Source organism: Monodelphis domestica, chromosome 3 (assembly GCF_027887165.1).
Source record: "Monodelphis domestica isolate mMonDom1 chromosome 3, mMonDom1.pri, whole genome shotgun sequence".
Lineage (NCBI taxonomy): Eukaryota > Metazoa > Chordata > Mammalia > Didelphimorphia > Didelphidae > Monodelphis > Monodelphis domestica.
In genome coordinates, this window is record NC_077229.1 from 99,460,710 (window position 1) to 99,604,888 (window position 144,179).

General features: G+C 38.1%; 3 protein-coding genes across 8 annotated transcripts; 2 read left to right on the forward strand and 1 right to left on the reverse strand.

The window, feature by feature from the left end:
• Positions 1-239: 239 nt before the first annotated feature.
• LOC100616760 (zinc finger protein 501-like) lies at positions 240-19,557 on the reverse strand. Of its 3 annotated transcripts, XM_007488636.3 has the most exons (7): positions 19,425-19,557; positions 18,976-19,057; positions 17,277-17,404; positions 9,872-9,948; positions 9,337-9,463; positions 8,686-8,799; positions 240-4,474 (listed from the first exon to the last, which is right to left on the reverse strand). In XM_007488636.3, the coding sequence occupies exons 4-7, from the start codon at positions 9,905-9,907 to the stop codon at positions 2,862-2,864; spliced, it is 1,890 nt and encodes a 629-aa protein (XP_007488698.1). In that variant the 5' UTR covers positions 9,908-9,948; positions 17,277-17,404; positions 18,976-19,057; positions 19,425-19,557; the 3' UTR covers positions 240-2,861. The 3 variants fall into 3 exon arrangements, with proteins under 3 accessions (XP_007488698.1, XP_007488699.1, XP_056678785.1); XM_007488637.3 differs by lacking the exon at positions 19,425-19,557 and having other exon boundaries at positions 19,042-19,169; XM_056822807.1 differs by lacking the exons at positions 9,872-9,948; positions 17,277-17,404; positions 18,976-19,057; positions 19,425-19,557 and having other exon boundaries at positions 8,686-8,875.
• LOC100616802 (zinc finger protein 883-like) lies at positions 19,320-61,216 on the forward strand. 4 transcript variants are annotated; one of them, XM_056822805.1, is made up of 7 exons: positions 19,345-19,482; positions 22,332-22,387; positions 52,510-52,573; positions 52,967-53,040; positions 53,544-53,706; positions 54,289-54,402; positions 56,561-61,216. In XM_056822805.1, the coding sequence occupies exons 5-7, from the start codon at positions 53,586-53,588 to the stop codon at positions 58,387-58,389; spliced, it is 2,064 nt and encodes a 687-aa protein (XP_056678783.1). In that variant the 5' UTR covers positions 19,345-19,482; positions 22,332-22,387; positions 52,510-52,573; positions 52,967-53,040; positions 53,544-53,585; the 3' UTR covers positions 58,390-61,216. The 4 variants fall into 4 exon arrangements, with proteins under 4 accessions (XP_007488693.1, XP_056678783.1, XP_007488694.1 ...); XM_007488631.3 differs by lacking the exon at positions 52,967-53,040 and having other exon boundaries at positions 19,320-19,482; XM_007488632.3 differs by lacking the exons at positions 22,332-22,387; positions 52,967-53,040.
• A 35,614-nt stretch (positions 61,217-96,830) lies between these two features.
• On the forward strand, positions 96,831-135,473 carry LOC100015122 (uncharacterized). The gene is made up of 9 exons (XM_056821004.1): positions 96,831-96,900; positions 97,196-97,586; positions 130,677-130,756; positions 130,820-130,867; positions 131,417-131,770; positions 132,404-132,667; positions 133,010-133,117; positions 134,168-134,281; positions 135,099-135,473. Exons 1-8 carry the CDS (start codon positions 96,831-96,833, stop codon positions 134,278-134,280), a joined length of 1,428 nt encoding a protein of 475 aa, XP_056676982.1. The 3' UTR covers position 134,281; positions 135,099-135,473.
• The last annotated feature ends 8,706 nt before the right edge of the window (positions 135,474-144,179 follow it).

The window sequence follows — 144,179 nt, forward strand, 5'->3', positions numbered from 1 at the left end:
CAAGATGGAGAGCACTAAACAATAGCAAAATCAGATTAATTTAGAAGTGGATAAATGACTGGATCCAAAGAGTAATGTCAACTTCTATGCTACTTTGAACAAATCACTTTTAACTTCTCTGGGTCTATCTCCTCAAATGTAAAATAAAGGGATGAGCTAGATGAACTCTAAGATCATTGTCATATCTAAACCAATAATCCTGAAGTTTGGTCTCTAAAGAATGTAACAGGGCTCTGTCCTTCCTTCAGTTGTAGTCAACATTTTAATCAATGAAGGTATAGCTACCATGTTTATCATCTTTGTATTTTAAAGCTGAGAGAGCCATCAGGTAACAGAATTGTCATCAAAAGTTTTTAATAGGTTGAGAAAATGCAGCATATCTAATAGAATTAAATTGACTAAAGTCCTACAGAGGTTAAGAAGATCAATCACACAAGTATAGGATACGGAAAAAGATACAGTACAAAGATCATGTGAAAAAGCAAAAAGAGCTTTTAGTAAATTGAAAGCTCAGTATATATCACAGCAGATGGAAAAATTAGATTTTAGATTGTACCCCAGAACATACTCTTCCCAGCTAAACCACTCTGTGCTATGCTCAGGTCTGGGCACTATATTTTGGAAGGGCATCAACAAACTGGTGCAAAGAGAAGAGGCAGCTAGGATGGTGGTGGGAGTACCATATGAGGATCTATTCAACAAACTGGAAATGGTAAGCCTGGAAAAGAGAAGACTTGGTAAGGGACATGATGGCTATCTTCAAGAATTTGAAGGGTTGGTATTTGGAGGAGAGATTAAACATATTCTGCTTGGTTCCATAGAGCAGAACTAGGACCAATGTGTTAAAGTTACAAATATTTCAGCTGAATATTAGATAAAACTTCCAAGTCATAAGAACTGTTCAGAAATGAAGTGAGCTACTTGCAGAGGTTCACAGCCCCTGGAGGTCTTCAAGTAAAGGTTAACTAAACATCTAATATTTTTGTAGAGAATATTGCTTTAGATAAAAGACCAGATCTTTGAAATTTCTACCAAGCAATTATATGATCCAATGTATCAATTATATCCTTTCATCCATAATAGTCTGAATGTTGATTAACATGAATAAACATTGAGTTTATACTAATTTTTTAACAGCACCTCCCATTTGCGTAGTTTTGACTGCAAGCCCATTTAGTACTCTTTCTACTATTCTATACTGCCTTTCAATCAATAAAGCAATAAAATACACAGGGGTAAGTAAAATGGCAAAAATCTAGAAGTCAGGAAAGATGCATAAGGAATTAAAAACCATTCTGTCCTATATAAAAAGTTGTGAATTTGATAAATACTTGGTTTGGTCAGGAGTACCCTTAGACATTGTTAACAGACCTGTAAAGTGCTCAAAACAAGTTAAGACAAAAAAGAAAAGAAATAAAAATGTTTATGGAAGCTAAATCACAAACAGGTTACACACACAAAAATTGATGCCAAAATGCTTATGAGGTTTAGGCGAATTGATTATTAAGCAAATTGGCATTAGGCTAATTGATATTAGGCAAAATGGCCTCAGGTACAAAGATCAGATAGGCTGAGGTAAGACTAGGGAGGAAACATATGAGAAGTGAAAGAGAACATGGTTTTAGGCAAATTAATTTTTAGGCTAATTGGCTTTAGGCAAATTGGTCTGCTTCCTTAACAACCCAGTATGCTGGCTGGTGGGAAAAGAAGAGGGAGCATTTGAGGAGAAAAAAAGGAAACAACCTAAATATCTCCTACTTACAGACTCCATTTTCCTATCTTTCTAGTCCTTCAAATGCCTTATGGAATGAAAGAAGAATTCTTGGAGTTAAGGATATAAAGAAAGACACTGAATTTCCTTTCTCTTCTTTTTTTGAATGTCTTCTGGTGGCTGAGAGAAGCCCTTGGCCTATGATGATAAAAGAGGCTCACAAAAGTGCTGACCTGTGGAAGGGTCATCTGATACAAAGTTAAGTAACTGTGACATGTGTTGTCACTACTATTAATACCTTCACATACAACTGAACTTCATCTTATACAACAGAATAACAAACAAACAGAAATTTTAAACAGAATAAACTGTGGTCATTATGATGTTATTGAAAAGTTTCAAATCTTTTTCCTTGGGGCTGCCTACAAGGATAAAAGGTAAAGAACAATTAGTTTAGGAGGAAAGCTACCTAATTGAAGCTTAGAAATTGGTTAACAAATGTCCTCTAAAATATTGTGTTTAGTTAGATATAGGATTTCCCTAAAGTCACCTAATTTACCTTAGTTAATAAAGGCTTTCCAAAATATAAAACAATATTGAGATTCATGCTGAAAAATGTGAGAATTGGACCAGAAGGCTGCCCTTTGAAAGTCAGGAATTTTCATGAACATGAAGCCTATATAGTTCAAATTCATGTGTCAGTCAGCACCATACAATCATTCAGTTGCAGAAAACATTAATCACATATGTAGTGTTTGAAGAGGTAAAAATATCCTCTTACAAGGAAGGGCCACCGTTAGCAGGATGTGAATCCTCTAAGGTCAGTTCATGTGGTAGCCACTATACTACCATGTAGTTGCAGCATACTTAAATCACATGGGTGGCATTTTGAGAAGCAAAAGAACTTTCCTTCTAAATGTTTAATTTGCAAAATGAAGGCTATTACTAAAATTACATGGGATTTTCTTCTCCAGAATAACTCTCTTGATGGTGAATAAGACTGAAGTGCTGGATAAAAACTTGATCGCAATCATTTCTATGGTAAAGCTTCTATCGTTCTTTTACAACATATGGTTTGTTGCCAATGTGACTTTAATGCTGAATAATGGAAGCATGTGTCCTGAAGGTTCTCCCACAAAGGTGTCTTCCTTCACAAGGTATCTCCAGAGTGAATTCTCTGGTGTCTAATGAGGTAAGACTTCAAAATAAAAGTTTTCTCACATTTTATGCATTCATAAGGTTTCTCTCCAGAGTGGATTCTCTGATGTTGAATGAGATTTGAAGATGCACTAAAGGTTTTTCCACATTGATTACACTCATAGGGCTTTTCTCCAGTGTGAATTCTCTGATGTGTAATGAGGCTTGAACTCTGGCTGAAAGCTTTCCCACATTCATTACACACATAAGGTTTTTCTCCAGTATGAATTCTTTGATGGTGAATAAGGGATGTTCGGTCACTACAGGCTTTTCCACATTCATTACATTGATATGGTTTCTCTCCAGTGTGAATTCTCTGGTGTCTAAAAAGGCATGATTTCAGAATGAAGGCTTTTCCACATTCATTACACTCATAGGGTTTTTCCCCTGTGTGAATTTTCTGATGTTTAATGAGGATTGAACTCTGGCTGAAGCATTTTCCACATTCATTACACAGATAAGGTTTCTCTCCAGTGTGGATTCTCTGATGGTGAATAAGGGATGTTCGGTCACTACAGGCTTTTCCACATTCATTACATTGGTAGGGTTTCTCGCCAGTGTGAAATCGCTTATGCTGGATTAGGTTTCCTTCTTGGCTGAAGGCTTTTCCACATTCAGTACACTCATAGGGTTTCTCACCAGTGTGAAGTCTTTGATGAAGAATAAAAGCAGTGCTCCGAGTGAAGGCTTTCCCACATTCAGTACATTCAAATGGCTTCTCACCTGTGTGAAGTCTCTGATGTCGAATAAGGTTCCCCTTCAAGCTGAAGGCACTTCCACATTCATTACACTCAAATGGTCTCTCTCCAGTGTGAAGTCTCTGATGTCGAATAAGGTTTCCTTTCAAGCTAAAGGCTTTCCCACATTCTGTACACTGATAGGGTTTCTCTAAAGTGGGGATTTTGTGGTTTTGAATAAAGGATAACTGTGTGTTAAAGGTATTTTCACAGTCATTAAATTCATAGGGTTTTTCCCCATTAAGCACTTTCTCCTTCTTGATAAGGATTGATGTCTGGTTGAAGGTTTCTTTGCTGGTATCACCCTCACTGGATTCTTCTCTGGTGTGAATTCTCTGAAGTTCAATGAGGTTTGAATTCTGAGTAAATGCTTTCCAATATACTTTAGCTTTATAGGGCTTCTCTTCTGGTTGTTCTTTCTGATATGTAATTAGTTCTGAATTTTGTTCAGATATTTGGCCCATTTCGTCACATTCCTGGGGTCTCCATTCTGGAGGAACTCTTTGATATGTTGCAGGAGGAATACTCATATTGAGATTTTCTCTGAATTCATTACATTCCTGACCTCTTTGCAATATGAGGGGCTTCTGAGGGACCACTGGTCCTGATCTGAAACCTCTCTTTTGGGAAAGTAGTGTCCTCAGGTTCCTCCCTGCAGGTGATCCCCACATTTCCTTTAACATATTCTCATTTTCGACAGCTTCTCCAAATGTGGGTCCTTGGGGAATAACTCTTCTAAGTCGCTGCAATATTAGATTCTGGCATCTCATTTCATCAGAAATTTCTTGCTTTGGAGACAATTCCTCACTCTTAGTCTGTGTTTCACAATCTGAAACATTGAAACAAAATATAAATATTTTCTTCTTTATTCTGAGACCAAGGACATTTTTTGGGGTATAACTAAGACATCATATAAATCTTCTAGAGAGACATGTTATGGGCAAATCTCAATACTAGATTCACAAAACAGAGCGAGATATATTTTAGAGATGTGTAGGTAAGACATAGTGGCTGGCCCATCCTAGATGTTTTATGAACAAGATACTCTCATCATTGTGTCTAAATATAAACACACTTATCTGGCATTCATCAGATACATATGAATTAAATTGATGATTTAGTAGTCATGAGACTAAGGTAGGGGGAAAAAATAGCTTTGGACAGGGTCAGGTCTAGAACTACAGTCAAGGCTATATGATAGCTAAAGAGGAATATGCATATCTGTGTTAGAGTAACTAATTTGAGACTATCTAAAAGGCAACTGAGGAATTAGGTTTTCACAGTTTTCGAGGCTGACAATAACCAATGACCATTCCTCCCCAACTCTCCTCAGGCAACATTTTATTAATCATCCTAACCTTCTACTCACATGAACAAACCACAGATGTCTGTCTACCTGGTAACAGAACACATCAGTTCAGAACGAGAAGACCATTAGTAAAAGATGGAAGAAATGACATCAAATTTAAATTTGCTTTTTAAAATTTCTACTCATTGCTCCTGGTTTTTCTATCTGGGGTCAAACAGAACAAGTCCAATCTCTCCTCTATACAAAAGCTCTTCAAATATGTTCCCCTTGAATCTTCTCCTCTCTACCTTAGACATTACCAGTTACTTCAAATGACCTACATATGTGGCGAACTTATGGTCTCTCATTTCATCAATTCTCTTTAATTCTCAGCATCTATACTTTCACTCCACCTAAGTTACCTTCAGGGGCAGTCACATCTTAGATCTCAGGATTTCCCCTGTCACTTCTATGAACCTGAACTCTGAAACCTTCCTCTGATAATTTTTATTGTTCCATTTCTTTCTTTATCTCTTCTAAAACCTATTCTTTGTGTTCAATGTGACTTGAGGCCTCTTAAGCTCTTCCTTTTCTACCAGTTCATCACCTCATCTCTGGCTTTACTTCCTTCATTCTCAGACTTGACCCTATAAGTTAACCTGTTCCACTATGCATTCTCATCCACCTTTAATATTTCTGTCCAACCATTTATGTTGTATTAATCCTGTACTCTGAGCCACCTCCATCAGTTGCTTTTACTACTGAACTGTTTAATGCTTGCTGTTGAATAATCTCATGAAACCATGCTGACTGGATTCCTTAACAGATTCATGTTATTTAATCTCAATTGCTCTTCTCTGCTGCAAGGTAATCTTTATATTTTTCCCTTACTAAATCTCTACTATGTTACCCAAAGCAGCTGTTTGAAACTTTTCCCTTTCTTAAATCTACATTGCTATCAACTGACTACCTCCTCTCAAGGGATGATTGCCTACCACTTGGCTGATAAAGATCAAGGCTATTCACAACATGAGTTCCCTTCTTTTCCCTTACTCCATCTTAACTTCACTTTCTATGTCTTAGGAAGAAATGACACTTTTCTTTGTAATAGCTAACTTTCCTCTACTTATACCTTTGATACCAATTCCTCCCATTTTCTCCAGGAGCTCACTCCAATAATCACTCCCTTACTTTTACCTTTAATTTCTCTCTGACACCTTTGCCCATAAATATTAATGAGCTCTCCCATCCTTATTTAAAAACAAAAATAAGTTCTTCACATGAATTTGCCATTCCTCTCCAGGTAATCATCTACACCCATTAGCTGCCAAACTAATAGTGTTGTCTATGTTCACTGCCTCTACTTTCACCACATGTTCATTTCTTATGCCCTCTTAATATAGCCCTTGACAACATAACAAAAATTACACTTTAAAAGTTATAGTTTTATATATGCATCCAGGTTTGAAACTCCAGGTCTATATCACCAATAGCCTGCTGAACAACTCCACATGCATAACCTAAATATAGTCTTATATTACAATCTAGTAAGCCTTCCTTTGCAACAGATTAAAAAAAAAGGTGGGAGGAGGGAAACTCAACAAAACCAATCAATATAGCAACTTTAACTGACATTATATACCAAAGGCTATGCCATATGAGATCAGCTGAAGTAACTGAGGATGTTTAACCTGAAGAAATGATTTGGGAAAGAAATGATGCTGTCTTAAGGTATTTGAAAGATTGTCTCAGGGGAGGAGGGGGAGGGAAAGGAAATAACCATTTATATAGCTTCTATTATGTGCCAAGCATTGTGCTAAGTGCTTTGACAAATATTATCTCATTTGATCCTCACAACAACCTTCTGAGGTAGGTGCTGCTATTATCTCCATTTTAAAGTTGAGGAAACTTAGGCAAACAGAAGTTAAGTGATTTGCCCAAGTTCACACAGCTAGTGAGGCTGGAGTTCAACTCAGATTTTCCTGACTCCAGGCCCAGCACTCTATCCCCTGGGCAATTAAGGGACTAATTTTTGATCCTGCATTTTATATTTTACCTGACTTTTTTATTTTATTCTGTAATCACATTTTGTGTTCTATTTAACAAACCTGGAACTCTGCTCTGTTCCTGCAAGAAGATGCTTATGTATGCTAAAGTTCAGTCTTCCCATCTCTGAAGTTTAGTCACCAGGGTTAAGCTTTCTCACAATGACCACCAGTTAATGAAAAACTCTATTCTCAATATTCTCATAAAACATTATGTCAGCAAAGTTTCCTGTAGGATTTGTCGGGTATGCTTGGGAAGCTAGAACTGCCTGACCCTGTTCCATCTTTAATAATTAACAGTATTATCTAATTCCCCAGGCCTCAGTAAGTCAGTCTTTTTCAATAACTTGAGGATACAGTTAGAATCCATAAAATTCATAAAGATATTTTTTAGAGAGAGGAGGTTGTCATCTCATCTGGGGGCTATGCACAGTTTCTTTAAGGTAATCAGCATAATCTCTCACCTCTAATGTTGACCAATGATTTTTGTTCTGTTCTTTATTCTATGCAATATAATATATCCTCAATTCAGGGTCTTTGGTTGGAGCTGTGCCATTGTCCCTTCCAACCTTTATTATCAGGTGGCATGCTACTGTTAATGATATCTTGCCCAGAGAATTGCCTCAGTTTACCCGTGTCAAATTTCACTCATGACTGCCACCTAGCTGCCTCATAGGGGAATTAGACTTTTTTGTTCATGGTCCTAGATGGAAGACCTAGGAGCAAAAAATGGAAGCTGAAGTGAGGCAAATTTAAGACTGAAGTAAAGAAATATATCTTACCCATTAGAGCTATTCAAATTTGAATGGGTTGCCTAGGGAGATAATCTGCTATGCTTCACTGCAGGGCTTCAAAGGCTGTAAGATCATTTGGTTATATCAATGGATGGGAATTCTTTGAGTATGAACTATATGCTTGCCGGAAGCAGCTAGAAAGTATGTGGATAGAATGCTGGGCCTGGAGTGGAGAAGACTTGTCTTTTTGAGTTCAAATCTGACTTAGGACATTTAATAGATGTGTGACCCTGGGCATGTCACTTAACCCCGATTGTCTCAGTTCCTTACCTGTAAAATTAGCTGGAAAAGGAAATGGCAAACCACTCCAGTACCCTTGCCCAAACTTCCCCAACCCCAAATAGTATACTGAAGAGTTAAACACAACTGAAATGACTTAACAATCACAACACATATGCTTGCTGAGATCCCTTCCAAATCTGACAATTTGATTCTGTAATGTGGATCAATGAATATAAGGCTTTATATCCAGAAGGAAAGATAGGCTTGAACAATGTGTAGCAAGTTTATTCCCTGTAGCTGCTAGCCAAAGCATCTGGGCTCAAAGTACTTAGAAAGATCCATATTTCTTCTGGGATACTCCTGACTCTAGAACAGTCACAAGGAGAAGAGGGTCAGGGAACAACTCAACAATGTTGCTAAACTTCTACCTGGGATGACATAGCAAGTAAAGGATTCCCCAAAATACAAGATATCTTATTAGTGTGAATGAGCAGGGATTGAAGGACAACCCTACTGAGGATTTTCCAGTACTTATTGTGCAGGGATTTTTGAGATATGTCTTTTTGCCAAAGCAATCTGCCATTGTATGCCCTATGAATCCAACACTACATGTACAGCACATTGGTGAGCAAACAGGAGATGTGCAGTAAATATGTGTTCAATGACGAGTAAGAGAAATGTTCTCACTCACCTAAGCAGTCACCTCTTAGGACTTTTTTCTCTTCAGCTCCTTGTGTGTCCAGGATCCATGGCTCTTCCCCTCGTTCTAGCTGAGATATCACATCAGGCTTTGTCACTTGGAATCCTGCTCATGGGGAAGGAAATTGGATCTAGTGGATTGTTCTGCATACAGAGACCTTTCCCAAATTCATTCTCCGTCTCTAGATATAGAGAGGCAAGTTAAGAAGTCAAAGCAGTTTACATTGAGACTATAACAAGAAGGATCTGAGCACCATTGGGAAATGTCTTAATCATCTGTCCTTCTGCGAATTCATGGAGTATAAGTACACTGCTGATGTGAGGACAAAGGAACAACTAGCTTATGGGTCCTGCCCACACTAGTTGGGCAAGAAATTTACACCTTTAGTCATGTCAGCATCAGACTCTGGTAAAAGTGCTGGGTATAGGGCAGGGTAGGGTTTCTAATAAGAAGTTCAGAGGATGGAGAAAGTGTAGATTAAGAAAGTTATTCATCAGGCATGCTCCTTGGTACCAGGAACAGAAATACTATGTTTCTTGGCCTAGATTAGAAATTCTGATTCATAAACCAAAACTCAAGTAATTCTTCAGACTCAATCTTGATTTGTAAAAAAGCCATATCTGAGTCCTAGAAAAGTCTTACCCAGTGAAACAATGTTGCCATAATTCTCCAGCATCACATCCCTGTAGAGACTCCTCTGATCCGGGCCCAGAAGATGCCACTCCTCCTGGGTGAGATTCACAGCTACATCCACAAATGTTACGAGGGCCTGAAATAAGAGATTCCAGCTGCAGCCTCAGGGATGGTTCCATCTGATTTAGCACTGAGAGTGGAGGAACCTTAGGCTAGGGGAATATTTGATGGCATAAAGGCTCTGCCAGTGTGTATGTGATTGTGAACATGTGATGAGAAAGGACTACTGAAATAGTCAAGCAGACAGTGATGAGGTTTATTGCTTTTGCATGCATGTTGATTAAAGGCACTGGTACATATATATGTATATAAGCATATACATATCTACACACGTTAATTATAGAAAGGTGAAATGATGTGCAGACAAATTTCTTTGGATGTATATTAATTATAAGGAAGTGTATGTGAAACTGAGTAAAAGCATGTTTTCGCTTAGATTGGGGCTGAGATGCAGCAGTGATGGGCAGCTGGCGGGAGAGCTCACCTTTGGCTCAACGTTCATGAACCTGGATGCCATCATCTGACCTCAGCTCTCCTCTGGCTGTTCAGCAGGAACTAACACTGGAGGAAGAAAAAGGAGCCTAATAGAGAGGAGTCCTGTTCAACAATTCCCCAGGCCTCCCATTAAGAGTTATAGGGCAATCTTTAGGACTTAACTGTTGTCAGTTTTAACTATGCATTCAAACTGTGATAGAATTATATATATGCCTATTGTGGGTCTGGCTAATTGTGAGCACTCTGAATTGTGTCTAAGATTCAGAGATAAAAGAACACATAAAGAATGTTTGGGGGAAAAGTGAATATACTAGTTTGGTGAGAATGAAAAGTTCAAGTTCATCTTGGGCTTTTCTACATGGTAGGCCTTTAATAAATACTTATTTGATTTCTTGCATCCATATCATCTCTCTGCCACTACCCTGGTATAGTCCTTCATTATCACTTGCCCAGACTATTATAATGATTTACTAACAGGTTCTTCTATGTTCAATCTTTTTTAATCCTGTCAGAATAATCTTTCTTACATGTGCAGAGTTAAACATATTACTCCTCTGTTAAAAAATCTTCAGTGCTTCCCTACTGCTTGCCAAATAAAGTTCAAATTCCTTTGCTTGGCTAAACCATACAAAATCTGATGCCACTCTACCTTTCTAGCATTCTTATGTTTATACTGTTTCATACATCTTATGGTCTTATCAAACCAGAGTGCTCTCTGCTCAACCTAAATACATACTGCCTTCTCCTGACTTTATATCTCTCTGCTCGTAGGGTCCTGAATGTCACTTATTGGCTGCTGAATTTCTACTCAGCCTAGAAAGCCCAAGTCAAATGCCTAAGCTGTCTTTTAACCTACAGTAAGTAAAGAGGTTCCTTCTCAGCTGTCACCAGTTACCTTGTTCCAATGCCTTTGTCATGGAACATATTAAGGGCATTGATAACATATAGTTTACCAGCTTTGTGGGCAGAAACTTTGCATTTCATAGTCAGGTGGGAAGGGAGGACCGCCAGAATCATTGAATCCAACCTAGAGAGAAACATGATTTCTTTCTACAATATACTCAATTATAGATTGACCTGGAGGGAAAGAGAACCAATTGTCTCCAAAAGTTCCTAAAGTCAATTGTGGAAGTTAGCATTTCAGTGGTTTTATTTTTAGCTTCAATGATATTTACTCTTATCCTTGTTATTTCTCTTTCAGGTTTCCCTTGATGTGTTCTTTTGCTGCTAGTTTTTTAAATACAGATTTCAATTCTGTGTTATTTTCCCCAGTCTCTTATTGATATAATCAACCAATAAGCATTTATTAAGTGTTTTACATGTTTTGGGAACAATGCTGGGTTGAGGATACAAAGAAAAAAAAATATGGTCTCTGCTATTAGCAGTTCACATTCTAACCAGAAAAATGTGTGAAAAACTATGAACATACTAAATATACAGGATGTAAATAGAAAGTAATCTCAGAAGGAAGGCACTAGTAAGTGGGGCATGTGGGTGTAAAGAACTTGGGAAAAGCCTTTTGCATAAGGTGGGATTTGAGCAGAATCTTGAAGGAAGACAGAAGCTGGCAGGTAGAGGTAAGGAGGGAGAATATTTCAAGCATGAAGCTAGACATGGAATTTCATGTGTGAAGGATAGCTGAATTGGCCAGAGTAACCCTCTTCCAAACATCCCTAATATTTTCTAGTGCACCACCATATGATGCCCCAGACTCAAGACCTAGGTGTCATCTCCAATCCTAACTATCTCTTATCCCTGCTTCCCATATCTAAGCTGTTGCCAAGGCCTGTCAATTTTGCTTTTGCAACATCTCTTGAATATGTCTTCTCTTCTGACATTGCCATCTCTAGTACAGGACCTCATCACGTTATAGCTGACCTACTGCAATAGCTTGCTGTGGGTCTGATTGCCTCAAGTCTCTCCCCTCTCCAATTCATCCTCTATTTAGCCATTGAAGTGATTTTCCTAAAGTGTAGGTCTGACTATGTCAATAAACTCCAGTGGCTCCCTAGCATCTAAAAGGATCCTCTTGACAAAAACTTTTGTTTGGTGATCAAAGTCCTTCATAACATAGGTTCCAACCCTACCTCACTCTTTCCATTTTTCTTATACCTTATATACTTTCTCCCTACCCATACTCTTCAATCCAGTGACATTGGTTTCCTGGTTGTTCCTCAAACAAGACTCCAGGAATTTTCACAGGCTAACTCCCATGCCTAGAACCATCTTCCTCCTCATCTTTACCTCCTGGCTTTCTTCAAATTCCAAAAATCTCTTCTATAGGGATACAGATATTCTCAAATCCTCTTAATTCTAAGGCCTTTCCTCTACTGATTGTATCCTATTTATCCTGAATACAGTTTGTTTGTACCTTATTGTTTGCATACTCCTTCCCCATTAGATGGTGAACTTCTCAAGAGTAGGGGCTATCTTTTGTCATTTTTGTATCCCAACACTTAAGCATAGCACCTAGCACATATAAATGTTTACTGATTGGCTAAATTGTAGTTTGTGGAAGTAAGTCAAGTGGAAAATAGGAAGGGGTCAGGTTGTAAAGGGCTTTAAGTGCCAGATGATTTTGTTTTATTTAATATTTTATTTTCCTGATTTCATGAAATGACAATTTTCTACATACATTTCACAAAATTATAAGATCCAAATTAACTCCCTTCCTCCCCTCCCCCATCTCTGAGATGGGTTATACATGTATGATCAAGCAAAACATATTTCCGTTTGGCCATTGTTGTAAGAGAATATTCAGATAAAACCAAAACCTTCAAAGAAAAACACAAACTAAAGTAAAAAATAGTATGCTTTCATCTGAATCCTAATGCTAATAGTTCTTTCTCTGAAGGTGGATAGCATTCTTTGTCATAAGTCCTTCAGAATTGTCCTGGATCATTGTAGTGTTGAGAATTGCTAAGTCTTTCACAGTTGATCATTGTACAATGTTACTGTGTATAATGGTCACCTGGTTCTGCTTATTTCACGCTGCATTAGTTTATGTAGGACTTTCCATTTTTTTGTTGAAATCACTCTGCTCATCATTTCTTATAGTGCAAAAATATTTCATCACAATCACATATCACAATTTGTTCAGCCATTCTCCACTTGATGGACAACCCCTTAATTTCTAATTCTTCCCACCACAAAAAAGAACTGCTATAAATATTTTTGAACAAATATGTTCTTCCCCTCCTTTTTATCTTTTTGGGATACAGGCCTATTAGTGGCATTATTGGATCAAAGGATATGGACAGTTTTATAGCCCTTTGGACATAGTTACAAATTGCCCTCCAGAATGGCTGGATCAGGTCCCAACCCCACCAATATACATATATCCCAATTTTGCCACATCCCATCTAACATTTGTAATTTTCCTTTACTGTCATATTTGCCAGTTGATACTTCAGAGTTGTTTTAATTTGCAGCTTTGTAATCAATAGTGATTTAAAATATTTTTTTATATTTTGATTTCTTCACCTGAAAACTGCTTATTCATAATCTCTTTTTGTCAATTGGGGAATGACTTGCATTCTTATAAATTTGACTCAGTTCTCTAATATATTTGAGAAATGAGGCCTTTATAGATGATTTTATATTTCTCCTAGAAGTAAAAGGGAGCCACTGGAGTTTTATTAAATTGGGGTAGGACATTTGTGACCTCAGGCCAGAACATTAGGAAAATCATAATGGCAGCTCAGTGAAAGACAAATTAGATTGGAAAGAGACCATTCAGAAAGCATTTGCCATAGTCCAAGTGAAAGTGAAAGGTGGAGAGACTCCAAGCTAGGGAGGTGGCTCTATGAGTGGAGAGGAGATATGTGTGAGAAATGACAAAATTTGGCAACAGACTGGGTTGGGTAAGTGTAAATGAGGAGTTAAGGAAAGCACCAGGTTAGTGAATTTGGGTGACTAGAAGGATGGTAACACCATCATCAGAAATAGGAAAGTTGGAAAGAGGAGAAGTTTTTGGGGAACGATACTATGCATTATTTTGGATGTACTGAGTGTGAGACACCTATGGGACATTTCAGATGCCCAAAAGGTAGATGGTGAATGAGGAAAGGAGTTCAGGAGAGAGATTAGGGTTGGAATTAGGAATCTTTTGTATTGGGGTAATAATTGAACCTTTGGTAGTTAATGAAATCACTAAGCATGAGAGTATAAGGAAACAAAGAAAAGGGTCCAGGACAGAGGTTTGAAGGACAACCAAAATTAGTGGGCATAACCTGGATCCAGATCTAGTTAGAAAAAAAAAAAAAGGGAGTGACTGGTTAGACAGACAGAAATCTATTTAACATTATAGGATTTCATTATTAAGAATTTGTGACTGTGTACTACTTTGGCTGCATCCCATAAATTTTGAAGTTAGAATCTGTATTATCATTTGATAATGATCTGAGATAATCTACTAATGCTATATTTTTGATAACATACTATTTCTTTAATTGCCTATTTCATTATTTAATACATTTTTCAACTTCCATGTGGGCCTACATCTTTTATTCATCGTATTTTTTATTTCCTACTAGCCTGATTGTCTAAAATCTGTGATTTTTATAATTACCTGTTTTCCTGTATGGATCAGTAAATAATCAATTTCTGGCTGATTTGCTCATACATTGGAAAATATTCCATTGTTTTTTTCCTTTTAATTTCCTTCAATTATAAATAACCTAGAGCAGTGAATAAAGTACTAGACCTGGAGTTCAACTTTTAGTTACATGACACTAGGGGCAAGGTAGATAAGCCTCAGAGTAGGAGTTCTTACATGACAATTTATTGAGGAAATCACAGATCCATTGATTTGTTTACATCAAACCATTAACTCATAATAAAGTTTGCAGTACCTTAAAGTCCACAGATCTTCTCTAGTCAAATTATTATTTAGTCACACTTACCTTTTATTTGTGAAAGAAGTTTTTAAATGTTAAGTATAAGACTTTATGCTTATCTTGATTAAATTTCATCTAAGATCCAAGCCAACTATCTAGCATTTTCAGATATTTTTGGATCCGTACTATCATTCAATGTGTTAATTAAATCTCCAAATTTTGTTTCACTTGCAAATCCGAGAAGTAGTGCTATTTATGCTTTTATTCAAGTCACTGATGAAAATGTCAAATAGTAGGGGCCTATACAAAGGATATGGTGAGATGAAGAAATTAAAAATATCTATAGTCATATGAAAAATGCTCTAAATTGCTACTGATTGGAGAACTACAAACTAAAACAAACCTCATACCTATCAGATTGGCTAAAATGACAAAAAAAAGGAAAATGATAAACACTGATGGAAATGTTGGAAAATTTGGATACTAATACACTCTTGCTGGAGTTATGAATTGATTCAATCACTCCAGACAGCAATTTCTACCCTTGCCCAAAAGGCTATAAAAACTGTGCATACCCTTTGATCTAGCAACATCACTACTAGATATGTATTCCAAAGAGATCAAAGAAAGGGGACCTATGTGTACTCTAACTGCAAGGGACCCATGATGAAAAATCATGGATCATATAAGGAATTGAGGATAAAGGGATACTATTTTTCAGTTTATTTCCTTCATGAGTTTCTTCTTGTATGTACAATGTGTTTTCTTTCACAACATGAAGAAAATAGAAACAGGTATTCCATGATAGCATATGTATAAACTACATCAGATTACTTACTATCTTGGGAAGTGTGGAAGTGGAAGGGATTATGGATTATGGATATGGATTGTAAAATGTCAGAAAACAAATGTTAAAAACTGTTTCTATGTGTAATTGGGAATAAAGAAAAAAAAAGATGATAATGAACAACTATTAATGACTACTTTAGGATTTCAATAGTCAGTTAGATCTAAATTCATCTAACTGTTATCCAGTGAAATTTCTCTATTTTTTCCACAAAATAGCTCCAAACCTTTGGTCAAGTAAACTACGGTAAAACTATCTCTCTTCTTGAATACTTCCTTCCTGTGGTCTTGGGAACCACCATCCTCCAAGTGATCCATTCTCTCAAACTATGTGTCCTCCTTGACTTCCCACTTTCTCGCCACCCATATCCAATCTGTTGCCAAGGCCTATAAATCTTACTTTTACAACATCTCTTGAATATATCTCCTTCTCTCCTTTGATGCTGCTTCTATTTTATGGCAGGCCCTTATCATCTCATACCTGGACCTCTGCATTAGCTTGCTGCTGGATCTGCCTGCCCCCAATCACTCCTTACTCTAGTCCATCCTTCATTTTGCTGTCAAAGTGATCTCTCTACAGAGTAGATATGACCATTAGACAACTCAATAAATGCCAGTGGTTCTTTATTACCTCTAGGATTAAATATAAAACTCTGTTTGTTGTTTAAAGATCTTCATAACCTTGTTCCTTTTCTAGTTGTTTTTACAACTGACTCCCCTCCACATACTCTGTGCTCTAAGTACACTGACCTTCTTGCTGTTGTTCCCATAAGACAGTCCATATCCTAACTCTGCCATTTAAGTGCTTGGCTCTATGCTTAAAATGTTCTCCTCACCTTTGCCTTCTGGTAAAGTCAAATCTCAGCTAAAACCTCATCTGCAATAAGCCTTTCTCAGTCACCCTTAATATTCATGTCTCTCCTCAAAGGTTATCTCTTGTTTATCTATATCCATCTTGCTTGTACATAGCTGTTGCATGTGTCTCCTCTTTTATAGCGAGTTCTTGACTGATGAGCTTTTTACTTCCAGTTCTTAGCATAGTGCCTGGCAAATAGTATGCCTGCTGACTTGATCTGAATCTTCCCCTGATCTACCAGTCTCTGTGAGAAAAAGAAATGAGATTTGCTATTCTTGATGGAAGATGCTTTCTTTACTTGATATTTACTAACCATCCTTGTTAATAACTCATTTCAGAATTTTGTCAAAAAATGGAAAGGATGCTTGTGGGCATATAGTTTGCAGATTCTTTATACTTCAAATTAAATACATTCTTACCTATCTAGAGTAAACTTTAGATATCCATATTCACAAAGCAATTAAATTTACATTCAGGTGAGACAACTGCCAAAATAGGAGTTACAGTATCAGAGATTAGACAGAAATTGGTACCTTTAGAAAATATGACATAAAGGAAGAAAATGGAACAAGATAAGAATTCTGAAGTCAACTCCACAGAGAGGGGAAAAAAATAAAAAGGACCCTAGTTCAGTTAAGGCAGAGAAGGAAAAATACAATAAGGAAGTAGTTAAACACTCAGAAAATTTGTTCTCACAAGAGTCAAACCCTTAATTTTCAATTTCTTGGTGCTGAAATAATCTAAGTAATTCTAAAAGGATACCAAATGCTTTTTATTTAATTTTAAGAGAGACCAGTCAACAAAGTATAGTAAGTCTGTGTTCATTGAATGAATACAAGTTTTCTTTCACTCACCTGGCTGTCACCTTCTCATGTTCTCTCCCTTCAGCTTGCTTCATGTCCACATGTCCAGGACCCACACACTCACAATTCTTCTCTTTACTATTGTTGGAAGTTCACATCAGGTTTGAAAACTGAAAGTCCTGCTTGTGGGAAACAGAATGGGATGTGGTAGCTTGCTCTGGGTATCCAGAGCTGTTCAGAGATCAGTCCTAACCCCTTGTTGTCAGGGGACAGAAAGGATGAGAACAGTGTTAGGAAAGCTGATGGAAGTCTGGAGTATTCTTTGTTTGAGGCCTCAGGATTATAATCGTCAATAACCTTTTCTCCTTTAAAGCCCATGCCATCTGATTACACTGTTTTCTCCATTCCTGTTGCTGTCATCTACAGTAGAAGTGTCAAATTCGGGCTTACTGCCAAGGCCCTGACCAGGTTAAAATGTTGTGAGAGATGTTTAACAAAATAAAAATACAGTACAACACAGATGTTAATTTGTGGTTTTCTAAGTCAATATGTGGCCAGCAGGGATTCCTTTTATTTGAATTTGATATCACTGCTCTATACTCATTTTAGCTACTCTTTCAACTTTCTTATTGATTTTAGTAATTGGATTATAATATTCCTCTCTATTCTTTCCCTAGTTATTATCCTTGGAAACTTCAATATTCATGTTAACAACTCCTCTGACACCATAAATACACAATTCCATTACCTTCTTAACTCCCCACTCTTCCTTTTTGTGGCCACACACTTGCATGATCACAACCTAGAGAGATACCTGAAAACTTTACCTCTAACATCTTGGACTTTGAAATTCTATTCTCAGGCCATAAACTCTTATTCTTCCATATCTCCCTCTACCTTACTCGGGATAATACTTTACTTTAGTCTCAGTCCCACTGTGATATTTTTTCCTTACCCTCTCTTTATCTCTCTCACTCCAGATTCCATATCCTGTTTTGCCTCCAGTCTCCTAACAATGAGTCACTAACCACTATCCTAGAATTCTTCACCCTAAATGAGCCTCCACAATTTTGAACCTAATCTTCAATTCTAGGCAATTCCCATCAGTTGATTTCATCTATTCATTCAACAAGCATTTATTAAGAGTTTACTATGCTATGTGCACTAGTTACTGGCACTCTAAATAGGTGCAGATTTCTTTGTTCTTGGAGTGCCAAAGATTGTTGGAGGAAGTTACAAAATTCTCCTGATTCACCTTCTATAAATTTATAGGTCATAATCTCAGTTGAGGTTTCATTGCTTTTCTGTAATCCTCCTATCTGAAATCGTTTCCTTTCTCAAGTACCCCAAACAGAATCTCAGCCCCTAGCTAGACAAATCACGGCCTCCAACTTCACATAAACTCTCTCCTTCTGCTTCTCGTTATCATCTGCCTTTCTTCCTCCTGTCTACGACGAAGAGATGTCACTATTTCTGACTAGAGCAAACCCATCTACCTGTGCCAATGACCCATGCCTTCTCATCTCCTCCACGCAACCATGTCTTGCCTCTTAGACACCTTTACGGACTACATCAAGATGTATTGAAAGGAGAGCACTTTGCCAATGATAAAGCTGGGTAGGGGTTCCTATGAGGACAAGGTAAAGGCCAGACTCGAGAACTGACATCTGGTATACAAGGCCCTCCGATATGGGGCCAACCTCCCGGTTCGGCAACATCCCTTCACTAGGATAAGAGGAAGAGTGCTCACCTCTGACTTCATGCCTGGAGAAGAGGAGCGGACCCGGGGGGTGCGGGTGGTGGGACTGGGACTCACCCTCTGCTCCGAAGCCCTGCAGACAGGGGACAAGGAGAAGCCGGCCACTAAACGAACTCGTAGAGTCCGGGTCCGGAAACCCCTCCCCATCTGAGAAGTCGGACTCCCAGAACCGGAAGTCGCTCTCCTCACTCCCACTCCCCAAACTGAGATCCGCCCTATCCAAGGCCAGGGCCGCTCTAGGCCGCGTAGAGGACCAGCGAGCTCTTAGAAGTCCCTCAGCGTTTCCTTCCGGCTGTTGGAACAAAAACGGCTCCTTGCCCAGTCCCGCCCCTCCTCCGTCCCCGCCCCCTTCCAGTGACAGGACGCGGAGCCGAGAGGGTGAGCCTGCGGCCACTGCGCTGACCGTGACCAGGGAGAGGTCCCCGCCCCCTGCCCGTCACCTCCAGCTCGCATCTCTGGGCTCCCGCCTCGTGGCAGCTCGTGATCGAGATTCGGAAGGTGAGTTCTCCAGGCCACAGGGTCCCTTGCACCCGCTGCGTCCCCTCCCCCCCACCTATACAGGGTCCCCGCCCCCTCCTACTCCCCTTCTTCCACGGGGGCCCCGCCCCCTCCCCTCTTTCATTGGGTCCCCGCCCCCTTCCTTCTCCCTCCTCCTCCCTCCGGGTCCCTGTTCCTCCCCTCCTCGGTTGGGTTTCTCGCCCTCTTCCAACCCTTTCTTTTTTCTTTTCTCCCAGTCACAGGGTCCCCACCCCCTAAATTCCACCTGCAGGGTCTTCTCCTTCTAGTCCCCCTTTCGCATGACATAGTTATTACTTGAAGGGGAATTAAAAGCAATAGTGCCCCCTCTGACACCTAAGTCGCCTCTCCAATGTATTCAAATGCCCCCCTCCCTACCGCTTACCCCAACAATAAACTATTATGGATGGGTAACCGTTTTATTTTTAATAACTGGATATAGTCAGAAGACTGTCATAATACACAGCATCAAACTTGTCTTTCATTTCTAGTGACATTAATTTAATTGGCACATCATCCACTAATATTTCCACTAATAATAAAAGTCGCTGATTGCAAAGTGTAGTTAGTGGCAGATGGGTTAGTGGGTTGTCAGATCAGATCAAATCAGCGTCTTGAATAATTAAATTAAAAATGTGCACCAGAGACTTATGTAACCAAAGTTAAGCAGAAATTAGTAGGACATAAATTGAATTCCACATCGAAATGTGTAAAAAACGTCTGTGCTGCTAAAGATATTTCACTCAGCAGATGTTAAGGAAAGCTGCTAGCTTTCAGGCATTCATTCCTGCAAAATTGGGGTTCGTGACGTTTGAGTTGCCAAGGACAGCTAGTAGCTTGACGAACTATTGATGTAAGGTTAGTTAGCCATGAAGCCCAGGCTTTTAAATTGAATGTTTCCTGGTGTGGTTCGCTATCGTCAGGAAAAGGTTATGCTGTAAAATGATGCCAACAGCTTACCTTGGAAATGACAAGAATGAAGCAGGCTCATCCTTTTTGTTTTTCAATCCATTATCATTCCTTGATCTTTTGAAAGGAACTGAGAAAACTGGCATAGTGATGATGCATTTGCAGATGCTTTAGTATATGATAAGTGATAATGGTACTAGAAGCTTTTCAGCATCATTTAAAATTTCTTCTCTTGTCTGGATAACCAGACAACAAGAACCAAATAAATGGCATTGTCCTCCATTTGTATTATGGAGACAGGTTTGCTTTGGTGTGTAGGGAAGAACAACTAAAAATATATTAGAAATTAGAATAAAGTTTTTTGCTTGTTTGTTTGTTTTCATTCCTTATGAAAATCTGAGCCAGTGTGGCCCAAGAATATTACATTGTTTGTTAAAATATTAATTTGTAAAATCTGAGTAGTAGTTTGGGCTTAAAAAATTTTTAAAGTATAGCTTGCTATTACTGGTAATAGCTATTACTTGCTATTATTATAAACTTACTATTACTGCTATTACTAATGTCAGATTTCAAAATCTGTACATAATCAAAATGCCAGAATCAACGAGCTTTCTTTTTTTGTTGTTCTTGTTGCAATTTTAAAGCATGCTATGAATTTACACCAGATTGTTATCATGAGATATGTGAATAATAGTGAATAATAGGGAATAAGTACTGGTAAGTATCATTCTTAAAATTATAACAGCTTTTAAATTGTTAGGATATATTTTTATTTTGTTATATGTATTTATAACATCTTGACTTTGTTTTAAATGATAACAGAAAGGAAGAGATAATTTACTTAATTTGAAAAAAATTCAGTGCTGTTGCTTTTCACAGTTTCTTTCTGGACACCCCCACCCCAATTATATTGAAAGATTTCCTGTGATTTTTGGTTAATCTCTCATATGTAACATATGTACATGCATATAACAAAATATGTAAATAATTTTTAGGCAAAATAACTGAACATTAATGAACATTTTTAAAGAAACATGTCAAAATAATATTAAAAGCAAATAATATCAAATAATTTAAATGTTTTTTCTTGAACATGTAAATATTTTTGGCCAATAATATATATTTAGAAATAAAGATCATGTTGTTACTTTGTTCATTTGTTTGTTGTTTGGTTTGGTCCAATGATTTTTTTTAGCCCCCCCCTCTTTTTTAAGATTAAGGAGCTACTGTTTCCACCTTCCCATGCTATTATAACTTATATGCAGATTTTAAAATAGGGAAACTTTTGAGTGAGTAAATATATATGATACAATGTAACTAAAGGAGCAAAATTACTGCTGGTTTTCAAATAATATAGTAAAAACAACATTAAAATCTTCAATAAACTACACATAGTATTGCAAGCACAATTGAATGCAAGAAAAACATAACATTTGGAACCTTGGTGACTGTTAACTAGAATAGGTATGTTAATGTTGACTGGTCTTATATGATAAGATTGTTGCCAACTATATGCACTAAGTACTTCTTTAGGAATTAATTTTTTATAAAACTGATACTACTATAAGACATTTGTAGAAGATGAATAATAGTTTATTAGTCAGATATAGAGAAATAATAGACTAATTTATCACAACAGACATGATGCCCAGAGTTTACTACTATAAAGATGGTTCCTCATTCAATCTCCTATGTCTTAAAAGAACTGGAATAAGCATATAATTTACCTCTGTATCCCAGATTTTTCAATGTATAGCACAAGGGTTTCTTAACCTTTTTCTGTATCATGGATACTTTTGGCATTCTGATAAAGCCTATGAATCCCTTAGAATATTGTTTTTCAGTGCATAAAATAAAATATATAGAATTGCAAAGGAAACCAATTATGTTGAAAAAAAGATGTAATTTTTTTTCCCATCCAGGTTTTTGGACCCTTCAAAATCTATCCAAGGACCTGTTGCTGGTTCATGGAACTTAGGTATAAAACCATTGGTATCTATACTTGAAGAGTCAATGCTTATTATTTACTGAAGGTCTTGTAAAATTACATTGAAATTTATTTTATTTCATTAAGCTTAGTTTTTTAATTAAAAATAAAAGCCCACCACCCTAGAACTCTGAAGACTTCTTTAGCTGTTGTATTCATTTATGCTCTTCTTTTCCTTTATGGTTCTAAGATTCTTCCATTCTTCAACCCCACTTCAACCCCATGAAGAACCAGGATATAATAGAATTAGAACTTGATTTTGTGATAAGTCCTCTTTATTCTCCAACCAAAGAAATGTTATATCTCATTGTTCCTTCACCAAATATTTCTTGAGGACTCTTGTGACACAATGCTGAGCTTTGTAGAGAAGATCTGGCTTTTGCCTTCAGGGAATTTGTAGTTTAATAGAGGAAGTACAAGACAGAGTTATACCTAATATGAAGCAGGAAATGGCCATTGCAAAAAAAGAGGGAAGAGGTACTATGAGACTGGCCTTAAAGGATAGGTAGGATTTCTTCAGAGAGCAGTGGGGCACAGCAGTGACATGATGAATGCTGGGAGGTGACAGTAGTGAGGTTTGCTGGAGTAAAGGGTATAGGAAAAGGAGTAGTTTTAGATAAGGCTAGAAATAAGGTTGGTGTCAGATTGTGGAGGGGGTTAAACATCAAGCAACATCAATGGGGAGGGAGAAACCATTAAAAGGCTTTAAGCAAAGTGATGACATGATATACTTCAGAGAAAATAATCTGGCATCCTGTGAAAAATGGAGGGAATGGAGGGAGGAAAGGAGGGGAGACAAGAGAGAGAGACAGAGAAACAGAGAGAGAGACAGAGACAGAGAGAGACAGAGACAGAGACAGAGAGACAGAGACAGACAGAGACAGAGACAGACAGAGACAGACAGAGACAGAGACAGGCAGACAGAGAGAGACAGAGACAGAGAGAGAGAAGTCAGGGAGAAATAGTTTAGTGAAATAAAAATCCTTCCTAGATGGATGGGAGATGATAACCACCTACCTAGGGATCTCTTCAGGGCCAGTAAAGTACCAAGCCCCTTGGCTCTAGAAACAAAGTTTATTTTTATAATAGGAGTAAAGGGGTTAGGTAGGTTCCTAAAGCTATAGATCTAATCTCCACCCACCCTCTTCCACCTCTAAACTCCTTATCTCTACCTAAAACCCAGAGAAATCAAGCTATCTGACTATAAACTAACTTGCTTAATATGGATTATCAAAAGGATAAAGAGGAAGGGCTCACAGATATATTTGAGCCTGGGGTTGACTTCACTAAGTAACCCAGAGTCCCAGGTGACAAACCCTTGAGATTACTTTAGCTAATTGGATTTCTGACAGATGGATCTCAGGCAGATGGTCTCTTCAGAGAAAAAGTAGTCTGCTCCAAGGCAAAGTCTCAAACCAAGGAATCACTAAACTTTCCATGAGATTAGGATTTCCAAGGGAAAATGCCATAGCAAAGATCCTCCTTCCAGCTCAGCCAAAACAGGAATGACAATTAAAACAGTCAAACCTCAGAATCTTTCCCCCCAGGGCTTGTATCAGATTCTCCTCTTTTCCTCTTAAAGCTAATCCATGAAATTTACTCTATTCCCTTACCTACATTCCTACACTAGGGAGCAGTAATAAAGTTGGGGCTGGAAAAGATGACAGAAATATTTTGAGATAGAGACTTAGATCTAGTCAAGGGAAGAGAACACTACATTTTGGGCACCTATTTCTAAGGTTGGTAACTTCTGGACCTATAATTTGAGGAAATGGAAGAAGGATGGAGTCAACATACTCCCTTTCCTCTTCTGGTTCCAAATCCACACTCTGTTGTTATTTGCTAGAATTCTTCCTTTAAAGTTTGTGGCTATCCAATTATACAACTCTCCAATGAATGCTGTCTCAGTCATCTAATGACCTCAAGAACACTGTCCATCTTTCTCAGTGATTTTGGTATTAAGCTCATCATCTTTCTTTCTACTCTCTGTTCTGCTGTCATTCTTAGAGACTATAATGATCATCTTAATTATTATTCTAATACCCTAAATTCACAGTTCTTCAACTTTTTCAACTTTTATGACCTTCATATCTTTCTATTTCAGGTACTTATTTTATTTACCTTTCATCAAGAACTATCTAATATGAAGATCATAATTTCTGAAATTCCCCTCTCTGACCACAGTCTATTATTGATTCCTTTCAGATTTGCTCTTTACTCTCATAGAACAGAGAAACTTCTCATTCCTTGCTCTCTACTAAGTTTTGACCCAAGAGTATATTTTCTTTCACTGGCCTCCTTAATCTTCTGTTGTTTCTGAGTTGGTAACAACTAACCCTGGGCCATTCCTATCATGTGTCTTGTTTATTCCTGTCCTCAAATAGCTAAATAAATACTCTTGTAGAAAAATCAGAAAACCATGCCGATTCATTGACTATTAGTCTGTGTCACCTAACCTCTCTTCCAACAAGGTATTTTCCATCAAGGAAGGGGAGGGAAGGGAATAGGCACTTATTATACACTTACTCTGTGCCAAATGCGTTGCTAAACACTTTACAAATATGACCCAAATCACTTAAGATTCCTTGAAAGATATAACAATAGAAATAATCTTGTTCAAGACTCTGAGATCATAAAAATCAGGTGAGGCATAAAATAGGGAAATGTATGCTTGCCAAAGATGTTCACCTCTATAAACAGAGGCAAATCTAGCAGAGAACCCAAGTTAAAGAGGAATTCCTGGTAGATGGTGAGATCCTCCAAATGCTTCTATTTGAGGATGACATTGTACTGATTTCTTTAAGCCCTGGAATTTCTTTAAGCTTCCTGGATGGCATCTCAAACCACTCAAAAGAGTTTGACCTCACAGGAAAGATGAAGTGAATAAAGAATCTTTATTTCCCAGATTATGATTTGTAAGTGGATGGACAAACTGTAGAGATATTAGCTTCTAACACAAGTATCTGGCATAGACAGTACAAATGGATGAATTGGGCCTAGAATTAAAAAGGGGGAGGAGAATAATATGGATTAACTTTAGAAAATGGAAAAGCTACTTTAATGATCCCAAGCTTCTTCTAGAAGCAAAGGCCCATCTTTTTCATAGCAATATTGTATTATTGTTGTCTATCTAAGAATAGATAACAGCCTCTGAATAATTGAAAAATGTTCATCCTGTGCAGGGCCATAGAGAGGTGTTGTAGTATCACCAGGTAGGAATTCTGAAGAACAGTCACAAATTTCATTAGAGAACTATATAATAGAAGAAGAGACATTGGTTCTTCAAGGGTGAGGGATAACTAATAGTCTTTCTTTATCTGGAGAAATTGAGGAAGTACTCCAACATGTTAGGTGGGTCCCCTGTGGCAAATGAACAAGAATCATATAGATGGGTTGTATATTTATCATTGAAGGAAACATAAAATCTATAAGATCACAGATCCATTTTGAATTATCAAATACTTAAAATCACATTCCTCACAGTGTAGTGTAGTGGAATGAGCATTGTTCATGGAAACAGAAAACTTGAATTTGAATTCTGACTCTGCCCTTTATTAGTTATGTGATGCTTGGTAAGTCCATACATCCAAACCTCAGCACCTTCATCTTCAAATAAGTATAATATTTGTAATCTGTAATTCATGAGATTATTTAAAAATTTTTTACATTAAAAAATTCATTAAAAATGTTTTGATTTCCAAATTCTCTTTCTCCCTTGTCAACCCCCTCCCTACCCATTGAGAAGGCAAACAATGATACCCTTATGCAAATTCATAAGATTATTGTGAGGATTAGATGAAAATATTAAAATTCTTTGCAAATTTGAAAGTGTTATGTCAATGTAAACCATGATTATTCCTTGCTCTCTTTCAGATGACTTCACCTTCTTTCCTGAGGAGATCAAAGTCATATGATCTCTTGAAAGTGATTTTGTATAGCCCATAGCTGAGGGAGAATTCCCTCAAGAAAATCTATTGGAATTTTTTTTTTAACCCTTACCTTTTGTCTTACAATCAATACTGTATATTGGTTCCAGTGGTAAGGGGTAAGAGCAATGGGAGTGAAGACTTTCCCAGGGTCATACAACTAGGAGATGTCTGAGGCCAGATTTGAACCTCAGACCTCCCTTCTCTAAGCCTGGCTCTCAATCCACTTAGCCACCCAGCTGCCCCCTATTGGAATTTCTTAAATGACAGTTTACTATCTCAGCTCAGTTCAGTTTTGTATAGTTTTTTTTTTTAACCCTCACTTTCCATCTTGGAATCAATACTGTGTATTGGTTCTAAAGCAGAAGAATGATAAGGGCTGGGCAATGGAGGTTAAGTGATTTACCCAGGGTCACACAGCTGGGAAGTGTCTGAGGTCAGATTTGAACCTAGAACCTTCTATCTCTAGGCCTGACTCTTAATCCACTGAGCTACCCAGCTGCCCCCCAAGTTTTGTATAGTTTTAATTGTTGGTTAATTTTTCCTTGAGTCAACCCTAAATCTACTCTGGCTCTATAGTTTTTACCCACTGACTCTAATTCATCCCTCTGATACTGAGCAAAATAAGCTAATTCCTTTACTCCATGATAGGTCTTATAGACTTAAATAACAGCTTTCATGCCTCCCTTAAAACCTTCTTTCTAGGTTAAATGTCTCCAGTTTCTTCCAACATTTTTTCATACAGAATGGTCTCTATTCCCACCAGTAAATATTGTCTTTTATATAGTGCTTAATATGTAGCAGACATTATACTAAATGCTTTATAAATGTTATTTTATTTGATCTTCACAATAACACTGTGAAGATGCTGCTATTATCATCCTCATTTTACAATTGAGCAAACTGAGGCAGACATTTGTCCAGTGTCACAAAGCTAATAAGTATCTGAGATAAGATTTTATCTCATCTTTCTGATTCCTGGCCTAATATAGTATCCACTGAGCCACCTAAGCTGCCTTGGTCACCCTCCTCCACCACCCTTCCCCCTGCCCTGCTTTGAATCTTCTCTTGTTTGCCAACATCCTTCCTAAAATGTGGCATCTATAGCTTAATTTATTATTCTAAAAATATACTTCAATTCACATAATTTATAGCTTTTTTGGCTGCCATCCTATAGTACTGTTGGTTCATATTGAGCTTGTAGTCTACTAAAATCCCCAGATATTTTCTACACGAAACATTGTATATATATAGGTCTACCTGTTTTGTACAATGTGTTTTTTGAACCCAAATGTGGAACTTTATATTTATCCCAATTAAACCCCATCTTATTAGAAGCAATCCATCCTTCTAGCCTCTTAGTGATCTTAAAAAAATACTAGAGAATGGGAAAAATCCTACAAGACTGAGACAAACCCTGTACCATTTTTTTAAAGGGAAAAAGGTAGGTTTTTTTTTTTTTTGATAGGTATAGATGGACTGTATTTGGTATTGATTATGGAAGAAAATATACATTTTATATAATGAAATTAGTGGGAAAAGCAATGGAATGATGAGTTTCTTTTTTTTAAAAACTTTTTAATCATTATTTTATTTGGTTATTTACAAACATTATTCATTGGAAACAATGATCATTATCTTTTCCTCACCCCGCCCCTCCCACCACTTCTCCCATAACGGGGGCACAATTCCACTGGGTTTCACATGTGTTCTTGGTTCGAACCCATTTCCATGTTGTTGGCATTTGCACTAAAGTGTTCATTTAGTGTCTCTCCTCAGTCATTTCCTCTCAGCCCCTGTAGTCAAGCAGTTGCTTTTCATCAGTGTTTTTACTCCTACAGTTTATCCTCTGCTTGTGGATAGTATTTTTTAGATCCCTGCAGATTGTTCAGAGACATTGCATTGTCTCTAGTGGAGGAGTCCATTACCTTTGATTGTATCACAATGTATCAGTCTCTGTGTACAATGTTCTCCTGGTTCTGCTCCTTTCGCTCTACATCAGTTCCTGGAGGTTGTTCCAGTCTCCATGGAATTCCTCCACTTTATTATTCCTTTTAGCACAATAGTATTCCATCACCAACATATACCACAATTTGTTCAGCCATTCCCCAATTGAAGGGCATCCCCTCATTTTCCAATTTTTGGCCAGCACAAAGAGCGCAGCTATGAATATTCTTGTACAAGTCTTTTTCCTTATTATCTCTTTGGGGTACAAACCCAGCAGTGCTATGGCTGGATCAAAGGGCAGACAGTCTTTTATCGCCCTTTGGGCATAGTTCCAAATTGCCCTCCAGAATGGTTGGATCAGTTCACAACTCCACCAGCAATGAATTAATGTCCCTACTTTGCCGCATCCCCTCCAGCATTCACTACTTTCCATAGCTGTCATGTTGGCCAATCTGCTAGGTGTGAGGTGATACCTCAGAGTTGTTTTGATTTGCATCTCTCTGATTATAAGAGATGTAGAACACTTCTTCATGTGCTTATTAATAGTTTTGATTTCTTTATCTGAAAACTGCCTATCCATGTCCCTTGCCCATTTATCAATTGGAGAATGGCTTGATTTTTTGTACAAATGATTTAGCTTTTTGTAAATTTGAGTAATTAAACCTTTGTCAGAGGTTTTTATGAAAATTGCTTCCCAATTTGTTGCTTTCCTTCTAATTTTAGTTATATTGGTTTTGTTTGTACAAAAGCTTTTTAATTTGATGTAGTCAAAATTATTTATTTTACATTTTGTGACTCTTGCTTGGTTTTAAAGTCTTTCCCTTCCCAAAAGTCTGACATGTATACTATTCTGTGTTTACCTAATTTACTTAAAGTTTCCTTCTTTATGTTCATGTCATTCACCCATTTTGAATTTATCTTGGTGTAGGGTGTGAGGTATTGATCTAATCCTAATCTCTCCCACACTGTCTTCCAGTTTTCCCAGAAGTTTTTATCGAATAGTGGATTTTTGACCCAAAAGCTGGGATCTTTGGGTTTATCATATATTGTCTTGCTGAGGTCATTTACCCCAAGTCTATTCCACTGATCCTCCTTTCTGTCTCTTAGCCAGTACCAAATTGTTTTGATGACTGCTGCTTTGTAATATAGTTTGAGATCTGGGACTGCAAGGCCAACTTCCTTTGTATTTTTTTTTCATGATTTCCATTTATATCCTTGATCCTTTGTTCTTCCAAATGAACTTTGTTATGGTTTTTTCTAAATCAGTAAAGAAATTTTTTGGAAATTCTATGGGTATGGCACTAAATAGATAGATAAGTTTGGGTAGGATGGTCATTTTTACTATATTGGCTCGTCCTACCCATGAGCAGTTAATGTTTTTCCAATTGCTCAAGTCTAGTTTTAGTTGTGTGGAGAGTGTTTTGTAGTTGTGTTCATATAGTTCCTGTGTTTGTCTCAGGAGATAGATTCCTAGGTATTTTATTTTGTCTAAGGTGATTTTGAATGGGATTTCTCTTTCTAGTTTTTGCTGCTGAACTATGTTGGAGATGTATAGAAATGCTGATGACTTATGTGGGTTTATTTTGTATCCTGCAACTTTGCTAAAGTTGTTGATTATTTCCATTAGCTTTTTGGTTGAATCTCTAGGATTGTTTAAGTAGACCATCATGTCATCTGCAAAGAGCGATAGCTTAGTCTCCTCCTTGCCTATTTTGATGCCTTCAATTTCTTTTTCTTCTCTGATTGCTACTGCTAGTGTTTCTAGTACAATGTCAAATAGTAGAGGTGACAATGGGCATCCTTGTTTCACTCCTGATCTTATTGGGAATGCATCTAGTTTATCCCCATTGCAGATGATATTGGCTGATGGTTTTAGATATATACTGTTTATTATTTTTAGGAATGACCCTCCTATTCCTATGCTTTCTAGTGTTTTCAATAGGAATGGATGTTGTATTTTATCAAAGGCTTTTTCTGCGTCTATTGAAATAATCATGTGATTTTTGTTGGTTTGCTTGTTGATATGGTCGATTATGTGGATGGTTTTCCTAATATTGAACCAGCCCTGCATCCCTGGTATAAATCCTACTTGATCATGGTGGATGACCCTTCTGATCACTTGCTGGAGTCTTTTTGCTAGTATCCTATTTAAGATTTTTGCATCTATATTCATTAGGGAGATTGGTCTATAGTTTTCTTTCTCTGTTTTTGACCTGACTGGTTTTGGAATCAGTACCATGTTTGTGTCATAAAAGGAGTTTGGTAGAATTCCCTCTTTGCTTATTATGTCAAATAGTTTGTATAGTATTGGGATTAACTGTTCTTTGAATGTTTGATAGAATTCACTTGTGAATCCTTTGGGCCCTGGGGATTTTTTCTTAGGGAGTTCTTTGATGGCCTGTTGGATTTCATTTTCTTATATGGGATTATTTAAGAATTCTATTTCTTCTTCTGTTAGTCTAGGCAGTTTGTATTTTTGTATATATTCATCCATATCACCTAAATTAGTGTATTTATTGCCATATAATTGGGCAAAGTAATTTTTAATGATTGCCTTGATTTCCTCTTCATTGGAGGTGATGTCCCCCTTTTCATCTTTGATGCTGTTAATTTGCTTTTCTTCTTTCCTTTTTTAAATTAGATTGACCAGTACTTTGTCTATTTTGTTTGTTTTTTCAAAGTACCAGCTTCTTGTCTTATTTATTAAATCAATAGTTCTATCACTTTCTATTTTATTAATTTCTCCCTTAATTTTTAGGATTTCTAGTTTGGCTTTCTGCTGGGGGTTTTTAATTTGATTGCTTTTGAGTTTTTTTATTTGCATTTCCATTGATTTCTGCTCTCCCTAGTTTGTTAATAATATATGCACTCAGGGATATGAATTTACCTCTGATTAGTGCTTTGGCTGCGTCCCAAAAGGTTTGAAAGGATGTCTCGCCATTGTCATTTTCCTTGATGAAATTATTAATTGTTTCTGTGATTTCTTCTCTAACTAAACGATTTTGGAGTATCATATTGTTTAATTTCCAATTAGTTTTTGATTTGGTTTTCCATGTACCATTACTCATCATTATTTTTATTGCCTCGTGATCTGAAAAGGCTGCATTTATTATTTCTGCTTTTCTGCATTTGTATGCCATGTTTCTGTGACCTAATGTATGGTCAATCTTTGTGAATGTGCCATGTGGTGCTGAGAAGAAGGTGTATTCCTTTTTGTCCCTATTTATTTTTTTCCATATGTCTATTAACTCTAATTTTTCTAAGATTTCATTCACTTCTTTTACCTCTTTCTTATTTATTTTTTTATTTGATTTATCTAAATTTGATAATGGTTGGTTCAAATCTCCCACTAATATTGTTTTATTGTCTATTTCTTCCTTCAATTCTCCTAGTTTCTCCATTAAAAATTTGGGTGCTATATTATTTGGTACATACATGTTGATTAGTGATATTTCCTCATTATCTAAAGTCCCTTTTAACAAAATATAATTACCTTCCCTATCCCTTTTAATCAGGTCTATTTTTGCTTTGGCTTTATCAGATATCATGATTGCAACTCCTGCCTTCTTTCTGTCAGTTGAGGCCCAGAAGGTCTTACTGCATCCTTTAATTCTGACCTTGTGGGTGTCAACCCGCCTCATGTGTGTTTCTTGAAGACAACATATGGTAGGGTTTTGGATTCTAACCCATTCTGCGATTCGTCTACGTTTTATGGGTGAGTTCATCCCATTCACGTTCAAAGTTATGATTGTGACTTGTGAATTCTCTGGCATTTTGATATCCTTCCCTAATTCTAACCTTTCTTCTTTAGCTCTAACCTTTTAATCCAGTGATTTACTTTAAACCAGTCCCCCTTGTCCCCTCTCTTGATATGTTTCCCTTTCTAGTCCCTCCCTTTTTGTTCCCTCCCCCTCACCCCTCTATTTCCCTCCCCTTTTGTTTTCCCTCTCCCCCTCTCCCTCTTGGTTTTCCCTTCTCCCTTCCCTTTTTGGGTAAGATAGAATTCAAGATCCCAATGGATCTGGATGTTTTTCCCTCTCAGAGTTGATTTCCCTGAGAGTAAGGTTTAAGTAAAAACTCTCTTCCTCTCCTTCTTATAGGAGTTTTCTTTCCCTCCCCTTCCCGTGTGAATTTTTGTGTGAGAAAGATTATTCTATTTAATTTTTCTTTTCCCCCTATTTACACAATACAGTTTCCATATATTAATAAATATAGATTGATATAAATGTAGTCCTTATAGAAGAGAGTTTGAATAAATGAAAATATAACAATTTTCTCCTTTTCCCTTTCCATCATATTTACCTTTTCAGGTATTCCATGCTCTTTGTTTTTCGATATCGAACTTTCCACAGAGCTCTGGTCTTTTCTTTGCAAAAACTTGGAAATCTTCTATTTTGTTGAATGCCCATACTTTCCCTTGGAAGTATATAGTCAGTTTTGTTGGATAGCTGATTCTTGGTTGAAGACCCAGCTCTCTTGCCTTTCTGAAAATCATTTTCCATGCTTTACAATCATTCAGAGTAGAACTTGCAAGGTCTTGTGTGACTCTGATAGGCATTCCTTTATATCTAAATTGTCTTTTTCTGACTTCTTGTAGGATTTTTTCTTTTGCTTGAAAGCTTTGGAATTTGGCAATTACATTCCTGGGAGTTGTCTTTTGGGGATTTAGTGTAGAGGGTGTTCTGTGAGCTCTGTCAGTGGCTGTATTGCTCCCTTGTTCTAGAATCTCTGGGCAATTTACTTTGATTATATCTTGTATTATGATGTCGAGTTTGCTGTTTATTTCTGGATTTTCTGGTAGTCCAATTATTCTTAAATTATCTCTTCTTCCTCTATTTTCCAAGTCTCTCACCTTGTCAGTGAGATATTTTATGTTCTCTTCTAATTTCTTGATCTTTTGGCTTTGCTTTATTGATTCTTGCTCTTTTACCTGATCGTTGTCTTCCTGTTGCCTAATTCTGACCTTTAAAGCCTGGTTTTCTTTTTCAGTTTTGTCTAACTGGTTTTGTAGTTGCATGAAATTCTTTTGCATTAATTCCCACTTTTCCTGCCAGAAGGCTTCTATCTTTTTGTTCATTTTCGATTCAAATTTTTCAAAAGTTTGTGGAGAGTTTCCATTTCCTTTGCAAGGTTTCGGTGCATTTGCTTATGTTTCCTCTTCTATCTCCTCTGTATTTTGTATTTTTGCTCCATAAAATGTGTCCAAAGTTGCCCCCTTCTTGTTTTTCTTGTTGTTTTGAGGCTTTTTTTTTGCTTCTGTGCTGTTTGCCATCTGTATCTGAGTGAGGAGGGCTGGCTCTTCTGTTATCTGTCTGGTGTTCAGTGGCTTTAGCCCCAGGCAAATTGTCTTCCCCAGGAAGCCTGGAATTGCTGGTGTTTCGGTGTTACAACTCTCCTCAGTCCCCTCCCGATGCTTCTCTGTTGCCTTACTTCTATGCTCTGAGCCTGGCTTGACACTCTCAGATGTATTTCAATGCCTTTGCTTGCCAGAGGAGCCTGCACTCTGAGGGGGGAGGGGCGTGGCTTTCCGGAGCTCTAAGGGCTGGTGATAGGATTAACCTCACACTGAGTATGCCCTGAGGCAGGGATGTTAGGTGAGACTCAGATGGAAGGATCTGGTCAGGGGGCCACAGGCTCCTCCTGTCTCTCTCTGTTTCCCTGCTGTCTGGGTGCCCCCGTGACTGGCTCAGGTCATTTTCAGGGCTCGGCTCTCAGAACAGCCGGCTCCCAAGGTCCCCCTGCCTGCCCTGAGGTTCCTGCTGCTGCCTCAGACTCAGGGCTCTGGGTTGGGGGGATGGGTCCTGGGACTTTCCCTTTGCCTACTCCTTAGATCTGAGTGATCTTGGGCTCCGACTCTTGGGGGGCCGTACCTTTTGATCCAGATCCAGGTCCAGGAGGAGTGTTCCCGGGGTCTATTCTGTTGTTTGTTTTGAATTTCGGTTCCCTAGGAGCATTCAGTTTGAGATTGGTAAGGAAGGGTTTCTGGAGCTCCGAACTTTAGCTTTCTCTAAGCTGGCATCTTGACTGGAAGTCGGAAAAAGGTAGGTTTAAAACTGCAGACTAATGAACTTGACTGGCCAGATTCTCTAATTAAAGACATAAGTTATGAACACTTGAGAAAGTGGTAATTACTAAGAGATAGCTTAGGGTCAGGAAGAAATGGTCATGATAGACTCAATTCATTTTCTTTTTTTTTGCTAGGGCTATTAGAGCGATCAACTTGGGGAATCCATAGACAGAGTATGTAGGTATTTCAGTGAAGCATTTGACAATTTCTCATGTATTCACAATTTTGTGGATAAAATAGAATGTGGATTAATTGAATAGAGTTAGGTTATTTTTATTTATTCTTTTAAAAATATATAATATTTCAATTTTTTCCAGCGATCCATAGCAGCAGCTTAAGGTAGGAAACCTCACTCTCACATCTCCACCAGGCCCCATGGTGACCTTCTGAATCTTTGTATCTTCTTTCCTGCATGAGTCTTACAGAAACTCAAATAGATTGATCTTATGTACTATACAACCCAAAAATATCAGTGTGAATAAATGTTTATGTACTGTTGTTTGTATACTTACATTTCTTTAGTAATCCACTTCATATGTTGCTTGAAGATCTATGATTTATGCTTCCTGTTATGATTCTAATGTGTATGTGGATGCATTGACCTATATGTGAAATTCTAATTTTTAAAGACTGAATTTCACCCATGACCTTTGATCCTCCTTTTCCTTTTGATCTACTTTTCTTTTTATGTCATTCCTTTCATCTTTTAATTTTTTTGCCTTATTTTTTTAGCTGGTCAATTCTGACTTAAAAAAAAAAAACACCTTTTTTCATGTTTTAGTTCATGTGCCTCTGTTTCCAGATGTCTTATTTTGCTTTTTAAGTTCTCCTTTTCCCAATTTTCTTCAACATGTCTTATTTGTTTTTTCAATTTTTTTGAGCTTTTCCAGAGCCTGAGTCCAGTTCCCTGGAATTTTTGAAGTTTTGCATAATGTTCCTTGGTCCTCCTCTGTTGGTTCTGTTCTTTTTTCTTTATCAAAACAGAAGCTTTCAATCACAATTTCCTTCTTTTTCTTCTGCTGTTTACTCATATTTTTTCTTCTTTCCCCCTCCTTGTGGGATGTACACTTGCTCCTCTGTTTGTTTGCTGGATCTGTGAGTATAAGCTTTTCTGCTCTGAAGGGGATCATAGGTCTTCTTTGCTCTGCTAGTATCCTGGATTAGACCTCTTGAGCTGACATGCTGAGCTAATCTTCCCTGAGGCCAAATCTTCATCATCTATTGAAGAGACTGAAGGTGCAGAGGCTGAAGGTACATAACCAACTGGTCTTTTCCTCTGCTCCTCTCTGCTAGATGCCTCTCTGCCAGCCACAGTCAGAGCCCTGAGCTTTGCATGGTGGTGTCAAGGTATTCTGTTGTGGTTGCAGCCTTTGCTCTGGAATCCACAGTCAGCCTGAGTTCTACTGCAGGTCTCAGTGCAGTAGGTGGGGGAGGAGTATTGGATCTTTCTCTACTCCCTTTCAAGTTGTATGGAGAAGGAGAGTCCTGTGGCTCTGTATTGTTGTTGGGTTTGGATTTCTATCTTTTTTGAAGTGGTTTTTTTATTGATATGGCATAATAGTCACAGAGGTTTTGGCTTCTGCTGCTTCTAAGCCACCATCTTGATTACACCCCCTAGGCTACTTTTAGAATGGTTGAATAATCTGAATTATATCCAAGGAAAAGTAACTAATGGATCAGTGTCAACTTAAAGAAGAAGATATTCAATGGAATGTTCCCAAGATTGGTCCTTGACCCTCTGGTTTTCAGCAGTTATATCAGTGACTTGGAAAAGTTTTGGCTGTATGTGCATCAAATTTATATGTGTCAGAAACCTAGGAGGAATAGCTAACATATTGAACAATAGATTTGGAATTTAACAAGATTCTTATAATATAGAATATCTAGCTAAGATGGAGATTATTGTTGGAAATTTTTAGAAAGAGGGAATTACTGAACAGGCACAGATTAGACCATTTGGCTTCTGAGATTCTGAGATTCTAGGCTTCTTTTAAATTATATCCTTTAGGTGGCACAATAGATAGAGCAGTGTGCCTAGAGTAAGGAGGATCTCAATTCAAATTTTAAAAGTTAAAATTAAATCTCAATAATAATATTATATTTTAAGAGATGTATTAATGATCATTAGAAATCAAGGAATGAAGAAGATACAAAATAAAGGCCATGTGCCCATAGCTGGTTAGCCATTTTTTAGTCAACTCCACTCACCACCATTAATGCTGATTTTCCATCAGAGAGCAGGAGCCTCCAAAGCCCATGCTCTTTATCCTCTGTCTACAGGAAGTATGTAATGACAGGAAGTCAGTGGGCTCTTGGGATATTTTTTTTAGGGTAACAGATTTTCAATCATACATACCCCCTGAGACCCACGGAAGACTAGTCTCTCCAGTGGGTCTTGTAAACATACCAACTTTGAAATTGCAATAATTTGAGGATAAGAGGAAAAGAGAACAAAACCAATAATTTCTAGGTGCATTGACAAAAAGACAATTAGGGGGCAGTCCCCTTTTGGCATAAAGTATACATTCAAATTAAATGTTCAATCAACCTTCAGTTCAATCAACCACACCCAAAGTTCATTCTGGATCTTCTTGATGTAGCTTGTAATCTGTGGAGGCATCTTTATGGTGCCTTCTAAGAAGAGTTAATTTTCTGGATTTGGAGAGGTATCATGTTTCTTAACCTAAAATTACTTTCAAAAAGAGTTTTAAATTTGCAATTTAAAATAATAATAATAATAATAATAATAATACATTCCCCCCTGAAGAGGGTGTTGAAAAACACAGGGATCACTTCGGGGTGGATGGCTGAGTTATGAGGTATATGAATCAATTGGCAAGAGAAATAAAAAATATTTAAAAAATCCAAATAAAAATAATATTTTCTGGATGAAATATAGATTACCAAAGTCTTATGTATAAAAATTCTAAGTAAAGGAAAAATCAATCCATAACAGGTCCTTGAATCAGGGCACAATTAAAATGATTTAAGCAATTATGCATTTATCCAATCAGTAGCCAGGACTATAGAAAGTTTGCCACACCATGAAAGACAGAAAAGGGACTAGATTATAGGAGCCAGTTAGGAGCCAAATTTGAGATACTTGGTAGAATGTGGGACAAGGAAGACCTGCCTTTAACACATGTTAAACAGCCTCAACCTTGAACCCCTAACAAGTTCAAGTCCTCTTGTTTTGACTTAAAATTTTCATGAATTACATTGGGATTGGTTGGTCTCTTTGACCTTGTGCTCAATAGGCACTATGCAGTTTAGCTTTGTGCTTCTCTGGCACTGTGCAATGGCTCTTTTTGTATTCTCTTGTTCTGGAATCAGACAGAATCACTAAGCAAAGTCCCACAATTCTTTTTTTTTTTTAAATATATTTTATTTGATCATTTCCAAGCATTATTCGTTAAAGACATAGATCATTTTCTTTTCCTCCCCCCCACCCCCCATAGCCGACGCGTAAGTCCACTGGGCATTAGATGTTTTCTTGATTTGAACCCATTGCTTTGTTGATAGTATTTGCATTAGAGTGTTCATTTAAAGTCTATCCTCTGGCATGTCCCCTTAACCTCTGTATTCAGGCAGTTGATTTTTCTCGGTGTTTCCACTCCCATAGTTTATCCTTTGCTTATGAATGGTGTTTTTTTTCTCCTGGATCCCTGAAAGTTGTTCAGGGACATTACACCGCCCCTAATGGAGAAGTCCATTACGTTCGATGATACCACAGTGTATTAGTCTCTGTGTACAATGTTCTCCTGGTTCTGCTCCTCTCGCTCTGCATCACTTCCTGGAGGTTGTTCCAGTCTCCATGGAACTTCTCCACTTTATTATTCCTTTGAGCACAATAGTATTCCATCACCAACATATACCACAGTTTGTTCAGCCATTCCCCAATTGATGGGCATCCCCTTGTTTTCCAGTTTTGGGCCACCACAAAGAGCGCAGCTATGAATATTTTTGTACAAGTCTTTGTGTCCATTATCTCTTTGGGGTACAGACCCAGCAGTGCTATGGCTGGGTCAAAGGGTAGATATTCTTTTGTCGCCCTTTGGGCATAGTTCCAAATTGCCCTCCAGAATGGTTGGATCAGTTCACAACTCCACCAGCAATGAATTAATGTCCCTACTTTGCCACATCCCCTCCAGCATTCATTACTTTCCTTTGCTGTTATGTTAGCCAATCTGCTAGGTGTGAGGTGATACCTCAGAGTTGTTTTGATTTGCATCTCTCTGATTATAAGAGATGTAGAACACTTCTTCATGTGCTTGTTCCCACAATTCTTTTTTAAACAATCAGTGGTATCATTTTTATAGTCTCAAGCTTTTGGGGCTTGCATTGACATTATAGTAAATATATTTTAAACTTATATTACTGAAAAATTAAAAAAGTTAAAGAAAATCTTCTCAATGCTGGTGACATGTGCTTCAAATACAAAATAGAGAGAAAAAATAAAACTGAAATAGTATATTGCACATGCAAGCAAAAACAATAATAAAAAAGTTTTAAAAGCCAAAAATATATAGCTTATAATCATTGACACTCTGTCAGCTAGGGAAATGTAGAATACAAAGGTTTCTCACCAAAAATGAGACCCATTCCCTCTTCAAACCTGACCATAATCCACCATGAGTACAAGCAAATGATTTTCACAAAGTAAGAGTTTTTTTTATAAATAACAATAGTACAATATGTAATGCACATTCAAAAAGTATCAAAATCCCCAAAATTATAATAGCCCATTTAATGACAATAGCAAACAAACCCACTATGATATTTCATATAAGATACTGTATGAACACCCCCCCCCAACCCTATGAACTGATGGATATTTGTCACAATGTTTACAGACATAGCAAATCCTTCAACCTTGGCAAGTATATTTTTAAACAGAGTAAAACTTATTTGGGTCTAGAACATCACCAAGAAATCTCAATTGTTCTGGTGGAAGTAAATTAAACTGAAGAATTTTGCAGGAGCTCTTTTTGGCTTCCTGTTTCATAGAAATACCTTGGTAGGAACATTTCTTTTTTCTCTGCCTTTAATACAACATTCTTTAAAATATAAATATAAAAAACCCATCCATTTAGAAACCACTAGTTAACTAAAATTATTTCTGAAATTCCTTTAACATTACAATTAAATTCTTAGCTTATTAAATTCTCTAAAGGCTGTTAGCCAGGTTGAGTCCATCTGTCATCTATGTGAAAATTAATAAATGCAAAATGGAAAAAAAGGGCTGTTTATGGGCTTTTACAATATTTTACAATATTTTGTTCAGTAGTCATAAGGGAAAGGTTACAGAATATATCTAATAGTTAAAACACAGTGGATTAATAATTCAGTGTAAAAGAACAGTATCGAATACATTAATATATGAATTTAAAACATCAAAATTAAATCTTAAACAAAACAATCAGGAAAATACAATAAGATACAGAGACTTTAATTAAAAAAAATGGAGTCTTAAAAGGCTTAAAATTTCTCCTCCAGACCCTTTGAAGTTCCTTTTTTAAAAATTCAGATCCCTATTGTCAGCACTGTGGGATCTCCCATAGGGAGGGAGAAAGGGAGAACATGGGTTTGAGGAATCTCAAACTGGATGAATCTTAGAGACTGGGTAGGCTCAAATGGCAAAGGGTTGTAGGAGGATGAATTTCTCCCCTGAATCTCAGGCAAGATAATTGAAAGGATCAGTGGTAGAAAGAAAAAACATCCTAAAGCTGGAAGCTGTTTGAAATAGGTAATGTAGTGCTCTTTCATAGAATATGCCATGATTGTAATCAGCTTCCTGTTTGGAAGAGTTTATTCCTTCTCCCCATCCCTCCTGAGGTAAAACGCTAGTTTCCCCAGAGGGGGTTAGGAGGCTAATTGTTGCCTAAGGAAAAAGACCCTCTTTTTTTTTTTACCATTTGCCCAGAGGAGCGACCAAGGAGTTGTCTTCTTGGTGCTTCTCATGGCAGCAATCAGCACAGCAGGGGCAGCAATAGCAATCAGGGTCAGGTTGAGGTGGAGGCCAATTTGGGATCAGAGCTGGAGATCAGGAGGAGGATTTCTGGAGACCTAGGGGTTGGGGCTGGGTGAGCAATCTGGGTCCAGAAGATCAGGAGAAAGCAGTATTAGCAGCACCAGAGTCAGCACCAAGGAGGAACAAAGGACTCAAGCAGTTGGATGAGAGAAGCGGTTTATTTCTTCTTTGCCAAGAGTCCCCCTGTCAAAAATAGCCCAGTCAGTAGGGAGAGCAAGCAACTGGGCAAAAAGTAGTAAAAGAAAAACGCAGCAGCTCCAAAGAGAGTTGGACTTTGTGAGGGTGGGTGGGGTGGACAAAAAGCCTTGACAGGAGAAATGTGGCTTAAATTTTTTTTATCTAGGCTATCTTAAAAATTTGAGAGGTTCTTCTCTGACTACTGGTTGCCATCAATGTAAAAGTTAAAATTAAGTCTCAATAATAATATTGTATTTTAAGAGATTTATTAATGATCATTAGAAATCAAGGAATAAAGAAGATACAAAATAAAGACCATGTGCCCATGGCTGGTTAGTCATTTTTTAGTTAACTCTACTTACCACCATCAATTCTGATTCTCCATCAGAGAGCAAGAGCCTCCAAAGCCCACGCCCTTTATCCTCTGTCTACAGGAAGTATGTAATGACAGGAAGTCAGTGGGCTCTTGGGATATGTAGTTCTTTTTTTAGGGTAACAGATTTTCAATCATACAAAATCTGGCTTTAGATACTGAGTACCTGTGTGATCCTGACCAAATCACTTAACCTCTCTCAGCCTCAGTTCCTCATTTGTAAAATGAGAACAATACTACCTATCTCCTAGAGTTTTTGTGAGAATCAAATGAGATAATATTTGTAAAGCATTTTGCAAACCTTAAGGCACTGAGTAATATTATTATGTTTCAGTCAAAATGGGTGTCTAGCCATTCTTTATTCCTTTTTAACCTTTCAAAACTTCCTTTTTTTGTGCCCTTTGCTTAGAATAAGTTCTTTCCCCCTATCTCACCTGTTGAAATCTTTTTTTTTCACATGTTACCTCTTCCAAGAAATATTCTCCTGCTCCTCTACCACCTTCACAATTTGTGGACAGAATGTAAAGATATGGGCTAATAAAGTTAGGTTGGTTTGGAATTGGAAATGACTAAATCCAAAAGGTAGTAGTTATCAACTTGATGCCAACTTGCAAAGAGATCCCTATAGGAGTACTCTGGGGATCTCTGTTTGGTTTACTGCTATTTAACATTTTTTTCTAATTGATGACATTTGTAAAGACCTAGATGGTGTGTAATTAGAATCCTGTACCCTTGGACTTAATTTCCCAGAATCCCTTTCACATTGCATCCTTACATGTTGTACATTAAAGTTTCTGTAACTCCTCTCTCTCTCTCTCTCTCTCTCTCTCTCTCTCTCTCTCTCTCTCTCTCTCTCTCTCTCTCTCTCTCTCTCTCTCTCTCTCTCTCTCTCTCCCCCTCTCCTCCCATATGTTTGGTCCAGGAAGTTTTTCTTTACTAAGGCTATCACTTTCCTTTACTTCAAGTTATTATTAATAAATCTTATAAAATATAATTCTTGGAGTATTGAATATTACTTTTTAATCTTACAGTGGTATGCTTTATCAGATTTGCAAGTGATACCAAGGTGGAAAGAAGAGCTAACACACTACAGGGCAGTCAGAATACAAAGAGATGACCAGCATGATGGAACAAATCTAATAAAATTCAGCTGAATATAGGAAGACATAGATAAGAGTTGCATATGAGAGGGAGACATGAATACATTGTAAACCTTAAAACACTACATATGTGTTTGCTATTATTAATATCTGCATTGTGCATATTATAGATGGAGAAGGAAAATATTGAAGGAGGGTGTGATGTTTTCTTATTTTGGTGAACAACAAGAGTGAGAGTCTAGAGTCAGGATTTAGGTGGCAGTGAGTAATCTAGGAAAAATGAGTAGAGGAGATGAGGAAACTGGTTGTCATAAAGCTTTTGAAAAATAATAGAAATTAAGTTGGAAGATATTTCAAAAGTTATTAAATCTAGTCAGTCAACAGGAATATCACCAACAAATAGCATTCAGCCTCTATTTCAGAACTCCAGGGAAAGGAAATTCACCACCTTCAAGGGCAATCCAACATGCAAAGTTCTCATTGTTATGATATTCTCTTTACAAGTAGAAATCTTATCTTCAGCTTCTACTCATTACTTTTTTTTTTTAAAGGCAAATGAAAGAGATCTCATCCCATTCCCATTTCAATCTTCCAAATATTTGAAGATTTCTATCAAGCCTTTTTTTCATGAATTCCAACTGCAACCCCATCACCAACTGTTTCTTTTTTCCTCAAAGCTAAACATTACTGATTATTCAAATACTGTGGTCTCTAGTTAACTCACTATTCTGGTCTTCCTCTGGATAACATTCCAAAGTGCTACATGTTGGATTTGGCATCATGAAGACTTCATTTAGAAAACTGCTTTCAGGTAGTTGCATGACTCTGAGCAAGTTATTCATCCTTGCTCAGCCCTTTTCTCGTTTGCTGAGATAACAATAGCACCTACCTCACAGGGTAATTGTAAGGATCCAGGAAAGGGAAGATGAACAAGCATCTACTGAGCACCTATTATGTGCCAAGCACTGTGCTAAGTGCTTTACAAATATCTCATTTGAAGGTCACAACACTCCTGGGAGATAGGTTCTTTTATGATCCCCATTTTACAGTTGAGAAGTAGCTCCTCTTGTTTTTTTGGTTCCTGATTTTATCTTGTAGTGAATCAGCTATGTATTTTCTGTGGATTTGATAACCATGTCTATAAAATAGGGGGAACTTGATTACTGCTTCTATTTATAACCAAGCAGAATAAAAATGGGAACCCAGACTTATAAAGTGCTTTAATATTTAATAATAATGATGATGATGATGATGATGACAAAAGTAATGAGCTCACAAATTTGTGGTACTTTTAAGCTTTACGAAATGTTGTCCTCATGCCAGATTGAATCAGGTGGAAGTTGCGATTTTCCCAGGGTCATATATCTAGTAAGTGTCTGAGGCTGAAGTTTAACTCAGATCTTCCTGATTCTAGATCCAGTGCCTATCCACTGGGCCACCTAACTGCCTAATCAGATCATATGAGATATTTTATGTAAAGTGTTGGGGACCAGCCCCTTACGACCCCTGAGAGGGAAAGGGGGAAAGAGAGAAGGAACGGGGAAGAGAGACAAAGGTACGGACAGCTCTCACATAGTATGCAAAGAGAAGTCGTTTATTGAGGCAAAAGCATGGTATATAAAGGAAAGGGGGAGAGAGAAAGATTAAAGATGGAGCTTGGCCAGAGGCCAAGCTCCTGCAAGGACAGCCATCGCCTAGCCTGAAAGAGGAGAGAGGGGGAGAGAGAGCGAGGCGGAGCTTGCTGGGCCATAAATACCATTTGCTACGTAGTACATAGGGATGACCCTCATTGGTCAATGACAAGGCATAGGTGTGGTTTCTCTTAACCAGGGGAGAACAAAGAAACCTGTTTTCCCGCCTAACCTGGGAGAAGCTGGGGTCAAGGGTCAGAGGCCTTCCCAGCCATGAGCACTACTGAGCATGCCCAAGACTGACTGTTCCCCTTGCCCCTGGGCTGCTACATCTCCCCCTTTTTGTTTTACACACAAATGAATAGTGTAATATCAAAATGTAGCAACATTACAGCATTAACAAATACAAACACTCTGGTGCATAATCATATTCTGATACAGAGATGAAAAACCCATCCTAATTGTATAACTTAGATATCCCAATCAAGAATGAACATCAGCATAAACTGATTCAGTGATCAATCTTAAAAATTCCCAACTGATCTTTCTATCTGCCTGTCTGCATTTCAAGATCAATGCAACAGTCTTAGTAGATATAAAAATGTTAAGAAAATAATTTCTACGCTACTGATCCTGATCTAATGAGGTAGAATTCTATGGTTCACATGACAGGTGCAATAACCAAACATGCCACCATTCACAGTCTGGACTATCAGAAGTTGTCAGCCTTTTCAACAGTTAGCAAAATACTATCCATGGAGATGAAGGATAAGTCCTTCCTTTCTCTCGTCCTGATACTGCATCTTGGGGATCTTTCTGTGCTCATTGCCAGATGCCTGCCACATTAAGAAACTGGTTGGTAGCTCGATGCCAGGACATCCAGCGACTGAGGGTGTCAGTACGCCATGTCTCTGCATTTCCCAACCTCAAACATCCATTTCACATGGAAAATGTAACCGTGGCTGAGGCTGTCTGGTCCATAATGAAAGATTCATTATGATTCCCCTTACATGCTATCAGACATCACTCTCCAGTATGGTCATCTGAAAATTAACAATTGCTGTCATGTTCTCATGTTCACCGACTGTTGAGTGACTGTAATTCTAGAAATCTTTGCACCTTCATAATTCTGGATCAGAGCATTAACAGTACCTTCTTTGTACTCAAAGTTCTGGCCTTAATAGTGTAAAAGAAAAAATCAAGGTTGATCAATCAAGAGTGACTTTAAAAAGTGTCCTCTAAAAATATAAATACTGATCTCTATAAGATTCCTCTCCCTTTTCTTTTTGTTTGTGTGTTGGGAGAGATCCCTTCAAAGAAAAACATCCTCTCTAAACATTTCTGGAGGATCATGTTATCACATGTCAAATGATCTTAGAAAATCGATCCTGGGAACCTGATCCCAAAATTAATACAAGATTCTCTTGGCTCTTGGCTCACAGTCTATGTGGTATCTTTGAAACTGAGCCAATGTGAAATATCAGAACTTACATTCCCAATGATTTCTAATTCCTGATCTAAATAGATCAAAATTCGCCTTGTATATGAACATAATTTTGCACCATTACAGGCTTTGCAAAAACATCAATACATCAATCACAGTGCAATTTTTAACAAATACCAATATTCCCATCCATTTTACATTCTCAATTGTAACTTAAATAACCATGATGGTGATAATGAAGTAATATTTCAAGTTCTGACTGCATATTCCTAATGTCTTCCTTATGTTAAAATCTCTGCTTGTATAAATAAACCCATCAATATGGTAACCAAGCCTATACCATTACCAATACTTGCAAAATTCATTCCACCAAACCAATGTTTGGGTAAATAGAAGCTTAAGTTGTTTCCCATGTAGAAACAATTTCTACAGTTTCTTGTACCTACAGCATTTGACATAGCTTTTTCATTCCTAGTTGTCAGTGAATAATATTCAATGTGCTTTTTCTGCACGCTTATCTGTGCCTATTGTGTCATGTGTTTAATCCATACTCCAAAACAGTAAAACTTAGATTATACTTTGCCCTTGCTCCATGTTTTTGTGCAATAATAATTTTTTCCACCTAGGAGAGACAATGACTGCGCGTCCACAGAAATTGTCAAACCTAGAGTCCTCAGTTTTTCATGAGGTCTTACTTCCATATACCAGAACATCTTCCAGTATATGAAAGGGAAGCCAATAGATCCCGAATCCAGCGGCCGTCTGAATTCTGGGACTGTTGGAGGAGAGCAAGACATTTTTCCTATTAAGATATTACGCACAAAGACAGGGTATCAGGAGTAATGGTTAACAATGGTATTAACACTTAACTACTGCTATGGTAGTCAGCCCTTAATGTAATGTCAGGAACATAATCTTTGCCTGGATGTCAATGATCTCTTACAATAAGTCAAGTTCCTGATTAAAGATTTCCTAATGTCTTTTTCTGATCTCTCATCCTTTCTTGAGAGTAACATTAGTGTCATCTGTCCATTAAACCTGTCTGTGCAGCATTTTCTGCTTAGCACCTCATTTTTGATGTCAGAGGTATCAGATCTATGCTATGAATGAAAGTTTTCTATCTCCTACTTCTTTGGAGAATCATACCAAGGTCTATACCCTTGTTGATAACAGCATTTCTTACAATACAAGTGGTGGATTTACAATGCATACAATATACATTTCTTTTGACAGTATCATATACAAAATACAAGGTATACATTAGTAGCTAGACAATTTGTAGCTATTTCATCTCAATCCCATCGCAAAGTCTTTGGAATGTGGGATGTATCTGGTGTCTTGTACAGACACAAGTGTGATTTTGTCCTTCTGAGTTAGCATACTTGATGTTGCTCTGGGTACCCCATCTCAAATGCAGCATGACAAGTGTCCGTCAGTGGCCTAATAGCCAATGTCTCTAATAGTGTAATGTCATTGTTCTGGAGTGATATTAGTCACCAAAGAAGTGTCCTTCCAGCGAGTCTGGATTGTGGCTGGCATGTAGGTAGCTGATGCCATCACCTTCCGTCTGCTTCTCTTCCTGGTCTGTATCAGTTGGCATGAAGCATGACGTGGGTGACCAGATGTTTTCATTATCTGTGAACATATAAACAAGACCTCGACCCAACGTTATCATCCCCTTGGGTCCCTTACAGTCTTAATATCTTGATGATTTTTAACCCAATTCAGGTATCTCACACAATGTGATCTTTATCATTAAATTCAATATTGATTGTTACAAAGCTTTAACTTATATTATTTCTGGGGTGTAGAAAAGATAGATGATTAGTGATACCATATCCACCTCTTTTCCTTATGAAAGTGGAACAGTCACAGCTTAACAAAATTGACTTCTAGATAAGTCTGATTCTAATAGAGACATGTTGTTCGCAAATATAATGTACCCTTTTAGATCATAATCATCATTACATTTTGGATAGCAATACCCTTTTTGTGCTACAAGTGGACAGCATTCCTTATACTGTCATAATATTCCCAATTATACCCTTTTGTATTTGATCAAATTTGGCTAACATGGAACAATTCCAATAATATGATTTCAAGTTACACATTGTACCAATACCATTCAAAATTGTCAGGCATGTAATAAAGTTAGATCTTTTACCAAATACCCATATATTCCTAGAACAGAATATCTGTTAGTGACTCAATGATACTCTTCTGCATGTACATTGTTTCTCATACAATTGCATGTGTGTGTGTATAGTGTGTTAAACCTGCCTATAGGGCAGCCTTTACAGTCCATGTGCTGCTTTTCTGGTGTCCTGTGCCAGACACCTCTGCCTTCTGTCCTTCTTCCGGGCAGATTTTCTTGCCATCAGATGCTCTTAATCATCTTCCATGGACTCCATGTATCTGAGAAAATAAACAGAAAACCTCGACCCCAAATGAAAGCCTCATTGGGTCTTAGAAAGTTAGAAAGTGACAGAACATATATACCTTCAGTTTTTGAACCTTGGGGCTCATGAATTCCTTTGAGCTCTTTGTACCATAGCTTGCATGTAAGCCATGAGCTATGCAATTTAGCCTTTGCATTGCTGTTAAAAGCCCTGCTATTTCAAGCTGTTTGGAATAGACAGTTGTGCACAGATATTTATAAAATCTGCAATCACTTTGCTCACTTCTTCATTTGAGCTTGAACCCATAAACCAGGAGAGTAAGTATCTCCCATCATTTTTCACAGTTCAACCTTTGAGCCAGGAGCATACTGAAATGCACCTTTTGCTCCAATATATGCATGGATATCCCTCAGGGGTGAAATTAATCCACAGCAGTTTGCATTGATAAGCGATATCACCTGCTTGTTCAGGATATAGATGTACAATAGATTTTGCAAAGCAGCATGTATAGATGCTTAAATATTTGCTTTTCAAACCCATAATCATAAAATATCATTCTATAAATCACTTATGAATTGACCCATGTGTGCTGGGATCTTAAGTCTTTGTCTGCCTGCACACAATTTTTGCTTTTTGAAAAAATTTCCACCTTGTGCAGTTATTAAAATTATAGCATTGTCCTATGCTAGAAAAATGTGCACAGAATTATCAAACAATTGCATAGAAGTTGTTATTTCTGAACTACTGCCCTTAGCTTCATAACTGAAAAGATCTTAATACTGTGAATAAAATCATTACTTTCATCTGCTAAATCTGCAAATCTTCCCTGCAGAAATAAATCAAATTATGCCAGTAACCTTTGAATTTGCCTTATTATCATAGGTCTCTTTTCAATATCATGATCAGCCTCAATATCTGCAATTTCAATACATGATAGTATTGCCTCTTTCAAATCCTTAATAAATCACTGTACTGAGTAACAGAGTTCCTGATAACCTTAATAATTAACCACTGGTAAACAGATTAAATCCCTCTAACCATGCTTTTACTCTGCTGAGCATGTGTCTTAATTTTCCATAGTAAAAGCTATTCTAGTTATAAATCATTTGCTTTCTGGATACAGGTATAGTAATATGCCCAGTAAAAAAGTTTCTGAACTGCATACAGGCTGTTTGAATAAGCTCTGCTCAAGATTCATCCTGTTGCTTTATGTCCTGTTTAGAAAAGTGTTAATAATTCCTCCATAGTTAAAATTAGAAAACTTTAGAAATTCCTTTAAATCATATTCCAATTCATGCTTATTATATCTTAGTATTAAATTTCTTCTTCTAGCCAATTACAGCCTTAGTGATAAAACTTGCAACCTCAGTTGCTCTGATGCTATCTTCCACGTGGCTCAAGCCATGTGGCCGGTAGAGAAAAATTTCAAGCTGCTTCAGATTTAAGCCCAAACCTTAAAAATTTTCTGTTTGCACTTTAATCACCTTGTGATTCATACCAAAATTTCTCTACAGATAAAACATTTCTAGTCCTGATATTTTGTGGCATATAACAAAAGTCAGAGAAAGATATTTAATTCTCCTTTTTTAACTTCCTTTATCAAAAAATATAAGCAGACATTCCTTTATAATTTTGCCTATCCAACCTAAATTAAAACTAAATTAAAATTCAAATTCCCAGCACCCAGGTAAAGCCTGCCTTTACCTGGCTGGACCTCAAACAAAAGAGTTCCTAGGAACTTTTTTCAAATGCTAAATGAGTTCGGAGGCTTGCCCTCTTAAAAAAAAAATCTTCTGCCTTTGGTTACAGAATGGCAATATCTTTTTACAACTTAGGCTGTTCCGAATTTAACCTAATTCAGGATTATTACCTTGATTCATTAATTTTGCTGAGACCTGTGGTTTTATTAGATCCCTTTTCCCAAGTAATTCTGACCCTTTAAGTGCCCTGCTTGAGTCAAAGCAATTACTTCTTGATAAGCCTTTTAAAAGCATCCCAGGAATTTGCCTGTGAAGATTAGCTTGCTCCTTGCTTCTGGTCTGCTAGCCTTTCCCACTGGGTGAATAGCAGCCTGGCTCTCTGAAGCTTTTGTTTTAGGAGGCCATAAATTTGACTTTGCACTTTCCTGATGAAATTTTAACTCCTGCTTTTTCTTTTCCCAGTTGCTCCTTTTGAAATTCACTAGGCTCTAGCAACTGTTTGTTTCAGAGTGAGATTTTTCGAGTTCTCAATCGCCCCTAGTGAGGGTTTCCCTGGGTCCAATTTTCTTTTTAGCAGACCCAGGTGGGGGAGGGAAACTGCACTTCGTATATATAAGGGGACTGTTATTCCGTTGCCATCAAAACACACATACATTCGACCATTCACACAATGGGGTTTGAGAGGGAGATATGAATGGGACGACCTACCCTTCCTCAGGATCGTGTTCGATCCCTACCCGTTACTGTAGTCTCGATTTCCTCAGGATCGTGTTCGATCCCTACCCGTTACTGTAGTCTCGATTTCGGCGCCGAATTTTTCCTCAGTCGTCCGGTGGTCGCTCGGGCCCCACGTTGGGCGCCAGATATGTCGGGGACCAGCCCCTTACGACCCCTGAGAGGGAAAGGGGGAGAGAGAGAAGGAACGGGGAAGAGAGACAAAGGTACGGACAGCTCTCACATAGTATGCAAAGAGAAGTCGTTTATTGAGGCAAAAGCATGGTATATAAAGGAAAGGGGGAGAGAGAAAGATTAAAGATGGAGCTTGGCCAGAGGCCAAGCTCCTGCAAGGACAGCCATCACCTAGCCTGAAAGAGGAGAGAGGGGGAGAGAGAGCGAGGCGGAGCTTGCTGGGCCATAAATACCATTTGCTACGTAGTACATAGGGATGACCCTCATTGGTCAATGACAAGGCATAGGTGTGGTTTCTCTTAACCAGGGGAGAACAAAGAAACCTGTTTTCCCGCCTAACCTGGGAGAAGCTGGGGTCAAGGGTCAGAGGCCTTCCCAGCCATGAGCACTACTGAGCATGCCCAAGACTGACTGTTCCCCTTGCCCCTGGGCTGCTACAGGAAAGCACTTTGCAAACTGTAAAACACTGCACAAATTATTTCAGTTTACCATTGGCTTTCCTAGAATGGGATACTCAGAAATGAACACAATGATTCTAATATGGTCTGATTAGGGCAGAGTAGAGTGGGACAATGAGCTCCCTTATATCTATGCATACTGGGTAGCTTAAGATTGTATTATCTTTTTGAAGGCTGTGTCACATTTTTGTTCACATAGGACTTGGGGTTCACGGAAACTCTTAGTTCTTTTTCACACAAACTGTTGTCCATTCCTCTCCTAACCTGAATTTGTGGAGTTGCTTTATTTAAACTTAAAGGTAGGAGGCCACTAGGTGGCACAGTGAATAGAGTACCAAGCCTGGAGTCAGAAGGATATGGATTTGAATCTGGTCCCAGATACTTCCTAGCTATGTGACCCTGGGCAAATCACTTAACTATGATTGCCTAAATCTTACCCTTCTGTTTTAGAGCTATTACTTCATTTTAAGAAAATAAATAAATTTAATGGGGGTACTTTACATTTATCCTTAATACATTTCAATTAGATTTCACCTGTCTTTCTAGCTCCTCTTGTTTTTTTGGTTCCTGATTTTATCTTGTAGTGAATCAGCTATGTATTTTCTGTGGATTTGATAACCATGTCTATAAAATAGGGGGAACTTGATTACTGCTTCTATTTATAACCAAGCAGAATAAAAATGGGAACCCAGACTTATAAAGTGCTTTAATATTTAATAATAATGATGATGATGATGATGATGACAAAAGTAATGAGCTCACAAATTTGTGGTACTTTTAAGCTTTACGAAATGTTGTCCTCATGCCAGGCCTGGAGGACAGGTAATGTCAACACCTCCATTTTGGGGATGGCTTCAAAGAGATAAAATGATTTGCTCAAGGTCACACAGAACCAGAGCCAATAACTTAGATTCTCCGAACTCCAAGTATAGTACTCTTTCCATCATGCCATACTGCTTCAGACATAATTATAATTGATTATGTGCATTAGGCTTAGAAATGTTTGCTAGATGAATGAATGAAATTATCACAAGTCTGGTTTTCTATACTTAAGTCTTATTAATTTTACCTTCACAACATGTCTTGCCATCTTATTTCCACTAATGCAACACCATTCTAACATCATTATCTTTTCCCTGGACTATTGTAATTGCTTCCTAATTGTTTTTTTTGCTTCAAGTCTCTTTCCTCTCCAATTCACTATCCACACAGCTACAAGTAATTTATTTACCTAATGTCCCAATCATGTCACCTCTTTACTTAATAAATTCCAGTGACTCTCCATTATCTCTAGAATCATATACAGGACTCCTTTATCATTGAAATCTTTTCACAATTTAATTGGAACCTACTTTTTTAGTATTACTGCATATTACTCCCCTCCATACCATACACACTGCAATCTCACCAAATTTCCTATGCTGTTCCTCATTCAGGGTACTCCATTTCCTGCTTCATTGCTTTTACATTTGCTATCCCCTGTGCCTGAAATTCACATTCTCCTTGCCTCCATCTTTCAAGATCTTTAGTTTTCTCATTGCTCAGCTTAGGCATTACCTCCAACATGAGGCCTTTTCCAAGTTCCCTAATGTAACACTACCTTCCCCCATCCTGAATTATTTCCACAAAATCTTTCATATGCATTTTTTATGCATGCACATGTATGCACACACATTGTGTTCTCTGATAGAATACATGCTCCTTTAAGGGAGGAATTGTTTTATTCTTGCCTTTGTATCCCCAGTACCTAGAACAGTGTCTGGAACATAGTAGGTATGATCCAATAAATGCTTGCTGATTACTTGATTGATTTGATATTATTCAGGTCCTTGAAGGGTTTCTAGTTTCCTTGAAATACTAGTGAGGAGGACTAGGGAGTCTCAAGGTTAGGTAGAAGGGAAACCACAGGACAGGATTAAACTCACTCATGATTTTTTTCCTTTTCCCTTAGCCCTGTCTCCCAAAGGGGTAAGGACCAGGGGATGGCAGATGAACTCCTTCCACCCAGGTCTCAGGTAAGTTTTCTTTTCTGAGACCCCATTGTTGCTATCTCTAGAGTTGGCTCAGCCATCTTCCCTTGACCTAGAGTTTCTCTAACTAATTACTCTCTCCTTTCAACCGCATCTCCCACTTCAAACCAGGGATATTAGCTTATATTCCTTCTCTTGGGAGCCCATTATTGTGAAGGACTCCATGGAGAGAGCTCATTGGTTACCCAGGCTACTTTCCTCTGAGCCTCCATAAACATACTTACCAATTTTGCACTCTTGGACCCTGTGGCCTCCTCTTTGACTTATAAAACTGGAGATGTCTCTCAACTTTGTGTTCTTCTTGTTTCATGGTCAGAGAAGATTCCTTTTTTTTTAACCCTTACCTTCCATCTAATCAATACTCTGTTTTGGTTCTAGGGCAGAAGAATGGTAAGAGCTAGGCAATAGGAGTTGCGTGAATTGTCCAGGACTACACAGCTAGAAAGTGTGAGGTCAGATTTGAACCCAGCACCTCCCATCTCTGTGTCTGACTTTCTATCCACAGAGCCACCTAGTTGCCCCCAAGGATTACTTAAAAAAAATCCTATCCCTTCCTCTTTTTTCTAAATCCATTTTGTCTCCTAGCTCTTTCTTAAGAACCCCTCAGAATGAACATCCAACTGACATATATACACACATATTTTCACACTTTCATAGACCGTTTCACCAACCCAGACCCTTTGTAGAATATCTGCCTCTTTGGATACCCTTCCAATGGCTACTATGCTAGTAGCCTTCCCCAAGGTTTCTAGCCCTTTAGCTGACAATCTGAGCTTTCCCAAAGTGGAATGGGATGCCATGGGAGGTAATGAGTTCCCCATAACCTCTTTCCCTAGAGGTCTTGAAGTTGATGCTTGACAAGCACCTTTCCACTATATTAGGGGATTTTTATTCATGTATGGGTCTGAGCACTCCCTAAAACCCTGATCTTTTCTGATTGTATGATTCCTCCCAGGGCCAAACACTGGGCTGCTGCAAGAATATATTTCAGGCGTCTATGATGTTTGAAGATGTAGCTGTGTACCTCACCAGAGAGGAGTGGAGTCATCTGGGTCCTGCCCAAAGAAACCTCTACAGGGATGTGATGCTGGAGAATTATGGGAACGTGGTCTCTCTGGGTAAGGCTCCTCTTCTCAGAATTTAGATCCAAGTTCCTTTCCTTTCTGCTTTGTGAGTCAGTGTAGAGTATGAAAGATTTTATTAGATTCGGGCTTGAGGTTCAGGGGTTACAGATTTCTGATCCTTTTGAGGTTCACAGATAGGACAATTCTGATTCCCTTTCCCAGGTGACACACTTTGTATATATAGAATTAGAAATGAGATTCCTTAACTCTGTCTACATGTATTCCTTTTGTTGCCTCTTAGGTTTTTGTAGGAAACTCAGTTTTTTCCCTGAGTTAGGACCAGGCATCTCATCTAGGATCTAATCTTGAGTTCCCAGAAGCAGTCTGCCTTGTTAGAGTGGCTAGCACATAATTAGTCAGTTGCACCCCATATATCTAGATTGAGTTCCATATTTCCTCTGGGAACACAATTCTAAGATTCTCCTCCAGAAATTTCTTAGGACTTTTCTGGGCTCTTCTATCATGGCCTTTCTTCTTTTCTCACCTACCTGATAACCCAGGGCCTGGAACTAAGCTTGGAACAGCTCTGTGTATCCAGAACAAATCACTGGACCTCGTTTCCTTCCCCATGCACAGGATTTCCAGTATCCAAACCAAATGTGATTGCCCAGTTAGAAAGAGGGGAAGAGCCATGGATCCTAGATATTCAGGAAGCTGAGGGGAAAGAGATGCTGAGAGGTGACTATTCAGGTGAGTGAATGGGGTGTCTTCAATCATTGAACACATATTTACAGTTCATCTCCTGTGTGCTCAGTGGTGTACTAGACACAGTGGCTATTAGGTCTTTATTCCAGAGATGAAAAAGAACAAATTTATTTTAGGAAGAGGATATGCTGTATACATTTCTTCATAGCAGAAAACCTTCTTAATAATAGATACAGTTTGAAATGAGGCTACTGTCTGCTTGCTCATTCCTATTCTATGACCAGCCATAGTAATTTTTACCTGTTCTTTTATACCAGTTTGATAGAAATTTAACAGAAACAATTATTTTGTCTTATTCTCCTCCTTCCTTCCCTTCCTTCTCTCCTTTTCCTTCCCTCCCTTCCCTCCCTCCTTCATTCCCTTCCTGCTGTTAATATTAGAAAATCTTTCCTTGTGCTGAGATGAAATCTGGTTCACTGTAACTTCTATCCATTCATTCATTCATTCATTTGATTCATCAACTATTTATTAAATGCTTAGATTCCAGAAGTTAGAGATGAAGAAGAAATACGTTTGATACATAGGACACTCTCTGTTAAAAAAGCACAGAGAGATGAAATGTTAGTATTCAGAAAGCAGTTCTTTTGAAATGTAGTGATGTGAAACAAGACCATAAATTGAGGAATATCAATTAGGTAATTTTATAGGATCTGGAGTAGAGAGGGAAAAGACTGGAATCAGAGAAGCTACTTTTTGTAGTATATTTCAGTGGTAGTCTAAGTGAGAGGTGATAAGCCCTACATTAAGGTAAAGACTATGTGAATAGAGAGAAAGAGGGTGGATCCAAGAGATATTGTTGAGGTAGAATCAACAGGAATTGACCACTGACTGGATATAGATGATGATGGAGAAGATTCAAGGATGTCTTGAGGTTGTAAACTAGGGTGGCTGGGAGGACAGTGGTACTTTCAACAGAAATGGGGAAGTTTGGAAGAAGACTCATTTTGGAGGACAATATTAGTCATGTTTGAGATGTGTTGATTTTCAGATGCCAAAAGACACCAAACAGTAAATTGGTTATGTGAGACAAGCTCAGGATAGAGATGAGGGCTGGATACACACACACACACACACACACACACACACACACACGCATGTTATGTTTAAAAGACTTGATTGCATAGAGATAATAATTGAATCCTTGAGAGCTGATGAGATCACCAAGGAAGAGAGTACAGTTAGGAGAAGAGTGCCCAGGACAGAGCCTACTCTTCATGGGTGGCAGGAGGATGATAATTCAATAAAAGAGACTGAGGAGCAGTCAGGTAAGAGGAGAGACTTAAGAGAGTAATGTTATAGGAGTCAAGGGAGAAGATAGTGTTCAGAAGGAGAAAATAATGGTGTTAAAAGTTACAAATATTTTAAGGAAGATGAGGACTGAGAAATAGTATTTTATTAAGCAGTTAGAAGGTTATTGTTCCTCTTGAGGGAGAAGTTTCTTCCATTAGCAAAATCAGAAGCTTTATTGTAAGAGTCTGAGAATTGTTAGAGTTGGGAAGTTTGGAAGAGGGATCAGTTTTGGGGGCAGCAGTAGTATTGAAAGCCTTATGTGAAAGAATTGTAATCTTAAAACTTAACTAAACTTTGTGGTAAAAGTATGCTTAATTCCAGTTAGTATGCACAGGAGTGTTTTCTTTTTTCTAGTGGCATCAACTTTTATGCTCCAGAACATAGGTACCCAGGCTTCTGGGTTCTCAGGTAAATCAAATGAAGACAAGTTGTGAATGTTCCTTTTGGCTTCTCTTCCTTGATTGTCATGGCTGTTTTGCCACCAGCTCTTTTCCTTTTCTCTAGTCTTTCCCAGTGACTTGCCCCACCTGCTGCCCTGTATAACTACAGGGGGAATATTGGTTGTTCTCTTAGTTATCTAAATGGAAGAGGAAGAATGAAGAGGAAAATTAATCTACATGTCAACTAATATTTGTTGATCAATTGATATCAATTAGCATATATGAAGTAATTTTAGCATATATGAGAAAACACATAAGAACATCTTATATAAACAGAGTATTTGAAACATATAAGATCAGAGTGCTTTTCTTCATACCTTCTCATTATTCTGGAGTTATCTGTCTCACAAACCCCAAGATCTTATTTCTCCTTGTTGATCATTAATATTCCTATTTTGTATTCATTGTTTTAGATTGTGAATCAAGGGCTGAGAAAAATGAACTATCTCCAAAGCAGGAAATTTTTGAAGAGGTGGAACCACAATGGACAATATTGGAAAGACTCACAGGGAATATTTCTCAAGGATCCAAATGGGGAGAAGTTTGTGAATATGAAGGAAGACCAAAGGAAAATTGGGAATCCTCTGTAGGGAAGAAGCTTCTTTCTCATGGGGGCAGTTTTAGGACAGTTCCAGTGATCCACCAGCTATCAACAACAGGAATGAGAAGCCAAGAATGTAATGAATTTGGAAGAAACTTCAGGCTGACTTCTAACCCTGTTCGATTTCAGAGAGATCTTTCAGGAGAGAGTATACAGCAGTGGGATGAAATGGACCAAAGATTCAAACAAAATTCAAGTTTAATTAAATATCAGAAAGACTATGCAAAAGATAAAACTTGTGATAATTCCATATATTGGAAACAATTTGGACAGAGCTCAAATCTTATTGAACATCAAAAAAATCACACTAGAGAGGAAAATTATGAGTATAATGAATATGGAAAACACTTTATCAAAAGGTCCTTGCTTATACAAAATCAGGGAATTCATACAGGAGCAAAAACATATGAGTGTAGTGAATGTGGAAATACTTACAGTAAGAAGTCTCTTCTTAATGATCATCAGAAGATTCACAATGCAGGGAAACATTACCAGTGTAACGTATGTGGAAAAGCCTACAATAAGAAGTCAACATTTGTTGATCATCAAAAAATTCACACTGGAGAAAAACCCTATGAGTGTAGTGAATGTCATAAGTGCTTTATCAGAAAGTCTTTGCTTATTCGACATCAGAGAATTCACACAGGAGAGAAACCATATGAATGTACTGAATGTGGGAAAGCCTGCAGTCAAAAGTCTGCCCTTCTTGATCATCAAAGACTTCACACAGGTGAGAAACCTTATGAGTGCAGTGAATGTGGCAAGCACTATATTAGAAAGGCTTTGCTTATTGAACACCAGAGAATTCACACAGGAGAAAAACCCTATAAGTGTAATGAATGTGGGAAAGCCTATAGAAAGAAGTCTACTCTTGTAGATCATCAGAGACTTCATACTGGAGAGAGATCCTATGAATGTAATGAATGTGGAAAAATCTTCACCCAAAGCCTAAATTTCATTCAACATCAGAGAATTCACACAGGAGAGAAACCCTATCAGTGTAGTGATTGTGGGAAACCATTCAGTCATAGATCTGCCCTTATTCAACATCAGAGAATTCATACTGGAGAGAAACCCTATGAGTGTAATGAATGTGGTAAAGCCTACTGGAGAAAGTCTACCCTTATTGATCATCAAAGGCTTCATACTGGAGAGATACCTTATAAATGTAGTACATGTGGGAAGGCTTTCAGGCATAGGCCATCTTTTATTGAACATCAGAAATTACATAATGGAGGCAAACATCATGAGTGTAATGAATGCAAAAAACAATTCAGTACACGGGCATCTCTTATTCAACATCAGAGACTTCATACTGGAGAGAAACCTCATGAATGTAATGAATGTGGAAAAGCTTTCAGTCAGAAGTCTACACTTATTGATCACCAGAGACGTCATAGTGGGGAGAAACCCTATGAGTGTAGTGAATGTGGCAAATGCTTTATCAGAAGAGCTTTCCTTATTCAGCACCAGAGAGTTCACACAGGAGAGAAACCCTATGAGTGTAAGGAATGTGGGAAAGCCTATAGAAAGAAGTCTACCCTTACTAGTCATCAGAAAATTCACACTGAAAAGAAACAAGAATTAATTAATATTGAAAAGCCATCAGTCTTGAAGCCTACTCTTGTTGATCACCAGTGATTTCACATTGGAGAGAAGCCCCATGAATTTAACAGTGTAAATGGTATATTAAAAGGACTTTGCTCATTCATCAGAGAATTCGTGTAAAAAACATGAAAAAATTAATGTAGTAAACACTTAAAGAACTTTGCCAGAGAGAATTCCTATGATCATGGAATGTGGGAAAACTTTCAGTTAGAATTTAAATTTCATTAGACATAAAATAATTCTCACAGGAGAGAAAGCCAATGTGTATATGAGAGAAATCTAATACATGCCTGAAGGTGGGAAATCCTTAAGTGACTGCATACTCTCTTCATCATTTGAAAATTCATAATGAAGAGAACTATTTGAGATAGTAAATGTGAGAGACTTTAACCTTCAGTCAAAACTTCCTTTTGTTCAACATCATAGAATTCCTACTGGAGAGAAATGTTATGTGTGCTGTGGATCTGGGGAGGCCTTCAGGCCCAAACTGTCCTTGAACTCCAGCCAATACATACTTTCATAGATTTTTGGTTACATCTTCTAATGCAGACTTATACTCTCCCATGCCTTTTCATCTATGTTCTCCCATAAATTTCTCAAAGAGCCACCCACTGTGCTGGAGGCCTTCCTTTGATTCTTTTATTATCTTCAGGATACCAAATGTGCCACTCAGTGTGCTTCTTCTTTTTTTTCTTTCTCATTCTCACTACATGACTAACTCACCTTCATTTCCAGGCATACATGTCTTCCATTATATTGTTTATACTACTTCTCCAGTGTAAACATCATTGGCAATATGCTGCTATCATAAGTTTATTACCTTTTGGCTCATTTATAACTTGGAATTTAGTTAGATTGTGGTGTTCTATGTTTTGAAGCCACATAGTGTCTAGAATATTGGTTTTTGAAGAAATAGATTTTTGTAATGAAAAGCAGTTGGGTTTATTGAAAGTAGTTGCGGTTTCTCAAATATATTCCAATCCAGTGATATCCCTGTCTGCTACTTAAATACACACACACATAAATGTATTATGTATATATTTATATCTCTGTGAAGGTGTGTATATACATATATATACATAAATAAAAACATTTCGACTAACTTGATGCCTTGCCCATCTCACTGCATGTCATAGTCTATATAATATGTTTTTAATACATTTCATTTTTGAGGGGTTTAGATGGTTAATTTTCTGTTGTTGTTGCTGTAGACTTAACTGAGGAAGCTTTATAAAGCCTTATGAGGTTCTATGTAATTAGTAGAGAAACATACTAAGATTGTAATGAATGTGAAAAAAACTTTCTCTGTGTTCTCGCCCAAAATTCAGTATCATAAGATTTACATTAAAGAGAAACTTGGTGAATATAGAGAATTTGAAAAAACCTTCAGTTGGTGTATAAATCTAATTCCATGATAGTATTTATACAGGTGAGAAATCCTAATGAATGTCACACAACCTTTGCTCTCAGTGTATGGAACAACAAAGACTTGAGAAAGCTTATGAAAATGAAATAAATGTGAGAAAGCTCTTCCTCAGACCAATTCTTATTAAATATGTAAGAACTTAGAAATAGGAAATGCATGAATATAATGGTTGAGGCAAGCACTTTCTTCAGTTCTCCAACTGTATTTGGCATCAGAGGATATTTGAGGGAAGTCCTATGAAAAAGATGAAATTCATGATTTGCATAGTAGTTAAACTAAATCATAAACTCTTAGAAGAGACTTCAAAAGGCATCTGGTTCAACAAATGAGAATCCATTCTGTAACATCTTGTTTTAAATTCTTACTTTCTGCATTAGAATTGATACAAGTATTGGTTCCAATGCAGAAAAGCAGTAATGGCTAGGCAATTGGGGTTAAGTGACTTACCTAGGGTTATTCAGCTAGGAAGTATCTGAAGTCAGATTGGAACCCAGATCCTCCCAACTCTAGGCCTGGTTCTCAATCCACTGAGTCACCTAGCTTCTCCCTTCTATAGCATCTTTAATAAGTGATCATCCAGTCTCCCTCGGAGCTCTTCTGTAATAGGAAACTAATGATATCCTGAAGTATACATGTTCTGCTTCTGGATCATTCTAATTACTAGTTAGTTTTTATTTATATTCAACCTAAATATTTTCAGCTTCCTAGCATTGATTCTAGTTTTTCTTTCTGAAACCAAGTAGAACAAATCTAATTCCTCTTCCACAAGCCAGATCTTCAAAGAATTAAAAAAAATCTTTACCTTCTGTCTTAGAATCAATACTATATATTGGTTCCAAGGCAGAAAAGCAGTAAGGGCGAGGCAATGGGGGTCAAGTGACTTGACCAGAGTTATACAGCTAGGAAGTGTCTAAGGCTAAATTTGAATCTAGTACCTCCTATCTCTAGGCCTGGCTCTCAATCCATTGAGTCAGATAGCTGCTCTCAGATCTTCAAATAATTAAAGACCACTATTCTGTCTCTGCTGTCTGAACCTTTTGAATTTATATTTGTATCACATCTCAAATTCCCTCACCATTTTATTCATTCTCTTGTGTGTATGTATTTTGAGTTAATGTCCTTTCCAAAACTTGGCACTTAAGACTGAATGTAGCACCACAGAAGACATCCAGACTATCTCATCCCTCATTCTGAACACTATGCTTATATCAGTGAAGTCCAAGATAATGCTAGCTTTTTTGGTATTTGTGTCCTGTCATTGATTCATATAGAGATTTCATTCTACAAAAAAAAAAAAAAAACTTGGATTCTTTTTTGGTTGTTGTATAGGTACATCTTCCCAATTCTGTACTTTTGAAGTTGATTTCTTAAACTCAGATATAGGTCTTTACATTTATTCCTATTAAATTTTGTCCCATCAGATTTGTCCCATTATTCTTGCCTAAGACATTCTTGAAATATTTTGTAATCCATCATATCCCAGCTTTAGGTAATTTATCAGTTTGATAAACATGCCATATATGTATTAACTCATTGGTAAACACGTTGAACAAAATACGGTAGAAGGAAGATAGATCCTTGGGAAATCTCCGTCCACATTGACATCAACTACACTTTATGGGTCCATTCATCCAACTGAAGGAGGCCGGAAAATGGCCAAACTTGAGGGCCTAACAAGCTGACCTGTCAGAACGGTAAATATGCCAAATCCTAGCAGGAAGGCCTAATGAGCTGGTCAGCCTTGAGAAACTTGTCAGAACCATAAATATGCCAAACCGCCAGCTGCAGTAGATACCAGATAAAGGCCAGGAAGACCCCAACAAATATGTCAAACAACAGGTCAGGGGGACCCCAACAATATAGAATTGTCAAAGCTCCAAGAATAGTAGGAAGCAGATAAGGGCCATACGTGCAGGCAAAATTCCAAGGATGGTATATAGTAGATAAGGTACCTACAGAAAAGTATAAAAAGCCCAGCCTGTCAGAAGCAACTCGGAACTCTGATGATAGAGGTTCCCACTGATGCGCATCAGTTCAATAAATGGCCTTTCTCTGCCAGTTTACATTGTTCGTGGACTTCCATGGTGGTGGGTGAAATCCTGGACCTTAACACAACAAGTTCCAGATTACATAATTTTACTATCATTGAGCAAATCCACATCTCTTTGCCTTTACAGGAATATCATGACAGTTTTTGTTAAATGCTTTGCTGAAATACAAGTGTACCATGACTACTGTGTTGTCTTGATTTATCAGATTAGTAATCCTATCCCCTTCCCCCCACATAAGGTCATTCAGCTATAACTTCTTTAGAGTGAACTCAGGCTAGCTAATAGTGATCACTGCTTCCCTTTTCAAATTGCTCAAAAACAGTCCCTTTAATAATGTTCAGTAGCATTTTGCCAGGAATTGAAGTTGTTACACATGTAATAAAATGGAATTAGCACTGCATTTAGAGTCTTTTTACCTTTGTGATTTTGAGCAAGTTGTGTAACTTTGGCTTCAGTTTCTTCACCTGTAAAATTAGGAGATTGAACTAGATAAGCTCTGAGTCTTAAATCTATGACCCTCTGATCTTGTCTTTACTTGGGGCAGGAGTTATGGGAGTTTGAGGAGATTACTTAGCAAATTAGTGGTTTTAAGGATGAGTCTTCCTACCTCATCCATTTAGTCTTTAAACCCATAAACTTCAATGAAGAGTAGAATTTAAAACACCTGATATTGTGAGTCAGAGGATAGGGGGTCAGCCATTATGTAAAAATTTTAATGGCAGTTTGGGGCATCCTCAGTTTGGAACCAAATTGGTTAGGTTTATGAATGGGGTCATATATTTGGAGATGGAAATGATCTTTAAGCTAATCCCTGATTTTTTTACACATAAGGAACTGAGTCCCAGAGACTTGTCCAAGGACTGCCAATAAGTGGCAGAGCTGGGATTTGAACCTATCAGCACTCTCCACTGCACAATGAAACCTCCATTTATTTTTATTTTTTGATTAAAAAAAACCCCTTACCTTCCATCTTAGAATCAATACTGTGTATTGTATATATTGTATATACATAAGCAGAAGAACAGCAAGAGCTAGGCAATAGGTGTTAATTGACTTGCTCAGGGTCACACAGCTAGGAAGTGTCTGAGGTTGCAACCAAGGACTTCCCATCTCTGGGCCTGGCTTTCAATCCACTGAGCTGCCTCGCTGCTCCTAATTCCTTCATTTATTAATTCTAAATATGATGCATTATGCTAGAACCTAGTGATACAAAGATAATTTATGATAATCCTTGTCCCCAAGTAGTTGCAAATTAGATTGTGAAAAGTTCTTAGGTGCTAAGATAGCTGGTGTTTATCAAGAATTTTAAAGTTTATGGAACACTTTATATACAATATCTCCTCAGGATAGCCTCATGAGCCAGGTAGGACAGGTAACACTATTCATATTTTATAGGTGAAGTAGATAGGAGAATTTAAGAGAAAGAAGTTTGCCCTTGATCACATACAGTGTCAGGGGTGGAATTTGAGTTGATCAACAAGCATTTATTAAGTGCCTATTATATTGATACTGGACAGAAATACACATATGAAAGCGAGATAGTCTACCTTTTTAAAAAATAATATTTTATTTGATCATTTCCAAGCATTATTCATTAAAGACAAAGATCATTTTCTTTTCCTCCCCCCCACCCCCCATAGCTGACGCGTGATTCCACATGTGTTCTTGATTTGAACCCATTGTCATGTTGTTAGTATTTGCATTAGAGTGTTCGTTTAGAGTCTCTCCTCTGTCATGTCCCCTCAACCCCTGTAGTTGGGCAGTTGCTTTTCCTCGGTGTTTCTACTTCCACAGTTTGTCCTCTGCTTATGAACAGTGTTTTTTCTCCTAGATCCCTGCAGATTGTTCAGGGACATTACACTGCTACTAATGGAGAAGTCCATTACATTCGATTATACTACAGTGTATTAGTCTCTGTGTACAATGTTCTCCTGGTTCTGCTCCTCTCGCTCTGCATCACTTCCTGGAGGTTGTTCCAGTCTCCATGGAATTCCTCCACTTTATTATTCCTTTGAGCACAATAGTATTCCATCACCAACATATACCACAATTTGTTCAGCCATTCCCCAATTGAAGGGCATCCCCTCATTTTCCAATTTTTGGCCACCACAAAGAGCACAGCTATGAATATTTTTGTACAAGTCTTTTTGTCCATTATCTCTTTGGGGCACAAACCCAGCAGTGCTATGGCTGGATCAAAGGGTAGACATTCTTTTATCATCCTTTGGGCATAGTTCCAAATTGCCCTCCAGAATGGTTGGATCAGTTCACAACTCCACCAGCAATGAATTAATGTCCCTACTTTGCCACATCCCCTCCAGAATTCATTACTTTCCTTTGCTATCATGTTAGCCAATCTGCTAGGTGTGAGGTGATACCTCAGAGTTGTTTTGATTTGCATCTCTCTGATTATAAGAGATTTAGAACACTTCTTCATGTGCTTATTAATAGTTTTGATTTCTTTATCTGAAAACTGCCTATGCATGTCCCTTGCCCATTTATCAATTGGAGAATGGCTTGGATTTTTGTACAATAGATTTAGCTCTTTATAAATTTGAGTAATTAAACCTTTGTCAGAGGTTTTTATGAAGATTTTTTCCCAATTTGTTGTTTCTCTTCTGATTTTAGTTACATTGGTTTTGTTTGTATAAAAGCTTTTTAATTTGATGTAGTCAAAATTATTTATTTTACATTTTGTGACTCTTTCTATGTCTTGCTTGGTTTTAAAGTCTTTCCCCTCCCAAAGGTCTGACATGTATACTATTCTGTGTTTACCCAATTTACTTATGGTTTCCTTCTTTATGTTTAAGTCATTCACCCATTTTGAATTTATCTTGGTGTAGGGTGTGTGACAAGGAAATCACTTTTAAAAGACTGATATATATTAATTTAAGGTCGCTAAGGAATTCAGCTATGTAATTCCTAAATGAAAACTCAAGTCAGCCGTCAACCTTTTATAGAGTTTAATTACAGACAGGAGGAAGAAAGGAATTAGAGATAGAGAGAGAGAGGGAGAGAGAAAGGGGAGAGAAGGGAATAGGGCTTAAATACCCCTTCTGTTTAGGCTGGGCCAAAAGGCCCAAGCCCTTAGATAGCTGGGGCAAAGAAAAGAGATCAGTCCCTATTACTCACGTGACCAAAATGGAGAATCAGTCTCAGAGGCCCCCACCTTCAGCTTCCTTCAGAGCAAGCTTCTCAGAGCACCTCTCCAACCACTCAGAGCCAAAACTCTCCAACCCCCACACCAGTCCTCAGACCCCTCTCTCTTTTAGGAAACCATCCAAGTTCCCTCCCCTCAGTTCTCACATCTACCAATCACTGTCCATCATTTTCCCTGTGCCAATGGTGGCTCTAGCTTAACCCAGGACCGCCCAGAGGTCTGTGGCTTTGCAAATGTCTGTTGGAGGTCATATTCTCAAATAATTAAATTTTGATCTATGCTGCAGCCCTTCCTAAATCCTGTTAGGACTGAGTGGGGTGGAAATTGTATTTTCCAAGACCCGATTCTGTCATTCCAAGTATCTCTATTGTATCAATTCTAAAATCAATCATGACTCAAAGAAATTCCTGTTCTGTGCTTAAGCATAGGTCAAAGCCCTTTCCATTGTTCAGCAAAAGGTTTCTGTCCTAAAGTAATCTTAAGAAGGGAGGAGAAGGAACCTCCCATGCCAATGGGGTTCACATTCCAATACACTATCAGTAAGAAATTTTCCAAGTATGAAATTTCCCAATGGTGAAATTTCCAACATTTATAAGTCTAAGAAATTTTAAGGTTTACAGGTGTGAGGTGTTGATCAATTCCTAATCTCTCCCACACTGTCTTCCAATTTTCCCAGCAGTTTTTATTGAATAGTGGATTTTTGTCCCCAAAGCTGGGATCTTTGGGTTTATCGTATACTGTCTTGCTGAGGTCTCTTGCCCCAGTCTATTCCACTGATCCTCCTTTCTGTCTCTTATCCAGTAGCAAATTGTTTTGATGACTGCTGCTTTGTAATATAGTTTAAGGTCTGGGACTGCAAGGCCCCCATCATTTGTGTTTTTTTTTCATTATTTCCCTGGATATCCTTGATCTTTTGTTATTCCAAATGAACTTTGTTATGTTTTTTTCTAAATCAGTAAAGAAATATTTTGGGAGTTCCATGGTTATGGCACTAAATAGATAAATAAGTTTGGGTAGGATGGTCATTTTTATTATATTGGCTTGTCCTACTCATGAGCAGTTAATGTTTTTCCAATTGCTCAAGTCTAGTTTTAGTTGTGTGGAGAGTGTTTTGTAGTTGTGTTCATATAGTTCCTGTGTTTTTCTCGGGAGATAGATTCCTAGGTATTTTATTTTGTCTAAGGTGATTTTGAATGGGATTTCTCTTTCTAGTTTTTGCTGCTGAGCTGTGTTGGAGATATATAGAAAAGCTGATGATTTATGTGGGTTTATTTTGTATCCTGCAACTTTGCTAAAGTTGTTGATTATTTCGATTAGCTTTTTGGTTGAATCTCTAGGATTCTTTAAGTAGACCATCATGTAATCTGCAAAGAGTGATAACTTGGTCTCCTCCTTGCCTATTTTGATGCCTTCAATTTCTTTTTCTTCTCTAATTGCTACTGCTAGTGTTTCTAGTACAATGTCAAATAGTAGAGGTGATAATGGGCATCCTTGTTTCACTCCTGATCTTATTGGGAATGCATCTAGTTTATCCCCATTGCAGATGATATTAGCCAATGGTTTTAGATATATACTGTTTATTATTTTTAGGCATGACCCTTCTATTCCTATGCTTTCTAGTGTTTTTAATAGGAATGGGTGTTGTATTTTATCAAAGGCTTTTTCTGCGTCTATTGAGATAATCATGTGGTTCTTGTTTTGCTTGTTGATGTGGTAAATTATGTGGATGGTTTTCCTAATATTGAACCAGCCCTGCATCCCTGGTATAAATCCTACTTGATCATGGTGGATGACCCTTCTGATCACTTGCTGGAGTCTTTTTGCTAGTATCCTATTTAAGATTTTTGCATCTATATTCATTAGGAAGATTGGTCTATAGTTTTCTTTCTCTGTTTTTGACCTGACTGGTTTTGGAATCAGTACCATGTTTGTGTCATAAAAGGAGTTTGGTAGAACTCCCTCTTTGCTTATTATGTCAAATAGTTTGTATAGCATTGGGATTAACTGTTCTCTGAATGTTTGATAGAATTCACTTGTGAATCCTTTGGGCCCTGGGGATTTTTTCTTAGGAAGTTCTTTGATGGCCTGTTGGATTTCATTTTCTGATATGGGATTATTTAAGAATTCTATTTTTTCTTCTGTTAGTCTAGGCAGTTTGTATTTTTGTATATATTCATCCATATCACCTAAATTGGTGTATTTATTGCCATATAATTGGGCAAAGTAATTTTTAATGATTGCCTTGATTTCCTCTTCATTGGAGGTGATGTCCCCCTCTTCATCTTTGATGCTGTTAATTTGCTTTTCTTCTTACCTTTTTTAAATTAGATTGACCAGTACTTTGTCTATTTTGTTTGTTTTTTCAAAGTACCAGCTTCTTGTCTTATTTATTAAATCAATAGTTCTATCACTTTCTATTTTATTAATTTCTCCCTTAATTTTTAGGATTTCTAGTTTGGCTTTCTGCTGGGGGTTTTTAATTTGATTGCTTTTGAGTTTTTTTATTTGCATTTCCAATTGATTGATCTCTGCTCTCCCTAGTTTGTTAATATATGCACTCAGGGATATGAATTTACCTCTGATTAGTGCTTTGGTTGCGTCCCAAAAGGTATGAAAGGATGTCTCACCATTGTCATTTTCCTTGATGAAATTATTAATTGTTTCTGTGATTTCTTCTCTAACTAAACGATTTTGGAGTATCATATTGTTTAATTTCCAATTAGTTTTTGATTTGGTTTTCCATGTACCATTACTGATCATTATTTTTATTGCCTTGTGATCTGAAAAGGCTGCATTTATTATTTCTGCTTTTCTGCATTTGTGTGCCATGTTTCTGTGACCTAATGTATGGTCAATCTTTGTGAATGTGCCATGTGGTGTTGAGAAGAAGGTGTATTCCTTTTTGTCCCTATTTATTTTTCTCCATATGTCTATTAATTCTAATTTTTCTAAGATTTCATTCACTTCTTTTACCTTTTTATTATTTATTTTTTGATTTGATTTATCTAAATTTGATAATGGTTGGTTTAAGTCTCCCACTAGTATGGTTTTATTGTCTATTTCTTCCTTCAATTCTCCTAGTTTCTCCATTAGAAATTTGGGTGCTATATTATTTGGTGCATACATGTTGATTAGTGATATTTCCTCATTATCTAAAGTCCCTTTTAACAAAATATAATTACCTTCCCTATCCCTTTTGATCAGGTCTATTTTTGATTTGGCTTCATCAGATATCATGATTGCAACTCCTGCCTTCTTTCTGTCAGTTGAGGCCCAGAAGGTCTTACTCCATCCTTTAATTCTGACCTTGTGGGTGTCAACCTGCCTCATGTGTGTTTCTTGAAGACAACATATGGTAGGGTTTTGGATTCTAACCCATTCTGCGATTCGTCTACGTTTTAGGGGTGAGTTCATCCCATTCACGTTCAAAGTTATGACTGTCACTGGTGGACTCACTGGCATTTTGATATCCTTCCTTAATTCTAACTTTTCTTCTTGAGCTCTACCTTTTAGTCCAGTGATTTACTTTAAATCAGTCCCCCTTGTCCCCTCTCTTGATATGTTTCCCTTTCTAGTCCCTCCCTTTTTGTTCCCTCCCCCTCTCCCCTCTTCTTCCCTCCCTTTTTTGTGTTCCCTCTCCCTTCCCCCCTTGGTTTTCCCTTCTCCCTTCCCTTGTTGGGTAAGATAGAATTCACGATCCCAATGGATCTGGATGTTCTTCCCTCTCAGAGTTGATTTCCCTGAGAGTAAGGTTTAAGTAAAAACTCTCTTCCTCTCCTTCTTATAGGAGTTTTCTTCAGCTCCCCTTCCCGTGTGAATCTTTGTTTGAGAAAGATTATTCTATTTGGTCTTTCTTTTCCCCCTATTTATACATTACATTTTCCCCACATGTTAGTATACATAGATTGATATAAATGTAGTCCTTATAGAAGAGAGTTTGGGTAAAAGAAAAAGATAACATTTTTCTCCTTTTCCTTTTCCTTCATATTTATCTTTTCAGGTATTCCATGCTCTTTGTTTTTTGATATCGAACTTTCCACAGAGCTCTGGTCTTTTCTTTGCAAAAACTTGGAAATCTTCTATTTTGTTGAATGCCCATACTTTCCCTTGGAAGTATATAGTCAGTTTTGCTGGATAGCTGATTCTTGGTTGAAGACCCAGCTCTCTTGCCTTTCTGAAAATCATGTTCCATGCCTTACGATCATTCAGAGTGAAACTTGCAAGGTCTTGTGTGACCCTGATTGGCATTCCTTTATATCTAAATTGTCTTTTTCTGGCTTCTTGTAGGATTTTTTCTTTTGTTTGAAACTTTGGAATTTGGCAATTACATTCCTGGGAGTTGTCTTTTGGGGATTTAGTGTAGAGGGTGTTCTGTGAGCTCTGTCAGTGGCTGTATTGCCCCCTTGTTCTAGAATCTCTGGGCAATTTCCTTTGATTATATCTTGTATTATGATGTCAAGTTTGCTGTTTATTTCTGGCTTTTCTGGAAGTCCAATTATTCTTAAATTATCTCTTCTTCCTCTATTTTCCAAGTCTGTCACCTTGTCAGTGAGATATTTTATGTTCTCTTCTAATTTCTTGATCTTTTGGCTTTGCTTTATTGATTCTTGCTCTTTTACCTGCTTGTTGTCTTTGAGTTGCCTAATTCTGACCTTTAAAGCCTGGTTTTCCTTTTCAGTTTGGTCAAACTGGTTTTGTAGTTGCGTGAATTTCTTTTGCATTATTTCCCACTTTTCCTCCCAGAAGGCTTCCATCTTTTTGATCCTTTCTGATTCAAATTCTTCATGGGTTTGTGGAGAGTTTCCATTTCCTTTGGAAGGTTTCAGAGCATTTGCTTGTGTTTCCTCTTCTATCTCCTCTGTATTTTGTATTTTTTGCTTCATAAAATGTGTCCAAAGTTGCCCCCTTATTCTTGTTTTTCTTGCAATTTTGGGGCTTCTGTGGAGTTTGCCATCTCTATCTGAGTGGGGAGGACTAGCTTTTCTTATCTCTGTCTGGTGTTCAGAGGTTTAAGCCCTAGGCAGATTGTCCGTTCTATGCAGTTGTTGTTCTGTATTCCCAGGGAAGCCAGGAATTGTTGGTGTTTCCCTGTTACTGCCCTCCTCAGTCCCCTCCCAATGCTTCTCTTTTGCCTTACTTCCATGCTCTGAGCCTGGCTCGGCCCTTTCCTCGGGGTGTTTGTTTCTGTGCCTTAGCTGGCCAGGAGAGCCAGCATTCTGAGGGGGGAGGGGCTGTGGCTTCCCAGAGCTCTGAGGGCTCCTGATAAGATTAACTTTCTCTGGGTTGAACTGAGTATGCTTTGAGGCAGGGACCTTGAGACTCAGATGGAAGGATCCAGCCAGGGGGCTGCAGGCTCCCCCGTCTCTTTCTGTTTCCCTGCTGTCTGGGTGCCCCCGTGACTGGCTCAGGTTGTTTTCAGGATGTGGCCTTCAGAATAGCCGACTTCCGAGGCCCTTTTGCCAGCCTTGAGGGTTACTGTTGTTTCAGAGGACCCTGCTCTCTGAGGGGGGAGGGGCTGTGGCTTCCTGGAGCTCTGAAGGCTGGTGATAGGATTAACCTCAGACTGAGTATGCCCTGAGGCAGGGACCTTCGGTGAGACTCAGATGGAAGGATCTGGTCAGGAGGTTACAGGCTCCCCTGTCTCTCTCTGTTTCCCTGCTGTCTGGGTGCCCCCTTGACTGGGTCAGGTTGTTTTCAGGAAGTGGCCTTCAGGATAGCCGGCCCTGAGGCTCTGAGGTTCCCTCTGCTGCCTCGGACTCAATGCTCTGGGTTGGGGGGATGGGTCCTGGGACCTTCCTTCTGCCTACCCCTTAGGTCCGAGTGATCTTGTGTCCTGGCTTTTTGGGGGGGGGCGTACCTTTTGATCCAGGTCCAGGTCCAGGAGGAGGATTCCTGGGGTCTATGCTGTTGTTTGTTTTGAATTTCAGTGCCTTAGGAGCATATAGTTTGAGTTCAGTAGGGAAGGGTTTCCGGAGATCTGAACTTTAGCTTTCTCTAAGCCACCATCTTGACCGGAAGTCCCAAGATAGTATACCTTTGAGCTTATAATCAACTAATTTGAATCTAGGTCTGTTTCATTTGATGCTGAATACAATTCTTTTTTCACCATATCATATTGCTGGAACTTGAAGAATAATTCAGTTAAACCGCAAACATCAAGCATCTACTATGTATAAGGTATGGAGGAAACAAAAATAAAATTGTCCCTATACTTAATTTATATTCTGGAGTGGTGACAGCAGGTAATCAGATAAAGTAAATGGGTGAAAAAGCGACAGGAGGATAGTAACACTGTCAGAACTGTGCTTTAAGTACAGTTATTTTGGCCACTATGTGTAAGATGGATTAAAGTAAAGAGATTGAGTTAGACTTTTACAAGAGTCCAGATAAGAAATTATGAGGACTTGAACTATATGAATAGAATGAATAATAGAATATAATGAATGCTGATATCATAGAAGCAAAATCCAGACTTGGCAATTGTTTAAATAATGGAGAGGGAAGAGTCAAAGGTGAATGAAATCTTAAATTTGTTACTCACAGTATAGTATCCTTAAAAACAGGGAAGCTATGGTGGTGGTGGTGGGGGAGAGGTCTGATTTAGAATGAAAGATGACAAACTTTGTTTTTAATATCTTGAGTTTGTTTGCAATGGATGGAACATTTGGGTGATATCCAGGAGATAGTTGGCAATATGGTACTGAACTTCAGGAGAGAGATAATCCTTAGATATAAAGTTTGGAAATCATCTGTGTAGAGATGATATTTAAATCGATGAGAGCAGATGAGCTCACCAAAGCAGAGTATATATAAAGAGAAGAGGCCTTAGGTCTGAACAAACTATATAGGTTTGAAATGGTTGATGACTGCAAAAGAGACAAAATGAGATTCCTGATAAGTATTAAGAGTACCAAGAGAATATAGTGTCACAAAAACTGGGTAGAAGAGAATATTATGAAAGAGGTGTTAGTTTGTAAAAAACTACAAAGAAGTCAAAGATGGTAAGGCATGAAAGTCTTTGGATTTAGAAGTTGTAAAAGAGTTCAGTATTCTTAAAATTAAATTTCATTAAGATGGAAGTAGTGAAGTTGGAAACTTGATTCAAAGAAAGGGGGAGGCAGGGAAAAGAGAGGATGATGAGATAATGGGATAAGGAGATGGCAAGATCAAGTAAAAAGTTTTTTTTTAAAGAATGAGAGAGGTCTGGGTATGTTTAGAACGAGGAGGAGAGGGAGCCATTATGTAGAGAGAGATTGAAGAGAGAGAGTAATGTGAACTTGGAAATTACTCCACCCTAATTAGACATACTTTAGGGGAAGATAAAGTTGTAAACTCCTGATTAAACAATGAAGGTATTGGGGAGATTGAATTGTAATCCCCAGTCTATTTTTAGATTTTAATCCCCAAAGTGTTAACTCAGTATTTGAAGTAGATCTACCCATTTTAATCTACAAAAAAGTAACTACTAAAGGTGCGAACTAACTACTAAAGGTACAAACTAACTACTAAAGGTGTGATCTAACCAAAAAAGGTATGGACACTCATTTCATGCATTGAGTGGGAGGTCTGTGACCCACGTGTGAAAGAGTGGATAGTCCTGGAGAAGAGCATCTGCTGTGATTGATAGATGTAAAATTTAGGGGAGGTGACATAAGAGAAAAAGATCTTTAAATAGAGGACCACAGAGGCCAGATGAGAGATGGTTCAGCTCTCTCTGTCTGTCCTTCTGTCTCTGTCTCTGTCTCTCTCTCCCTCCCTCCCCCTTTATCTCATTCCTTAATATCTTCGCTCTATTGAAAATAAACTACCACAAATTCCATTTACTTTAGTAATTCATTTTGGTATTTAGAAATTAAATCCCTGGCAACCACATATTAAATATTAAGTCCAACCACAATTAAATTTAGCACTAAGCAAGGAGGGGTTGAAAATCCCTGGGCAAGTATAGTTATCTTTTAGAAAACTATAGATTAGAAAGCCATATAAAAATCATGAATTCTACTTATTGTAATTAGGATTATGATGGGATTATATTAATCACCTTAGAATCACAATATTGATTATCTCAAAACTATCACTGTCAATAAAATCCAATCAAGTAAAAGGGGGTAGGGTTCTATCTCCTAGACTCTTCCAAACGAGTTTTGTTATTTTTTTTCTAGCTCAGTAAATTTTTTTCCCCTTTGGTAGTTAAATTGGAATGACACTGAATAAGTAGATTAATTTAGGTGGAATTGTTATTTTTGTTATAATGTCTTGGTTGGCCCATGAACAATGGCTATTTCCCCAACTATTTAAATCTGACTTTATTTGTATAAAAAGTGCTTTATAATTATGTTTACACTGTTCCTGGGTTTATTTTGGCAGAGATGCCCCCAGATATATTCTTTTTAATTATTTTAAATGAACTTTCTCTTATTGTTTCTTCTTGTAGGTCTTTGTTGGTGATATATAAAAATGATGATGCTTTATATATCCTGTTACTTTGCTAAATTTTATTTTCTAATACATTTTTAGTTTAATTGCTAGGATTTTACTGGAATATCATCATATTGTCTGCAAAAAGAGAATTTTATTTCCTCATAGTTCATTCTGATTCCTGCAATTTCTTTTCTTCTCTTAATGTTTTTGCTAGCATTTCTAGTTCAGTCTTGAATAATGGTGGTGATAATGGGCATCCTCATTTTGATATGGGGGCACAGGTTTCCTCTAGACACCCCCAAATTCCAGATTTTGTACTAGGTCAGAGAGTACACTAAAGACTCATTTTTCCTTGCATTTCTGTAGTGCTTATGGTAAGATGACTTTGAGCTAAGAGGAAGATCCCCTCTGACTTCTTCCCTCATTCCTGATGAGCACACATAGGCACCTACCAGCTTTCTCCTGATAAGCATCTATTTTATATACCAGATATCTGATTATCCTCTAAACTGATCAGTTTATCTCTTTTGACTTTGAGGCATGGGACATAACCTTATGGCCCATCGTAATTCCAGAGACCCAGTAGCATGCCATCATCATCCTATCTCTAGTCATGTAGGCTCTGTTGTTGAAAGGGTACATAAAGTCCAGAACACATTTCCTCTAGGTGGCAGCATTACACCTGCTCTGCCTCCCTCAGCTATCTCATTTGACTTACATTGAAATAAAAAAAAATCTCTTTTATTTTTAAGCTAACTATTGGAGTCTGTCATTCTTCACAAGGACAACCTCTCCAGGTCCACAGTTTTACTTCAAAGCTCTCCCACAACAATTTCTCTCCTGATCTTATTTGGAAGGCTTCTGGTTTATTCCTGTTACAGATAATGCTTGCTGATGGTTTTAAGGACATGCATCTTATAATTTTACAGAAAAATTCATTTATTCCTATGTTTTAAGTGTTTTTAAATAGGAATGAGTGTTGTATTTTGTCAAAAGCTTTTTCTGCATCTATTGATATAATCATATGATTTTTTGTTGACTTTTTTATTGATAGAATCAAATTTGTTAATAGTTTTTCTTATATTGAACCAGCCTTGTATTCTTGGCATAAAGCACAGTTGGTCACAATGTATAATCTTTGTGATTTATTACTGTAGTCTCCTTGCTAATATTTATTTGGGATTTTTGCAACAACATTCATTCATGAAATTGATCTATCATTTTCTTTCTCTGTTTTTGCTCTTCCTGGTTTAGGTATCAGAACCATATTTGTTTCATAAAAGGAGTTTCATAGGACTCCTTTGCTTATTATTCAAAATAATTTATGTAAAGTTGGAATTAGTTGATCTTTAAATGTTTGATAGAAATCATTTTTATACCTTTCTGGTCCTAATGCTTTTTTCATAGGAAGCTCATTTTTGACCCATTTTTTCCTTTTCTAAAATAGATTTATTTAAATATTCTACTTCCTCTTCTGTTAATCTGGGAAGTTTATATTTTGTGAATATTATTCTATTTCACTTAGATTGTTGAATTTATTGTTATGTAATTGGGCAAAATAACTTAATAATTACTTTGATTTCATCTTCATTAGTAGTATATTCACCCATTTAATTATTTTATACTAATTATTTGGTTTTCTTTTCTTTCTTTTTTAGTCCTAATAACCAATGTTTGATCTAATTACATGTTTTTCATAAAAAAAACAGCTCCTAGTTTTATTTATTAAATCAATGGTTTTCTTGCATTCAATTTTCAGGATTTCCAACTTAGTGTTTAATTAGAAATTTTTAATTTGTTCTCCCCCCCCCGTTTTTAAAAAAATATATACCTAAATCATTAATCTACTCTATATCTATTTTATTTATGTAAGCTTTGAAAGTTATAAAATTTCCTCTGATTACTGCTTTTACTGCATCCCATAAGTTTTGGTAGGTTGTCTCATTATTATCATTCTCCTTAATAAAATTACTTATCATTTCTCTGATTTGTTCTTTGACCCATTTGTTCTTTAAGATTAGGTTATTTAGTTTCCAAATAATCTTTGTTTCTATAGTCCTTTATTAAATATAATTTTTTGTTGAATTATGATATGAAAAGGACACAGTTAATATTTCTGCTTTTCTGCATTTGATAAGGTTTTTATACCATAATATATGATTAAATTTTGTTAAAGTGCCATGTACTACTGGGAAAGAAGTATATTCCTTTCTATTTCTGTTCAATTCTCTAGATATCTATTATATTTAGCTTAACTAAGGTTCAACTATCTCCTTGACTTCTTTTTAATTTATTTTTTTGATTAGATTTATATAATGCTGAGAGGGGAAGACTGAAGTCCTTCACTAATATTATTTTGTTATCCATTTCCACCTGTAACTCATTTAACTTTTCCATTAAAAATCTGAATACTATAACATTTGGTCCATATAGGTTTAGTATTGATAATGCTTCATTATCTATGGTATCTTTTAACATAATATAGTTTCTATATTTTTTTCTTTTTCATTGAATCTATTTTAGAGATTCAAGGTTAACTTTGTCTGAGATCATGATTGCTACCTTGGCTTTTTAAAAGATACCAGTTATAGCATAATAAATTCTGCCCTAACCCTCTGTTTTTACTCTATGTGTGTATCTCATTTTAAAATAAGTTTCTTGTAAACAACATATTGCTGGGTTCAGGTTTTTGATCCATTCTTCTATCTGTTGTCATTTTATAGGTGAGTTTATCCTATTCTCATTCAAAGTTATAATTACTAGTTATGTATTTTCCTCCACCCCACTTTTCCCCTCTCTTTATCCTTCTCTCTTTCTTTTTACCCTGTTCCTCCTTCAAGTCCAATTTACTTCAGATCATTGCCTCCATAATCCTCACACCTTTCTAAGAGTCCTTTCCTTATCTTCTCCCCTTGCCCTCCTATTTCTTTGTATGTTAAGAATACTTTTCTGCCCAACTAGATGTATTATTCCTTCTTTGATTCAGTTCTGATGAGGGTAAGGTTCCCACTCTGTCCACCCTCCATTGTAAACATTCTTTCAGAGTTCAGAATCATGAATGATGGTAACAAGGATAGCCTTGTGAGCAGCTGAAGTAATTCATGACTGAAAATAGAGGACATGGAAATAATGTTGACAAGTGTAATATTGAAAATTAATATTATGCCAAATGTAATATACTAGATGTACTATTTAGAAATAGGTTTGGAAATATAATATTAGTTAAAAAAGATTGTTGTGGGGGCTATTTATAAAATAATTAAACCTTAAGACATGAGAATGATTGTAGCTTTTAACAATTTAATTTTAATATAAATAGAATCTAAGAAAGAAATAAGGAGGGAAGAAATAGAAAAAAAATTTCTCAGTCTGCCATCCTAATTTTACCATCCCACGAGAATGTCTTTGGCCCAAGCCATCAATGCTAAATGACAGAAAGACCCCCCCCCCCCAGTCAAAGACCTCCAGAGAAGAACCCAATCTCCTCTATGGTCTCATTTTTTTTATAGTCCTCTTTTTCTACTTCACTTCCTTTCCCTTTTCTATCATATCTCAGGAACCAATCAATGTCTCTCTGACCCAGACCAGTGACCCCTAGTTCTGGGTCATGATCCTAGGGTTTTTAACCTGTGACCTCTGTTTGGAGTGTTTCAGCCACACTAATGGCTTGGAGGAGCAGAAAATTCACGACCCTAGGAGGAAGGGTCACACAAGGATGATGACAAAGATTGATATGGATTTTGAAATGTCCATATATGAGGGCAGAGGTGGAGGTGGAGAGCCAAACTGTGACCTAGTAAAGGCCTTGGATTAGGTAATGTAGATAGAGTGAATCTCAAAGGAAGAGAGGTTTCAGAATAATGGTGGCAAAGGGAAGTTCTGGAATAGGAATGGTTCATTGAGAATTAGGTGACGTTTGATTTTTTGGTTATTTTTTGATTTAAATATATTATTTTTTTTGGGGAAAGTTTTTTGTTTTATATAGTTAATAATATAGTTTTTATATAGTTGAACCCACCTTGAATTCTTGGTATGAGTATCCATGTAGTCATGATGAATATTTTTTTATTAGCTAATATTTTATATAGTATTTTTACATCTATAATAACTTATGGAATTTGTCTATGCTTTTCTTTTTTTAGTGTTATTTTTGCCTTGTTTAAAAATTTGTCCCATAAAAAGGCAATATTTCATCTTTATAATTAAAAATAATCTGAGTATCAAAGGCATATTTATGTTATGATTAAAATTATCTCAAGAGTCTTTTGGGAAGGTTTTGGGTTTATTTGAATTTCCTCAAGTATTTCCTCTGTAGCCTGGGATTTTCCTCAGTAAAATTTTTTGAGGGTCAATGCCTTCTTCCTGTTTTTCTTGGAGGGAGGTTGTTGCTCCTGGACACAATTTGCCATCACTGTGGAGGTTTTTCCTTCCCTTTTTAGTCAGAAATCTGAGTGAGATGGACAGGCTCTCTGTGTATGGAGTTAAGGAGCAAGGATTTTGCCTGAGGCAAGCTCTCGAATCTCCACAGCTTCTGCTGTTTGCTGTCCTTCTCTGTACTATTTTCTCGAGAGCTCCCACAGTTTGCGCTCTTTAGCCTGCTGGGGTTTCAGGTGTAGCTGCTCTCAGGGGTAGGTCTTTGGTGGTCTTAGTCAGATCCTAAGGACCTAGAGGTGCCCCTTACTCACTCTAGATGTGCCCCTTGCTCACTTGCTGATTCTGGTGCATGCTGGCTCTGACTTTGGCTCTATAGGTGGGGTTGGGGAGGGCAGATCATCTTGTGCTTTGATGGGAGCTTTTTCATCCCCTTATAGTGTGGAAATGCCCAAATCCCATGTACCTTCAATGCTGCGTCCTACTGTAGAGTGTGAATCTTGAAATTTCTCAGACTTGTGAATGTTAAAAAAATTCCCCATTGGGGAATTCTCCATTGGGACAATTCCCTATTGGGACCATTCACCATTTGGACAGTGAGAACTCTACTTAGATCAGAAATGTGAAGACCTCTACTCCACCCATACTTAAGCCTGCTTTAGGGGAGAAAACTCCTTGCTGAACAATGAAAAATACTTAAATCCATACTTAAGCCATGCCTATTTTTAGAATTCATACAAAGGGGTACTAAGTACTTATAAAGGTCAGGCAACTTGTGAACTTACAAGGAGCAAAGAGGAAAAAACTTACTCAGAGATTCTAGCCTACTCAGGTGTGGATTTCTAAAAGGATCAGTCTATTCAGGTGTGAATTCAGAATGGGCTGTCCTTTGGAAAACATCTACTGTGATTAGTAGATGGAAGAACTTAAGGGAGGTGACATAGGAGAAAATCCCTTATATAAGAAAAGAACAGTCCGTTGAAGTGAAGAGTCTCTTGAAAAACAGTCTCTAAGGAGGCTGTTAGAAGGAGAGTGCTCTAAGGAGGAGACTCTGAAGAAACAGTCTCTAAGGAGTCTCTTGGGAGAGGCTCTTGAGGACAGTCAGAAGAATCCCTCTCTGGAGAAGGATGGCTGGCTGAACTGGTGTCTATATCCTTGCTTGGACAGATCTTATGGTGAGTGATTAAGGACTGACTAATCTTTTCTTTTAGGACTTAGGCTTGGGTTGGCCAGGGCTTCCCTGGGCCGGTCTATCCTTTTCTCATTATTCCTTTTTTCCTCTCTTTCTCTTTTTCTTTAATTCCTCATTGTATTATTAATTAAAGTCTCTATAAAACCCAGTTGACTTGGGTATATTCATAATTGGGAATATTTCCCTGGCAACCACCTTATATTTGATTTTAAAACAAGACACTGTAGTGAAAACATATTTTCTGCAGTCACAATTTACTCACCCATTCTTATATCTATCACAATTTATATCTTCAACTATTTTAACTCACTACAGTTTATGACCTCAACCATTTTAACTCTTACAGTTTATGTCTCCCACTCTTTTAAATGTTACAGTTTATGGCTCCCACTCTTTTAAATACTACAGTTTATGGCTGACCACGAAAGTGGTGAAAAAACCCTCAAAAAGTTTCTGTGAAATCTCTTTCCTTTCTCTCTCTTTTTATTACTTGCTCTATCATTCAGTTTTGTTTTCTTTTTTTAACTTGGCCTCAAAAATACAGCTGCAAGAACGGGTGAGTAAAAAAAAACCTTTTTGATTCTCCTTAAATTAAGCTGTTTTAGACCTTAGCAACAGGGCCCTAAGGTCCTGGCTAGCAACTGCCTAAATTAGGACTAGAAAAACCTGGGAAAGCTTTTGACCTTGTCCTGCTTCCCACGTGTTTACTTTAGAAATATGTAGTTATAGCCAGTTCACACCATACTTAACAACTGGCTATTCAGCTCTATGACCAACCTTGTAAAATTTGCATTCTTTTTCTCTCTAAAATTTCTCATATCATGGGATTTATGGCAAAATATAATCAACACAGTACTCCCCCTTGGGATTTTGATTGTTATAGCTGTAATATTGTATTTCTTTAAAAAACCCACTTCTCAGTCAAACCAACCAAGTGTTCCTTCTACTACTCAACAATATGCAGAACTAAATACTTGGCTTGAGCTTATAGAGGATAGTCAGGGAGAGATTTATAAGAAGCATTAAAAGAGAGTTAAGAACATTATCAGAATCTTTGTCCCATCCTGCTCTGGACAATAACCCTCTTAGCCAACTTACCCCTCCCCCTGCCCCCTTGGCCTCAGAAAACCCTAATTCTAACCAACCCACTCTAAATTCACACCCCACCCATGCTTCCAACCTCACACCCTCAACTCTAAGTACACACCCCACCTATGAATTTGTTTTTTTTTTGGTCTTTTGAGGTAGTCTATATCGATGGGTGCTGAGGAGAGGAAGAATATTATGTCTAGACTGCCGCCATGTTTACCCAGAAGTCTATCTCAAGAGTCTTGAATCAGTTTATTGATTATATCAGTTCATTGGTCAGTGGACCTCTCTCAATGACCAGAGTCTTTGAAGCTTGGTCAGGGAGCTCATTAAATAGAGTTTTAGGAGCTCATAATTCAGCCATTCCCTTGAACATCCCCCAAGACATCTCTAATTGGTAGATAGCTAATTAAGAGGTGGTCCATCAAACGATCCATTTCTACTCATCCCAATTTTATGGAGATCACGTATGAAAAAAAATAACCTTTCTTCCCCTCCTTTATTAACTAAATCCTGTTACATAAGAATTAATAAAGTATGTGAAAAATAAATTCTTACACTTGGGAAGTTTGAAAGAATTCTAATCCTGTTACATAAGAATTAATAAAGTATGTGAAAAATAAATTCTTACACTTGGGAAGTTTGAAAGAATTCTTCCATGAAACCATCTGGACAAGGAATTTTTTGTGTAATAATACTCTGATAACTTACCTTATTGCTTTTTCCAAGATTGACATTTAAATTATTCATTTTAGTTTTGGCAGTTAATATTTTTATACATAATCATCTATTTCCTTTAAATTCTCTGATTTGTGAGCCAACACTGTGCACAGCATTTCATAATAATATTTTGGATTTCTTCAGTATTCTATAACATTAGAGTTAAAGCTTGAAGATCTTAGAGACTATCTAGTTTCACTCTATCATTCTATAGATTAATAAACAGACCTAGAGAGGTTAAGTAAATTACTCAAAGTCACACAGGTAGTAGTGTCGTACCCAGGATTTGAAAAAAATTTGTTGACTTCAAATTTACGAGTACTTTCCATATATCTTCTACTTGTTATGATACCCCCTTTTTCATGTGTATTTTCGTTTCCTCCTTTTTTCAGATTAATTTTACTAATACTATGGGACTTTTATTGACTTTTTTTCATGTTTACCTGTTTTCTTGTTTAGCCCAGAGTCAGTACCTGGGCTCAAATAATTAAATTATTTTCTATTCTGTTTATTTTATGTTTTCTTTAATGAAATTTCTCTTTTTTCTTTTAGGAATATTGCTTTGTTCCTTTTCTTGTGTCAAGAGGGGCAGGCTTAGTTAATTTATTTTCTCCTTTTCTAAGTAATGTAGACATCAAATGATGTAAATTTTCTTCTAAGAACCATCTTTGTACATTCCTTTAGATTTGTATAAATGTGATTATCCTTTTTATGTTATTTTAGGTGATCTGTGTGCTAAGAAATGGCTAATATATTATGATATATGAATAAATAGGATATTATTGTGTAATAAATGGTAATTATAAGGATTTCAGAGAAACATGGAAAAGATTTATATGAATTGATAGAGAGAAAATAACAGAACCAATATAATAACTTCTACAATGTATCTAAAAAGACCATGAATAATAAGTTGAATTCTTTCATCTACAGAACAGAAAATGTAATAGACCTTCCTCATTAAAAAGAGGTGGGGAGTACCAGCACAGAATATTGTATGTATTATTAGATATTATCATTATACTTTATGTTTTTATTTAATTACTATTTTTTGTTATGAAGGAAAATTTATTGATGGTATTGAGATGGAATATAAAAACAAAAGGCATGAATAAAATGTGTTAAAGTGATCTGTTATTTTTCTTCTTTAATTCAGCCAACGATTAATAACATTTAAAATTTTTCCATGTCCTTTATTCATTTTTGCTAATATTATTGCTGCTTAATTATAATTTTATTGCCTTATGATCTGAAAATTCATTATTGATTATTTCTGCCTTTTTGAATGTAGGTGGGCTTCTCAGTCACCTTCTATGTATAAGATGTTATTTTAGATGCTGAATATACAAAACAAAAAGGAAATTGTCTTTGATTTAAAGAAGGTTACATTTTACTTGGAATGGGAGACATAATATATACACACTATCCTATCTTAGAGTGCCCAACCTCCAAGGGATGAAGCAGATATTCTTAGTAACTCTATTGGCTACATGGGATGCTATACCTGTGATAGCCACCAGGTGGCACTCCAAGCTTGCTATAGCCGCTTACAACTGAACAAAACAACATGCCTTCATTAAGCACCTACTATGGTGCCAGGCATTGTGCTGAGCATGAAGAATAAAAAGAAAAGCAACAACCAAATCCCACTTTCAAGGCAATTGTAGTCTAACGGGAGGAAAACGTGCAAAAAACAATGTAGAAACAAGATTGAGATAATAGATAAATTGGATATAATCAATAAATATGCACAGGGAGTATCCCAGCACGTCACCTAAGCAGGACAGCTGTGCCCTATTCTGGCTAATCTTTTCCTCCTGGTGCTCTTTCTTGGTACTTGTTTAAAGTTTCAGGGTAACAATACTTCATTAATCAACCATCATTCCTTAGGCTCTTAGGCTCTGTTAAATTCCTTAGGCATGTCTTAGGCTCTGTTAAATTGGATTTATGATTTAAAACTGAATATATATTAATTTAAGGTCACCAAGGAATTCATTTATGAAATTCCTAAATGAAACACTCAAGTCAGAGTGGAGTTTTATGGTAATTTAATTACAACGGGAGTAAGAAATTATTAGAGGGAGAGAAAGAGGGAGAGAAGGAAGAGATTAACTCAACCTCCTGGCAGAGCCAGAGAGAGTTTTAGGCCTTGGAGGGCCAAGGCAAGGAAGGGAATCAGTCCTTTCACTCATGTGACTGATTTTGAAGGAAAGCTGTCTGCGGGCCTCCTCCCCACTCGAGTTTCAAGATCCAACTCAGTCTAGCCCCTGTCCACAGGAAGTGAGCGAACTCCAGAGGCTGTTCTCTACCTCACTTCCTGCGCCTCACACATGCCAATGGTGGCTCAACCTTGGCTTAGGACAGCCCAGAGGGGCAGTTAGTTATTTCTGATTTATCATTAACTAGCACATGCCCGTGTAGTGTGGGTGTGCACATTTTTGGGTGCTAGACCAAGCAAGATGGAGGAAATTTAAAAATCACAGTTCTGGGAATATAAAGACAAAAATGAAATAGCCCCTGCCTTCAAAGAGCTTGGATTCTGTAGGGGACATACATAAGCATATACAAAATAAATACAAGGTAATTTGTGGGGACAGAGGCAGTAATAGCTGGAAGTTCAGGGGAGTACTCTATAGAGGGTGGCATTTGAGTTAAACTTTGAAGTAAACTGGGGTTTCTAATAGTCTTTTGAATCTAATAGTGAGGAATGAATAGGGAATGCATGGAAGACAGGGAAGATATTGTGCCCAAAGGTAGGAAGATAGGAGATAGAATGTTTTGGGTGAAGAATAGCAAGGCCATTTTGACTGGACTGCAGAGAATATGAAGGGAGATTGTGTATAATAGGCTAGAAAAACACATTTTGGCCAGATTATGATGGGATTTAAGCAATAAACAAAGTAGTTTGATCTAAACACAATAAGGAGACATTGAAGTTGAATAGGAACAGACTTGTATTTTAAGAATTCACTTTGATAGCTAGTTGGAGGATGCATTGGAGAAGGGAAAGAGTTCAGGTAGGGAGACAGTTCCAGAGGCTATTGCCCAGGCAGGAGGTGATGGGAGTAGAAATGTGTGAAGTAAAATACCTCCATCCCAGCTTTGATTCTGCACACCCTAGTGCTGGGACATAGGAATCACAGAGTCACCCAGCCCCTGGCTTAGACACAACATGGCATGATGTTTGAAAGCCATTGGCCTATGATGCAGGTCTGGGAGGAGAATGGACTTTTTGAAAAGCCAGCATAAGAAGAGGAGAGCTCTCTTTTCTTTCTGGACCAATCTCAGAAGGAGCTATGGGCTCTGGTGTGGGCTTTTTCTGCTCTCTTGTCTTACCTGGTCATCTCTGACAGGTGGGAGGCTTGCATTTTCACTTAAATTAGAAAGGTTTCTATCTTTCTTTCTCTTTACTAATAAATGCTTATAAATCTAGTAATAAGCATCCAGATTAATTTTTTATTTAAAACAGAAAGAATGGGATGGATGTTTTTCTCTTCTTTCTTTTGAGGAGTTAACTAGATATGAGCCAATCCAGAGCTAATAAGAAAGGTTAGAATTTTTATAGAACTTTAAGGTTTTTGAATGAATTGAGTGCTGGAGGGAAAAACTGGAAAAGAAATAGAGCTATAGAAGAAAGTGTTTTGGAAAGGGAATTAACAGGTTGGCATAAAAGGTAAAAAAAAATAAAAAAATCTTACCCAGCAAATTAGAATAGAAAATTATTTTGAATGAAAATTAGAATAGACCAAATAAAAGCCAATGACTTCATGAGACAACAGGAAATATTAAAACAAATTCAAAAGACTGAAAAAAGAAGATACTATAAAATATATGGGCTGCAAAAATGCAATCTGCAACAAAAAGAAACTGAGGTAGATATCCGAATGCCCATCAGTTTATTAGGGTGATTTGTGGCCTTTAAGCAATTGCATTCAAGACCTTCCTCATGGTCAAGGATCCCTCTGTTTCTTTCCAAGTTGCTTTTATAGATTTTGAGAGAGTACTAAAAATAGAATAAGACATTACAATTCATAACTGATCATTTCCAGAAGTGGAGAAAACCCCATGATTGATTAAGGGAGATATCCATTGATCACCAGTGTTTAGTCAATAGTATTTTGGGGCTTTCTATATAATGAATATTTATGATAAAGAGCAGGAGAACTGTGTTTTTGAGGAGAGTTCTTTTCGGAGTGTGTATGTGTGCATGTGTATGTGTATCTGTGTAGGCTAGTGCTAATATAGTAAGTCTCTAACACAAGTTAATGTGAATCCTTATAATGGGTTCAACTAATAAAATATAATATAGTATAGAGTATAAATCTATCCTATACATCAAATAGAAGTAATATAAACATCAGTCTCTGGTGGGTTGATTAATTGTATTCCATGTGATTCTTATTCTAACAATATTAACTAAATCAGACTTAATTTTATCCTACTTGAGTCACTAATACAATAACTGATATTTATTAATCAACTGAATTAAAATGGATTAGCTTGAGAATGGGTATTAAAATTATTCTCACAGATATAGCAATTCCAATTGCTTTGGAAACAGATTGAGGAGAAGAAATTTAGAGTCATTGGACATTTGAATGTCATGGTCAAGAAAAGCCTAGACTGTAGCTCAAGAAATCTTAGAAAATTGCCCAAATTTCTTAGAACTATAGAGCAAAAGTGGAACAAGAAAGAATCATTGTTCTTTTTCTGAAAGAATTTCCTAAATTAAAATACCCAAGAATAACATAGCCAAAATTCACTTTCCAGATCAATGAAAATATAGCAATTATCCAGAAAGAATTCAGGTATCAAGACATCACAGTCAGATTCACATATGATTTAACAGCCACTGCTGTAAAGGAATACAGAATTTGGAATTTTAGAATTTTAGGAATTTGGAATATTAGAGAAAGTAAAGAATTCCTTGTATTTAGGAATAACTTGCCAGACAAATTTAGTATAATATGTTATGGCTGGGGGAAATTGGAGGAAAAGATAATTAATGAAATAGATGTTTTCAAGCATTCCTGATGAAAAGACCAGAACTGTGTAGAAACCTCAAAGTTCAGTCACAAGAGTGAAGGGAAACATAAAAAGGTAAACATGAATGAACAATGATAGAAGACTAAACAAAGATTAAATTGCTCACATTCTAATATGGGGAGATGATACACCTCCAAACCCTTGTATCATCAGGGGTTATGGAGAGAGTCTAATTAGTGGAGGCCTGGGAATGGTTTTGTTTTGTGTCAATGATTTTAAGAGAAGAATGGAAGGAGAGGGAAGAAGAGGAATACTTTGAGGGAGAAGGGAAAGGAAGGTTAGGGAAAATGATCGCATATAATCAGATTGTTCAAGTTAACTTTATACAAACAAGGAGAGAGGGCAGGGAGAGCAGCTGACACTTAAACCTCACTCTTCCCTTAACTAGTCAAAGGAAGGAAGAATATATACACATAAGAGGAGCAGAGATATGTTTCATTCAAAATGGAAATGAGGGTAAAGGGAATTGTAGGGATTAGGAGAGTAATTGATTAATTGTGGAAATTGAGTGAATGATGCTGACTTAAATCTTGTGATTCAATTATAGAGCTAATGCTAATTAGCTAATTTCTATTCAATTATGGATCTAGTCCAATTTCTCCTGTGAATGGGAAGCTGGATCACCTCTTCCTGTTGCTTGGAGACCCTTAACTAAGGTCCTAATTTTGTTGACCAGAAATCCAATCAGATTTGCCAACTGATACAGTTTTCTGACAGTTCTGTATCTCAAGCAACCCATATGTCTTATCTGAAAATTAGCACCATACTGGTCAATCAGTTATTATTTCCCATGTTCTTTTAATTGTTTTCAGACACTGGGTGGGGCAAGTGGGACACCTCTTTCTGAATTCAGAGAATTGCATCTGCTCCCTCCCAATTTGGAAAGATCCTTCCTTCCTTCCTTCCTTCTTTCCCACAAAAATTTTTGTGACTCTTTTTGACATATCAAAGGATGGGAATCTGAGGGAGTACCCCAAGTTGGAGAATAGCTGAACAAGTCATAGTATATAAATGTAATAAAATACTATTGTGCTATAAGAAATGGTAAAGGAAAGAATTTCAGAGAAATTTGAAAAGACTTGTATGAACTTGTATAAACAATATATACAATTAATATATTATAGAGACAAACAATGGCCAACCATGATTCTGGAGGACTAAAGCTGAAATATGCTACCCACTTCCTGAAAAAGAGGTAAAAGACTTAAGAGTACAGAATAAGACAAATATTTTTTTGAACATGAACAATGAGGAAATTTTTTTGATTGACTTACAGATTTGTAATGGGTTTTGTTTTTCTTTTATTATCAGCTAGGGGGAGTTGGAGAAAAGTGAAAGGGCAGTTATTTCTGATTGAAACAAATCAAATACAATTTTAAAAGTATCATCTTTAAAAAAAAATTATTTTCAGTTCCAAATTCTTTCCCTCCTTCCCCCTTCCCCATTCATTGAATAATTTTTTGGCACTTTGATTGGTGTGTCATTGAATAAGTAAATTAATTTAGGTAGTATTATCATTTTTATTTCACTGGCTTAGCCTCACCATAAATAATTAATATTCCCCTAGTTATTTAGATCTGTTTTTATTTGTGTGAAAAGGATTTTGTAATTGTGTTTATATAGTTCCTATGTATGTCTTGGCAGGTAGATTCCCTAGTATTTTATATTGTCTATAGTTACTTTGTTTATTTATTTTTTTCATGCTAAACTGTTTTTAATGGTCTCAAAATTCTGTGACAGGCTCTACAGTTACTTTAAAATGGAAATTTTTTTTCTCTCTTCCTGCTAGGTTTTGTTGGTATTTTGTATTTTATAATATAGAAATACTGATGATTTATGTTGGTTTATTTTTTATCCTGCATTTTTGCCAAAGTTGTTAATTGTTTAGACTAGTTTTTTAGTTGGCTCTAGGGTTCTTTAAGTATACTATAATATAATATGCAAAAAGTTATAGTTTTGTTTCCTCATTGCCTATTCTTATTTCTTTAAAAATTTCTCTTGTTTTATTGCTATAGCTAGCACTTCTAGTACAATATTGAATAATAATGTTGACAATGAACATCTTTGCTTTACCCCTGATTGCATTAAGGAGACTTTTCATTTATTGCCATTACAGATAAGGCTTACTTACTCTTGGTTTAGGTAGATAGTACTTATCATTCTAAGGAAAGGTCAATTTATTCCTATGCTTTCTAGTGTTTTAATTAGGAATGGGTATTGTATTCTATTAAAAGTCTTTTCTGCATCTATTGGTATAATTATATGTTTTTTGTTATTTTTGTTACTGATATGGTCAGTTATACTGATCCTAATACCACAATTTTCCTGGTATAAATTGAACTTAATCATAGTATATGATCTTTGTGAAATATTACTATAACCTCCTTGCAAATATTTATTTAAAATTTTTGCACCAATATTCATTAGGGAAGTTAATCTCTAGTTGTCTTTCTCTATTTTTACCCTTCTAATTTATGTATCAAAATCATATTTTGTGTCATAGTAGGAATTTGACTGGACTATTTTTTACCTATTTTTTCAAGTAGTTTATATAGTGAAGGGTTTCAGTTATAATGAATCATGAAGATATTAAAGATGTATTCAAAAGCTGACTCTAATGAGCAAAATGTTCATAGACCAGATTTATGGATATATTTCTAATATTTCACATGACTGATTTCTGAATCCTTAAATTGGATTGGGTTAAAATTAAGCCTCTCTTATTGTGAAGAGCTGCAACTGATGGCAGACAGATTGAAAGGGCCTTTTGGAAACTCAAAGGCCTGACTTTCCATCTGAATAAGTTTTGAGCAGGGTTCAGAAGACAGAAGTTTTTTCACTAGACAGGATAGACTTGCAAAATACTCTTCCTGAACACCTGGCTAAACGTGCTACTCCTCGTTCCTTTATCTTTGTAACGGGATCTTAATATGTTAAAACCTTTGCTGTTTCCCTTATTGACATCCCGAAAACCCCGATGCTGAAAAGGCTATTATAAACTTTCAGTGGGTCCTCTCTCTGGGAGCTGCCTCGCTGACTCCTCTCTGAAAATCTCTCTCTGTGTTTCTTGTGTGCTTATTTAACCCATGTCTCCCCTTGCCTAGGCCTTAAGCCCCTACCCATTGCCAGACTTTAGCTTCCCTCCATAGGTGATTAAAACGTTTTGTAGAGGCTAGACTGCTACATATAGTATTGGAATTAATTGTTCTTTAAATGTCTGGTAGAATTCACCTATAAGTCTTTATGGTTCTGATACTGTTTTTCTTTAAGAGTTCATATTTGCTTTGTTCAGTTTCTTTTTCTGAGATTGTGTTATTTATGCATTTCCTGTTTCCTCTTTGGTTCATCTGGGCAATTTATCTTTTTATAAATAATCATCCATTTTATTTAGATTGTCAGTTTTACTGGCATGTAATTGGCAAAATAGCCTCTAATAATAAAATATAATTTTAAAAAGAGAGGATTAATTCAAATCTGGCTTCAGATACTTCCTAGTTGTGTGACCATTTGCAAGTCATTCAATGCCTATTGCTTAGCTAGCCCTTAACAGCTCTTCTGCCTTGGATCCAATACACAGTATTGATTCTAAGACGGAAGGTAAAGGTTATTAAACAAGAGATAATTAATAACTTAGATGAGAGTGATTTCTTAGATTGTTTGTCTTATTCTCCAATCTCATCCCTTAATGATCCTCGAAGTTAAATTGACCTTTATTTTAAATTGTATGTAGTAAAGTGAAACTGAAAGTAAAAATAAAGCTTTTAAAAATTATTTTTTAAATTTAAATTAAAAAAAAATTAAAAACAATTTTTTCTTGTTTACTTGGTTCATTTTTCCCCCTCCCCTCTTCCCTCCTCCCTCCCAGTGCCCACAAGAGATTCAACTGGGTTGTACAAATGTTATCATTTGATACTTATTTACATATTATTAAAAAATATTGATTTTACTGGTTCTAACTCCTTTATCTTATCTTCTGGGTCTGCTTTTATAGACATAATCAGCAACCTTTTGTACTAAGAGTTGCTTAATCTTGTTAAGATTAAATTATTAACTCCTGGTTCTTGGTTTCCATAGAGTTTATTAATGGTCACTTGAAATAGAGAGAGGTAGAGATTATAACCTAATCTACTCTAAGTCTGACCATGTGTTTCACCACATGGCTGTCTCTCTCAGTCATGGTCCTTTACCACTGCCATCCAGGGAAGTAGAGAGAGAGGGTGCACCCTCACACCCTTCTTTTATCCTCTCTTTTGACCTGGACCAATAACCTTTATTTCTGGGTCAAGACCTTTGACCCAGGTTTGGAGCTATAGTATGGAAAGCATATCCAGGGAATATACAACATTGATGCATCTGAGGATAACTTTGCTGCCTTTAGGTTGGCCATAGTGGCATTCTGAGGGAGAATAATTCTTGCTTCCCTGAGGCCTACCTTTTGTACTTAGGCTGCCAGGAAGTTGTTTAACAACAGTAGGAATCTTAGTCTTTTAAGGCAGTTTTAAGTGTTGGGGTGTATGGGGTGTTCAGGGAGGGTAGTATCTCTGGTATGAAGGGATTGTCATGCCCTTCTAGGGCAGCTCTCCAGCCTCTGACCCTCACCTGACACCCAGCTCTCACTTGTGGCTCCTAGTAGCTGCTAGCATGCGGCAGCGGCCACACCCCGGGCAACGGCTTCGACAGGCTGGCTAAACCTTGTGAGGGTAGCCATCGGGTCGTCATTGACCCCTGGTGAACCAGGGCTTTGCTCACCCAGCATGTGAAGACTGCTTTGGCTGAACAGACAGAAGAAACCAATAAGAAGGTTCAACAGCTGAGATGGCGATGCAGCAAAGCACTGTGGAGTGCTTAGGGTGTGTTGGAGCACAAAGGACAACATGGCCATCCAATGCAGCTGAGGAAGTCTCCAGGTGTAATGATTTTTCGTGCCACTGGACCCAGGCTTCCAACGCCAAGAGAGTGGGACTGTCTCTGTGCATCGGCTTTTCCACTTAAATCTCCTTCACGCACAAGTGTCTTTGTGCACACTCATCTATCCATAGATGAAAACGCACAAAGACAATCGTCATCCTCAGTTACCGAGAGACTACTACCACCAAGTGTTGGGGAAGGCTTCATGACTTTTTAAGGAAAAAGCAGTGCAGTTTATTCCATGGAGTTTGCTCTTTGAAAAAGCTCACCCAGACTATGTGACAGGACTTTATTGTTCCTACCATAGTTGAATGCAAAGTTTATGAGAGGAAATAAAATATAAAATAAGGCTAAAAGGTCAGATGGGAGCCAATTTACTGAAGGCCTTAAATTTCTCTTATATGCAATTTTTAATTAGGGGAGTGACATGGTCAGATCTGTGGTTTAGGAAGATTGCTCTGGCAGCTATGTGGAGAATGAAAAATTGAGTGGAGAGACTGGGAGCCAGGGATCCAATTAGGTGGCTTTTGTAGTAGTTAAGGCAAGTGGTGACAAGAGCCTGAACTAAGCTAGTGACTGTGTGTCTGGAGAGAAGGGGAAAGTTGAGGGAGATGATGGGGAGGCAGAATCCATAACACTTAGCAAATGATGGACTTAGGGAATGAGGGAGAATGAAGAATCAAGGATAACTGAGGATGGAAACCTCAGACAGATGGCTGAAAAGATCATGGGATCTTAGATTTATACCTGAAAGACTTTAGAGGTCATCTAGTCCAACCTCTGTGCTTTATAAATGAAGAAACAGATATAGAAATAACACCATTAGGCACTAGGAACCTGGGTTTGGGTTGTGGGTTTTTTAACCCATATAAGAAATGGTATTGAGACATTTATCTGTGTGAGCCTTGGAAGGAGGCTCTGATCTATATAAGAGCTGAGCTCAGGGAGTTACTGATTTATGTGAACCACCCACAAACAAAGGGTGAGGCATGAATCCTCTGTGAGTCCTGGGATGTTATTGCAAGTTATGTGAATTGTTATGTGAATCCTAATCAATCAACCAATTTAAATTATTATTATGCAACTTTGACTTTACATAAAGAATTTTGAAAGAAATCAGCATTCTCAGAAACATCAATGTTTACTTTACTATACAGAGCTGTGCTCTCTCCTTCTCCTTCTCTCCCTAAAAAAACCTAAGTGAAAGCAGGACAGACTCCCAGAGGAACAAACATTGCCACAGGGATTGAGGGCTTGACTTGAGATCTCCAGCATTGGCAGAGAAGATCTTTACCTTGCTTGCCCGTCCAAACTATGTCCATCTCCTTCCTTCTGTCCAAAGATGCTTAGGTAATCTGTTGATGTAGTTTAATCTAATGCATGTTGCCCATTCTGTATCTGAGCCCAGTCTGTGCCTATGCCAGTCTGTGTCTGTGTCTGAGTCCAGATCCAGTGGTTCTTCTAGGTTCCAGTTAGGTCCCCACATGGCTGTTCCTATCACTGTGTCCCCCCTCCTGCTTTTATAGTGCATAAGAATCATTTTAGGTAGAGGACTGCTGAATGATCCACTTATGTAAAGCAAGAACTGCCCATATTAAGCTCCTATTATGTAATAACTAGGCACAGTGGATGGAGCCTGGAGTCTGGAGTTAGGAAGATTCATCTTGGTTTGGTAAGTTCAAATGTGGCCTCGGAACCTAGTTATGTGGCTCTGGGGAAGCCACTAAACCCTTTTTGCCTCAGTTTCCTTTTATGAAAAATGAGCAGGAGAAGGAAATGGCAAACCACTCCAGTATCTTTGCCAAGAAAACTCCAAATGGAGTCATAGTTTGACACTACTGAACAACAAAAATGTATTAGGAACTGTTCTAGGTGCTGAAAATACAAACACATGAAGAAAGTGGCTTTTAAACTGAGAGTTTTATAGAGAGCTAGAGGTTCCAAGAGGTGGTGATGAGGATGGAGAGCATTCCAGAAATGGGAGGTCTCCAGTGTAAAAGCCCAGGGGGAAGGGAAGAGGGAGGAGATGGAATGTTATATATGGGGAACAGTAAGTCAGTAGGTTAAGTTGGGGCATAGAGTACATGAAGGGGAGTAATGTGTAATCAATCTGGAAAACTAGGTTGGAGACAGATTAAAAAAGGATTAAATTGTAAAAAATAAAATAAAAAAATAGGAGTTTGATGTTGAGGGAGGTAACATGGTATAGTAGATGGAGCACTGGACTAGTAGTCATGAAGATCTAGGTTTGAATCCTGCCCTAGATGTTTGCTATGTCACCAGAGGTCTGCTGATGAATGTTTAACAACCAGCTCTCTGAAAACACAGAATACATTTTTCAGTTTAATCTATATTATTAATATTTTCTTCATAACTTTTTAGAATCTAGATAAGTCAAGAATTCATTTGTAGTAGTAGTCTCTCGGTAACCAAGGATGACGATTGTCTTTGTGCGTTTTCATCTATGGTGTATAGATGAGTGTGCACAAAGACACTTGTGCGTGAAGGAGATTTAAGTGGAAGAGTCAATGTACAGAGACATTCCCACTCTCTCGGCGTTGGAAGCCTGGGTCCATTGGCACGAAAAATCATTACACCTGGAGACTTCCTCAGCTGCATTGGATGGCCGTGTTGTCTTTTGTGCTCCAACACACCCTAAGCACTCCACAGTGCTTTGCTGCATTGCCATCTCAGCCGTTGAAACTTCTTATTGGTTTCTTCCACCTGTTTGGCCAAAGCAGTCTTCACATGCTGGGTGAGCAAAGCCCTAGTTCACCAGGGGTCGACTACCAATGGCTACCCTCACAAGGTTTAGCCGGTCTGTTGAAGCCATTGCCTGGGGTGTGGCCACTGCAGCATGCTAGCAGCTACGAGGAGCCACAAGTGAGAGCTGGGTGTCAGGTGAGGGTCAGAGGCTGGAGAGCTGCCCTAAGAGGGCAGGACAAGCCCTCCATACCAGAGATACTACCCCTCCCTGAGCACAATGCTTACATTGAAAATTTAACAATCTGCTCTCTCTGGGCAACTCACTTAACCTTTTTTGAAACTAATTTCCTTATTTTTTTTAAATGAGATGTTTGAATCAGAAGGCCCCTATAGTCTCTTACAGATTTACATCTGTGATCTTATCATACTTTTTGTCTTAACCATACAAACCTGAAAAACAGGACTACAGACTGATATGACTTCAGGGTGAGTGTTCAAAAGCAGGATTAAAATTCAAGTTTTCTTGAATACAAGTCTGATGCTTTTTACATTACATGTGATTTCTGGCAGGAGACATTAAATCTGGGAATACAAATAAGAAAAAGAGTCTGTCTTTCCATTACAATTGAATGGGAGAAGACAACAAAGGAAACTGGGAAACTGGGGCAAGGGTGATTAGGGAATACCTGGCTCATCCTGCACCTTGGAGTTCAAACCAAGCAGAGTTCCATATGGAAAGTGGAAAGTTAGCTAGTGAGTCCAGATCCAGCTCTCTCTAAAGGACAACTTTGGGAAGAGATTAATGCTCCACCCTCCAGCCCCTCCAGGGGAAAGGAAGTTGAGGGAATTGGGAAAGTACCTTGATTTTTTTCCTTCTCCTCTCATCATGCCTGGGAGGTACACTTTCTTCTCTACTACTCCCTGTATCTCTGGAGAGGGTGGGCTCAGACTTTGTACTACTTCAAAATATTATTAGTCCCAAGTTCACATCCAATTGGAGCAGTTGGACAAGTTCCTATCTCTGCTACTAAAGTACTAGCTTGCAAAGACTGCTTTACACTTCTTATAACACTAATGATAGATTTGCTACAAAATTTGGCTTGGGCTTTATGTTTAGACTTCCATCTCTAATCTCTTTCACCTAAATGAAAGAATAAGTGGCAAGGTAAAGAACTGAGGCCCCCATTCATGGGCTATATACTGACTTGAGATAGGAAGGGCCTCAAGCTGCTAATCCTACCCTATCATTTATCATCTCTCACTGGAAAGCCACTAGGTAGGATGATGACAAAGCAAGAGAAAGGACAGGTTATAGTTAAATAGTACCTTTTAAATGCACCCCAATTTTGGCTATTCAGACAATCAAAGAGGCTCTTTTTTCACCAAATGCATAGCCTAATGGAACTGGTTATAGCATGTATATGTATATTCCAAAGTCCACATGGGGATTGCATTTGCTGAGTACTCTGTGCAGCCTCATAAATTCTGGGATCACAGTCCTCCATAATAGTAGTTTTCAGACAGTCTGTTACTTACATGAGCTTTATCTCTATCTTTTCAAAACTATTTATTCTCATAAGTTTTCCTTTAAGAGCTTTATTTTTTATTTTTTTTAAATTTTCCTAGCTTTATTCATTCCTTGCTTTATTTTTCCACATTATATTATTCAGTGGTGTGCTCTTTATTTCTATATACATATAGACACATATCTATATAAGGGCACATGTACTCTATTTTTATTTTAAAATTTTCTTACAATCCTTATCTTTTGCTTAAAATTGACACTAAGTATTGGTTCCAAGGTAGAGAGAGGTAAGGGATAGGCAATTGGGGTTGTGACTTACCCAGGATCAAACAGCTAGGAAGTATCTTGAACCTGAGACCTTCTGTCTCCAGGCATGGTTCTTTGTTCAACTATTCACCTGTTTTAGACTCTTATCAAAGATATTTATTATAAAGCTGTATTCCCAATTGGCTGTTTCTTTTCTGATTCCAGCTGCATTGTCTTTACTTATGTTTTTTTTAACTTATGTCTTTCAGTTTGTATAATTGAAATGATCTATTTTATCCTCTATGGCCATTTTAACCCCTTGTTTAGTTAAGAAAATTTCCCCTGGTTATAGTTATGCAATATGCCTCCTTCCTTTTGCCTCTACTTCAAAAACATGTCCTTTAATACTAGATTTTGTATACATTTAGATCTTTATGTAGTAAAAGGCATTGGGCTCCACCTTATTTCTTTCGGACTGCTTCCTAGTATTTCTAGCAGTTTTTATTGAATAACAAATCCTAGCAGTGAGTGTCCTTCAATTTATTAAGAACTAGATTATTAAGTTGAAATTTTTTTCTGGTTCATGCTTACTTAGTTCCATTGATCAACTTTTCTATTTCTTTGAAAAATTTTTTTCAATTAAGCAAAAATTCAATTTCTCTCTCTTTTACTCCCAGTCCCCCCAAATGAGAATAAAAGAACACAACCCTTGTTACAAACATAATTTCTGCATCATGCCATATCTATCTATATGTATATATATGTAATTAAGAAAATTATGAAAAGCTAAACACAAGTGAACAATGATAAAGGAATTGACAAAGATAAACTGCTTACACTCTTTAAAAAACAATCTATTACTTTCTGTCTTAGTAACAATTTTAAGACAAAAGAATAAGGGCTTAGCAAATGTGATTAAGTGATTTGCACAAGGTCGTACAGTTAGGAGGTGTCTGAGGCAACTGCTCTAATATAGGGAGCTCTAGCCTCATCAGGGATCATAGAGGCAGTCTAATTAGACAAGACCTGGGAATGGTTCAATTATATGATGATGATCCTAAGAGAAGAGTAGAAAGTTCTGGTAGGACTCCTTTATTCCTGTTTGATTTCATGATTTCCCTTTGTAATTCTTGAACTTTTGTTTTACCAGATGAATTTCTTTTTTATTTTGTCTAGTCCTCTAAAATGACACATTGGTAATTTAATTTGGTACTAAAGGTTTAGGTAGTATCTTTAGACTTACTTCCTCAAGAGTGCGGAACTAGACACTTATGGATGCTGGTCTGTGCTTTTAAATGTCTCCATACTTTAGGAAGGATGCTCCAGGCCCTATCATGGCAGCTGAAGGAAGTTATTCAAATGCCACGGGGGCCAGGAGTCAGTCCCTTAGTCACACTTACTGCCGCAAGTCCCTTCTCTTCAGATTCACTTCTGTTTTCCTCTTGTGCTTTGTCCCCCAAAGTGGGGGCTGGGCAGATACCGGAGCTCTCAGCTGCCTTCTTTAAAGACTGCTCTCTCTGGGCAGGACTCACATCCATGAAGACCTAATCAACCTTGGACCACAACTGCCTGGACCCAACTACACCCCCTGAAACTTGTTCTGTATCTGCAAGATGTTTACCAGGATCCCTAATACTCTTTCCAGAGCTTACCCTTTGGGACTACTCTTCTGTATGCTCTCAGGTATCTCTGTCCTCACCATTCTCCTACCCTCTCCCTGGACCTCTTCATGGAGTTATGTCTCCAATTAGTTTCCAGATATTTCTGCTCCATTGTGTTGCCCATTTTTCCTTCCTCTTTGGCCTGGGTATGTCGCTGAGACTCTCTTTGCTTCTAGTTTCTTGGGCTACTCTCCTGGGCAGTCTGGGGGTGAGACTTAAACTTTCATTACCTTTCAGGTATCTCTGTCTTGGTCCTCCAACTTTCCTTTCTATAGGGCTTATTGTGGACTTGATCTCATTCCATGTGTCCTCTGCAGGGTCCTGGGCACAGGTGCAGCTGGTGGAAACAGGAGGCAAACTGACCCATGAAGGCCAGAGCTTAACCCTGACCTGTAAAGCTTCAGGGCTTGTCTTTAAGGAGTTTTCCTTTTCCTGGCACTGGACACCACCTGGAGGCTCAAGGGAGCTGGTGGCCAGTATCACTGCTGGGACAGGTAACACCCAAGAGTACAGGAAAGACATTCAGAATAGAGCCTTCATTTTCAGGAACAATGAGGCCCAAACAGTCTCACTGACTCTGTATCATCTACGGAAAAAGGACTCAGGCATTTACTACTGTGCAAGACTCACCATATTAAGGCCAGGCACAGGGCCTGACACAAAACCTATACTTCCTGAGACAGGACCAGGACTGGAGATGAGAATGCAGCCGCAGCCTAACCTATGAACCCAAGCATGGGAAACCTCCCAGCAACAGTCCTACTAATGTGTATTTGTGTGTGTGTATGAGCATGTTTGTATGAGTGAGTGTATATGTGTATGTGTGTTTGTAGATTAGAGGAGAGATAGACTGTGTCTATTTGTCTTTTAAGCAGAAAAGGGCTTCTCTCCCAGCCTTTACTACTTTTTTTTCATTAAACACAAAAACAATTTATTGAAACAAAAGATTCAATGTACCCAATGATAAATACTCACAAGCAGGAATTAATAACCCATAACTCCTACAAAGTATAAAAACGAATAGACAGGAGAAACTGCTGAACAGATCTTTCATATTCATTCTGGATTTAAACTGCCCAAGCAGAAACTCCAGGTTCATATATACTGGGGATGGGGTTGTGCAATTCTGTTACATATCCCTTATTCCTCTCTGTAATTATTCTTTTTAAATTTTATTTTAAATTATTTGTCCATGTTTCCATGATTAATTTTATTTCCCACCCCCTCCTAAAACTGACAAGCAATTCTACTGGGTTGTCCAATGTAATTATTCTTAATAAAAGTTCATTCTACTGGTGGTGATTATCTTCTCCTTGTATAAGGGCTTAACTGCCAGAATTACCTCCTTCTAAGAAAGCAGCACCAGTTTCATGGAATCTATCTAGCCCTCTAAACATCCCTCTCAAGGTCACTCTTCAGGTACTGTGTTTAGAAAGAGAAGTACAAAGCAAATGAGGGAGCCAGGCATTTGAGGCACTGACTCAGACTTCCTAGGCAAGCACACGTTTTTGTAGTCATGTGTCTGTAGCTTCTACCTGCATCTGCCCCTGGGGAGGAGAATGAGGAGATATCCCCACCCTTGCTACAAGTCCAAAGTAGAGTTGGAAGAAGTCTAAGCACAATGTCACTGAGAAGGGAAGAGAGAAGTGGAGAGTTTGTTCTCTCCTTTCAAATCTAATCATAAATTTCCTGGCTCAGTCACCAATTACACTCAGCACTGCCACATGCACCCCCTGATCTCAACGCCTAACCCAATACATATCCACATACCCCAACTCCCTATTTCCTGGTCACAGGCAATCATGAATGGGACCAACCACGAATCTCTGGTCATAAGTGTCCTTTAGCAAGGGTCCAGAGCCTGTGTGTCACGAAATGGGCTCAAGACTAAACTCAGCTATGTGGTTAGTGGTCTAGTCTCTCCATGCTACATTCAGAAGCATTCTTTTCCTTTATAAATGCAATCCATCTACATTTTTATCTACTTAGTTTTCCATTATTCATATAATATTTTTAAATTTTTATTTATTTATTTGAATAAGTTTATTTAGTCAATCTAGAACATTATTCCTTGGTTACAATAATCACATTATTTCCCTCCTTCCCCTCCTCCCACTCTTCCTGTAGCCAATGCATACTTTCATTGGGTATTACTTGTATCCTTGATCAGAACCTATTTCCATGTTGTTATTTACACTAGGATGTTCATTTAGAGTCTACATCCCCAACCATATTCCTTCGACCCATGTATTCAAGCAGTTGTTTTTCTTTGGTGTTTTTGCTCCCACAGTCTTTCCTCTGGGTGTGGATAGTGGTTTTTCTTGTAGATTCCTCCTAGTTGTTCAGGATCACTGCATTGCCACTAATGGAGAAGTCCATTACATTCGATTGTACCACAGTGTATCAGTCTCTGTGTACAATGTTTTCCCCGTCTGCTCCTCTCACTCTGCATCAATTCCTGGAGGTTGTTCCAGTCCCCATGGAATTCCTCCACTTTATTATTCCTTTGAGCACAATAGTATTCCATCACCAACATATACCACAATTTGTTCAGTCATTCCCCAATTGATGGGCATGACCCCATTTTCCAGTTTTTTGCCACCACAAAGAGCACAGCTATGAATATTCTTGTACAAGTCTTTTTTCTTATGATCTCTTTGGGGTACAAACCCAGCAGTGCTATGGCTTGATCAAAGGGCAGACAGTCTTTTAGTGCCCTTTGGGCATAATTCCAAATTGCCCTCCAGAATGGTTGGATCAATTCACAGCTCCACAGCAATGAATGAATGTCCCAACTTTGCCACATCCCCTCCAGCATTCATTACTTTCCTTTGCTGTCATGTTAGCCAATCTGCTAGGTATGAGGTGATACCTCAGAGTTGTTTTGATTTGCATTTCTCTGATTATAAGAGATTTAGAACACTTTTTCATGTGCTTATTAATAGTTTTGATTTCTTTAACTGAAAATTGCCTATTCATGTCCCTTGCCCATTTTTCAATTGGAGATTTTTTGTACAACTGGTTTAGCTCTTTCTAAATTTGAGTAATTAGACCTTTGTCAGAGGTTTTTGTAATGAAGATTGTTTGCCAATTTGTTGCTTCCCTTCTAATTTTGGATGCATTAGTTTTGTTTGTACAAAAACTTTTTAATATGATGTAATCAAAATTATTGATTTTAGCCTTTACTACTTCTTCATAAAGTTGCCTTGCTCTCATTGCGTGCCCTCTTCATCTACTGACATGGTGAGTGCCATGTTGGTTAGTATTGACTAAGCTGACTTTGGCAGAAGTTGCTCTGGATTTTGCAAGGTCCTACAAATTCACTTCAGAATGTGCTGAATCCAGGTCAGGTCCCTTGTTTCTGAAGACTACTCTAATTAGAAAAAATGAGGAGCCAGGAAACCAGTGAACCAGGAGGTCACATTTGTAATGTATTCATCTCTTTGGACTTTTAACATGAACTGGCTATGAATTCCAGCATAATCATTTGCAAGTGTCAATTTGAAAGAAAATTTGTGTGCAGAACTTCAAGATCTTGAAAATAGTGTTAAAATCTTTGGTCTGGGATGTTAGCCCCTTCCTTAACCCTATGTCAATATAGGGGATCTTAGAAGACATTAAGATTTCTTTTCAAGAAGTCATGGGAGCTCTCACATACTTATTGCCACAGGAGCTGTCCCAGTAATAATAATGCCCAGAAAGCTTGCTTCAAGTGGATGACTAGTTTTTTTTTTCTTTTTTAACCCATTACTTATGATCTTAGAAATCAATATTGTATATTGGTTCCAAAGCAAAAAACAAAACAAAACAAAACAGTAAGGACTAGGCAATGGGGGTTAAGTGACTTTCCCCAGCGTCACGTAGATAGGAAGTGTCTGAGATCAGATTTGAACCCAGGACCTCTCATTTCTAGGCCTGGCTCTCAATCCACTGAGCCACATAGCTACCTCCTAAATGACTAATTTCTGAAGGGCATATATTATATTAATAAGAGTAAGCAACTAGAACTAAGAGGACTTGAGTGAGTACATCTAGAGGGCTTGACCCTCTACCTTTCACCCTGGCTACTAGCTTTCAGGAAGGACATCTTTATCCTACAGCCCTTTAACTATTACAGAATGTAGGAGCCTAAGGATGGTCACATTCTTCCAGAAAGAGTATTGATTATCCAAAAGCTCCTAGGGAAGAAACAGCCCAGGGTTCCAATTAAAAGCAAAGGGAGTTTCCAATAGTCAGACCATCTCACTGACCTTATAAGCCCCGATGAATCAAAGATTTAAAAGGGTAATAGGCATATATTGGGGGAAGGAAGAGTAAGAGAGCATATGAGTTCAATAAAAGGTGACTGAGAGACTGAAAGATTGGCTGTGCATTTATGTATGTATATATCCCCCAAACATCTATCTGAGCCCTTTCTTCCTTTATGCTATCTCACTTATTATATCTTATTGATACTTTACAAACTCAATTATCATATCCATGAAAATGATTCCTAGAACTATATATCCAGTTTTTGCCTTTCTCCTGGGCTCTAGTCCCATATCACCAACTGCCTTTTTGATATCTCAGATTGGATGTCCAATAGGCATCTGAAGCTCAATAAATTTAAAACATAACTCATTATATTTCCCCACAAACCTTTCCCCCTGTCCAGCTTCCCTCTTACTATTGAAAGCACCATCAATATCTTGTTTATCCAGCTTCACAATCTCTGTGCCATTCTTTACTCTTTACTTATACTCACACCCTCTATCCAATCTCTTGCCAAGACTTGTTGCTTCTACCTTCACAATATGTCTAGTACCTCTTTCTTTCCACTCATACTGCTTATTACACTGATACAGGCCCTCATCACCTCAAGCCTGAACTTCTGCAATAGCCTTTTGGTTATTTGGTCTTCCTGTCTCAAGTCTCTCCTCACTCTAGTTAACCTTCCATCTGGCTGCAGAAACGATCTTCTTCAAGCATAGTTCTGACCATGTCATGTTTTTGTTTAGTGACCTCTAGAAACACCTTACTAGATCTATAATCAAGTATGAAATGATCTGCCTGGCATTTAAAGTCCTTCACAGCCTGACCTCTTCCCATCTTTTCAGTTTTATTACATTGGTATCTAAGGTCTCTACAGTATAGCTACTCTGTTCTACTTACTGTTCTTCAAACATGGCACCTGACTCCATAACTTTTCATATAGGTTTCATATGTCTGTATCTAGTGTGCCAAGGGGATCTCATCCCTTCCCCATCCTGAGTAGCAGAACTGGTCCATCAGCATTTTTCAAATGCCAGCACAGCATCTGTGAATGTCAATAAAAGAAAGGGGGCAGGAACTGACCAGGTTTGTTTGCATTGATGGCTGGCTGGGAAACAGGTGAGAGAGAGAGAGGAAGGGACTTTCAGGCTAGGCAACACATGGTCTGAGAACTTAGAGTAAGAAATATTTAACTCCATGCATACCTACCTTTTCTATTAATAAACTTTATGAAAAATAATAACTGGTAGAGATATATTAATTTTTAATTATAACACTAGAATTATCTTTTTCTCCTGGCTTTCATGACCTTCTTAAAGATTTATCTTAAATGCAAATCCTACCTTTTGTAACAGGCCTTTCCTTGTCTCCTCACTCCTTTCTCCAACTGCTTATGCCTTCCCTCTGAGATTATCTTTCTTTTATTCTGAATATATCCTGTATGCACATAATTACTTATGTTGTCTCATCCATTAAAATATGAGTTATTTGAGAGCAGGGACCATTTTTTTAATGGAATATGATTCCATTTTTTACCTTTCTTTTTAAAAATATGACATGATATATGTAACAGAGCAATCATATAATACATATGCTTTGTTATAAGTATATGTAACATACCAGACATGTTAGCATCTTGGAAGTATGATTGATGTATTGATATTGTATCCTATATATTCATTTACCAGACACATGGTCAGATCACTTAATGTTCATTGTATAGAAAGGGACACTCCAAAGGACTAGCAAATTCCTGGGCTGGGCATTGAAAGCCACAGTGCCCTGGCTCAGACTAAATTCCTTACAAAATGTGGGTTCGATTAATCTCCTCCTATTTGATTTCATCATTGTCAATTCAACCAATGTCAAAACCTATATCATGTCATGTATTCATTAATCACCTCCCACTTGACATTCCTAAAATCTCCAATAAAAGTTGGGGAACACATGCGAGCCCTCTCTTTCTTCTCTTTCTTTTACACCTCTTGCCCTTGCTCTTGCTCTTGCTCCTTGCACCTCTTATTCATGCTATGGCCTATAATGTTCCTAATGTCTGACTGATTCGTGTGATGCAGTTGCACCTCATATCTCCCATTAATCTCTTGGCCACCTGGCCCATGGGGGATATCCTGGAGTTCTTGCCTCCACACATGTTCTCTTGTTTCTCATACTTATAATTTCTCCACTTGTCATCTTCCTATAGAGAGGCATTAACAGAGCTCACTGACTCCCCAAGTGTTTTAACTTGTGGTCTCTGAGTCTTTATTTCTGCATATCTTCCTAAGACTGCCTTATCTATCTTACATCCATATTCCTCTAGCCTCCAATTTCCTTCTCAGGTCACCACCCACAGGTTCATTATATAGGAGCTGCTGGCAGATCCTATAGTATGTAATAAATTATAATAAATCTGCTTATCCAAGAGAAACAAATTCTTACATTAGCTATGTCCCCAAATCTATGACTCATCCTTTTTTTCCCCCTTCACTCCCTAAGAAGTTGGGTAAGATGATATAGGTTGTACATATATTATCATAAAATATATAATTCCTTGTTTGTCATCTTGTGAAACAAAACCTGCATTATTTACACTAGAGAAAAATCAATGGATAAAATAAAGCAAAGAATGGTATATTACAACAATGGATTGAGTCCCTAGGAATCTTGTATCCTTTTAAAAATATTTCATTTTCCCAATTACATGTAATAAAATCTTTTTAGCATATACTTTCTAAAAGTATAAGATCTAAATAGTCTTCTTCTCTCCCTTTCCTCTTTCCTTCCTGAGTTGGTAAGCAATTTGATCTGGGTTATACATGTATGATCAGGCAAAATACATTTCCATATTGGCTATGTTGTGAGAGAATATTCATATAAAACCAAAACAAAAAACCAAATAAAATAAAATGAAAAACAGTATACTTCTATCTTCATTCAGATTCCATCAGTTCTTTCTCTAGAGGTGGATAGCTTTCTTTGTCATTAGTCCTTAATATTTGTCTTGGATCACTGTATTACTCAGAATAGCTAAATCTTTCACAGTTGAACTTTGTATAATATTGCTATTACTGGGTACAATGTTCTTATGGTTCTATTTACTTTACTCTACATCAGTTCATGTTGGTCTTTCTAGACTTTTCTTGAAGCACCCTGCTCATCATTTCTTATAACAAAACAAAATTTTATAACAATCATATACCACAATTTGTTCAACCATTCCCAAGCTGATAGGTATCTCCTCAACTTCCAGTTCTTTGCCACTATAGAAAGAATTGCTATATATATTTTTGTACAAATAGGCCCTTTCCCCCTTAAAAAGTCTTTTTTTGGAATATAGACCTAGTAGTGACATTACAAAATCAAATGGTATGCACACTTTTATAGCCAGTTAGGCATAGGGTTGGATCATTTTAAAAATTCAACAATGCATTAATGAGAGACCATATTTTAGCTTTTCTTTGTAGATTTAGTGCTTTGCACAGTGCCTGGCACTTAAGTAATTAATAAATAAGTACCATTATAAAATGTCGACTGATAGAATGATTACCAATAGGATTCATGTAGCTTGGAGCTCATGAATTGTAATAGCAGAAGTATGACCTACAGAATCCTACAGAGCTCCCTCTCAATCTGTGTATGGGAATGTAAGCTTGGGGAATATTCCAGCTAGGATCCTATACTAATTTAACATATACTAGGCTCATTTAATTTCATCTTTAAAAAATTCTACTCTTCCTTCCATAATATTCTTTACCACCCCAAACTTTCTAATTTTTCAGCTACACACTGCTGTCTGACCCTCTGGGAGAACTCCACCTTGAGACATAACCCTTAGAGATAATGATAACCTATGTGAACTTAGTCTATTGATTAAGACAACTCCTATTGGAGCAGATAGGTGGCTCAGCAGATAGAAAGCCAAGCTTAGAAATGAAAGGTCCTGAGTTCAAAACTGGTCTCAAACACTTTCTAGCTGTATAACCCTAGGTAAGTCACTTAATACCCATTGCCTAGTCCTTACTATTCTTCTACCTTGGAACCAATATTTATTATTGATTCTAAGAAAGAAGGTGAGGTTCTTAAAAAAAGCTCCCACTGCTATTATCCCACTCCCTATTCCAATGATTCTGAACTTCTGGTTCCTACTGTTTAAATCTGTTCTCTGACCTCCACCTATTCTCCCTTGTTCTCATCCCCCACAAACAAATTTCTCCAACATGCCATTCTAAAGCTACCCACTCCTTCTACTGTCTTCTCTGGAATATTTACTCCATAGGTAACAAACTGGCCTTCATCTTGAAGTTTTTCCTTTCTCACTCCTTCAATATTTTTGCATTCACTGAGATATAGGTCCCTCCTAATGACACAGCTTCCTTGTTTCTAGTGCTGGCTACACTTTCACTCATTCCATAGAATCACTAGTAGGGGAGTTGGAATAGTCCTTGTTTCCCATTGCCACTTTCAGGTGCTCCCTCTGCTACCATCAATTATTAACCTCTCCTCTTTGAGGTTCACTTGCTTTTAAGTATTCTGCATACTATTCAGGGTCCTGTGAACCAGCTATAAACACCTTCTACAGACTCTTCCACACCTGGGGTTTGAGGTAGGGTATGTATCACTGTGTAGACTAAGTTGGAACACACAGTGATGAAACCTCAGAAACATCTGGGGCAGAAACTAGACAGTCTATAGGATGGGTGAGGAGATAATGTATGGGATTATTTAAGCATTCTATTTCTTCTTCTACTAATCTAGGCAATTTAAATTTTTGTAAATATTCATCCATATCACCTAGATTGCCATATTTATTGCTATGTAATTGGGGAAAATAGTTTTTAATGATTGCCTTATCTCCTCTTCATTAGAGGTGAGGTATCCCTTTTCATCTTTGATACTGTTAATTTGGTTTTCTTCTTTTCTTTTTAAAAATTAGATTGACCAGTACTTTGTCTATTTTATTTTTTTCCAAAGTATCAGCTTCTAGTCTTATTTATTAATTCAATAGTTCTTTTACTTTTGATTTTATTAATTTCTCTCTAATTTAGTTTTTATCTGAGGATTTTTAATTTGTTCACTTTCTAGTTTTTTAGTCTGCATGTCCAATTCATTGACCTCTGCTCTCTCTAATTTGTTAATATGTGCACTCAAGGATATAAATTCCCCCCTGAATACTGCTCTGGCTGCATCCCATAGGTTTTGAAAGGATGTCTCATCATTGTCATTTTCTTAAATGAAATTATTAATTGTTTCTATGATTTGTTCTTTAATTAATAAATTTTGCAGAATCATATTATTTAATTTCCAAATAATTTTTGATTTGCCTCTCCATGTACCCTTACTAATTATTCTTTTTATTGCATTATGGTCTGAAAAGGTTGCATTTATTATTTCTGCTCTTTTTCACTTGTTTGCAATGTTTTTATGCTCTAGTACATGGTCAATCTTTGTGAATGTAACATATACTGCTGAAAAGAAGTTATAGTCCTTTTTGTCCCTATTTATTTTTCCCCACACATCTATTAACTCTAATTTTCCCAAGATTTCATTCACTTCTCTTATCTATTTCTTATTTATTTTTTGGTTTGATTTATCTAGATATGATAGAGGAAGGTTCATGTCTCCCACTAATATTGTTTTACTATGTATTTCATCCTTGATCTCCACTAGTTTCTCCTTTAGAAATTTGTATGCTATACCATTTGGTGCATACATGTTGAGTGCTGATATTTCCTCATTGTCTCTACTTCATTTTATCAGGATATAATTACCTTTTCTATCTCTTTTAAGTAGATCTATTTTTACTTTGGCTTTGTCAGATATTATGATTGCGACTCCTGCCTTCTTTTTTTCAGTTGATGCCCAATAGATTTTTCTCCAGCCTTTTACCTTTACCCTGTGTGTGTCTACCTGCCTCATGTTTATATAAACATGGGTAGACACACACACATACACACACATATATAATATATAAAACATAACATATGGTAGATTTTTGGTTTCTAATCCTCTCTGCTATTTGCTTGCATTTTATGGGAGAGTTCATCCCATTCACATTCAGAGTTGTGATTACCACCTGTGTATTCCCCAACATTTTGATTTCCTCTCCTAGTCCTGCTCTTTCTTCTTTTACTATTTCCTTCTACACAAGTGTTTTGGTTTTAATCAGTCCCCTTAATTCCCACCCTTATTTTACTTCTCTTTCTCCCCCCTTATAATTCCCCTCTTACTTTTTAGGGTCTTTTTAATCTACCCCCACACTCTCCCTCCCTTGTATTGCTTCCCTCCCCACCAGTCTGTTTGTTATCCTTCTACTTCTCTATAGGGCATGGATCAATTCTCTGCCACAATGGATCTGATTGTTCTTCCCTGTTTGAGCCAATTTCAATGCATGTAAGAATTAAGTATTTCCTATCTCCAACCTCTTTATCCTTCTAGTGTATTGGTGTTCTACCATGCTCCTGCCACATGCTTCTTTATGAAATATAAATTTACCCCATTTTGTCTCTTTTCCCTTTTCTCTTAGTATTAATCTCTTTTTTACTTCTAGTTTTATATATATTTTTAAATACAAACATATATATAAAATATATATCTTGACATTTTGTCCTATACTGTTTGTCACTGTTCTCTCTAAATAGAATTCTTCTAGCTGTCCAGGTGATAATAACATTTTTAAGAGTTACCAATATCATCTTTTCTTATATGAATACAAATCATTTTAATTTTTTGGATCCCTTAAAAAAAGTTGTTTTTTTCTCCCCTTTCTTAATTACCTTTTGGTGATTCTCTTGAGTTCGGTGTTTGGGTGTTAAATTCTCTGTTTAAGACTGGTCTTTTCTTTATGAATGCTCGTCAGTCTTCTACTTTATTAAATGACCATACTTTTCCCTGTAAGAATTTAGTCTGTTTTGCTGGGTAGTTGATTCTTGGTTGTAGACCCAGTTCCCTTGCTTTCTGGAATATCATATTCCATGCCTTCTGGTTCTTCAGTGTAGATGCAGCCAGATCCTGTGTTATCCTAACTGTGGTTCCATGGTATCTGAATGACTTCTTCTTAGCAATTTATACTATTTTTTCCTTGGTCTGGTAGTTCTTGAATTTTGTAATAACATTCCTGGGCATTGTCAATTGAGTATTAAATATAGGAAGTGATCTGTGGATTCTTTCAATCTCCACTTTTCCCTCTTGCTTGAGAATTTTGGGGCAGTTTTCTTGGATAATTTCCTGTAGAATGATGTCCAGGCTTTTTCTTTTGTCATGATCTTCTGGTACTGCAATAGTTCTTAAATTGTCTCTCCTGTATTTGTTTTCCAGGTCTGATGTTTTGTGAATGAGGTGTTTCATATTTTCCTCAATTTTTAAAATCTTTTGGTTTTGTTTTATTGATTCTTGCTGCCTTGTGAAGTCATTTCCTTCTAGTTGTTGGATTCTAATTTTTAAAGACTGAATTTCAACCCTGACTTTTTGGTCATCCTTCTCCTGGTCTGATTTTCTTTTTAGGTCATCTTTCATCTTCTTTGCTTCATTTTCAAGCTAGTTAATTTTGGCTTTCAAGACACTATTTTCTTGTTTTAGTTCATATGCCTCTGTTTCCAGATGAATTATTTTCCTTTTTAAGTTTTTTTCCCAGTTGTCTTCAGCTTTGCTTAATTGTTTTTTTAATTGTATTTTGAGTTCTTCCAAATCCTGTGTTCAATTTGATAGAGTTTCTGTGTTTTTACCAGGTGTTCTATTTGCTCTTTGTTCATTACCTGGGTAGAAGCTGTCTATTGTAATTTCTTTTTTCTTTTTATGTTGTTTGCTCATATTTTTTACTTCTTTCTCCCCTGTGATTGTATGTAATTTTGCTTCTCTGATTCTGTGCTGTATCTGTGGATTGTCCTGAAGGGGCTTCTTCTCTGCTCTGCTGAATGACCAGGTTAGGCTGATTGTATTGATGAGCCCTGAGATCAGATATCCCTCAGCTGGCAGCAGAAGCTGAAAAGCAGCTGGGCTTTCCACCCTGTTATCAAGGTTGTAGCGTGTAGTGGTTGTAGGCTTTGGCCTTGGAGCGTAGTCAGAGAGGCTCTCAGACCAGTCTAAGGGGGAGGGATGTCAGAGCGTGAGCTTCCCTGCTCAAGGCTTCTTATCTGCCCTATTGATTAGATTAAGCCAGGGTGAAGTTGATCTGTAGAGCTGGATGGGCTCTGAGGCCAAAACCTCAAGAAAAGTGGGGGCAAGATGGAGTGTTTTGGCTGCTGTGACTAGACTGCCCTCCCTGTGTTTCTCTTCCAGCTGTTTCCTTGCTGCTTGTGTTCCATGTCCTGAGCCTGGCACAGCTGTTCCAGCAAAGCACTTCCTTTGGACTAGCACACTTGCCTGCCGAGAGATTCCAGCCCCTGTTGGAAGCTCAGCACTGGAGGTGGGGGAGGTGTTTTGGACCTTCCTTCTTCCTTTCCCTTGAACCAGAGTGTTCAAGAATTCAGGCTTTTTTTGGGTATACCTTTTAAGTTGGATATAGCAGGAGGGTTCCCTAGCTCTGTCCTATTGTTATATTTGGCTTTATGTCCCCGCAAAGTACTGTGTTTTTGATTGGTGTGGAAGGGTTTTCAGAGGTCTGGACTTTTGCTGAGTCTAAACCACTATATTGGCTCCACCCAAGATTATGTATGGAGAGGATACCTATACTTCACTCCCACTTACATACACACTAGGTGTTTTCTTTCCCCCTTGACCCAGATGAAAAGGTTGGTGGGATTTTATTGACCTTAGGCTCATAATCCATGGCCTAAGAGTGTTTGGCCCAGACAGTACTGCTGTCTACAAATGACCTTGAAGCAAATTCTAGTCACAGTGGCTTTCCTAGTTAGCTTAAATGGCCATTGTTAGGTACAAATGAAGGTAGCTAACCAGAAGAATTCTACTTCTTTATCTCCATATGTTCTTGAATAAAGCTGACATTTGGACACCTAAGGAGAGGGAAATCCTTAAATATTTGAACAGCTAGCAGGTGGGAGAAATTTTAGACTTTGTTCTAAAGCTTGACTCAGAAGGCAGAACTGGGAGTAATGAAGAGAAGTTTCAGAGAGACAGGATTTAGACTTCATATAGGGAAAAATTTAAACTATTAGAGTTGTTTCAAAGTAAAATGGGATGCCTTGAGAGACAGTGAGTCCTTCACCATTGGAAGTCTCAAAGCAAAGGCTAGAGATATTTAGGAGATTTCTATTAAGCAATATCTATTAAGTGATGTTCTGTTTCTAGGATATTGCTCATTTGCTTCTCTTTATTTCCAGTTCCTTCATCTTATTATGATAGTAAATTAGACTTTATTAGATTATTGTAATAATCTCTTACTAGGTTGTGCTTGTATTCCTCACCTTTTGAATCTCCTTTATCTTTGAATCGAATTCCCTTTATCTTTGAAGAGGATGACATTCCATAAAGTGGAAGAAAGGTTTCCTGACCCTTAATCCAAGATACCTAGAATTCTATCATCAAGGACAAGAGCGACTCAAAGTGAATTATTAGGGATAAGACTCCAGCCTATTGAAGTAACCTGACAAAGATTGTTCCAACTCTGGTGAGAACTGTGTGTCTAGTAGCATACAGAACCTCTAAGGGGAGGTTTACACTAGGCTACTTAAACATAGGGTGAGATCCTAGAGCTCCATACATCAAGTTGCTATTACTCTGAAGGTGGAAATGATCACTGGGGACATGATGACAGAGACTGCTCTTACTCAAGAGGAAATAAAGTTAATGACTTGACTCAATGACTGGACTCCCTCTACTTTTCTTGCTTCCCAAAAGAACAAGTAAAGGCAATGAGTATAAAATTGTAAGTCATTGTAGTTTTCATATGTGAGCAGTGTGGTTGTACAAAGGGGAAGAAAATGAATTTCAGTGTGAAGAAAAAGAAAGAGAACATTTTGTGAAGGAATTATGGTAGTGTCCTTTTCATATCTGAAAACTTTAGTGAGTTAAAAGGGTAGAAGAAAGAACTTTGATGCACCCAAACCATAAATTTCACATATGAAGACATATAGTTTTGAGATAAAATATGAAGTTATGTTTTATAAAGGGACAAGAAAAGAGCTTTTGCATAAAGGAAAAGGATTAAATCTCTTTATGAAGGACATAAAGTCTTAACGTTTTCTTATGAATTTGATCATTTTAAGGGGCAGAAAAAAGAACCTTTGAGCATTGAAATTATGAAATCTATGTGTGAAAAAATAACTTCAAACAAAGTGTGGAAGATACAGACTATGAAGAAGACTCAGTAGAGAACTGGGAGGACTTATATGATGATAGAGAAAGGAATTCACTACAGGGTATTGTGGTACATCAGCTAATTTACATGTGATTGTTTATAAAGCTTGAGAATCTAAAATTTACCAACCAATAAATCAAAGAACTTGAGACTATGAGGATTAAGTAATGACTGTTGGTTTCATAACTAACTGAAAGGTAGACTTTGTGAGTACAAACTATAACCATGTCGGTGAACCTATGGCATGTTTGCTGGAGGGGACTGCTCCATTACCCTTCTCCATGTATGCTTGAGGACATTTCTCTCATACCACCCCCTGCTCAGCAGTCCAATGGGAGGGTTTACTCTCTCCCCTGACTGGGGTAATGTAGTGGGGCTCACAGAAGTGAAGGTTGCAGTTGGGCACAGTCTCTAAAAGGTTCACCATCACTGATCTGTAAGATGAGGATAATAATATCTATCTTCTAGGGTTGTTGTGAGGATCAAATGAAATAACACATAGAGAGCACTTTACAAACTTTAAAGTTCTATTATTACTAGTTATAATTATGTGAGCTATATTATCCCATTAAGGAAAGATGGGTACTAAGCAGACCATGAAGAGTAGTCAGTCAACAAGTATGTTTAAGTACCTTCACTGTGTGCAAGGAACTGTTGTAAGTGCTAGGAATACAAAGGAAGGGAAAAAATATTGTCTCAGATGTCACAGAGTTTATATTGTAATGGAGGAGGCAATATGAAAATAGCTATGTATATCAAAATACATGCAGAATAGTTGAGCAATGGGCTGGGAGACAGGGAAGAGAACCAGGAAGGCCTCCTGTAGAAAATAGATTTTGAATTGAGTTTTTAAAGAAGTTAGGGAAACAAACAATTGGAGGTTAAGAGAGAAAGCATTCTAAAAGCTTGGAGTTAGGAGATGGAATACAATATGCAAGAAACAAGTAATATGTTTAACTGGGCCATAGAGTGTATAGAGGGGAATAAAGATTGTGGATTATAAGATTAGAAATATAGGAAGGGAATAGGTTGTGGAATGTTTTAAAAGCCAAGGAGAGGACTTCATATTTGATTTTTGTTGAGTTGCAGGTAGAGTAACATGTTTGAACTATGCCTTAGGAAAATCACCATGGTAACCAAGTTGAGGCTAGATATGAGTATGGAGAGACCTAAATTATGGAGACCAATTAAAAGGCTATTGAAAATGTCAATGTGTGAGGTAAAAAAGGATCTGTACTATGTGCTGGCTACATGAATGCAGAAAAGGGCTATAAATGAGACATGATGTGAGAGTAGAAATGACAGCTTATGGCAATAGTATATGTATAGGATGAATGAGAATGAAGATTAGAGAATCAAACCAAGCTTGGAAATCTTGGTCACTGGGACAATGGTTCTATTCTCAACAGTAGTGAGAAGCTGTGAAGAGGTCAGAATTTTGGGGAGAAAGGTAATAAGTTCTCTTTTGGACATGATGAGTTTGAGAGTGTTAGTAGTAGTCTCTCGGTAACTGAGGATGACAATTGTCTTTGTGCGTTTTTGTGCATGAAGAGTCAAATGAAGTGGAAAAGTCAATGCACAGAGACAGTCCCACTCTCTCAGCGTTGGAAGCCTGGGTCCAGTGGCACAAAAAGTCGTTACACCTGGAGACTTCTTCAGCTGCATTGGATGGCCGTGTTGTCCTTTGTGCTCCAACATGCCCTAAGCACTCCACAGTGCTTTGCTGTATCGCCATCTCAGCTGTTGAACCTTCTTGTTGATTTCTTCCACCTGTTCCGCCAAAACAGTCTTCACATGCTGGGTGAGCAAAGCCCTGGTTCACCAGGGGTCGACAACAACCCAATGGCTACCCTCACAAGGTTTAGCCGGCCTGTCGAAGCCTGGGGTGCATACTAGCAGCTACTAGGAGCCACAAGTGAGAGCTGGGTGTCAGGTGAGGGTCAGAGGCTGGAGAGCTGGAGAGTGTTATGGGAGAAGTTATTATCTGGTTTGGAATGGTATCCTCTTAAAGAAGTACTAGGCTTGTACACCACAGTACTTGTCTTTTTTTTTTAATCTTTTAAGCATTTTTTTAGTGGAGAAAGTAAATAGCTGTCTTATACCTGACTTACCTTGTACATTGAATACAGTAGGACCCCCATGTCCATGAAGTATACATTCCAAGACTAACTGCAAATGGCTCAAATTGCAGATATAAGTGAACACCTTCTGACCTCATATATAGGTACTTTTTCTCTCTACTCTTTCCTCTCATTTCAGTGTGAAGAAATATAGTTTCTGCCCCCTACCTCTTCTTAAAATACTAAAAAATGGTGAAAGTGAAAAAAAGTGAAAGCAAAACCAAAAGAGGGCACTCTTTTGTGCCCTCAGGAGGGCACTCCACTGAGGCAGACCTCCATGCTTCACTGCTGATAGATAGTAGGTATCTGAAACCATGGAAAGTGAACTTGAGGATCAGGTGGCCCCATTGTACTTTTCTAGGTTACTTGGTCTTCCCTTTAGAGGAGACTCTACATATGAGTCAAACCTAAAATTGATGTAAATGATTGTTCCTGGAAGAATTCCAGGGATTTGAGGTAAAATGAGCCAGAGACAAGGAAAATCCCAATCCCACTCTGTAAATGACTAGGTTTCACCAGAACTGAACCTAATCCTCATGAATGCAGAACTCGGACTCCTTAGTGGGAGAGAATGTTTCAACACTCAGTCCATCAGTTCTGTTACACATAATATATTCAAAGTAGATGCAAAATCATATCCAGAGGGAGGACAATAGCAATTGGTAGAAGGAATCAAGATAGGCTTCCTAGAGGAAGTGGCACCTGAATTAACTTTGATGGAAACTAGAGATTCTATGAAGCAGAGACAAAGAGGGAGAGCCTCATAGGATTAGAGGACAAGCTATTGTCCCCCCAAGAGTTGGGTAATTGCATGTTGTTATGGAATTAACAATTTTGTCAGTTTGTCTGGACTTCAGATTATAGGAAGGAGATTTATGTGAAATAAGTCTGGAATGGTAGGTTTGAGCCAGGCCATAAAGTGTTTTAGATGCAAGGAGTTTATGTTTTACTCTATAGAGAATTACTGGAGTTTCATCTTGAGCAGGAGAATGATGTGGTTCAATCTGTATTTTTAGATAATGGTTTGACAGCTGTGTGGAAGATGGATGATGGATGATGGGATGGTACAGGAGATGGACTGGAGAGGAGAGAGGCTAGATACAGATAAACAAATTAGAGGACTATAGTTCAGGTGAGATGTGATGAAGACCTGAACTAGGGTTTTGGAATTGTAAGTGGAGAGAAAGGGAGTAGATGCAAGAGATTAAGAATGTTGGATTGACAAAATTTGGCAACACTCTATTATACTATGCTGTCTCTGATAATGCTTAGTTCAAAGGATTTAATTTGGATGGGAAAGTGGGAGGAGATGTGTGATAGCAACTGAATTGGGTGGAAAGGAAAAGTGAAATGTTTTTTTCCCATCCAACTCTGATCCCACCCCCACAATATTGTGGTAACTTAAATATCTTTGTAGGTTCAAGGAAGAATAGGGATAGAGAAGAAAGACTGAAGATTTGAAAGGGAGAAGAGAGTAGGATTGAAGCATGAGGGCATTTAGGATACTCTGGACCATCATATTATAAAGAAGAAAAACTTCTCATGACAGATACTTCAGTCAAAGAATATGAGGAGGGTCTTTCTCTACAAGTGAATCTTAAATTTTTGGGAGGGTAGTTTATCTAGTTTAAAGATGTATCACAGGTGTGCTCTCTGACGTTTCCTCTCCTCTCCCTAATGATCCCACATCAAAGGCCCACAAAACTGTGTGACTGACATCATGAGGAGAGTGGAGAGCAGAGGAGCTGAGGAGGGTCAGGTTTTGGTTAGAACATCGATCATGGTGCTCACTGGGATCCACAGTGGTACATTTCAGGTATATCATGCTTCAAAAACCATATCACAGAGGTGAAGCCAAAGGTGGTGGTAGTATCAATTGAATCCTCATAATCTCTACTCACACAGGAATTGTGCACATTATACAGAACTCATTTATGCATCAGTAAAATAATCCATTAGATTATCAGTAAATATCAATCAGAGATTTAGATCTTTTCATTTAGCCTTGATTCTGAGTATCCATGGCTTCCTTTCCAATTGCACAGCCTCTACTCTAACAGGGATCATCCTTTATTGTCCTATACTCCTCTCTCCATTTTGTCTGATTGATTAAGCTTTCTCAACACATTTTTTTTTTCAAAACCAGAAACTTTTAATGGCTCTCCATTGTCTTCAAGAACAAGTTAAAATATCCTAGCTTGTTGCTAAATACCATATCTACCATCTATCCACGATGTGATCTCTAATCTTATGTTTTTGGGAAATAAGGATTGTGAAGGACTTTGAGATTCTGCCTTATGAGGATTTTTATCCTGGACAATAATGGATTTTTTGGACATGGTGACTTTGAGTATTTTAAGAGCTGCCACATAATAATCATCATAAGAATAGAGGATATTTATATGTCACTTTAAGATATGCAGGCTTTTTGCAAATATTATCTCATTTGATCCTCAGAACAATCCTGAGAGGTAAATGCTGTTATTATCCCATTTTTACATATAGGAAAACTGAGGCAGGTTAATTGACTTGCAGAGTTACATAGATAGGAATTGTCTGAAACCAGACTTAGAGTCAGGTCTTTCTGACTCCCAAGTCTAGTACTCTATCCACTGGGCCACCTAGTATCCTAGAATATATATATATATATAATTGAAGTTGTGAAGAGTTAAATCTAGGCTTTATGTGAGGAAAAGTTCCCTAAACATCGGTCCTCCTCAAAGTGACATGGGCTATTCTAGGATGTGACCTTTAAGTAAAGCCTGGATCAACACTGGGTAGGTGGATTATAGAGGGGATTCTTATTCAGGTACACATTGGACTCAGTTCCTTCTAAGTCCCTCCCAAGGCTGACATGTTATGATTCATTGATAAAAGTATTTCCATGTACCTTATGACAGAGACAAGCACACTAGTTATCTCACAAACATGTCCTTGAGTAGTAAAGATCTATGAATCCAGGCTGAAGATTCTGATGCTGCATTTGTTAATAGGGAGACCTATTATTCTCCAGTGACCTGTTTCATGGTTATGATATGCAGTCGCCTAAGATCTGTGAAAGCTGACAACTAATCTATACACTTGGAGACTTATGGGGACAACTTATAAAAATGGGAATAATCTAGCTAATAATAATTGCTAGATAGCATTTATATAGTATCTAATACATTTTAGGCACTGTGCCAAGCACTTAAAAATATGATTTCATTTGATCCTCATAACAACTCTGGGAAATAGGTGCTATTATTATCCATATTTTGTAATTAAATAAATGGAGATTAAATGACTTGCCCAGAGTCATAAGCTAATAAGTATCTGAGATGAAATTTAAACTCAGATCTTCCTGACTCCAAGTCCAATGATTTATCCACTGTACCACCTATTCTGCTAAATAATATAGAATGAATATTTTTGGCAAGAAAGTGAATACATTTGTGTTGTGAATTACAGTTGATCTAAAGAAGGGTTCTCTAGAAGCTAAAGAAGATTTGGGAAGTGAACAGTTGGTTAAAAGAAGAGAGTCTAAGAATGGGATCTGAAATTGTATATCATGAGAAAATAGACTATCTTTTATATGTGATATGTACATATATACACATATTTGTCTATATAAACTGAATACTAAAGCCCATTGGGATGGGACTCATCTCTCATTGGTGGATAGTGATGCCCCATAGTTGTGTGTGGAAAAGAGCAGATTTGGGGAGTTGAAAGAAGAAGAGAGAAGAGATTCACTCTGTACTCCAGAATTCCTTTTTTAAGTCTTTTAAGGTTCTTTGGGTTATATAATTGTTTTAGGCACATCTGGCTACCAGGTTTATGCCAGAAGATGGAAGACACCAATTTCACTTTAGTTTTATGAAGAAAAATCTCTGGAAAGAAGCAGACATGAGAGGAACTTGCAGTCTCCATCATGTCCCTATGCCCAACTTGCTACAGTAGAGTCTTCAGTAAATTCCCTTTGAGTGAGATCTAGGACTCTTGTATTGAGCTGAGTTACCTCATTCCCAATGGAAACTCTTTCTCTCTCTATCTTCTGGTATATACTCTCTTCTGTGTACCTTCTCTTATTTCTGTTTTTGCCATAAACTTGGATAAATAGTTTTTTTTTTTTGGCTATTTCCAGTGTGAGCTCATTGTCGAACTGACATTTGGTGGGAATGGAGTCAGGCCTTAGATATAAAACTTGGAATTCTCTTCCCCCCATTAATGAAAAAGTGATTTGAAGTTAGCTTAAACCTGAAAGCCACATTCACAAAATAAAAATATATAAAGGAAGAGATGATATAATTCTAATCTGGAACCTCCTCTTTCTTAGGAGAGCAGAGTGACCAACCACCACGTACTTCTCCTGGCAAGAAACAAAATCTCCCTTGGAGAAAGAAGAGTGTGGAGAGAAGAGACTAAAGATGTCTATTTGATGTAACTTTAAGCCATATAATACCTCCATTTTACATGTGGAGGATAGCCTTGCTACATGTTTATATATAGTGAGTACTTTTATATATAGTGAGGGGTGTATGGGGGGCTCAGGGAGGGGTAGTATCTCTGGTATGGAGGGCTTGTTGTGCCCTCCGAGGGCAGCTCTCCAGCCTCTGACCCCCACCTGACACCCAGCTCTCACTTGTGGCTCCCAGTAGCTGCAAGCATGTGGCAGTGGCCACACCCTGGGCAATGGCTTCGACAGGCCGGCCAAACCTTGTGAGGGTAGCCATTGGGTCATAGACCCCTGGTGAACCAGGGCTTTGCTCACCCAGCATGTGAAGACTGCTTTGGCTGAACAGACGGAAGAAATCAATAAGAAGTTTCAACGGCTGAGATGGCGATGCAGCAAAGCACTGTGGAGTGCTTAGGGTATGTTGGAGCACAAAGGACAGCACGGCCATCCAATGCAGCTGAGGAAGTCTCCAGACGTAACAATTTTTCGTGCCACTGGACCCAGGCTTCCAACACCGAGAGAGTGGGACTGTCTCTGTGCATCGGCTTTTCCACTTAAATCTCTTTCACGCACAAGTATCTTTGTGCACACTCATCTATCCTAACCCCATCCACCCTCTTCACGACCTGCGGCGATGGGGGAGTGGCGATGCAACAGGTGGAGGTGACCACTGGCAGTTGTAGTCACGATCCTGCACGTAGGCAGCCCATGGACCAGTGGTCGCTCGGCCCTGTGGGCAGCAGGGACGTTCCGCAGCATCCTGGGCCTCTCTAGGACTGCACTGCTCACACTAATCAAGGGAGGGGACTAGAAAAGGTGTCCCAAACATTGCCTGCCCTACAAACACCTGGTCAGCACACTGCGGCTGGCGGGTCATCCCTTTAAGCAGTCGAAATCAAAGAAAAAATACAAAGAAACTCCTACTAGGAGCATGGAACATGAGGACATTACTTGATAGAGAGAATACCCCAAGACCTGAGAGAAGAACAGCTCTAATCGGTGAAGAACTGGCGTGATATAATATCAACATTGCAGCCTTAAGCAAAACATGCTTACCAGAAGAGGGATCACTCAGTGAACCCACCACTGGATACACCTTCTTCTGGAAAGGCAGAGCCTCAAATGAAGACAGAATCCACGGTGTTGGCCTGACCATCAAGACCAGTTTGCTCAAACAGCTGCCAGACTTGCCTGTGGGCATCAGCGAGAGGCTCATGAAGATCCGTTTGCCTCTCAGCAAGGACCGGTATGCCACAATCATCAGTGCATATGCCCCAACACTGACCAGCACAGAGGAGACCATCGAGCAGTTCTACTCTGACCTGAGTGCCGTCCTGCACTCAGTGCCCACAAATGACAAGCTGATACTACTGGGAGACTTCAATGCCCACGTTGGACAGGACCATGAAAGATGGAAAGGAGTACTTGGCAAACATGGCATGGGCAAAATGAACAACAACGGCCTACCGCTCCTCAGCAAATGCTCAGAGTTTGAACTCACCATCACGAACACTGTGTTCAGAATGGTGAACGAATATAAAACATCGTGGATGCACCCAAGATCAAAACAGTGGCATCTCATTGACTACATCATTGTACGCCGGCGAGACATCCAGGATGTAAAGATCACCATAGCCATGAGAGGAGCTGAATGCTGAACAGACCACCGATTGGTTAGAGCGACTCTTCAAATGCGCATTGCACCTCGCCATCCAAAACGTGCCCAGACAGTTCGTGCATTTTACAACGTGAGTCGTCTTAGAGATCCATCTTATTTGCAAACATTCCAGTCCGGCCTGTACGACAAGCTGTCTGCCAAGGGACCACTCACTGGAAGCTCAACCGAGAAATGGATCCAGTTCAGAGACGCAGTGAAGGAAACATCAAAGGCAGTCCTAGGCCCAAAACAACGCAACCACCAGGACTGATTCGACGAGAACAACACTGCTATTGAAGACCTATTGAGCAAGAAGAACAAAGCCTTTATGGAGTGGCAAAATAACCCAAACTCTGCTCCTAAAAAGGACAGATTCAAGTCTCTCCAAGCCCAGCACAGCGTGAGATCAGGAAGATGCAAAACTGATGGTGGGAAAAAAATGCAGAAGAAATCCAGCGGTTTGCTGATACGAAAAACTACAAACAATTTTTCAGTGCCCTCAAGACTGTCTATGGGCCATTAAAACGCACCACCACTCCCTTGCTATCCTCTGAAGGTGACACTCTCATAAAAGATAAAAAAGGTATCAGCAATAGGTGGAAAGAACACTTCAGTCAGCTTCTCAACTGACCCTCTTCAGTCGACCAAAGCACCCTTGACCAGATCCCCCAAAACCGCACCATTGAACAACTTGGCATCCCTCCTTCAATAGAGGAAGTCCAAAAAGCCATTAAACAAATGAGTACAGGCAAGGCACCTGGTAAAGACGGGATCCCAACCGAGGTGTACAAGGCCTTAAATGGAAAGGCACTCCAGGCATTCCACATAGTGCTGAAGAGCATATGGGAAGAGGAAGACATGCCCCCAGAACTCAGAGATGCCTCCATCATAGCCCTATACAAGAACAAAGGCTCACAAGCAGCCTGTGACAACTACAGAGGCATCTCACTACTCTCCACTGCCGGAAAGATCCTCGCCCGTGTTATACTCAACAGACTTCTGTCATCTGTTTCAGAGCAGAACCTGCCTGAATCACAATGTGGCTTCCGATCAGATTGCAGCACCATCGACATGGTCTTCACGGTGAGGCAAATGCAGGAAAAATGCCTTAAGCAGAACCTGAGTCTCTACATTGTCTTCATAGACCTGACAAAGGCATTCGACACAGTGAACAGGGACGCATTGTGGGTGATCCTCAGCAAGCTCGGTTGCCCAGCAAAATTCGTCAAACTGATCCAGCTCTTTCATGTCGACATGACAGGGGAAGTCCTATCTGGTGGAGAGACTTCTGATCGCTTCAACATCTCCAATGGTGTGAAACAAGGCTGTGTCCTCGCTCTGGTACTATTCAACCTATTTTTCACCCAAGTATTAAGACATGCTGTGATGGATCTAGACCTGGGCATCTACATCAAATACCGACTGGATGGCTCACTATTTGACCTTCACCGCCTGACTGCAAAAACAAAGACAACAGAGAGACTCATCCTGGAAGCTCTCTTTGCAGATGACTGTGCTCTCATGGCCCACCAAGAAAATCATCTCCAAACCATTGTGGACAGATTCTCCACCACAACAAAACTGTTTGGCCTGACTATCAACCTCAGCAAAACAGAGGTGCTGTTCCAACCTGCACCAGGGAGGCCAACTAACCAGCCGTGCATTACAATCGATGGCACGCAGCTTTCTAACGTCAACACCTTCAAGTACCTGGGCAGCACCATCACCAACGACAGGTCCCTAGACCACAAGATTAATGCCAGGATCCAAAAGGCCAGCCGGGCACTTGGGCGGCTGCGCTGCAAAGTCCTCCAACATAGAGGTGTAAGCACTGCGACAAAGCTCAAAGTGTATAACTCAGTGGTCCTCAGCTCACTCCTGTATGGTTGTGAGACATGGACACTGTACAGGAAGCACATGAAACAGCTGGAGCAATTCCACCAACACTCCCTCCGGTCAATCATGAGGATCCGATGGCAGGACTGAATCACCAACCAGGAAGTCCTTGACAGAGCCAACTCCACCAGCATCGAAGTCCTGGTCCTCAAGACCCAGCTACAATGGTCTGGACATGTCATCCGCATGGACCCACAGCGAATACCAAGACAGGTATTCTATGGTGAATTGTCAGCTGGACTCAGGAAACAAGGCCGACCAAAGAAAAGATTCAAGGATCAGCTAAAGTCCAACTTGAAGTGGGCTGGCATGACACCAAAGCAACTATAACTCACTGCCTCTGACAGAAGCAGCTGGCAAACCCACATTCACCATGCCGCCACCACCTTTGAAGATGAGCGACATCGACGTCTTGCCGCTGCACGTGAACGCCGACACCAGGCCACAACCGCACCTCCCGTAACAACTGGCATCCCATGCCCCATGTGCCACAAACTCTGCGCCTCAGCCTTTGGACTTCAAAGCCACATGAGGGTACACCATAGATGAAACTGCACAAAGACAATAGTCATACTCGATCACTGAGAGACTACCACTACTACTTTCTGGGATTACTGTTCCAGAGTAGGTCAGCTACATCTCTTTCTGAGGCTTTTAGGAGTATACTTCAGGAGCTGGAATGTTTTTTTCTAATGCTATTGGCTTTAGACCTCATTCTGGTATGTTACTCCCACCTATTAGCTTTCAGAGACTAACACCCTAGTTCCATTTGCCTAATTAACATTAATTAGCTTTTACAAAGGGATATTTTCTTTAAAGATATAGCAAGAACAGGAACAGAGATAGTTGCTCCTGACACTTGTGGGCTACACACACTCCTAATCCAGTAGCTTTTGCTCAAGCCTTATTCTTCATGACTTCCTTGTCATGACCCATTTCTCCTTGATATTCTTTTCCCCATAGGTTTTTGGGACATTAGTCTTTCCTGATTCTCTTATTACTTATGGTCATGCCTTCTAACAATAGATGTCCCAAGGGACTCTGGACCCTCTTCTCTTTTCCCTCTATACTATCTCGGTTATTTCATCAGTACCCAGGGATTCAATTATCATCTTTATACTGATGATTCTCAAATCTACTTAACCAAATCTAAACACTCTGCCAATCCTTAGTCTTGCACCTCCAAACACTGATTATATTTCTTGAACTGAATGTCTTATAGGTATCTTCAACTCATATCTCCCCCAAACCTCCCCCTTTTCTTAATTGTTCTCTCACTGTTGAGAGATTCTTAACCTAAGTGCCATCCTTGAGACCTTGCTCTCTCCCCCCTCCCCCCTTTCATCTAATCAACTGTAAGGTCATATTGCAACATCTCTCATATGTATCGTTTTCCCCCTTCTGACACTACTGCCACCATGGTGGTGCCATATTGACTGACAATGGAGCAGGCTCTCATTATGTCATGACTAGAATATTGCAAATAACCTGCTGGTTGTTCTTTCTGCCTCAAATATCTCCTCATACCAGTCATCTTCCATTTTGACTGTCAAACTGATCTTCCTTAAATGTAGATCTGACCAACTCCCTACCCACCCTAACCCTCTTCAATCAACTCTAGAGGCTACTTTTTGCTTCCAGGATCAAATATACAAACCTCTGTTTGGCTTTTAAAGCCCTTTACATGCTGGCCTCTTCCTACCTTTCAAATATCCTTACGTATTCTTACACTTTAGGTTCCCCCATCCACTCTGATACTACCCTGCATTCCCAGATGCTGCTTTTTGACTGGATGTTCCCTATTTCTGGAACTCCCTTTCTTTATCTTTGTCTCCTAACTTTCCTGGTTTCTTTCAAGTCTCAGGTAAAATCCTACCTTCTGCAAAAAATCTTTCATAATATGATTCCCCTTAATGCTAGGCTCTGTTGATTTTCACCATTTTACATTTTATATATCTTGTTTGTAGGGGAAGTTAGGTGGTACAGTAGAGTGCTGGACCTGGAATCAGGAAGACTCAGCTTCATGAGTTCAAATTCCACCTCAATCACTTACTAGCTGTGTGACTGTGGGCGAATCATTATAACCTAATTTGGCTCAGATTCCTTATCTGTAAAATGAGTTGGAGAAAGAAATGGCAAACCATTCTAGTACTTTGCCACAAAAAACCTAAATGGCATCATAAAGAGCAGGACACCACTGACTGAAATGACTGAACAATAATCTATATTGTTTGTAAATAGTTGTTTGCATGTTTTCTTCCTATTGGACTGAGAATAGGAATAATCTTTTGCTTTTCCTTTCTTTGTATCCCTAGCACTTAGCTCAGCTCTTAGCACTTAGAAGGTGTTTAATAAATGTTTCTGGATGATTATACTATTTCAGTTTCTAGAGAGAGTAAGCTCATACTTAAGGCAGTTTCTATATAACATTGGTCCCACCAAGTTCACATTTATTTATGTTATCATTACTGAATGACTCCAAGTCTTAGCTGCTGCTGGGCTAGATTTCAAATTTGATTCCCACTCTTCTGACATGTAGTAAGTACTCTGGTTTCATTTTCTCAAAGTGAAGCTGATTAAATCCTTCTTTTGGAGTTCTAGGGGTATTCTTGAGGGGTTGGTCTGCTTTTGGGCTCAAGTACCAGTTCTCATGTGATTTCCCTGCTGGTGTGCAGTATTTGTGTCCTTTGATGGCAGGGGCTATCTTTTTTCATATTTTTATTCTCATTGCTTAGCACAGTGCTTGGCATATAGTGAACCTTAATAATTGTTTTCCCTAAGCAGTTTGCCTGGCTTTTAGCTGAGAATAATGGCTGTGATTAAAGAATTATCAGTCTAACTTTATCAGAAATATATTGTAGTCATTATAACTTAGAATCCTGGAGCTGAAAGGGTTTCTTTAAAGAGACAAGCCAAAAAGCTGGTAATATAGAGTAAAACATAGCAGAGATTATAAATCCAACAGCTGCCACAAGATGTTTGGGGACAAGGCAACCTTTGGAGGAACAAAACATACATCCAGTGGAGACATGATGAGATCACTGGAAAATAGCTCCCCCCCCCCCTTGAGAGTTCTAATGAGAACAAGAGCCATTACCTAATTTATAAATGGTAAAAAGAGATGCACAGCTAATTTTTAAAGGAAGAAATAGAATAATTATATGAAAAAATGCTCATTACTAATTAGTTGCAAATTAAAGCAACAGAAAGGTTTTATCTCATACCTATCAGAATGGCAAAGTTAGCATTCAAGGTTATAATTGTGAAATCAAGCTTTTCATTACTTTTTTGGTTTCTTTTTGTTCCAAATTGTGATTTCATTAGTGTGAGGACCTACCAGGGTAGAAACATCTTTCACTAATGAAGGCTAGTAACATACCTGCTATTTAGATTCAGAGAGGTTTACTTGGGTGCACTAAGAAATTAAGTTACTTGCCCATGGTCACACAATATGTGTTAAGACAAGACTTCTATTTAGAGTTTTGGAATCCAAGGCCAAACTTCTATCTAGTATGACAGGCTTGTCTTTTTTCCCCTCTGTCATACTATTATATTTTGTTATGTTATACAGGTTTAGAAACTACCTTATTTCATTAGGCACCCCAAACCCAGCACCTCTTTTGCCTCACCTTTTTTCTTCCGTGGGTTGCTTCAATCTTAAATCAGGTCCTCATCACTTCTCATCTAGATTATTGAAAGAGCCTTGTAATTGGTCTCCATATCTCTTCTTTCTGCTCTATAGTCCATCCTTCAATTAGCCATCAAGTTTGTATTCTTTCTTATGTGAAAATTTTTGTGTGTGAAAAGGGCAGAAAAATAATTTTTATGTATCGAAGCCATAAATTAATATTCAAAGAAATATAATTTTCTAATAAAATTTAAAAAATTATTCTAGAAAGAGACAAGAGAAGAATTTTTGCATTAAAGAAAAGGATAAAGTCACTATGAATATATATATATATATTTATGTGGGAATTTGGTTATTTTAAGGGGCATAAAAAAGAACTTTTGGGCATTACAATTATGAAATCCATATGTGAAAAAGCAATTTCAAATAAACTGGGAGACATAAACTATTAAGACTCAATAGAGAACTGGGAGAGCTTATATGAGGATAGAGAAAGGAATACAGCTCCAGGGCATTTTGGTTCATCTGCTAATTTGCATATGAATGTTTCTAAAGCTTGAGAGGCTAAAATTCATCAAGTAATAAATCAGTTACCTAGGGACTATGAAATGATTAAATAATGACTATTGGTTTCACAACTAACTGAAAGGTAGATTTTGTGAGTTTAATCTATAAAATGAGGATAATATTAACACCTACCCCCTAGGATTATTTTCAGGATCAATTGAACTAACACAGATAGATACTTTCCAAACTTCAAAGTGCTATTATTATTAACTATTATAATTATGTAAGCAATATTGCTTCATAAAGGAAAGATGGGTCCCTCAGTACCAGAAGACCAATTTAACTATCAAGAGTAGTAAAGAAGGGGGTAGCTGGGTAGCTGGGTAGCTTAGTGGATTGAGAGCCAGGCCTAGAGATGGAAGGTCCTAGGTTCAAATCTGGCCTCATACACTTCCTAGCTGTGAGACCCTGGGCAAATCACTTGACCCCCATTGTGTAGCCCTTACCACTCTTCTTCCTTGGAGCCAATACACAGTATTGACTCTAAGATGGAAGGTAAGGGTTTTAAAAAAAAGAGTAGTAAAGAATCAGTGAATAAGCATGTGTTAAGCACCATTCATCTTTGCTGTTTACTTTTCACCTACCTCTCACCTGTGGCTCCAATAAACTGTAGCATGTGCAGTGGTTATATCCTTTATATCCTGGAAAAACTGTTCTAACAGATGGGCTAAATCAGATTTGAGGGTAACTGAAAGTTCTCAAACCTATTGCTTAATTACTGGGGAACCTACCAGAAGGGAAGACTTCCCCTGAGAATGGGCAGATGAGAATAATTTGTTCCAATGGCTGCGGAGGTAGCTGAGGCAAGTGCGGTAGAGCACTTAGAGCTTGGTCATCAAAGACACCAATGCCATCCACTGCATCCCAGGCCATTACTGGTCATTCTGATTTTTATCTTGTCTCTGAGCTTTCATGACTCTAGAAAAGAGAGCAAGGTTGATGACTTTGTGAAACTCTGTCCCACTTAAATCCAATTCATGTCCAAGTCAAGACATTACTCCATTGTGTAAATAGAGATTTTAACACAGAGTGGAAATGGAACACTGCAAGAAGCATAAGTGACAGACCGGTAATTGAAATGTTGGAGAGAGAAGGTTTCTGGGAGATTTTACCAATGGACAGGGGTTCGGTTCTGAGCCTTGGACTGTAAACAGCATTTTCCCTGATCTCAGGATTTGAATCCCACTATTCTCCCTAAGGATTTCCCATTTGCACTCAACACCTAATTTGTCTGTGAACAGTTCCTGATCCTTGTAATATGTAAACCTCAAAATTTCTCAGACTTATGAATGTTAGGGGTTTCCCCCCATTGGGGAATCTTCTACTTAAAAAAAATTCCCTAGCAGATGGTGAGAACTCTACTTGAGTGTGGGGGCTCCTAGCTATGGGAGTGTCCCTGCTCCACCCTACTTAAGACTGCTTTAGGACAGAAAACTCATTGCTAAACAAAGAAAGTCCTTGGATCCATGCTTATGGAAAGAACAGGAAGTTCTTTGAGTCATGCCTGTTTTTAAAATTGATACAATGGGATGCTAGGTACCCATATAGGTGGGGCAACTTGTAAACTACTTAAACCTAAAAGGATGATAACTTATTCAGAGGTTTTTTCTTAATGAAGTTTGTCGACACAGCAGCATTTTTCCTGACTTACTAAAGAGATTAAAACTACTCAGCTGTGAATGCAAAATGGGAGATCCTTTAGAAACATCTACAGTGATTGGTAGATGTAAGGACTTAGGGGAGGTGACAGAGGAGATTTTGCCCTTAAAAATAAGAGCTCAGAGAAGAGCAGAAGGATCTCGATTTCTGATTCTCATTCTGGAGGATCTCATTCTGAAGGAGAGCTCCTTATGGAGCTCCTCTGAGGGGCTCTGCCCCTCTGGGGTAGGAGCTCTGGAGGCTCTTGAGAGAGGCCCTTTGAAACAATCTCTGGCTGGAAGACTCTTTCAGGAAGGACGCTGGCCTGGTGTCACTAGTATCCTTGTTTAGTCAGACTTTGTGGTGAGTGTTAAAAAACTGATTTCTCTTTTGAGACTCAGGTCTAGGCCATATTGGCTTGAGGCCCTTCATACTTATTCCTTTCTTACTCTCTCTCTCTCTTTCTTTGATTACTCATTGTATTGTTAATTAAAATCTCTATAAAACCCAATTGACTTGGGTATTTGAATAATTGGGAATATTTCCCTGGCGACCACCTTATATTTGATTTTAAACCCCAAGACACTGTAGTGAAACATATTTCTGTGGTCAAATTTACTCACCCTCTCTTATATCTATCACAATTTATATCTTCCACTATTTTAATCACTACAGTTTAAGACCTCAACCATTTTAAATCTCACAAATATCAAGACCTAAGTGGACTGACTGGACATTTCAACTTGGACCAAGAGAGATTTTCCCTGGAGGGCAGGCTGTGTCAGTCCTGAAGACAAGAACATCTTTCTCTGTGTCAGCTTATCTTAAAGACTTATGCTACCACTTTAACATTAGTTCAGGATAGCCAGTATAAGAGAGAAGCAAGAAGAGGTTCCTAGACTGGTCTAGGCTGTTGGCCAAAGCAGGGGGATTCATTTTTCAGTCTGGACATTTAGCATAGTTGTTATGGGGATGAAAAGGTGCACCCCTGGGGTTTGGGAAGGATACTTTTTGCAAGATGCAAGACTCCAAAACTTATCTTAAAAATAAAAAGAGAAATTTATTAATTTAGAGAGTAACATTGAGAATGGCCAGGAGGATAGTACAGGTGGAACAGCAAGATGGAAGGCTACTCCTTGGGAGGACAGCATGGATGGAAAATCTGTCCCCTAGATGACATCAGTTCTGGGGATTTTATACTCTTTACAACAGATGCTGTGTCATGGTGTGGACATGACTAGAGTGGTAAACCCTCAGGCATTCAGTTAGGGGTTTGGTTATCTGACTGGGGTCTGCCTGGAGACATAGGGAATGACCCTCATAAAAATTCCTTAGTTTTAGGGAACAGACAGATGTCTGAGATACAGTCTGATAGAATTGAGGTATAGCCTGGAGGTGCATCTTCTCTGTCCATTTTAAATCTAAAGGAAGATCAAAGGAGGACAATCATCTCAGGGTCCTATGGGGTCATTAGATGTTTTAGGCTAAGAGTCACAAGGATGGAAGGGAGCAAAGGAATTTCACTGATAATACTTTGCCCGAGTTTCTGGGGGTACAATGCCCATGTCATAGTGACTCCTGTTAACCACTTACCTTGCCCCATTAAAATTTTCCTATCCCAAATAAAAGGAGTTTGTTTATTCAAAAGCAGGCAGATCTTTTAAGAGAAGAAAGGAGTTTGGAGGGAGGAGGTTTGGTCTGGGGGGTGTGGTGGGGTTTGGGGAGATCTCACTTAGAGTCAGATTATGCAAAGCCTTGATTCAAATGTTATTGATCTCCCTCCAGCTGGGGTTTTATTCAGAGTAGTACTACCAGGAGATTAGGTTTTGCAAAACTTCCTAATCACTCAATATTCTCCATTCCTGTGGTGTTCCCAACTCTGGTAAAGCCCTCAGCTTACCTTTGTCTTCTTCATAGTTGAAAGGGAACAGAAAACACATCAGCTCTCTGCCTGGACAGGGAGTGAAACCTTGGGGAGTTTTAGTTCACTATCACTATCAAACTAACCTTAGACGATCATTCCCTGGTTTCTCCTCATTTCCCTTTTAACAATTGTGTCATTGATTCTCTTCAAAAACAAAGGACAGACAGTAACTTTCTTAAAATAGTTCTGACTTTATCATTACTTTCCCTCTCCCCTCCAAAACTCTTCTGGGTAAGGGACCCACCAGACAGCTTTCAAAGATGAAATACAAGGGATTAATAGCCGTATCAAAATGCTTTGAATCACTAAAAGAGAAATGCAAAGTAAAGCAAATTTGAGCTTCTACTATATATACATCAGATTGTCAAAGATGACAAAAGTGAAAATGAAAAATATTAGAGAGATTCTGGGAAGACAGAAATGCTAATGCACTGTTGCTGAAACTGAATTAATCCAGAGATTATGGAAAGCAAGTTAGACTTTGTCCAGAAAGTTACTAAGTTGTATATATTTTTTGACCCAGAAATAATATTTGTATGTTTGTATCCCCAAAAATCATAGAGGAAAAAGACTCATATATAAAAAATTCTTAATAGCAGCCTTTTTTTGAAAACTAAGGGGAGTACCCATGAATTAGAGAATGGCTGAAAAAATGAGGTATAATAACACCCATGAGAATCACCAATTTTAAATCCCTCAAGACCCCATAAAGATTGGTCAATAAGCTAAAGTCCAAAGTACACATAGTTTAGTCTTCTTTGGGGAATTATGGCACGATCTTAAGGGATTCTAAATCTTGCCCCTTGCTATTACTTGGTTTGGTATCAAACACTGGGATGCATCCTTCTGTTTCCCTTTACATTGCTCATACTTCTCTGATGATCCCATGTAGGTAGTCAGTTAGGTGGTACAGTGAATAGAGTGCAGGGCCTAGAATCAAGAAAACCTGAGTTCAAATACTGCCTCAAACTTTTACTAGCTGTGAGACCCTGGGCAAGTAATCAAACTTCTGTCTCAGTTACCTTAATTGTAAAATGTAGATAATAATAGCACCTACCTCCCCAGGTTGTTCTGAGAATGAAATGAGATAATATTTGTAAGGGGCTTTACAAGCCTTAAAATTCTATAGAAATGTTAGTTATTAATTACTTTATCAAATTCCCGAGATGGATCATTCTATCTCTCACTGTTGGGCTGGTAGGGGGCAAAGAACAGAAACTTCTATGTACATTCTTGGAATCAAGCAGATAGTTGTTATGACCTATAGCAAAGACCAGTCCTTTCAAAATGTCTGGTTTACTTGGAGTTTTGCCATGAGGATCATCTTAGAGTATGTTTTGAGACTGATTAGACCTGCCATTGGTCAGAGCCCTCTAGGGGATCCCCTATTTTTCTAGGGCCTCATGAGTTTGTTGGGTGCCCATAAGACTGATCCTAGATGTCTTTTCTGTTAAGTTTCTGAATCCTTCCCCCACCTCTCCACCACCCCACTTCCTGCCACCCCCAGGTTTCCTCCTCCACTCTCCACCCAAGTATGAAGGGTTTAGGTTCCTTCTTGTGTCACAGTGAGATAAGTGGGATGACTTTGGGCCAGGAACAGAAGTGACTGTGCTTCCAAGTAAGTTTTCATATTCCTCAACATGGGTGAGCTGGAGTGGGGGAAGGTGACAAAGGGAATTTTACTCAGTTTGACTCAAAGAGGATGACAGGGTTGTTAGGGGGAAATTGGGACTGGGTTGGTAGTTCCAGTCATCTTGTGCTGAACTAGTTACCATGCTGATCTCTCTCCCCTAATGACTCCTTTCTTTAAGAATTGTCCAATTTTGTGAAATCAAAGATCCTAGGATTTGGGCACTTCATTTTCAATCCTAAGGATCTTTGAGAACCTGGGAGAGCAAAGGAAACTTTCTTATCCTTACTTCCAAACATGGGAACAACTCTGACCTCTGGGATCCCCTAAATCCTGCTACTAATCTTTCTTGACCTTTCCTAAAGTGCTGGGACCCAAGTAAAATTTAAAAGGAAATGGGTCCTAAATTAGGTATCTAGATTTGGAGGGGTATCTAGGTATTTAAGAGTTTTAAAGAATGAAGACCCTTATTCCTAGGAGGCAGAATGGATGGATTTCTCCTACTTACTCTGCTTCCCTCATTTTCTTCATGCGCAGGAGATGAGACTTATCTGAAAGAATCAGGAGGTGGCCTATATCCAGGCAATGAGATTCTAAACCTCACATGTCAAACATCTGGCTTCCAATTCAATACAAGTGTACTAGGCTGGTACCTTTGGGACCCAGGATGTGCTCCTCAGTGGCTGTCCAGCCTTGACCATATATCCACAGAAACCAAAGAAGAACGAATCATCTCTTCCAGAGAGGACAGTAGCAGCCAGATTTTCCTTCAAATTAAAGGCCTGGGTATTGGGGATTCTGGCAATTATCACTGTACAAAGAGGGTGGGTGATGGAGATAACACAGACAAGCTAGTCTTTGGTCCTGGGACAGATGTGATCATAGAACCAGGTGAGTGCCTCCTCTAGCCCAGCCCTAAGGAAATAGACTATGTATGTCTGGGCCTGACTCTTTGCCATATAATCAGTCAAGGCTTGTGTCCAGATCAGAACCAGGGGCCCTGACTTTTCAGACCTTTCTTTCCATTACAGTGTGCTATGTGACTATGTATAGGTGGTATATCCATTCTAAGCAGTAATTATAGAGATGAACTTTATGTCAGTGAAGGAAATTGAGTCACATTATAATGAGGTCTATGGACTTAGGATTTTCATGTGTAAAATCCCAAGACTTTTCAGTCCCAGTGACAGCCAGGAATAGGGGGCAGTTGGGAAGAAGAAAGGGAGCTATGGTCTGGGGGCAGCACAGACATATGAGCTGGGAACATAAAAGTCAGATTGAGGCAAGGACTGGGGGCAGGAAATGGAGCTGGAGTCTGGTAGTCACATTTATTTTGTCTCATGATTTTTCTCCCCACATGAGAGGCCAGGCCAGGACTGAGAGGGAGCCAGGAAGTGGGTAAAGCTTGCTTTTCACAGTTATTCAGTCACATGCATGCTTGCCCACACTTGGGTTTGGGTTCCAGGCTGGCAGGGTATCCTGTAGGGGCCAGCTAAGTGACAGGAAACCATTATTTGATTGCAGGACCTCGGGCCCCTTTGACACCCAGCGTGTTTTTGTTGAGGAGTCAGGATGCTGTGGCCTGCCTGGTCAGTGACTTCTACCCCAAGGACCTAAATGTGTCTTTGGCCTCTTCTAGAGCTTCAATACCAGGCCAGGTCCTCACTGTGGCTCCCACAGCACGTGGCACCTATAGCGCCATCCAGATTGGTAGGGTTGATGAGAATGATGCAGTAATCTGCTCAGTTCAGCACCTTGGGAAAGAGATCCATATGTCCCACAAGTCAGGTATGAGCAGCTCCTGCAAAGGGATGGGGGTGGTATCAAGAAGGGGCTTTGGAAGTGTTTTGTGGATTATTAGACCACTACAGACAGAAGTGGGGCATAGGAAAGAATATTGTAGAGTGAGGTGGTGGACCCTGGATGGTAATCCTGGGCTGGGGCAAGAAGTTCTTGGGTAGAAAGTTTAATTCCAGATCCAGATCTAGAAAGAGGGGAATCTATCAGTTGGGTATAGAGTTCCCAGGATAGATGAGAGGAGAGGAAATGAAGAGCCTTCTAACTTATAGAGGGAAGTCCTGGGCTTGCTGAACCCCAAGAGTGTGCTTGATGATATCATTCTCCCTTCAGACTCTTTGAAGCTGGAACCATCCTATCCTGATCAGAAGTTCAAAGATGAATTAAAAATGAATGGGAAAAGGGCAGAAATAATGGAATTAAGCCTGAACATGATTGGAAGTGAGACTATTCAATTCAGCCTGATAATCTGCATGTTTCCTATTTTGATAATAAGATATCCCAGGGTGTGTCATGACCATGGCCCAGCACGCAGAACATTCTACAAATAGCCTAGATTCAGAATGCATAATAGTTCAGGGTTCAGTGTGGCTTTGGCTTCACTTCTCTCTTTTCCCAGCATGAACCAAATGGTTTGCCACCTTGATATTTCCCCAGCTCCTACCCTAGAATCCTTTGGATTTGTGAACCTTCCCCATTCCTGGCCTATAAGTCTTCGTCCATAGGTAGTCTCCAACTATCCCCTTATCTCTTCTTAGTCCCGCAAAGCTAAAAAGTAGAAAAAAATCAGCAAATATGATCTGCCAATGTCCTCTTGCTCTCTCCTCTAGGACCATGCTCCATGGGTCATCCTACACTTCCTGTCACATTTCTTCAAGATCTTCAGAATTGACTACTTCTGTCTGCCTATGAATAAGCCTGAATCTTCCCCTTTAAATTCCTTTTACTTTTGTTGCCTACCTAGTTTCTATCCTACAATAGAGCCAGTTGGTCAGGAGTTGGAGGTGGTGGTCAAGGTGATGGTAGTGGTTCAAATTGCCTGGCATATACTTACTCCTATATCTTCCTTAGGGTACCCCATTGCTTCAGCTAGGCTGGCTTGCTTCCCCTATAGGTGTGATAGCTGACTCCTTCTTCACAGGTGCTATTTTCCTAGATGATGGCTGTAGTGGCTAGAGGCAGGGCCAGTCATCTGGGAAGTACTGTCACTCCCTGAACACTTGGGCTTATCTGTTATTGTTGGCATCTGGTCAGTAGGTGGTGTGAAAGATAGTAGGTCTCATCTACATAGAGGGTGCTCCCTTAAATGATAGTATTAGGAATAGACTTGGAAGCAAATTTAATGGTCTGTGACTGGCACTGCTATTCCCAGGGATCTTGGACTCAGAGTACTGGACTATTTCCAGAAGGGTTAAAATAGTCAATAGGATGGTGATATTTTGGTCTGTAATCCCTCTTCCTGACCTTGATCTTGATTTTTGTCTCTTAAAGCAGAATCTGAGGAGAGGAATAAGTTACTCCTCAGTGTGCTGAGCCTGAGACTGCTGTTTATGAAGACTGTGGCCATCAATGTCCTGTTCACCATGATAGCTTTGATTTTCTGAGGTGATTGTCCATCCTTACCCTCTCCTCTCTTCAAGAAGGGCTCCTCTTTTAATTCCATTAATCCTTCACTTTTGCCTGTCCCCTTTAGCTTCTCCTCTTCCCTCATGCTCTTTGTATCTTAGCTCCTCTTTTATCCCCCTCAGATTTCTCTCTCAGACTCCCAGACTCTATTTTCTCAGTTCACATAGAAACACATAACTTCTGATCTACCTCATTTTCCTCTCTGTCCCTTTAAAACAGGAGTTCCTTAACCTGGAAACACAGATCCTTTGAGGGTCTATGGATAGATTTCAGGGAGGACATTTGTTTTAAAAATTGTTTTAAAAATATTTTGTTAACCAAATCTCAGCATAAATGGTTCCCTTTGTAATTTTTGCATTTAAAAATATTGTTCTCACAAGGGGTTCATAAGTTTCACCAAACCATCAAAGGGGACAATTACACAAAAATGTTAAGAACCTTTGCCTTGGATTTTCCTATTTTCCTGCAAACTTCCCCTGCCCTGGTCTTCTTTATGTCCCCAAAACATCTCCTCCATCCCCCTAGATAAAATTTTCAGCCCTTTTTATGCTTTGCTCTCTTTTCTGTCCCTTCTGATTCTTCTCTGATTTGTTAGAATTCCTTCAGTTCACACTGTCTTTTTCTATCCCTGTCTGCCATCTCTCACCCTCCATTTTGATCTTTAGTCTCCCTCTGTTCCCATGGCTTTCTCTTATGAGACTTACTTATGTTGGATAGACTGACTGGCCTAAAGGGCAGGTGAATAATTTTGGTTTCTGACTCCCTGACTATTGGCTTCTGACTTCTGCTTTTCCAGAAAAATCCTGGGAATGAAGACCCAGGAGTCAACACTTTATCCTTGACATTACTCTTGGAAATCACAGTGATCCCAGTGACTTCAGTTACATTCATTTCCCATCCTAGCTACAGTATACTCAGTCTCATGTCTCTGTCCCTGGTGATCAATTTCTGGATCCCTATTCTGAAATAAAGATGTAAAAGCCTTATCTGTTCTCCTCTGAATTTCTGTGTTTCTAGGGGAAATGGAGGGTGGGGATTGGGCATTATCAATTAAAGCAGGCAAATGACTTAGTTATTCTCAGGAATACAATGATCCAAGACAATCCCAAAGGACTCATAATGAAAAATACCATTCACCTCCAAAGAAAGAACTGATAGAATCTGAATGCAGACAAGAGCATACTCATATTTCACTTTCTTCATTTTTTTGAGTTTTCTTCTACAGTGACTGATATGAAAGAAATGTTTTACATGATTGCACATGTAAAATATATATTAGATTGCTTATTGTCTCCGGGAAGGATGGAGGGAGAGAATTTAGAACACAAATGTTTAAATTATTTTTACATATAATTGGGAAAAAATAAAATGTAATTTAAAAAAATAGCCATGTTATTTATGTTCCTCCAGTTTGGGCTGTGACTCCTCCTCCTTTCTTATCTGAGAGTTATTTTTAGGTCACAACAGGCAACAAAACAACATCAAGTTAATGAACCTGGTCATGTGGACTGATAGGGTCCAAGGGAAGTTGGGTGTACTGACAAGAGCTAGTTTGTGAATGGATGTAGTGAGAACGATATCCTCACTCCTATCTCCATGCGGGCTTTTCCTTAAAAGGTATTGAAGTCATCCTTAAAACTTAACTGGCTAGAGAGAGTAAGTGCTCAAGCTGTTGAAATCACTTCTTGATTATCTGAGTACAAAATAGCCAAAGAGAGCTCCAGGCATGATTCTTTGTGGACTGACCACAGTTGGTAACTTAGACAGGGGAGCTTCATTCAGCAGAATTAGCACTACGTATTCTTGTTTAATTCTTAATACTTATCCCTGTTTAATATTTTTATTTTGCTATGGTCAAGTATATTTTCTCATTGTCATGTAAATCTAAGTCCTCAAGAATAAAGGCAAGGATTAAGGTGTAGAGTAAGTCTGTGTAGAGTAAGGTAGGTGCAGACTCCTTGAGAAAGAGTAAGAATAGAAGAGAAAGATTTGGGCATGGATTGAGAATGCTCCAGGATATGTTTAGGTGAAATGAACCTCAAAGAAATTTTTGAGTGATGGTCTAAGGAGGAGAGTCTAGAAGTGCCAATTAGGAGAAAGAAGTATTCCTTAGCTTCCTCTCCAACTCCTTTCCTCACCTTGGTGAAAGTACATCTAGTACTGGAGAAGGTGGCTCCTAACTCTGTCTTCTATGGGAAGAGTAGAGTGGAGAACCAGGTTTTTCATGACTCCAGGGAGATAGAAGGATCCTGAGAAGATCAGGTTTAATATGAAAGGTGGTTAATAACAATATGAATTTCATTTCAAAAGCTTTCCCCATAGAGGCTGTAGATAGTTACTGTAGCTTTAGATAGACTGACATTTGGGGCTGGCAGTTTTTGAGAGACTGAGAAAAGAGAGTCAATGGAGATGGTGTGAGAAAAACTGTTTAGAGGACAGAGAGAGAAGCAGAGAGAAACTTCTTGAGAGAAAACAGAGAAATAAGATGGGGAAGTACTTTCTTATGGAACAGTTTAAACCTTTATCTTGTTAAAAAAGATGAAGAAAATTATTGATAAGAGATTTTTCTTGTTATCTTGAGTAAATTGAATGATGGAAGTGTGTTTCCAGAAATAAGGACAAGTCATTTGCAGATACTGTGATGGTCAAAGGTGACTCTGGCTGTGATCTTTCTCAAAGTTAAAACATTTAAATAGTTAAAACATATCTTTATGTTATTATTGATTACATTGTTAATAAATGATATAGCAACAGCTTTGACAGGCCGGCTAAACCTTGTGAGGGTAGCCATTGGGTGAACCAGGGCTTTGCTCACACAGCATGTGAAGACTGCTTCGGCCGAACAGATGGAAGAGACCAATAAGAAGGTCCAATGGCTGAGAGGGTGACGCAGCAAAGCACTGTGGAGTGCTTAGGGCATGTTGGAGCACAAAGGACAACACGGCCATCCAATGCAGCTGAGGAAGTCTCCAGGTGTAATGATTTTTCGTGCCAATGGACCCAGGCTTCCAACGCTGAGAGAGTGGGACTGTCTCTGTGCATCGTCTTTTCCACTTAAATCTCCCTCACGCCCAAGTGTCTTTGTACACACTCATTTATCATAGATGAAAATGCACAAAGACAATCGTCATCCTCGGTTACTGAGAGACTACTACTAAGTGATATAGCAAGTAACTCTAATATTTATTTAATTCAAGAAGATTAGAGCAGCTGCTTATGAGGATAAGTTTTCTCCAGCATATGACTCAATTAATTAATGAGAGATATGTTACAAATTAGTGATTAATGAAGAAATATACAAATAAGCTTCTGGATTGTCTGAATATTTATGATGATGAGAATGAATATGTAATAAGTCAAACAGCAGGCTAAGAGGTTACATATAAGTTAGATTTGATGATCAATAACTCTTTGCTACAAATAGAACAGGATTCCATATAGCAATCAATCAGCAAACATTAACTATGTTTTGACTACGGATCAGGCATTGTGTTAAACACTGAGGTTAAAGTTTATAATTTTATAAGGGAGACAGCATGCACATTTATAAATGTCTACAACACACACAAAACAGTTTCAAGGGAGATATGCATTTGTTCAAGTCTCTCATGAAACCTTGTGTTCACTTAGTTGAATAGCTGAACCCAAAGAATGATTATTATGGGCTCAGTTTGTGTTTGACCCTGGGCTATTCAAAATTTTTATGAATAATTTGAAAAAGACAGATACCATTCTTGTGGAATTTGCACATCACATACAAAACTGGGAGGATAATTAGCACCTTGGATGCTAGGATCTCCAAAAGATCTTAATAGAACAGAATGAGGCCAATAGAAAACAAATAAATTTTAATAGGACATGCAAAAATCCTAGACATGGACTAAAAATAACCAACTGCCAAAATATGAGATGTGGGAGATAGGTGTGGCGACAGAACAATTCATACAAAAAAAGTCTAGTGGTTTCAGTGTGATTAGCAGCTAAATGTGATTCAGTAGTGTGACATGGCTACTGCCAAAGCTAATGAAGTTATGGGCTTCATTAAGAGAAGGATAGTTTCCACAAGGAATGAAGTAACGAAACTGTTCACTTATGTAATATTGTGTTCAATTTTGGCCAAAATGTTTTAGAAAGGGTGTTTTCAGAAGATTGACCAGAACTAGAATGCCAAATAAGGATCCATTGAAGGAACTGGGGGATATTTAGTCTGATGAAGAAAAGACTTAGGCAAGACAGAATTGTATTTTCAAATATTTGAAAGACTGTCAAGTGGAAGAGAGATTTGATTTGTTCTGTTTGATGCTAGAGGGTAGAACAAACAGCAATGCAGGTACGTTACAGAATGGCAAATTTAAACTTGATATTAGGGGAAAATATCCTATAAGCTTTGTGTCAGGTATCTTAGAGTTCACTTGGGGACTTTCTCATCTTACTTTGATGGAGATTTTTGCAAAACTACTTTCTGAATTTACAAAATTTATGCAGTAAAGTTTTTTTTTTTTTTTTGTTATAAGAAAAGAATACAAAATTCACAGAAGAGCTCCCAGCAGGTGGTGTCTGTCTTGGTTTCCCTTGATTCTTCTTCGTTTAGTATTGCACAGTTCCCTTGCACCAGGTTCCTTTCCAAATCAGGGGTTGGTAGTTTTTAGGAGACAACTTTAGTTCCTGGAACTTCTCTTCAGACCAGATCTATTGGTCTCTGTCCCAGCCTATTGGGCAGAGACAAGGTATCGGGATGTTCTTATTTTTTTGGGGAAAAAACTATCATGCCTCAGGATATAGAGAGCCAGAGTGGGAATTATTATGCCTTGGCCTAGTCTCTTCACTTTTATTCTTATAACTACTTTCTCCAATCCTCCACCTTGATCCTGGTCATAGAAAAGTTTGTCTAGGCAGCTGAAATTCCATTTCTTTCAATTTTAAAGAGATTTCTAGTCCCCAACACCAGGACAAACCTTAAGAATGAATTTTAGTGTATTTTCCCAGTTATGTTAACAAATATTTATTAATACTTTATTATGATACTGTGTTAACCACTGGAGATAGAAATATCAGCCAAAAAAGAGACAATTTAATTTTTTTCTTTAAAAAAATTTTTTTTAAAACCCTAACCTTCTGTCTTAGAGTCAATACTGTGTATTGGTTCCAAGGTAACCAATGTTTCCTTGTGGTAAGGGCTAGGCAATGGGGGTCAAATGACTTGCCCAGGGTCACTGAGGACAGATTTGAACCTAGGACCTCTGGTTTCTAGGCCTGGTTCTCAATCCAGTGAGCCACCCAGCTGCCCCCAGAGACAATTTTCAAAGAACAAATGTTTACTTAATTCCCCTCTTAACCAACCTACCATGTCTCCAGACAACGAGGTGGGGAAAAGTGGAAAAAACAAAACAAAACCCTTATAACCAATATGCGTTTTAAAGGAAAACAAATTCCCACATTGGCCAAGTCCAAAAAAAAAATGTCCTATTCTGTACCTGAGCCTATCACTTCTCTATCAGGAGATGGATAACATATTTCATTAGGGCTATACTTGAGTATATATGACAATGAGTCAGTCTCATTGATTGACTTTTCTACTTGTTAATTAATAACAAATATGTTTGTGATTACTGTCTTTGTGTGTGGGTTGAGATTTAGTCCTGTTAGGACCCATTTATTGCTGGTTTATTTTCTATTTCCCTTGAGATACTTTTGCTTTACTTTATGAATTTTATTCAGTTTGTTTAGTTCTCTAAATTAATCCCTTGGTAGTTTGATTGATACATAAATAAAGCTGGAAATTAGATGAGGAGGTTTTTCTAGACTTGGCTCCTCAAAGTCCTGGGCTGTGCCTGTTTGGACATTGACCTCTTCTCTTAGGATCCCCAAACTATAGGAAGGATGTTTAAGACACTGTAATGGCAGCTAAGAGAGGCTGTTCAGATGTCTTTGGGGCTGTGGGAGTTAGCCCTGCAGCCAGAATAAAGCTAAGGCTTCCTCAGGTTCACTTCTAGTTTTCCCCTCATGCTAAACCCCCACTCCTCCAAATTATCCCTTGGTGGGGGATGGGCAGGCAGTGTTGTTTTTAGTCTTCTTAAAGACATCTCTCTCTGGGCAGAACTCATTTCCATTTAGACATAATCAATCTTGGATTACAATTGCTTGGACTCCAATCCACCTTCTGAAACCAATTCCATACTCTGCTAGACTAGGCAGGATATTTACCAGACCCCCCAATACTCTTGCTGAGGCCTACCTTCTGGAATAACATCTCTCCATTCTAAAAGATATTTCTGTTTGTATTCTGCTCTTTCTTTCCTCCTGGACCTCTGTGTTGAATTAAGTTTCTTTTATTTTTAAAAATTAATTTTTTTTAACAATTACATGTAATAAATTTCCACATAAGTTTTCCAAAGTTATGTGATCAAACTTGTCTCATTTCCTCTCTTCCCTTTCCCCTCCTGGTGCTGACAGAAAGTTTGACTTGCATTATACATGTATTATCATGAAAGACACATTTCCATATTGATCATTTTTCTAAGTAAATAATCCTATAAAACCAAAACTCCAAAACATAAGCCCAAATAAACAAGTGAAAAAATCATATGCTTTCATCTGCATTCCAACTCCTACAGTTCTTTCTTTGCAGGTGGATAGTATTCTTTGTCTTAAGTCCCTCAGATTTGTCCTGGATCATATTGCTGGGAGTATCCAAGTCTATCACAGTTGATCATTCCACAATATTGTTGTTACAGTGTACAATGTTTTCCTGGTTCTGCTTATTTCATTCTGTATCAATTCATGTAGATTTTTCCAGGTTTTTCTGAAATCATCCTGTTTACCATTCCTTACAGAACAATAGTACTTCATTACCATTATATAATTTTGGGTTCACTCAGAGCTTGTTCAGACCGCCTTCATTCCCCACTTCTTCTACTGTACATGAGGAATCTTCCTCATGCAACCCTCATAAGGGGATTCAGTGGGAGTCAGAGTTTGATATTGCTGGTGAAGGACCATAGCTGGACAGTATTAATGTGATTCTTGACAAAGACTAATAGGCTACTAGGAGATTAAGAATGCCGGGAACTAGCCCTGGATGATCAGCATAAAAGCAAAGAATCCTTAGGCAAGGAATCATGAGGATGCAAGGGAGCAGAAGAATTTCCCTGTCAATAGTCTGCCTGAGTTTCTGGGGGTACAATTCCCATGTTATCTCCCCCCTCTTCAAATATCTAGGGGAAAGGGGGCAATGGTCTCAATCTTCTATAGCTTCTTCAGAGCTGAGAATGGTTGTAGCACTGTTCCTGTTTATTGTTAGGCGAGAGGTATTGACTGTAGGCAATATCCAGGGCTTCAGGCTGGAATGGTTGCCGAGGTTACAGTGGCATCTGGGTGACTCCCATGAGTGCTTTTAACCTAGAAGCTACTAGAGAAGTGATAAGGTTACAAATGCATACAAATACATATCCCACAGGGGAGTAGCCAAAACTTGAATAGGGAGGGAAAGGCTGTGGACACAGGGTCTTTAGAGGCATGTCCTCAGTGAATGCCTGGGTTCTAGGTAGGTGGGGACCTGCTTGGAGATCTGAAGGATATCCAGCAACTGCTTCCCCTGATTGGTAGACTGGTCACAAGGGGGAGAGTCAGCCCTTAAGATAGAAGTGTAGAAACCAGGACTGGGGCAAAAACTAGAATACCAGATAGAAACAGAGAAGCCAATAGACTCCATCTTCAGAAATCATCTTCTGACAGGAATAGATCCCTTTAGGAAATCAGATTCCTGAATTGTTTACAGAGTTGGTATGTGATGTTTCTATTAAAGAATATCCTTTTGCAAAGTACATATTAGTTATAAATAACTATAAACACTTGAGTAACAGTATAGGGGGCTAACATGAAATGTTGAACAATAGGATGTCATGATTTGGCAGTTACAGCTAGCTGAGGGGTTCACAATATAGGGAGTGTTTGCTTAGCTGCTGGAACGGTTATGTTGACTTGGGCAAGAGTTTACTCCTGGCCCCCAGAGGTTGTTCTGACCTCCTTCAGTACTACAGTTTGTTCAGTCATTCCCCAACTTATGGATATCCCTTTAATTTCTAATTCTTTGCCACTACAAAAAGAGCATCTATAAACATTTTTGTACAAGTAGGTCCTTTCCCATTTAAAAAAAAAAATATATATATATATATATATTTGGGATCCAGACCTAGTAGTGGTATTATTGGATCAAAGGTTTTACACATTGCTTTATAGCCCTTTAAGCATAATTCTAGATTGTCCTCCAGAAGGGTTGAATCAGTTCACAATATCACCAGTAATGTACTAGTGTCCCAATTTTGCCACATCCCCTCCAACATTTATAATTTTCCTTTGCTATCATATTGGCCAATTTGATAGGTGTGAGGTGGTACCTCAGAGATGTTTTAATTTGTAATTCTATAATCAAGAGGGATTTTATACATTTAAATATGATTATTGATTGCTTTTATTTCTTCATCTGAAAACTGTTTATTAATATCCTTTGAACATTTGTTAATTAGGGAATGACTTGTATTCTTATAAATCTGATTCAAGGCTAATGAGATTTTTAAAAATAAGTTTTCTTTTCAAGTAAAAAACAAACAAACAACCCACTATTTTTTCTCCTTTCTGCTTCCTTCTCTGGTTTCTGCCCACTCTGAGTGAAAGGGGGCCAGTTGCCAGTTAAATAGACAAACATATTTAAATTCCTAGCAATATAATTTCTCACTTGATTGCACTGCTTTAGGACTTCTCAGGCTGACTTCTCTTCTATGTCCCAGAAAGTTCATTATTGTGATAACCTTATCACCCCATAAGATCTCATTAACCTTGATAATCTCATCACTATCCTTTGCCCCTATGACAAGTAGATAGAGTCATGGACTTTAAACTTCCATTTAAGAAAAGACTAACCTTCAATATTTCCTCATTTCTCTGCTGCACTACTTTGGGAATTCTCTGACTTTATTGTGTACTGGTATTGGATACCTTCTGGATCACCTTCCCTCATTTTCCCTCCCTATTTTTAAGTTTCCTTTTGAATACTGTCTTTAGCCACTAGATTGTAAGCTATTTAAGAATAGGGTCTGTCTTCCTTTTTTTTCATATTGGTATTCTCAGAGCTCAGGACAGTTCCTGGCATAAAGTAAGCATTTAATAAATGTTTATTGACTGGTTAATTGAATTTTCCCTAAGCAGTTTGCCTGGCTTTTATTAGCTGAGAATGATGGATGTAATTAAAGAATTTTCAGCCTAACTTTATAAGAAAGGTGTTGTAGTCACTATAAGTTAGCATACTGGAGTTGAAAGGGGGTCTCTAAAAGAGTAACCCTGATGTTGGTAGCAGGGATCAAAGCCCAGAAAAGGTTATAAATCTATCATCTGCCACAAGTTGTTTGGGGACAATGTTACCATAAAACCTTTGTAGGAACAAAGCAATAAATTCAATGATGAGATGACTAGCAGGCCCAGTGAGAATTATTATGAGAATAAGAGTCATTCCCCAATTTAGAAATGGTAAAAGGATATGCTAGGTAGCTCAGTAGGTAGAATGTTAGGCCTAGAGTCAGAAAGACTTATCTTCCCAAGTTCAAATCTGATCTCAGATATTTACTAGCTGTGTGTCCCTGGGTAAGTCACTTAATTCTATTTACTTCAGGTTCCTTATCTATCAAATGAACTGGAGAAAAAATGGCAAACGACTTTAATATATTTACTAAGAAAACCCCAAATGGGTCACAAAGAATTAGGTATGAATGAAATGACTGAATAATAAAAAGGATATCAATATGCAGTTTTCAAAGAAAGAAATATAATAGTCATATGGAAAAAAGTTCCAAATCACTACTAATTAATTGCAAATTAAAGCAAA

Excerpts from the sequence above, each read along its gene's own strand:
- LOC100616760 (XM_007488636.3), bottom strand. The coding sequence starts at position 9,907 with ATGATGGCATCCAGGTTCATGAACGTTGAGCCAAAG. Across the intron at positions 8,800-9,336 it reads TGGCAACATTGTTTCACTGG|GATTCCAAGTGACAAAGCCT; the intron begins GTAAGACTTTTC and ends CCCCATGAGCAG. Across the intron at positions 4,475-8,685 it reads CCTAAGAGGTGACTGCTTAG|ATTGTGAAACACAGACTAAG; the intron begins GTGAGTGAGAAC and ends TCAATGTTTCAG.
- LOC100616802 (XM_007488631.3), top strand. Across the intron at positions 53,707-54,288 it reads TGGGAACGTGGTCTCTCTGG|GATTTCCAGTATCCAAACCA; the intron begins GTAAGGCTCCTC and ends CCCCATGCACAG. Across the intron at positions 54,403-56,560 it reads GCTGAGAGGTGACTATTCAG|ATTGTGAATCAAGGGCTGAG; the intron begins GTGAGTGAATGG and ends TCATTGTTTTAG.
- LOC100015122 (XM_056821004.1), top strand. The coding sequence starts at position 96,831 with ATGTTTACCAGGATCCCTAATACTCTTTCCAGAGCTTACCCTTTGGGA. Across the intron at positions 130,757-130,819 it reads CCACTTCCTGCCACCCCCAG|ATAAGTGGGATGACTTTGGG; the intron begins GTTTCCTCCTCC and ends TGTCACAGTGAG. Across the intron at positions 132,668-133,009 it reads CCATATGTCCCACAAGTCAG|ACTCTTTGAAGCTGGAACCA; the intron begins GTATGAGCAGCT and ends TTCTCCCTTCAG.